The sequence below is a fragment of the Sorex araneus genome, chromosome 2, assembly GCF_027595985.1.
Source record: "Sorex araneus isolate mSorAra2 chromosome 2, mSorAra2.pri, whole genome shotgun sequence".
NCBI lineage: Eukaryota > Metazoa > Chordata > Mammalia > Eulipotyphla > Soricidae > Sorex > Sorex araneus.
The window spans coordinates 226,109,485-226,250,830 of NC_073303.1; the positions used below are offsets into that span (position 1 = coordinate 226,109,485).

At 49.8% G+C, this 141,346-nt stretch overlaps 3 protein-coding genes, 1 non-coding gene and 1 pseudogene across 5 annotated transcripts; 4 read left to right on the top strand and 1 right to left on the bottom strand.

Moving 5' to 3' along the window:
* Window positions 1-954: 954 nt before the first annotated feature.
* LOC101538313 (ubiquitin-40S ribosomal protein S27a-like) lies at window positions 955-19,057 on the bottom strand (annotated as a pseudogene).
* A 296-nt stretch (window positions 19,058-19,353) lies between these two features.
* GALNT6 (polypeptide N-acetylgalactosaminyltransferase 6) lies at window positions 19,354-61,218 on the top strand. Its single transcript, XM_055129636.1, has 11 exons — window positions 19,354-19,397; window positions 35,218-35,769; window positions 37,672-37,844; window positions 48,596-48,745; window positions 49,725-49,959; window positions 52,976-53,093; window positions 54,666-54,866; window positions 55,464-55,595; window positions 56,047-56,148; window positions 58,205-58,357; window positions 59,262-61,218. The coding sequence occupies exons 2-11, from the start codon at window positions 35,279-35,281 to the stop codon at window positions 59,373-59,375; spliced, it is 1,869 nt and encodes a 622-aa protein (XP_054985611.1). The 5' UTR covers window positions 19,354-19,397; window positions 35,218-35,278; the 3' UTR covers window positions 59,376-61,218.
* Window positions 61,219-76,544: 15,326 nt separating this feature from the next.
* CELA1 (chymotrypsin like elastase 1) lies at window positions 76,545-92,014 on the top strand. The gene is made up of 8 exons (XM_004601484.2): window positions 76,545-76,584; window positions 77,337-77,419; window positions 80,552-80,652; window positions 81,822-81,947; window positions 83,165-83,301; window positions 85,042-85,187; window positions 91,108-91,257; window positions 91,879-92,014. The coding sequence occupies exons 1-8, from the start codon at window positions 76,545-76,547 to the stop codon at window positions 91,894-91,896; spliced, it is 801 nt and encodes a 266-aa protein (XP_004601541.2). The 3' UTR covers window positions 91,897-92,014.
* Window positions 92,015-95,314: 3,300 nt separating this feature from the next.
* On the top strand, window positions 95,315-132,931 carry BIN2 (bridging integrator 2). 2 transcript variants are annotated; one of them, XM_055127785.1, is made up of 12 exons: window positions 95,315-95,410; window positions 107,256-107,336; window positions 115,223-115,277; window positions 115,574-115,668; window positions 116,222-116,317; window positions 118,386-118,493; window positions 119,003-119,088; window positions 120,787-120,862; window positions 122,427-122,509; window positions 123,799-124,585; window positions 129,086-129,184; window positions 132,399-132,931. In XM_055127785.1, exons 1-12 carry the CDS (start codon window positions 95,330-95,332, stop codon window positions 132,426-132,428), a joined length of 1,677 nt encoding a protein of 558 aa, XP_054983760.1. In that variant the 5' UTR covers window positions 95,315-95,329; the 3' UTR covers window positions 132,429-132,931. The 2 variants fall into 2 exon arrangements, with proteins under 2 accessions (XP_054983760.1, XP_054983761.1); XM_055127786.1 differs by having other exon boundaries at window positions 123,802-124,585.
* Window positions 99,855-99,961, top strand: LOC129402858 (U6 spliceosomal RNA). The gene has a single exon (XR_008628895.1). It is a non-coding gene; the product is annotated as a U6 spliceosomal RNA (small nuclear RNA).
* Window positions 132,932-141,346: the final 8,415 nt, after the last annotated feature.

The following is a 141,346-nucleotide window of genomic DNA, read 5'->3' on the forward strand; positions in this document are numbered from 1 at the left end:
TTAATCCCAGCATCGAGTGTGGCCCCCCAAAAGACCATCAGGGATTAACCTTGGGGGCGGGGGGAAGGCGACTTACTAACGGTTCCCAGAAGGTTCGGGGGCCTTTTCTCAGATGCTCAGAGGAGTAGGTGTTGCCAAGAATGGAACTGGCTCACGTGTATGCTCAGCACGTGCCCTAACTACTGTCCTGTCTCCTGGCCCTGAAATTTAGAATCTTTGCTACTGATCCAGATGTTTACATTCAGGGTATCAAACACTGTGCCTCACGCTTGCTAGGAGCTTCCTTAACCAACTATGCTTTTCTGAACATAAGTCATACTTGGGCTGCAGAGATAGGACAGTGGGGAAGGCACCTGCCTTGCATGCAGCCAAGCTGGTTAACCACTGAGCTGTCACCCGGTGCCCCTAATGTTACCTTATTATTGATTATTACTGATGAAGGCCGACTGCCAAAAGGTACGCATAAGCATGTATGTTTATTTCTTTTCCCTCCTTCCCTTTCCTGCCTTGTTGTGACGGCCCAGCCTCGCACACCCTTGGCCTCGGAGCTCACACGCTGTGTGGGGCTCACACACTGCTGAGGGGCTTGTCAGCTGCAGCGCTCGTGATCTCTTAAATCCTCCGGTTGCACTGATGCCAAGATCTCAGAAGTGTACTTCCTGGCTGGGTTGCAGTGCTTGCCAGGAGTTGCATCCCTCTGGGGTGCTCACACACACCTGGTTGCAGTGTGACCTGACCCACTGGTACCAGGGAGCACAAACAGTAGAGCTTCCAGGAATTTGCTTAGCCCGTTGGTGGCATGACTATTACTGGGGGTCAGATGAAATCTTACACTTGCAAGGAGGTTTCTACATTATTCAGCACCCTCAGACTTACTTTTTTTTCATGCTTTAAAATCACTCTTTAATCAATGGACCAAAACTTAACAATCAATGTTGGAGTTCATGTCCTCTACTAGCCCATACAAAGTAATTCTTTGTCTTCTGGTTTGTGGAAACAAGATGTCAGTCAACATTTGCCACAGTAATGTCTGTTGAAGAGGTGCCATATAGACTCCAGCACCACATTTATCTGAAGGGCATTCCTGGAGAAGGTGGATGATTTTGCCATTCTCATCACCTTCTAGTATTTCAGGACAGCCAGTATAACCTTTTTTCTTTTCTGTTTATTCTTCTGGAAAGTGGAGTAAGACTTCTTCCTTTTCCTAGAGCTGCCCCGAAGCCTGAAAACAAGATGAAGAGTGGACTCCTTTTGGATGTTGTAGTCAGGCAAAGTATGTCCAGCTTCAAGTTGTTTACCAGCAAAGACTAATCTTTGCTGACCAAGAGGAATTCCTTCCTTATCCTGAACCCTGGCCTCTACATTTTCTATTGTATCTGAGGGTTGAACCTTGAGAGTAATAGTCTTCCCTGTAAGGGTTTTCACAAAAATCTGCGTCTTGGTGGTGATTCCAGTGCAGATGGTGAATTGAAAAGCCAGACATACTTTTTAAATAAATAATTTCTGTTGACTTTTGCTTATTCTGAACTTATGTCATACTTAGGCTGGAGAGATAGTACAGTGGGTAAGGCACTTGCCTTGCACGCAGTCATGCTGGTTAAATCCCCGGCAACACAAATGTTTCCTTGAGCACCACCAGAATTGACCCTCAGTCACAGAGCAAGGGCTAAGCCATCAAGTGTGGTCTAAAGCACCCCACAAAAGAGTCAGACTTTCCTTTACTTTATTACGCATTAGAAATGTACACTAGGGCCAGGGAGATGGCTCAAAGTGTTGAAGAGCTTTTTGCTTGCGGGAGGCCTGGGTTCAGTGCCTGGCAGAACGCACGGTCCATCAAGCACTGAGCTCAGTAACCCCTAAGCACTGCCAGGTGCTGATCAGAAAAAGCAATAACTAAATAAATATTTTAAATAATAAATTTCAGTGACTCTACAGTTTGATTTATCCCCATAGGTTGTCATTTGGCTTGGGTTAAGTCTACAAAATCTATAACCTCTGAAGTGTAGCGCTTATCAGAGTCATTTCTACAGTATTTAAAGTAGCAAACACACTAGTCTGGACAAAGAGAATTGTGGGACTGGAGCCATAGTACAATGGTTCGGGCACTTGCCTTGCACACAAGCAACCCGAGTTTGATCCCTGGCACCCCATATGGGTCCCCTGAGCTCCTCCAGGAGTGATCCCTGAGCATGGTAGAGCCAGGAGTAATCCCTGAGTATTTCAAGGTGTGACCCCAAACCAAAAAAGACAAATAAAAGAATCATGTTGTATAGTAATCCTTTATGAGTCTTCTACTAATGTAGGAAGATTCAAGAGTGTCTGGTACCAATACTTGTTCTTTGTTCTCTCTCTCTCTCTCTCTCTCTCTCTCTCTCTCTCTCTCTCACTCACTCACTCACTCTCACTCTCTCTCTCTCTCTCTCTCTGGAATCTAGAATAGAAAGAAAGAATTTATATTTTGTTTGAGGCCACACCTGGTGGTGTTCAGGGCTGATTTCTGGCTCTGTGCTCAGTGATTATCCCTGGGGGCTTCAGGGGACCATATAGGGTACTGGAGATTGAGTCCAGGATGGCCACATGCAAGATAAATACCCTAACTGCTACACTATCTCTCCAGTCCCCTGGTGAGGCTTTTACATAGCACAGATAACCACAGCTGCTCTCCCGCCCACTGCAGTGGCCCTGAGGAATTAGACCCCTGCTCCAGTGAGCACTGCCCCAGGGCCCAGGATACATGTGCCCACCCCAATCCAGTTCTTTCTAGGAGCAGGAACACATAAATGTGGCCACATCCTTGCTTGTGAGATGACTTTGTAACAGACATGATGAAAACCATCCTTGTATCATCCAACAAGCAGGTTACAATAAATCGATGTGGCTTAAGCTTTCTTAATTACAGCCCAATACCAGCCCTGTCTCTTTGAGGCTAATATCAGCTCCTCTTGATTGGAACTGGATTTTGAATTTTCCTAAAACTCTTGCATTGCAACCAAGTCTCATGTAACCCTTCAGAAGATGGCAAAGTCTAGCCACGACAACTGGAACCCCACAACATTTAAATATCTGCAAGTTAGACATTCTCTTATATTTTTAAAAGCACCATTCAAGATTTAAAAAGAAATTTTGGGGACTAGGAAAATGGCTCACAGGACTGGGGAGCTTTCTTGGCATGCTGAAGTCAGAGATGAGTGTTTCCTGAGCACCACTAGGAATGACCCCCAAGCACTGTACAGGTTAATCCCAGGTATAGCCCCCAAACCAGCAATAAAATGAAAGAATTGGGGAGGCCTCTGGAGATAAGGCACTAGCCTTGCATGCGGCTGACCCAGGTTTGATCCCCAGCACCCCATATGGTCCTCCAAGCCCACCAGGAATGATCCCTGAGGGCAGAGCCAGGTGGTGGCCAGACTGGGGGCGGGGGCGGGGGGAGTTTCAACACTCTAAATTTATCCTTGAAAAAAAATTGGCTTGGGGCCAGAGCAATAGTACAGCAGGTAGGACTCTTGCCTTGCACGTGGTTGACCAGGGTCGGATCCCTGATACCCCAAACAGTCTTCCGAGGACCACCAGGAGTAAGTCCTGAGTGTAGAGCCAGGAGTAACCCCTGAACATCGCTGGGTGTGGCCCCAAAGAGAACAAACAAAAAGACCAAAAGCCGGAGAGAGAAGAAGCAGAGGTTTGCAGGGAAGGTGTGTGAGGAGGTTTGGGTCACGGGCAGGAGTGATGCTGTGTGTCGGCCTTGAACCCAGAGCTGAGTGGCCGAGTGAGGAAGCATGAGCTGGGGGAGCTTGGGAGGGGAGCCAGGCCCACAGCTGGACCCCGATAGTGCCAAACAGCAGCCGCCTCAGGGAGCCCAGCCGGGGAAGCAGCTTCTGGAGCTGCGGTCTTGAGGGGTCAGAATCCCAGCGAGTGTCTGGGCGAGACACGGCAGAGGCCAAGGTAAAATGGAGACAGTCAGGGGAGAAGCAGCAGGACCCAGCGACCCTGAGCAAGTGACTTGTCCTTCCCGAGCTTTGTTTCTCCCAGGAAGGCGGAGAGGGAGTGTCGCTCTGTGTGGAGAGCAGTCGCTGTGTGAGGCCCCAAGGGACAGAGCAGAGAAACGGACACAGGGACAAAACTCTGGCTATTTGCAGGTCAGTGTCCCTGGGCTCTCCCTGCCCTAGGACTGTCTCAGCCTCTAGCTATGCCTGGCCAGAGCCCAGTGTCCTCCCCAAGAGGGCCCTGTGTGTCCCCAGGGGCTTCCTCCTCCTGTTCACAGCCCCAGGCCCTGCTGCCCAGAAATGGCTGCCGGTGCCGGGACTCTGTGTGTCCCAGATGTGGAGCACATGTCTAGGGGTGGGGGTGGGGGGACCCGAGCTCAGAAGCAGCCTGTCTGCGTCTGCACAGAGAGCCCAGCTCCTCCACTGAGTTCAACCCTGGTGACCCCGACCCTGGCGGTGATGGGGGCCTGCAGGAGCCGGAATGAGCCCGGCCAGGGGCTCCACTTTCCAGGGCCATCTCCGTCAGCTCAGCTGCTGGTCCCCACTGACAGGGCAGCTTCACCAGAGCGGGAGCATTTCCCCTTTATCTCCAGCCTAGGGGCCTCTCCCAGCCAGGGAGAACCACGAGTGTCTTTCCATCTCGTCACTTATTGTCGAATAACCTGGCATTCCCGGGTGCCCTTCCCTGCCCTTCATTCATGCTTCCGTGATGACTGGGCGTTAGACACTTGGTGTGGTGCTCTCGGACTTCTCTGGGATGCTCTAGTACTTGGCTGTGATGCACTGATGATTCCTCTCTCTGTTATGGCACCAGGGGTCCTGGCCACTGGATCCAGAACTCACAGACAAGACTTGGACTTCACTGCTGAAACACATTCCAGACCAAATTCACTCATTTCCCCCCTCGTCTTTTGAAATTTTTTCTCTTTATAATTTCTGAGGTGCAGCTACCCTAAATGTGTCCGGGTGGATGGGATCTCTAGGTGGACACACTCAGCTGTGAGATGCCAGGGATCGAACCCAGGGCCTTGAAGATGTGAGGCATGTGTGATCCATTTAAACCACACTCCTGCCCCTCCCCACACTGCATCTCCACAGTAATCCTAAAACATATACCATGACTATTCCCATCTTAAGTTGAAACAGGAACAAAAAGTTGCTCAAAGTCATAGAGAAGATTTTTATTAGTAATACCATTACTAGTAACCTCTTCATCTGTCTGACTTTCCTCTCTGACCAACTGATCTTTGAGGTTAGCCATCAGGTCATTTGGCGGGGGCAGAGCCACACCCCCTAGTCCTCAGGGGCTACTCCCGGCTCTGTGCCCAGGAGTGTCTCCGGGGTGGTTTGTGGGCTGTGTGGTGCCAGGGATGACGGCGATCAGTTGCATTTAAGGGGAACATCTTAGCCCCATTCCATCTCTGCCCGCAAAGCTGATTTGGGGGCCTTCCTCCTTAGCCCCGGGGATACTCAGCATCTGGGCTGGAGTTTCAGCGTGAGGGTCTGAGCATGCAGTTCTGCTTGGCCACTCCCACCGGGCAGGGATGGCTCCGGGCTGCACCCTTCGATTTGGGGAACATACACGGCAGCACACCCAGTCAGGGCTGGCCACGTGCAAGGCAGACTTCTTAACTCCTGCACTCTCTCCCTCTCTCTCTATAGCTCATCAGGTCTAATTTACCATGAATCCTTGGTATAAAGCATAGGACCTAAATTAAACAAGTATCAGAAGGCATTGTTTTTTTTTTTCTTTTCTATTCTTTAGGTCACACCCAGCAATGCACAGGGGTTACTCCTGCCTCATGCACTCAGGAATTACTCCTGGCGGTGCTCGGGGGACCATATTGAATGCTGGGAATGCTCTGGAAGCATTCCCAGAGCTGGAGCCATTGCACAGCAGGTAGGGCGTTTGCCTTGCATGCGGCCGACCCGGGTTCAATTCCTCAGCTCCTCTCTGAACCCGGCAAGCTACTGAGAGTATCCCGCCCATACGGCAGAGCCTGGCAAGATACCCGTGGCGTATTCGATATACCAAAAACAGTAACAAGTCTCACAATGAAGATATTACTGGTGCCCACTCGAGCAAATCGATGAGCAAAGGAATAACAGTGATAACAGTGATCAGAAGGCAACCCTGAGGCAGCTGGAAAAAAGTCTTTCCCATAATTTTGGTAATAAAGTAAAGAGATGCTGCCACCTTCTGGCTAGAAACCAACATAGCAGTCTTTGCACCTAAGACTCCAGGCTCAGCAATTTAGAAATTGGGAATGCCCTATATACATACATAAAATGCTTTTTGGGTCACACCCAGCGATGCTCAGGGGTTACTCCTGGATCTTTACTCGGGAATTATTCCTGGTGGTGCTGGGGACCATATGGGATGCTGGGGATCAAACAGGGGTCGGCCGCGTGTAAGTCAAATGCCCTACCCACTGTGCCTCTGGGAATGCTTTAATATGCTCCGTTTTACAGATGAGGAGAATTATACAAAGTGATTAAAGTAGGGTATCAGAACTGGTATTATGAGAGCAGAATTCATAATGCATTGTTCTCCTGGCTTTAGGAGCCCTCCAGCTGTCAGAAGCCAAGGAAGGCAAAATCTGTCCTGAACTTTAAGTCTTCTTTTCTAGTCTTCTCCAGTTCTGCCATTTCCATAAAAAGGCTCTGACATCTTCCTGCTTGAAATTTCTGGCCAGCTTTCCATGGGATAACAGAAATGCTGTTTCCATGGGGTAACAGAAACTTCTGTGTTTCACCAGAATCTTCCTTCTTTCTCATGTGTGTCCAGGATCTGACTGAGAATCACCGCTGGGGTCACTAAAAACAGGTTTATAGGCAAGGCATGTTGCTCAGTGGATGAAGAATATCTGAGGCCCTGGGTTTAACCCAAGTCACCACATAAAAAAAGAATCACAGATTTAAGTGCCCGACTCAGATCTCCTGAATCTCTAGAAACTGCATCTTTGTGTGGTGGTGCTGGGGGACAGACCTAGGGTCTCACACATACAACGCGTGTGATGTACCACTGAGATACACATGCCCTAGCCAAGAAATTGCATTTTTTAAAAACTAATATTTAAAAATATACATGAGTATGATTTACCCTAAGTACTACTTTTACTGAAGGGCTGGAGCGATAGCACAGTGAGCAGGGTGTTTGCCTTGTACTGAGCTGACCCGGGTTCAATTCCTTTGCCCCTCTCGGAGAGCCCGACAAGCTACCGAGAGTATCCCGCCCGCACAGCAGAGCCTGGCAAGCTACCTGTGGCATATTCGATAAGCCAAAAACAGTAAGAACAAGTCTCACAATGGAGATGTTACTGGTGCCCGCTTGAGCAAATCAATGAGCAACGGGATGACAGTGATACAGTGATACATGAGTAACTAGAACATGTCTGAAATTAAGACTTTTCTTTAAAACTAATCTCCCTTTTTCTTTAAGTGTTGGGGACTCCAGAGAAGCTTGTGTTCTCTCCTGAGCCACAGGATGGGGTTCTCTCCCCATCCTGCCTTATTTCCCAAATATTCTTAGTTCAAAATATCAGTTGTCCATTTTGGGACCAGAGAGATAGTACAGCAGGCAGGCCACTTGCTTTAAATGCAACCAGCCTAGGTTTGATCCCGGCTTCCCATACAGTCCCTTGAGCCTGCCAGAAGTGATCCCTGAGTGCAGAGCCAGGAGAAAGCCCTGAGCACCACTGGGTGTATCTCCTCCCCAAAAAATAAAGAGAATTTTTCAAAAGTAAGGGTAAGGGCTGGAGCAATAGCACAGTGGGTAGGGCATTTGCCTTGCACGCGGCTGACCCGGGTTCAATTCCCAGCATCCCATATGGTCCCCTGAGCACTGCCAGAAGTAGTTCCTGAGTGCAGAGCCAGAAGTGACCCCTGTGCATTGCTGGGTGTGACCCAAAAAAGGGGAAAAAAAGGGGGGGAAGCAAAATTTTTTTTAAAAAGTGACTGTGTAAAAAAATAATAATAAAGTAAAAATAAAAAATAAATTTAAAAAATAAATTTAAAAATAATTAAAAATAAAGAAAATTAAACAAAAAATAGAAAAACAAAATGATGTGATAACAAAAAAATAATAAAAGAGTGACTGTGTGTCAGAACAATAGTGCAGAGGTCAGGGCACTCGCCTTGCTTGTGGCCACCCGGGTTCGATCCCTGGGATCTCATATTGTTTCCTGAGCACTACAGGAGTAATTCCTGAGTGCAGAGACAGGAGTAAATCCTGAGCATTGTTGGGTGTGGCCCCCAAACAAACAAACAGAATGGCTGCTGTACACACCGATGGGCCCTTCTCTTGGATTTGCTCACTGTCGAAGGTTTGCCTGTTTCTTTGAAAGTTTCAGGCTTTATAGTTCACCCCTAAGCATTTTCGTGTGCGTCTCCCAATAACAAATCTGTGGTCCTCAGTAATCGAAGTAGAGCTATATACAATATACCCACATATATCTGTGTATATACTGTATTCAACACAACCATAAATTACTCAAGAAATTCAACACCAATACAATATCACTGGACAGCGCTTCCCAATCTCCTTCCCTCCATGGTTCCTTTTCCGTCTTGTTTTCTGCCTGTGGCCCTGGGTTTTACCAGTTGGCCTCCTCGTCTTCTGCCAAGTCCCCTCCACCCCCATTTATATGATTTTCACCTGTGAAAATTGAGGTTGAGGGCCGACAGGGAGTCATACAGCCTCAGATGCAGAACTGGGGGGTGGGGGTGCAGGACAAGGGCGTGAGGAGGGAGGGAAGCAGAGGCTTGTGAAGGGGGCTGAGCATGTCAGGGTTCTGTAAGTCAGAGGAAAGTGGTTCTAACTCATTTTAATGCACTGGGAAGCCACTGGGGATTTTAATTAATGATGACCTTTTTTGGTTGTTAGGGTTTTTGAGCATCACCCAGCCATGCTCATGGCTTACTCTGGGCTCTGAGTACCCAGTGGGGCTCAGGAACCTGGGTCGGCCACTTCAAGCCAACTGACTTACCTGATGCACTATCTTTCCACCCCCATTAGAGTACTTGGTTTTTGTTTTTGTTTTGGGGCCACACATGGTGGTGCTCAGGGATTTCTTCTGACTTTGTGCTTAGGAATCACTCCTGGCAAAGCTCTGGACACCGTGTGGTGACAGGGACCAAACCCGGGTGCCAACTGGCACCTTACCTGTTATGCTCTCTCTCTCCTCATTGGAGGAAGATGAGTTTATTTGATCTACAATTACAACAGGTTAATCTGAAGAAATTGCAGAATTGGGACTTTTTAGAAGACACCCATGTCTCGATTCTTGAAGAAATTGAAAGCAGTAGTACAGTGGGTACTTGCCTTGCATGGGGTCAACTGGGCAATGGTCCCCAGTATCCCATATAAATTTCCAAACACCACTAGGAGTAATTCCTTAATGTAGAGCCAGGAGCAACCCCTACACATCACCAGGTAGACCAAAACAAAAAAGCCCAAAACCAAAAACCACACCACCCAAAAAATTAAAGTTTATGTCATTTTATTTATTTTATTTATATGTATAGAGAGTCTCTTGTCCGCACACCTGGCTGTCTTCCCTGGGGCCCCTCGGAGGGGATGGACTCCAGCTTCTCTCCTTGCCCCAAGCAGAACTCCCGGCAGCCAAAGACCTCTGAAACCTAGCCACAGCCATGTTCAAGGCCCCTCTCCGCACGTTCGGACAAGCCTCACACATGAAGCTACCGGCAGAGGAACCTAGGTGTGTGTAATCCCATCAATGGCCAACATCCAGAGACTTAAAAGTAAGCTTCCAGAAGCACGAGGCCAAAAAGCGGCCGTGCGATATCTTATAAACTACTTCTCCCTCTGGGAGAAACTGGCAAGCGACTCAAGAGTTTCCTGCCCTCATGGGACAGCCTTGCAAGTTTCCCATGGTGTATTCATATGCCAAAGCCAGTAACAAGCTGGGTCTCATTCCCCTGACCCTGAAAGAGCTTCCAATGCGGCATCATTGGGAAGGCAGAGTAGAGAGAGCCTTCTAAAATCTCAGGGATAGGACAAATGGAGAGGTTACTGAGACCACTAGAGAAATTCGACGGTCAAGGGGGTGATGATGATGATGATTTATATGTATATTTTGTGGTATATGTATATTTTGCAGACTGGAGCGATAGTACAGTGGGATGGGCATTTGCCTTGCACATGGCCGACCTGGGTTCAATTCCTCTGTCCCTCTTGAAGAGAGTATCCTGCCCACACGGCAGAGCCTAGCAAGCTACCCGTGGCATATTCGATATGCCAAAAACAGTACCAACAAGTTTCACAATGGAGACGTTACTGGTGCCCACTCGAGCAAATCGATGAACAATGGGATGAAAGTGCTACCTACAGTGCTACAGTGCTTCCTCTTGCCTTGGATTCATTTTGTGGTGCTAAGGCTCAAACTCAGGGCTACATACATGTGATACATGTGTTTCACCACAGAGCTACATTCCCAATCCCAATGTCATTTTTGAGGTGAGACGTGCTCGGAGGCCACTCCAGATTTGTGCTCTGGGAGTCACCCCGTGGTGCTTGGGAGACCATGTGAGATGCGGGGGGTAGAACTATAACTGTTGTATGCAAGGCAAATGCCTGAATCCCTGCTCTCAGTCTCAAGCCCTCAATGTCATTATTTATTTTTTAATTTGGGGGAGTTGGTTCGGGCCACACCTGGCTATGCTCAGGTCTTACTCCAGGTTCTGCACTCACGAATCACTCCTGGCGGTGCTTAAGGAACCATCTGGGATGCCAGGGATCACACCCAGGTTGGCTGTGTGCAAGGCAAATGCCCTGCTGCTGTACTATTGCTCCAGCCCCATCAAGCCCTCAGTGCACTATCATCAACTGTCATTACTATCATTACTCCTAATGTGCAGTCATTTTTTTAATCTCTGGGCATAGGGGCCAGAATGTGGCTCAAATGATGAAGCACTTGCCTTGTCTAGAATTGGATCCCTGACACCCATGGCCTTGGTATCACTGGAGGGGCCCCAGAACCCCAAGCACTGCATGCATCCCTGCATCATCTCCCTGGGCCTGGAGGCGACTCTTTTGCCCGGGCTCCACAAACCAGACTCTGACTCTGCTCACCCTTCCTTCCTTCCTTCGGGTGAAAGGAAAGAAGGGGAGGGGCTGGAAGGATGGTACAATGGAGAGGGCATTTGCCTTTCACGGTGCCAACCTGAGTTCAATCCCCAGAACCCAATTTGTTTCCCTGAGCCCACCAGGAGTGAGCCCTGAGCACTCTCAGGTATGGTAAAGAAAAAAGAAAGGAAAAGAAACAAAAGGAAGGGGCTGGACCAATAGCACAGCGGGTAGGGTGTTTGTCTTGCACACAGCCGACCTGGGTTTGAACCCCAGCATCCCATATGGTCCCCTGAGCACTGCCAGGAGTAATTTCTGAATGCAGAGCCAGGAGTAACCCCTGTGCATCACCGGGTATGACCCAAAAAGCAAAAAAAAAGAAAAAGAAAGAAACAAAAGGAAGAGGAGGGGAGAGGAGTTGGGGAGGGGAGGGGAGGGAAAGGAAGGGGAGAGAAGTGGAGGGGAAGGAGAAAAGGATTTCCCTTGTATCTCTAATGGCAGGTCCTTGTATGACTACTTCTGGGGTACCTAAATATATTTTTTCCTAGAATAAAAAAAAATTATTCTTGGAGGAGGAACTAGGCATTTTGGCATGCACAGGAAATTGTGCGTATGGTTTATTTCTCCCAGGAGATTGTCCAAGTTTGGGAAAATGACCAGTTTATTGTTGTCCCAGATACTCTTAGTCCAGTCAGTCTTGGAGGAAAGTGAAGCAGGTGTTTAACACAGTGTTTGTCTCCAGTGTCTGCTAAGAAAACTATAAATTTTCTTTCATTGTCAGTGCCCAGGGTTCACAGAGGTACTATTAGTAGCCTGCCTGCCTGTCTTCCTACCTAATTTCCTTCCTTTCCCTTCCTTCCTTCCTTCCTTCCTTCTTTCCTTCCTTCCTTCCTTCCTTCCTTCCTTCCTTCCTTCCTTCCTTCCATCCTTCCTTCCTTCCTTCCTTCTTTCCTTCCTTCCTTCCTTCCTTCCTTCCTTCCTTCCTTCCTTCCATCCTTCCTTCCTTCCTTCCTTCCTTCCTTCCTTCCTTCCTTCCTTCCTTCCTTCCTTCCTTCCTTCTTTCCCTCCTTCCTTCCTTCCTTCCTTCCTTCCTTCCTTCCTTCCTTCCTTCCTTCCTTCCTTCCTTCCTTCCTTCCTTCCTTTCTTCCTTTCTGCACCACACCCTCTACCGGAGTGTCCACTTCCTTCCACCACTGTCTCAAAATCCTCCCCATCCTCATCCCTCCCCATTTCCTGTCCCTGAATCCATGGTAAGCTTCCTACTGAAGACTAGTTTTCAGTTTCTGTTGTCATTGGTTGTTTTTTTATTCCTCTATGTTACTTTATATCTCACATATGAGAGATCATTCTGTGTCTGTCCCTCACCTTCTAGATTCATTCAAGTAGTAGCAAATTGCATTTTGCCTAAAGAGTAGTATTCCATTGTGTACCATAGTTTCTTTATCCAGTCATCTGTTCCTGGACAGTTAAGTTGCTTCCAGATTTGGGTTATTGTGAATTGTACTGCGATGAACATAGGAGTGCAAATGTCTTTGATTAATAGAGTTTGGGGGATCATGAGGGTCCCTTTTTCCCCACATCCATACCAACATGGGTTGTTTTTGTTCTTTATAATGTGTGCCAGTCTCACTGGTCTAAAGTGAGAGCTCATTGTTGTTTTTATTTGCATTTCCCAGATGATAAGTGATGCAGAGCATTTTTATATGTCTTTTGGTTTTGTATGTTCTTCAATTACACATGCATACAGCTCTCCCTCATTAATATGTATGAGTTTCCGGAACTGCTAGAATATGGATAAGCAGTTACCTTACCTCACTCTGCATCTGCTGGGCATAAAATCAGACCCCCAAATCCCTCTTTTTCAAGCTGTTTTCCACCCTATTCGGGGGGACATCCTCTCCAAGTTAAATTGTTTCACTGCCATTAAAGCCCTTTATTCTTTCCTTTGTAACCTTTAAAATTGGGGGAGGGGGAGATAGGGCATAGGAGTCACAACTGGCTGTGCTCAGGATCAGCCCTGGCAATGCTGAAGGGACCATACCTGGGTTGGCTGCATGCAAGGCGAGCGCCTTAACCCCTGTGCTGTTTCTCCAGCTCCAAACCCTCTTTTCTATTCAGTTGTTCCTGTGCTTTTTCTAGGATGACAGAGGGCTCCCACTGTGAATATATATGGCTGAGGGTGGGGTTCAAAAGCGGCAGACTCTGTCTGGGTCGCTGGGGCAGCTTCACAAAACTCACAGCTTCCAAAGGGGTCTTCCCTAGTCAGCCTCCTTTCCTTGAGGTCAAGGGGGAAATCATGGGGGCCTGAGCATCTTTCCTGGATGTGTATGTGTGTCGGGGGGAGGGCGGCGGGGGGAGGTTATAAGAATTAAATGTTAAATACACTAGAGTTAAATACAGAAGAGAAAAAAATCCCATTCTCTTAGGATATACACAATAAATAGGCATTTTCCCTACCCCGTTGTGTAAATTGAAGATGAAAGTGAAGAAAGATAACCTAAAGAACCCTTTGGTTGGGGGCTAGAGCAATAGCACAGCGGGTAGGGCATTTGCCTTGCACGTGGCCGACCCAGGTTCGATTCCCAGCATCCCATATGGTCTCCCCAGCACAGCCAGGAGTAATTCCTGAGTGCATGAGCCAGGAGTAACCCCTGTGCATTGCCGGGTGTGACCCAAAAATAAAAAAAAAAGAACCCTTTGGAATAAAAAAAGAACCCTTTGGTTGATCTTGTTCGTCTGTTCGTCAGCTACTGGGTAGCTGTCTGAGAGAGGGTTTCCCTGTCTGGGGCAATTGAGTGACTCCTTGATCAAACTGAGTGCCCAGAGGGTTCTCCTTCCAGTCTAGAAGGGGCCACCTAACTATGTACCTCCTAAGGGAGGGAGAATGGCAAGAGCTGGAAGCAGTCTGAGTATTCAAGAGTTTAGAATGGTGACTTGTCATTGAAATCAGTCTGGGAATCTAGTAAAACCAGTTTATGGGAAATTTTCTCCTCTCACTGGATTGTAAGCTTCTATCTCCTTTGCACCTAAAAATTGGATGTAACAGTTTTCATCTCATTTCTCTTGCCTTTTGCAAAACAGTTCTAATTGCAAAATAGTGCAAAAATATATGGGCCATCTTAGGACAAAATTCCCTAAACCTGGGGTAGTATTAGGTCAAGCAGTACTATAGAAAATTAGCATCTGTCTGTACTTTACGAGCATGCTGCTCTAGTGTGACTGAAGAAGGCAGCCCAGATCACTCTCAAGAAGGTAGTACCCTTCACGCGGGGATACTCCAGTTTCCCTAGCGAACTATTATCTAGGCACTCAGAGATTCCACCATCCTAGGAATTACTTTAGACACCAAAGTCAAGTCCCTATTTCTTGGACTTTCATTTTTGCCTCTTCACCGGCTCAAATTACAGTCAGCTACATAACATACAACAGACAGTTTCACAAGTAAATTTGTTTACAGGTGACTCGAATAAAATCCTATTCTGTGGTTTGGGGTTATACTACTGGAGAAATACAACCTTCCAAAACAGTTCAATTCAGTCAAAGAATCAAGTACAAGCAGGAAATAAATTCATCGTGTATTTGTGGCTTTTGTCTGCTTTTTGTTATTTTGGGGCCACACCCAGCTGTGCTCAGGGTCTGCTCCTGGCTCTCTCGAGGATTGAGCCAGGGTCCACTACAAGCCAGGCAAGTACCTTAACCCATATTATCAGGCAGGCACCTTAATCCATGCTATCTAGGCAAGCATCTTAACCTGTCTATCTCTCTAACTCCTCACTAGTGTACTTGTTAACAAATTTTGGAACCAGGGGCTGGAGAGATAGCACAGCGGGTAGGGCGTTTGCCTTGCACGCGGCCGACCCGGGTTCAAATCCCAGCATCCCATATGGTCCCCTGAGCACGGCCAGGGGTGATTCCTGAGTGCAGAGCCAGGAGTGACCCCTGTGCCTCGCCAGGTGTGACCCAAAAAGCAAAAAAAAAAAAAAAAAAAAAACAAATTTTGGAACCAGCAGTCAGCAATTAGCCTATAACCCTGTCCTCAATCTTCAGTTGAATCAAAACAAGAAACAAAGCAAGAATTCAGATCTCTTTGACCAGATCTGAATCCCTCTAAGGAGAGATGAAACAGAAGCCAGAGACCAAGTTGATCTTGAGCACCTCGGCAGTCGTGACCTTTAATGTTGCCTTTATTTCTTGGAACTCTTAAAACCTAAGACCTAATTCCTGGAACTCTGAACTCAAAACCAGGAACTCAAACCCAGGACCTAGCCACTCAACACTCCAACTAGCTGAGATAGGCAGAAAGATAAGAAATGAGTTTAGGGAAATATTGAAAGCAAGATATGATCTAAAAAAAAAGTTTCTCTGTGGCCTGCCCAAAAGCCTGAAGGAGGAATCCCTGTGGGGGTGACTTAGTGAGCACCAGTCCAGAGGATTGACCCCTTCAGGAGCAAGGAGCTTCAGTGGGGACAAAAGGCCTTGGTAAATTGATCAAGGAGGCTGGAGAGGGCTGCTTTGCATTTGGGAGCCCTGGGTTCAATCTTGGCACTAGATGGTCCCAGAGGACTGGCGGGTAGGGTCCAAAGCAAAACAAAAAGCCAAAAACAAACAAAAGACTGAAAAAAGACCACCAGAAGTTCTAAGTCCTTTTCCCTACACCAACGCCCTTGCAACATGCCTCTTATCTACTTAGAAAGCTCCCAAGCCACAGCAGTTTGGGAAAAGGCCAATAAAATCATCATTACAAGAGCAAATAGTGTCCACTCCATTTCTGGGCTTGCCTGCAATCCAACATTGGCTGTGTCATTTGTCTCTTTCACTAAAAAATTAAAGAAGCAGAAAAGCCCTCTTTTACCATTTTTTTCTTCCTTCCTTTTTCAATAACGCTATTTCTAAAATTCCTTTTTGTGAGAATAGACAATAAACCTAGGAAATCTTGCTGGCAGGGGGGCCGGAAGGGGACACTGACTTCCTGTTTCTGCCAAGAACAAAACCTTGCACCAGCCTGAAAACCATGCCTCCCCCACAAACCCAGGTGGTACCAATCAGTTCCCACATTGTGCAGATCAAGTGGATCTCAGGCCACCTTTGTGGGCTGGGGGACCAGAAGCTTATGCAGACTTTTACCCACCTCCCTGGACACTTCGCTGGCAAGGTTGCGGCGAGCCACGTGGAAGGGTAGTAGCACTTGCTCTCTGGGAATCTCCCTGTTGACTCCAGATGCTTCCCGCCAGCAACACAGCGTGTTCTATTGAGGAGAAATCTTAAGCCCTTAATCCTTATGAGACCAATAGACAAATAAGACATAGCACTTAGAGTGATAGTTACTCAGCTCGGAATCCTCTTTTATTTAATCAGTTCCCCTTTGAAATTGAGAATGAACCAAGGACTGAATCATCAGGCAGGGAGACTGAAGCAGGGCTGAGCTCTAGGCAAGGAGCTGGAAGGCTCTACCAAGATGCTTCCTCTCTCTCTGTCTCTCTCTGTGTCTCTGTCTCTCTCTGTGTCTCTGTCTCTAGGTGTTAACCCAGCGATGCTCAGGGATTATTCCTGCCTCTACACTTGGTAATACTCCTAGCAGTGCTCTTGGAGCCATATACAACACTGGAACTTGAACCTGGATCGGCCATGTGCAAGAAAAACACCTTAACCACTGTACTATCTCTCTAGCCCTTCAGGTGCTGATTTATTCTTACCAGGGGGCACCCAACCTCCATAGTAGGCCAGCAAAAGTAAAATCTTTTCATGGTCACCATTTTAAAGCAGAACTAAGACCCACTGTGCAGTACTAACATTGCCACACTGACTTTTCCTAGAAGGGGAAGACTTTATTATAGACTGAAATACAGTGAAGGCAGGGACAAGACTCAAACCTATCCCCTGGTCCCTTGTGTCAGGGAATTTATACAAGTCAAAGGAGGGACGAGAATCATCCTCCTTCACTTTCTCCTCCTCCTCTTCTTTTTTTTTTTTCTTTTTGGGTCACACCTGGCAATGCACAGGGGTTACTCCTGGCTCTGCACTCAGGAATTACCCCTGGCCATGCTCAGGGGACCATATGGGATGCTGGGATTTGAACCCGGGTCAGCCGCGTGCAAGGCAAACGCCCTACCCGCTGTGCTATCTCTCCAGCCCCTCCTCCTCCTCTTCTTCCTCCTCCTCCTCTTTTATTTTTTTGTTTCTTTGTGTCAGGACTGGAGTGATAGCACAGTGGGTAGGGTGTTTGCCCTGCACACGGCCGACCCGGGTTCGATTCCTCCGCCCCTCTCGGAGAGCCCGGCAAGCTACCGAGAGTATCCCACCAGCATGGCAGAGCCTGGAAAGCTCCCCATGGAATATTCGATATGCCAAAAACAGTAACAACAAGTCTCACCACGGAGACGTTACTGGTGCCCACTCGAGCAAATCGATGAATAATGGGAGGACAGTGCTACAGTGCTATTGTTTGTGCCACACCTTGATGTGCTCAGGACCTAGTTCTGGCTCTGCACTCAGAAGTAGGGACTATATGGAGATCTGGAAATCTATGCTGGGTGAGCAGTGTGCCAGCAAATACCCTATCCACTGTACCATTGCTCCCATCCAAAAATGTCCTTCTTTTTCTCCTCCTCTTTCTCCTTCTACTTTCTTCTTTTTTTTAAAAAAAAAATGAGAGGCAAGTCTTAGGATGCACAGAAGGGGCTAAGCAAAAACAAGAAGTAAGTCTCGACATAAACTGGTAGGTGGGCTTGAGGTCATTGAGTCATGCTGGTCCTTAAATGATTTTTAAAATTTTTTTTTCATTGCTTTTCTCTTAGAATTCGTCTCACTAAGCTTGGCCAGACAATTACCTGAAGTGTAGTTTTGTGGTTTTTTCTTTTTTTTTTTTTTTGTTTGTTTTTGGGTCACACCCGGTGATGCACAGGGGTTACTCCTGGCTCTTCACTCAGGAATTACCCCTGGTGGTGCTCAGGGAATGCTGGGATTAGAACCCGGGTCAGCCGCGTGCAAGGCAAACGCCCTACCCGTTGTGCTATCGCTCCAGCCCCCCTTGAATGATTTTTTAAAATGTATTTCCTCCCTAAAACATGTTTTAGATTCTTCTGACCATTTCGAAGGTGAAAAGCATGCAGGAACGAGGAAGGTGGTGACAGCTGGGGACAGGAGTGGGGCTTGTTCAAGTGAATTTCTGCTTGTTCCTTCTTCTGAAACGGGATTATTTTCACAAAATATTCCTTCGCCAAAAAAGTTCTTTTTGTCCATCCACCTTTATCAATATCAGGCAAAGTCCCCCCTTCAGTTCACAGTTTCCCGGCTGGATGAGACTTCCGCGTTCCTGCTCTCTCTCCAGACTCCTTCCTTCACAGGCCTCGGCCTGAGCAGCTCAATCCTATCATCAGATCCGAGATTAGAAAACGAGGAAACGTCCCATCCAACTGTCAGCCCTCCCTGCATCCCATAGGGTTCCCCCACCACCACCACCACCACCGAGCACTGCTAGGAGAGATTCCCTGAGTCAGAGTTGGGAGGGGCCCCTGAACATTTCCGGGTGTGACTCGAAAACAAAAACAAAGCAAACAAACAAACAAAAATCAACAGCTCTTCTAACGTAAGACCGGCGGGAAGCCACGTCATCAACACGCCCCTCCGCGGTAGGATCGCAGCGTCCCATCCGGGCTTCTGTTGGCACCGGGGTTGCCCTGAGCTCCGGATAGGAAGCCCTTAGCATCGTTGGTGCCACAGTTAATAGTGATGGCATGGAGGGGAGGAGTCCTTCGCCCGGGACCCATGGGAAGCAAACCAGGGACCGGGCCTTCAGTCCACTCGCGTTTCCCCATCGAGCCCGGGGCGAGCCCGGAGCCGCACCTGGAGCTCCCATGCCCGCGCGGCACGGCGCGGCCCTTGAGCTCAGCTGGAGGGCATCAGCGCGCAGCCGGGGGCATCTGCGCTCAGGCTGGGGGCGTCCCCGCACAGCCTGGGGGGGGCGGGGGGCATCGGCGCACTGTCGGGACATGTGGGCGCGCAGCCGGGGGACATCGGCGAGCTGTCGGGGCCCGTCGGCGCGCAGCCTGGGCATCGCCGAGCAACGGGGAGGGGTGGGGGGGGCATCGTGCGCTGTCGGGGTACGTCGGCCAGCGCTGCGGCCGGCTCGCGGGGCCCGTCGGGGACATCGGCGCGGCTCTGGGGCGCGGGAGCGGCTCGGGGCTCGGCCCCGGGCCCCGGCACCTGGCTCGGGGGAGGCCGGGAGGGTGCGGCCGCCGCCCTCTGGGCCCGCCCCGGCCCCGCCTCTGGCTGTCCCGTCCGAAGCCCTCGAGCTGCTCGGCGGCGCGGCAGCGGCTCTGCTTAGCGACAAGGTAAGTGGCCGAAGCCAGCCCCGACTCCCACCGCCCCGCGACCCTCCCCACGGAAGGGAGCTTCGCAGCATCCCCGCCCCCGCCCCCGCCCTTCGGAACTTGTTCTGGTCCAGCTGTGCTGGCCGCCGCCGCCTCGGCAGTAAACTGAAGGGGCCGACCCAGACCTGGCGGTGGACGCGGGTACCGCTCCCACCCGGGTACCCTCTCCACCGAGGATGAAACGCAGGCCCAGAGCTCGGGGACTTGGGTGGGGCGGGATGGGAGAGCCCCCCGCCTCGTGCCTCCACGGCGGCCCCCGTCCACACGCACGCAAGCCACCACGCCTCTCCGTCTGGCTTCCGCAGACCCCCTTTCCCCTCGCAGTCACCCCCGCGCCCCTTCCGGGTCGCCTTTTCTTGTGTGTGCTGCCCCGTGTGCGCTTGTACAGAGAAGCCTCCCCCAGGCGTCCCTCCTGGCCGTGCCACGTTGCGTCTAAAAGGGGGTAAGAAGCCTCCGCGAAGGGCTTAGGGGAGCCCGGCTCCCCCGTCCTCCGTCGGGGGGGGGAGGGAGGGGGGAGAACTGCAGGGTGGGGGGAGCGAGGTGCTGCGGGAGGGGAGCGCGGCGGGTGTTCACCACAGCCACAGCGACTGTCCCCGACTTCCCTCTTCATCTGAGCCTCAGGCTCATGGATGCAGAAGCAGTTTAGTTGCCCCCAGAGCCAGCAGCCCAGATCCTGACCTCTGTGGTGGGCAACATGGCAGAGTCCCAGTGTCCACCTAGCTAGCGTGGGGCAAAAGTTGGGGTTCGGGGCCTACACGTGGAACACACCCCTCTGTTAGCCAACAGCCTGTCTCCGACAACCCTGCGACAGCCCTTTCCAGTGCTCGCTGCTCACCTCCGCACAGGGAGGGGGGCTCAAGCCCAGGGCCAAGCACCGGGTGAGGCATCAGTGCAAGAGCCAAAGGTCCTGGGGCTCTCTGCTCACCAGAAGGGTGCAAGCTGGAGCGATAGCACAGCGGGTAGGGCGTTTGCCTTGCATGCAACCAATCCAGGTTCGATTCTCCGCATCCCATAAGGTCCCCTGAGCACCGCCAGGAGTCATTCCTGAGTGCATGATCCAGGAGTTACTCCTTGCATTGCTGTGACCCAAAAAGCAAAAAATGAAAAGAAAGATGCAAGCACTCCCCAGGCCTCCCCAACAGGTTGCTATGGCCCTGCTCCTCCCAGGAAGGGCAGGAGCTGAGACTGGCAACTTCCCGGGGCGAATCCTACAAGTGTCCATGAGGGCTTCCAAATGGACTCCAGCTCTGCTTGTCCAGCAGAAGCCAGTTGCACTGGCAGTCACTTCCCCAGCTCCCTGGCCTCAACATTGCCCTGTGTTCGAGGTACGTAGAAACAAGAGAAAACTGCCTTCAGGGCCAGGGGCCTGTGGGCTGCCAAGGAAAGTGGTCAGGGCTGGTGCTGCAGAGGCGTCGCCCTCTCTGACCACTTCCCACACTTGCTTCATTACTGCTGACTCCACCCAGAGCAGCTTGGAAGAAGCTTATCAGGTGCCCTTTGGGATTCAGAAACTTCCCGTAGGAGAAACCTGGAGAGAACATAAAGCCATGGGGAGGCTGGGAGGTAGCTCCAAGGACTCAAGGCCCAGATCCAACCCCTGGCACCAAATAGTATCCTGGGCACGACCAAGAGTGACCCCCCAAGCCCCACTGGGTGTTGTTCCAAACCCAAACAAACAGAAAACTTGCTTGTTCACACAGCTACTGTGCAGAATAGAAATCGGGAGCCATGGAGGCCGATTGTGTAGGCCTAATGTAAGGCTCTGAGTTTGGGGGGGTGGAGGAATAACGGAGGCAGGCAGGCGGCTGACAGCTCTGCTGCTGACCTAGCTCTATAACCTTGGCCAGGTTACATCAGCACTCCGGAAGGGAAGTAATGAAGAGGTGTGTAATGTTCCAAACACCAGTCGAGTGCAAGGCTACCCTGGTGAAGAGCCTGGCTTGGGGGGCGGGGGTGTGACTCAGCAACAGAGCGTTCGCCTATGTGTGGGTTTGATTTCTGGCACCACACAGTCCCCCCAGGCCTGGCAGGGAGCAAGGAGCAGCCAGAAAACACTACAGGATATGGCCACAAACAAAGGACAAGACAGTGGGTATTTTCAGTGGTAATGATGGGCTTAAGAGTTCATTGAAGGGCTGGAGTTCTGCTTTTGTGTGCGGGAGACCTGGGTGTGGTCCTGGTCATCACCTAATCCTTGAGCCCCCCCCCAAACCAAAAAGAGTGCTTTTTAAAAAAATTTTACAATTAAATAGCAAATTGGTAGTGTCCACCTCCTCTGGTACCCAGACACACGTTCACCATCTCCTGCTCTGCTAAGGCCTCTCACTGTCCCCACACGGCATCACCAACTGGGGGGAACTTGCCTCCTCATTTAGCCCTCTGCACCCCTCACTGGGAAAATGCTCCCTCCCCACTTGCTGGGAGTGAGAGTGGGGATCTGAACAAAGGAGAGGTCAAGTGCAGGGCAGTGCCTGTCTCCAGCCCAGCTCAATGCTGTGATTGTGCCCTGTGAAAGCCTAACTGGTGAGCCAGGAGGGCTTGGTCTGGGGAGAAAAGGACCATTGGGAGACTCCTTGGTGGCATCCAGGAACATGTTGAGTTCAGGGCCACCTACAGTATCCTGGTCCTCAGCGCCAGCTGGAGATCTGAAAGCAGAAATAACCTCGTTCTCCTACAATAGAAAATCAAGGAAGATACATACCACCAGTGATAGCCCCCCGTGACCTCAGGCGGAAGGATGCTGTAGGGAGAGGAAGGCTGCTTAGATGGGTCAGGGAAAAAAATTCTGCTTAGAGGCAGAAAACCGGGGACCAGGATTTAAGGATTAGTAAGAAGAAAACAGGATCTAAGTGTCTGGACCTGTTGGTTTCCCCCATAAAATCCAGTGGAGAGACACCCCCCCGCCCCCCCGCATATGGGGATAGTCAGTGGAAGGTGGAACCAGACGCTTCTGGATTCTGAGAACTCTAAGACACACCTGAATCTATGACTTCTTAGGGGACGGAGTTTCTGGCAAGGGTTGGGAAGAAAAAGCAACATGGTTTCCTCAGCCAGAACACAAGAAAGTCTTTTAGGAGGAGATGCTAGTCAGTGAGGAGAGCAAGCCAACAGGAAGCCGACTGCCAGGCGTGTTTCTGTTACAAGCAAGGGCTACTAAAGGATTATAGCGTATGAAGAAGGCTGTTTGTGAAGGGAAGGGAGGCCCGAGGCGGAGCCGGCTGGCAATCAGCTCCCGTTGATCCGCCAGATGCTGGGCGATGAGGCAGATAAGGCTGAGGGGATTGCAGCAGGAAGCAGGGAGTGATCAGCAGGGCCGGGGGTGGGCGAGGACTGGGCCTGACCCGAGGAGGGCCGTGAAAGGCCTGCAGAGCAGGGGATGTGGTGCAAGTGACAGTTCCTGTGGCTGCCGCCCCCACGTCGCCTGCGTGATCCTAGTGGCCGCACACCACCCAGTGTAACGCCCCACTATAATTTTTTTTCGGCATATATGAATTTAGAAAGACAGTATAAGGCATTTACCTTGCATGTGGCCAACCTGGGTTCCAGCCCCCACACCTCACATGGCCCCCCAAGCACCACCAGGAGGAGCTCAGAGCCAAGAGTGAGCACCATTGGGTGGGGCCCAAAAATCTTAAAATAGAAGTTTAAATGTATATGAATTTAGAGACCCAGCATGTGACTCAAGTAGATTTGATCCATGGTGCCATATGCCTATTCATGCCCCCAACCCAAGGGCCACAGGGAGCAGGCTATGAACACAGAGCTAGACGTTTTCCTTGTGCACCATTGGGTGTATCACTGTCATCCCATTGTTCATCGATTTACTCGAGCAGGCACCAGTAACATGTGCATTGTGAGACTTGTTGTTACTGTTTTTGGCATATCGAATACGCCACAGGTAACTTGCCAGGCTCTGCCGTGTGGGCAGATACTCTCGGTAGCTTGCCAGGCTCTCCAAGAAGGACGGAGGAATCGAAGCCGGGTCGGCCGCATGCAAGACAAACGCCCTACCTGCTGTGCTATAGCTCCAGGCGTTCTATCACTCCAGTCAGTTTTGTGTAGCACACAAAAAGATAAAAATAAATTAGTAAAGGCTTAGTATATGCCCGTCAGCACTACTAAGTAGATGGTGTAAGCAAAGTTGAGTTGCATTTTATGATTGAAGATCCATGTTTGAATCATTTCATCCTTAAGTATTATGCAAACAAAAATGAGCCAGGATATGCAGGGAAGGGCGGGCGGGCCTGAGAGCTTGCTGCAGAAATACCTTCCCGTATCTCTTCTTTCCGGGGGGGACTCAGCCCCAGTCTCGCAGTCTGGGTCCTAGGGGCAAGGCCAAGGGTCCTGAGGTGTAATTAAAAAAAGTGAATCCCTCCCTCCAGCATCTGTAATCAAAGCGCCAGCAGGGTGAGGAGATAATTTGCTAGTGTGTTGTCGGTTAACAAAGCATGAACTGAGTGCGCCCTTTGCTGAGGAGAAAGTGCTGGACCCTGAGGAAGAGGAGGGGTGGGGGGCAGTCCATGGCGCACCCTGCAGTAGCTTCCAAAGAGCCTGTTTTGCCCCAGAACAACGTCTGACTCTGCACACCTGCGCCCTCGCAAGAGTGGGGACAGACATCACTTTCTGAAGAAACCTGTAATCGAGACCTGTCTGTCTGAGTAACCTGAGCAAACAGCCCCGCGTGACGTCACAGACGCCTTATTTCCTAGATGCCACGTCTCCCGGAGGTGCGTGATCCTGGATAAACAGAAACTCCGTACTGAAAGGCCACCTGGCTGCCAGGGCGTGCCCAGGGCCACCCGCCCAGGCTTTCACCAAAGTGGGAACGTCCAGTGTTGGCATCTTTAAAGCTTGCATAGTCCCGTGTGGGAGCTGAGTGAGCCAGGGTGATGTGGCACTGGGCGGGGGGCAGGTAGGGGCGCGGCTCAGCACCGAAGGAGGCCCGGGAGGCTGCACAGGGGAGGTGGAGTGTGGGAGCAGAAGTGAGGGCCTGGAATCGGGGCGGAGGGCTCTGTTTTGAGAGCCACCTCTGAGTAGCACTAAAGACGTCTCCGGCCACTGGGCTGCAGCTTTCAAACAGAGGTGCTGGGACTCAGGGCGTGGCTCACTTGCTGGCCTGAGAAAGACCCCAGACTCAGTCTCCGGCACTGCGTGGCTCCCCCCAGCACCCCGGCTGTGGGCTCTGTTCAGTGAATCAGCGGAAGGAGAGAGCTGGACTCTGATCTCCTCAGAGTGCCAAGCTAGCGACATCTCACCTAACTCACATGCTTATTGTACTGAGCACCATTATGTGAAGACAGAATTTGCTGTTGGGGTTTCTTTGTTTTGTTCTGTTCTGTTTTGTCTGGGGTGGGGGGACACCTCCTGGCAAGGCTCAGGGGACCGTGTGGTGGCAGTGCCCCATGTGCAAAGCATGTCCTCCAGAGCATTTCAAACATGCTGCTATTGACCAGTGATGGCCAACAGTCACAGGTGCCCCGGCAGTCCTGTGTAAGACTGCAGTGGTCACAGACAATCCTGTAGCACTCACAGAGGTTTGCACTCCCTTAGCTCGGGCTCACACACACATTTCACCTCACTGAATAGTTGTGGTACTCTCCAAGGGTCACTGAGGTACGTTTATGAGTAATCACCTGAGACCACACTTCCTGCCTGGGCCACTCACTTTCCGCCTCAGCTGTGGAATCTGCTGGCAATTACACCCTTCTTTGTGGTGCCTACACATGAATTCCTATCTACAGAGCAGCCAGGGAATCACACTTAACACATGTGGGACACCAGGGATTTGAACTCATAACCAAACAGCTTACAAGGCGGGTGCTGTGAGCCACTAGTTCCCAGGGCCTACTGAGGGTTTGGGACAGGTCACCTTAACCCTCTGGTTAATATTTAATGGGAGCTTGTGGGCTGCCACTACTTTGAAACTTATGTTAGACTTTGCAGGCAATAAAAAGGTGAAGGTGAGAAACAGAAACGCCTTTAAAAGCACCGTAGGCTTTGATGAGGCCAGAGCAGAAGTAGCAACAAGATTCTGGGGAAGCGTGGGAGGGTGTAGTAGCCCTGACGCTTCTAGGAGTGGGGTTTAGCTGTAGTGGAAAATGAGGCCACATCTCTGACTTTCAGACTTCTTTGATTCAACCTGTATCACTGTAGCACTGTTATCTCGTTGCTCATCAATTTGCTCAATCGGGCACCAGTAACGTCTCCATTGTGAGACTTGTAGTTACTGTTTTTGGCATATTGAATATGCCACGGGTAGCTTGCCAGGCTCTGCCATGCGGGCGGAATGCTCTCAGTAGGTTGCCGGGCTCTCCAAGAGGGACGGAAGAATCGAACCCGGGTCAGCTGCGTGCAAGGCAAACGTCCTACCCACTGTGCTATCGCTCCAGTCCGTGATTCAACCTAAGTGACAAAAACATTTCACAATAAAACTTCAAGACCATTTCCCAGTCTCAGCATCTCAAGAAAAGTCTGAGATCAATTTTACACTTTATTCATGTCAAAAGGATGAATTCTATACAGTGCCACAATGTATTAGGAATAAAATCATGAAATTTCTTTTCTGTTTACTTAGGTTTGGGTTTGGGGGCACTCCTGGCTTGATATGTGAAGTCCCCAAGGTGACCCAGGAGCCATGCAGTGTCGGGGATCTAAATCCCAGGGCTGTCACATGCAAAGCATGCATTTCCACATTTTGAGCCCTCTTAATTTAAGAGTCCGTGCCCCCCCTTAATTTAGTTGAATGAATTTTGAATTACAGATATTTCATTTTAGTTTTGTAACAGGAGATACTTTAGTGTATTGAGGCTAATATTAAAATTAAAATGTTGGGGGCTGGATCGATAGCACAGCGGGTAGGGCATTTGCTTTGTACGAGGCCAAACCAAGTTCGATTCCCAGCATCCCGTATGGTCCCCCGAGCACCACCAGGAGTAATTCCTGAGTGTATGAGCCAGGAGTGACCCCTGTGCATTGCCGGGTGTGACCCAAAAGGCAAAAAAAAAATTATAATAACTGGGGCTGGAGTGATAATACAGTGGGGAGGGTATTTGCCTTATGTGGCCAACCCAGGTCGATCCCTGGCATCCCATATGAACCCCCAAGCACCATCAGGAATAATTCCTGTGTGCAGAGCCAGGAGTGACCCCTGAGCATTGTCAGGTGTGACCCCCCCCCAAAAGAAAAAAAATTACAGAAACTAAGGTAAAAAAAAATAAAAATCAGGGTATCCAAGATGTGATAACTCTCTACTCCCCATTATTGTTATTACTACTATTTATTGGGGGAGTTGGGAAAAAGAAAAAAATATATAAAAACTAAGGTAAGAAATAAAAATTAGGGTATCCAAGATGTAACTCATTGGTAAAGCACTTGCCTTGCCTGCATAAGACCTAGGTTTGATGCTTAGAGGTTTCATCACTCATGAAATTACCTGTGCTCAGGGCTTACCCCTGGTTCCGTGCTCAGAAATTACTTCTGTGGTGCTTAGGGGACCATATGGGATACCCGGGATTGAAACTGGTCAATTGTGTGCTAGGCAAACATCCTACCCACTGTACTATTGCTCTGGCGCCTAGATACATAATTTCAAATTTTGTTCATTCTAATTCTTTAGCATTTATATTATTAAAGATTAAAACTACACTAAGACATTTGGTGTACTTGATATCTATCTATCTATCTATCTATCTATCTATATATATATATAATGAAATTTCAGCGTAACAATTCTTATCCATGTGAAATGTGCTATACTTTGATGTATCTTCTTTTTTTATATTTCTGTTCCTTTATTATTATGAGGCAGAAGGGCACATCAGCAGTACTCAGGGATTATTCTCGGCTCTGTGCTCAGGAGTGCCCCCTGGCAGTGTTGGGGGACAAGGTAGTAGAACCAGGGTTGGTAGGATGCAAGGCAAGTGTCTTAACTCCTGTGCTAACTCTCCGCTCCCCATTATTATTATTACTATTTACTGGGGGAGTTGGGACCCCCAGCAGTGCACAGGAGCTGCTCTTTGTTCTGTGCTCAGGAGTGATCGAGGGCAGTGTTCAGGGGGCTGGAGGCTGTACTAGGGATCAAGTGCTTTATCTCCTGTATTTTTTCTTTTCTTTTCTTTTTTTCTTGTGTGGAGAGAATATTGGTTTACATGAGAGTAGATGGCTACAATATTAGCATACCAACTCTTTAAAGAATTATTTTCATGCTATATAAGTTTAAATTTATGGGGCCAGAGCGATAGTACTGCAAGTAGGGCATTTGCCTTGCACGCGGCTGACCTGGGTTCGATCCCCGGCATCCCATATGGTCCCCAAAGCACTGCCAAGAGTAATTCCTGAGTGCAGAGCCAGGAGTAACCTCTGAGCATCGCTGGGTGTGACCGAAAAAGCCAAAAAAAAGTTTAAATTTATTTTACAATTCTATAATGGATGGATATTAGCAGAATCATAGACACTGGTCTAGGTAAAGTTGTGATATACCAGCAGGGGGAGATAAATCAGTGTTTCTGATAGCCAAGCCAGGAAAGGAGGTCTCATTTGTTCAATCTAGGAAGTCTTCCTGGGGGAGGAGGAATTCTGCCATCATTCCTAAACTGAAACGAGGATTGTAGACGTGCTGCGATGCCAAGAGTGGGAATGAGTGCTCCGCAGCAGCAAGGGGATGTGGGTGAGGGTGGAGACGGCACCTGCAGAGGAGCAGGAGGCCAGGCCAGAGCGCCCAAAGGTGTGAAAGCTGCACCAGGCACTGGGGAGGAGTATCACTCCAGGGCTCGGCCTTCCCGAGGCCACCCGAGGGCTCACCTCCTCGACCTGGCTCACCACACTTCCGGGAACTGTGGCCCACACAGAGACCAGGAACTGCTCACCCAAGTCATCCTGGCTCCCAGCGGACTAATGGCTCTCCCAGGGCCTTCTGTCCTCCCGCCACCAGCACGCAGGGTGAACAAACCGGGAACAGAGTCCCGGAGTCCCCATACTGGCGGGGATCATCGCTGGCGTCGCATTTCATCTCGGGATGTGGTTAGTATCTGGAGGAACTGCACACATCTGAGCGGAAGCCCAAGACACAGAGGGTTGAGAAAATAATACCTGGGAGGGACTCAGATTGAACCCCTGTCTCTCCAGGAGAAATAAAAGGAACAAAGGTGACCTCCACGTTTGAGGGACCCAAGGCTCTACCAGGACAAGGGAATTGGAATGAGCTGAGTGATTCTGAGTCAGTGAAGGAAGCCTTCCTGGAGGAGGTGAGTCCGCAGCACTTGGCAGCTCCTGATAATGAGCCCACGACCAGGCCTTTGTTTCTGAGTTCCTTGCTGGAGAGGGAAGGCAGACAGAAAGGATGGGGGTACAGAGCCCCCAGGAGGGTTCAGTACTGTGGTGGAGAACATTTCCCCATGCTGTGGCTTGTACCTAGCTGGGTCCGTCCCACCATCAATGAGGGGTCTGAACTGAACAGAACCCCTGTATTGGCCGGGGGTGCTTAAACCCAGGGCAGGAAACCGCCTCTGCGCACAGAGTGACTGACCTCTATCCATTCTCTCCCCTTTTTTAGCAGGTAGGGGGTTGGGCACCCAGCGGTGCTCAACGTACTCCTGATTCTGTGCTCAGGGACCACTCCTAGTGGACTTGGGGACCATCTGGGGTTCTGGGGACTGGATCTGGGTCAGCTGTGTGCAGGGCCAGTGCTCTCCCCGCTGTCCCCACAGCCTTCTCCGACCCACGGGACCTCTCCCCACGGATCCTTCATTGCTCCGCAGGCCCCAAGTCCAGGGCAAACCCCGTGGCCTGGTCACTTGGTTGCACCCCCTCTCCCGGTCCATCACACCTCATGCTCCCCGCACACCAGGCCCCTTCCCCCTGCGTGTATGTGCTGTTCCCTGTGCCCGAAAGGTGCATCCTGCACCTGACCCACTGCCGCTGTGGGTTGGTCCGAGCATCTTAATCCAAGTGTCACAAATGTTCCCCTCCCCACTGCTGCTGTGCTGTGTGCTCTCTCCCTCAGCACCTGAGGGGGCCTCTCCTGGGTGTCTTCTCAATGGGGATCTCCCCAAAATAGCTGAGCCCCCAGCAGTGCGCTGACCCCCAGGTGTGCAGAGGCTCCTGAGGCGCCCTGGTGGGGAGACTGAACTCCTCACCCACCTCCAAGGCAAGCGCCTAATAATACGGGACGGACATTCCAAGCAGTTGCGTCCCGTTGGGTTTGACGCTGCTGCTGAGTTGATATTAGGACAGAAAACCACGTGTCAGCCCCGCCAAGTGTGGGCTTCAAGACCGTGGCCACACAGTCCCCACACCCATGACCCCGGCTTCTCCACAGATAGAAGCTTCTAGTTTTAGGTTTTGGGGCCACGCTGGGCAGTGCTTGGGAGTCACTCCTAGTAGTGTTGCACGCTGGGAAGCAAACACAGGCGTCCTGCATGCAGGGCATGAGCTGTCTCTGGCCTGGATGCCCACTTTCAAAAATTCATATTTAAAAAAATGAGGCATCTTTAGAATATTTAAGTAGCGCTCACAATACTGCTAATGGTAGGGTTTCACACGTGCAGTATGCCAGTATCACACCCTCACCAGTGTCTACTTCCCTCTGCTGTTGTCCAAGCGTCCTCCAGCCCCTCCCCTGTGCCCCGCTGTGGTAAGCTTCTACTGAAGCCCAGAAAGCTTGCTTTTAAATTGAGTCACTTGTGAGAACAGTTACAAAGCTTTCCAGTATAAGTCTCCATCATACAATGATCAAACACCCATTCCTTCACCAGTGCACATTTTCCACCACCAAGAACCCCAGTATACCCCCGTCCCACCCCTCCCCCTGCCTATGTGGCAGATGATTTCCACTTTACTCTCTCCACTTTGAGCACATTCAATATTTCGACAAAAGACCCACCATTATTACTTGGAATTTTTCCCAACAATCAGACATGCAGAAAAGGCATCATTAGATAATTTGTTTTCTGTTGCTGGTTATGAAGAGTATATGATGATTTTGGATTTCTGATATTTTAGTAATAAGTCTGAAGGGATTTCTGCCAAAAGCCACTGGGTTCCGAGATTGGTTTGTGTGTCTCTGGGATCATGCTCGTTTAGGAGCCAGAAGCCGTTCGTGGGTGGCAACTCGGGGCCTCCTCGGGACGGGGAGAGTGGCCGGTTCCACCCCCCATCCCATGAGGGCCCCGAGTGTCACGTCACTGCAGTCTCACACCCGGCTGTCCAATAGGTTCTGAAAAAGTGGTGGCCACCACACCATCGGGGATGAAAAGGCAGAAGGGACAAATACCTTTCCCCACCAAGGGTGGCACGACAACGTAGTTTAATGCTCAGTCCAGATGCATTTCTGCCAAAAGCCGCTGAGTTCTGAAATTGGCTTGTCTCTGGGATCATGGCCGTTCTGGAGCCAAGAGCGTTCTGGAGCCAAGTGGGCGGTAACTCGGGGCCTCGTTGGGGTGGGGAGAGGAAAAGCTTAATTTTTTAATAGCAGCATTAAATGGGTAAACTAGAGTTACCTTTAAGTTACTTTAAAGAAATACTTGCCCTAAAGTGAGGCTGCAGTGATAGTATAGCAGGAAGGACACTCGCCTTCCAGTTAACCCAGGTTGGATCCCTGACACCCATATGTTTTGTGTTTTTTTTTTCTTTTTTTGCTTTTTGGGTCACATCAGGTGATGCACAGGGGTTACTCCTGGCTCTGCACTCAGGATTTACCCCAGAGGTGCTCAGAGAACCATATGGGATGCCGGGAATTGAACCTGGGTTGGCCACGTGCAAGGCAAACGCCCTACCTGCTGCGCTATCACTCCAGCCCCCTGACACCCCATGTGGACCCCCATGGCAAACAAGAGTGACCCCTGAGTGTAAAGCCAGGAGTACCACTGGGTGGGGCCCCCAAACAAACAAACAAATAAAACCATGCCACAGGGTAATGACTGCGGCTTTGGCCAAGGCCCAGGTGCTTAAGGAGAATTGCTGGGAAGCTGAGTAGGGAATTAATTTTACTCACATAAATCATTGATACCATTTATTGAGGACTTACATTGCCAGGCATCGGGCCAAGTGTTTTATATACATTAGCTCTGAATTAAATCCTCACCACCACCCTGTAACCACTTTATTGATGAGAAAATGGAGCCTAGGAGAGATGACATAATTGTGTAAGACTCATGGCTACTTTTACAAACCTACATTTCTGGAAAACATACTGTGTGAAGCTGCTGGGTTTTTTCCAGGAGTTATTTCACTGAACTTTATCCTTTTATCTGGGAGGCAGGTTCTATTATGACTAGGAAGGTAGGACTGAGATCTGTGGGCAGTTCTACTGATCAACTTCCACAACAAAATGTTGCAAATATTTTTTCTCTTTGCAGTGGGAGCCCATGTTTCATGAGTAATCAAGCACAGTTCTAAAAGAATCTTAGGTAGTCTTCTTTCTCTTTCTTTCTTTCTTTCTTTCTTTCTTTCTTTCTTTCTTTCTTTCTTTCTTTCTTTCTTTCTTTCTTTCTTTCTTTCTTTCTTTCTTTCTTTCTTTCTTCCTTCCTTTATTTCCTTCTTTCTTTCTCTCTCCTTTCTTTCCTTCTTTTTTCTTTCTTTTTCTCTTCTTTTTCTTCCTCTTCTTCCTCCTCCTCTTCCTCCTCCTCCTCCTCCTCCTCCTTCTTCTTCTTCTTCTTCTTCTTCTTCTTCTTCTTCTTCTTCTTCTTCTTCTTCTTCTTCTTCTTCTTCTTCTTCTTCTTCTTCTTCTGCTTCTGCTTCTTCTTCTTCTTCTCCCTCTTCCTCTTCTTTTTCTCTTCATTCTTCTCCCTCTTCCTCTTCTTTTTCTCTTCCTTCTTCTTCCTCTTCCTCCTCCTCCTCCTCTTCCTCCTCTTCCTTTTCCTCCTTCTCCTCCTCCTCCTCTTCCTCCTCCTCCTTTGTTTTTTTGAGTCACATCTAATGATGCTTAGGGATCACTCCTGGCTCTGCATCAGGGGTCACTTCTGGCAGTGCTAGGGCCCCATATGGATGCCAGGGATCAAACTTGGGTCAGCTGCATGCAAAGCAAGAACCCCACCCACTCTTTCATCTCTCTAGTTCCAGAATCTTAGTTCTAAAAAAAATTTTAATCAATATGAGTACATGCAGAAGAATGTTTATGAAATATGGGCTAGGAGCCAGGAGATGACTCAAAGGGTTGAAGCATAGGCTTTGCATGAATGATCTCTGGGTTTGCTGCCTGGCACTAAATTGTCCCCTGAGCACCACCAGGAGTGACCCTGGAGCATCAAGCCATGTGTGGCCCCAAAATCAAAACAAAACAAAAATGCATAGGCTATAAAGAGTAACTGTGCCACTAGCCTCTGCCACCCACTTTCAGAAAGAGCATTTTAGAGCTGCAGAGATAGTACAGTGGGTACGGCACTTGCTTTGCATTTGGCTGACCTGGGTTCAATCCCTGGCACCAATATGATTCCCTGAGCCAGAAGTAGGCACTGCATCTAAGGACCAAAACACAAAACCAAGCACTGTCTGTAGCACTGTAGCACTGTCATCCCGTTGTTCATCGATTTGCTCAAACAGGCACCAGTAACGTCTCCATTGTGAGACTTTTTGTTACTGTCTTTGGCATATCGAATATGCCACAGGGAGCTTGCCAGGCTCTGCCATGGGGGCAAGATACTCTCAGTAGCCTGCTGGGCTCTCCGAGAGGTGTGTAATCACAAAAAGGGGCAGCGGTGCTCTATCTCCCTCCCGCCTCCTGCGTTCTGTAATCTCGAGCCGCTTCCCCCACCCCGGGGAGGTCGATGGCGATGGGCAGGCAAAGGAAGGAATGAAGGCCAGGCTGGTTGGTCTCAGTTGCAGTTTATTCCATTCCCATCTCCATTCTCCTCTGATTCTCCTCTTGCTTCTTCCTCTCCCATGCTACTTCATTCTCCTCGCTCTGGATTTGGTAAATAAAATAAAATTTAAAAAAAGCACTTTATCTTGAAGTTCCCATGTGCTTCTGTTCCTGTACATTTCCCTTCTTCTGCGGAAACTCTGGTTCCACTGTTCCCTGCGTTCTTTACAGCATCACCATATCATCATTAATCACTCAGGTCTGCATTAAAGATGTTTTAATTTTTTCTGTGAATTAAATTCTATTCTCTGTATCTTTCTGAAGCGTGGGCTGTATTTTCATTTGTCCATCCTTGACCTAGCAGGGCATGGAAATTTCACACTCTATTTGTGCATCTATCAAGGAGGGGCCATTGGATTGTTCCTAGATTTTTGCCATTTTAGTCAATGGAGCATCCTGGCACATGCCTCCTGGCTCACGTGCACCAGAGTTCATTCAAGAGTAGGAGTGGAGTGGAGGAGAGGTGCCCAGAGTGTGCATATTTTATGGGGAAGCCACACTTGGTGGTACTTAGGCTTACTCTTGGCTCTGTGCTCTGCAATTACTCCTGACAGTGCTCAGGTGACCATATGCTGGGGATCCAACTTGAGTCAGCCACTTGAGTTGCAAGGAAAGCACCCTAGCCACTATATTAGCTCTCTGGCCCTAGTGAATATATTTTTTGTGTTTTTTTTGCATCACACCGAGCAATGCACAGGGGTTACTCCTGACTTATGCACTCAGGAATTACTCCTGGCGGTGGTCAGGGAACTATATGGGATGCTGGGAATGGAACTTGGGTTGGCTGTGTGCAAGGCAAACGCCCTACACGCTGTGCTATTGCTCCAACCCCCCTAGTGAATATTTTAAACTCAATCATGTAAAAATGATTATTTCAATGGAATCTCTTCCTGTAGAGTGTCAGTGTTCCAGTTATTCTAAACCCAGGGACGTCAGAGTCTTAGAGCTGGGGAATGTCAGAGTCTTGAAGCAGGGGAAAATCACAGCCCAGCACAGCAGGGAGAGCTGAGAGCACAGCAGGCTCAGCAGGGGGCCACGCTTTACTTGGGGGGACTCCAGTGTCGACTGTCAGCACCACAGGGTCCCCAGGCACCTACCCCAAGCACAGAGCCGGGGATAATCCCTGAGCACCTCCAGGTGTATCTCCCTCCATGAGACTTGCTCTTCAGGCCTGTGTCGTCCTTTGAACCTGTAGCTCACTTGCTTGTCTCTCTGTTTTTTCTTTTTCCACCCTGGAGAAGCCCACACTCTCTCTTGGGCATAGATTTCCTCTTTCTCTCCCCTCACATCTTTCTAAGGAAGTTTCACTCAATAAAAACCATCCTGCTTCATTTAAAAAAAAGAAGAAGAAGAAGAAGAAGAAGGGCTGGAGTGATAGCACAGTGGGTAGAGCATTTGCCTTGTACGTGGCCCACCCGGGTTCAATTCCCAGCATCCCATATGGTCCCCCGAACACTGCCAGGAGTGATTCCTGAGTGCATGAGCCAGGAGTAACCCCTGTGCATCACTGGGTGTGACCCAAAAAGAAAAAAAAAAGAGGAAAGGGAGGGAGGGATGGAGGGAAGAAGGAAAGGAGGAAGCAAGGAAGGAAAGAAGGGAGGGAAGGAGGGTGGGAGGGAGGGAGGGAGGGAGGGAGGGAGGGAGGGAGGGAGGGAGGGAGGGAGGGAGGGAGGGAGGGAGGGAAGAAAAGGGAATGGGATGAGAGAACTGAAGGGAAGGGGAGGGGAGGAGAGAGGAGGGAAGGGGAGAGGAAGGGAGCTAGTTCAGAGTGTGGTCACTGTGTGAACAGAGGACACTGAGGTGCAGGTATTGCAAAGGACTGAGGCCGGTGCTGTTGCCACTCGGAACAGCCTGGACACAGCCGCCACCGTGACTCACCGCACCTCTGCCCTGGGTGTCCTGTTCACTTCTCTGCTCCCTTCTCAGGCTGCGCTGTGGCCACCACAACACTCCGAGGGCTGGGCCCGCTGCCCGCTGGTTCCAGAGGATGCGGCTGCTCGGCAGACGCCACCTGCCCTTCCGCCTGGCCCTCCTGGGCTGTACCTTCGTGCTCTTCATCTTCGTCCTGCAGAGGGATGTGAGCAGCAGGGAGCAGCCCGTGGAGAAGCCCTGGCTGAATTCCTTGGTGAACCAGAAGAATCACCTGCTGGACCTCATGCAGGGCGCCGTGAACAACCTGCGGGAAGGGAAGCCCAAGCTCCAGATCCGGGCTCCGGAGCCCCAGGCGCTGCTCGTCTCTGCGAACCACTCCTGCGTGCCCGGCTTCTACAGCCCCGAAGATCTGAAACCCCTGTTGGCACGGCCCCCCCAGGACCCCGACAGCCCGGGGGCCGACGGGAAAGCGTTTCACAAGGCCAGGTGGACCCCCCAGGAGACCGAGGAGAAGGACAAGGGCTATAAGAAACACTGCTTCAACGCCTTCGCCAGCGACCGCATCTCCCTGCACAGGGCCCTGGGGCCAGACACACGGCCCCCGGAGTGAGTAGCACAGGCCGAGCCCGCCTGGGGGGAGTGTGCAGCCAGTCACGGCCAGGAGCAGCTCGGAAAGCACTGGAGCACTGTCCTCCCGTTGTTCACCGATTAGCTCGAGCGGGGACCAGTAACGACTTCATTGTGAGACTTATTGTTACTGGTTTTGGCATATCGAGTACACCACAGGGAGCTTGCTGGGCTCTGCCATGCGGGTGGGATACTCTTGGTAGCTTGCCGGGTTTGTTTATTTATTTATTTGACTGGTTTGGGACCACCCTTGGCAGTGCTCAAGGTTAACTCCTGGCTCTGAACTCAGGGGACACTCCTGGCGAGCTCAGGGGACCATATGTGGTCCTGAATATCGAATCCTTGGTAGCCACATTCGAGGCAAATCCCCTACATTCTGTACTGTCTCTTTGACCCTTTTGGGGGTGTTTCAGGGACACACAACGGGGCAAGGCCGAGGGGGAGAGCATCTGCATGTGTGAGGCTCTGAGCTTGGTTCCCAGAGCTGTAAACGATAGTAAAATCAATGAATTAATGAAATAGAATAAGGGGAGGCATTTCCACCAAGCCCTCCCTTTCCTGACCTCCTGCCCTTCTCTCAGAACTGGGGTCCAGAGTCTTCTGGTCACGGGCCAGAGAGATACTGCAGAGAATAAGGCACTTACCTGGCATGTGGTCAATCCCAGTTCGTTTCCCGGCACTGCCAGGAGTAAGCCCCAAGCACCGTCCCCCTCCCCATCCCGCAAACACGGGTCTCCTGGTCGGGCTAAGCTGACAGTGAAGTCAAGGGCTGAAGGTGACACGAGACACGGTGGGGAGACTCAGGCCTGGACAGCTGGGTATAGGGGCACCTGAGGGGGCTACAGGCTGCAGAGTAGGTGGTCTTGCCCCTGCTGATACCCCATGGGGGCCGTGGGACCTGAATGCTGAGCTCATGTAAGGACCTTTGCCCCAGTGGACCCAGTGGTCAGGGGTGTCCCCACAAATGGCTCGTGGTTCCCTGCGTGGTGGCCCAGGGCTGCGCACTCGTTCCAAGCTGTATTTGAAGCTACGCCCCTGATTCAGCCCCAGCCAGCGGCCCAGCACTGAGATCTCTGAGCTGCAACCGTGTCCCTCGAATGTGGCCTCGCAGTGTGTCCGTGCTGTCCCCTGGCTAAGGCTTTTATGTTTTCCCAACTTAGACCTTGTCCTTTCCAAGTCAGTGGCGTGGCGGCAGACCCCGCCCCCACTCAGCCCTGGGCCTCACGTCTGGGTCCTGGGAGACAGAAAAGCTGCGAGTTCCCATGCCCTTGGGCAGGGGCAGGCCCTGGACACAGCAGCCAGCGTGGAGGCACGGGTCTCCTCGCCCCCCACCCCCGGCTCCACGGGGAATCTCTGGCCGGCAGAAGGGGGTGAGGAAGGGGTGAGGTGGTGAGGGCATGTGATTCCTCGAGATCCAGGATTCAGAGCCCCACCCCCACCTAGATGGGGTCCCCAGGGGCCATCGCAGTGGAGGAGAAGAGGAGAAGATCAGAGCAGAGGAACTGTGGGGCGGGCGTTGGGTCACAGGGAACTGACAAGGAGATGAGAGATGTGTGAGGGAGCAGGTCCCAGACACGCTCTGACGTCACTTATCACTGTCCCCTCCGGGCCTCTGCCCTGAGTCCTGCCCTGTGCACATCCCCGCCGAGCTCTCCTAGCGATAAGGGGAGCGAGGGGGCAGGGCGGGGAGCCTGCGCCTGGGGCAGGGCTCTGAGGGGAGCAGCTTTGGGAGCGGCCCGAGGGGCCGACTAAGCTGGGGTCCCCACACTATGGAGAAGGGTTCCGAGGAGCCGGGGATGGTGGTGGGAACCCGCGGACAGAGGCTGCTCCGGCCCTGGCACTCAGGGCCCTCGAGGGCTGACCTCTCCTTTTCCCCGCTAGATGTGTCAAACAGAAGTTCCGCCGCTGCCCCCCGCTGCCCACCACCAGCGTCATCATCGTGTTCCACAACGAGGCCTGGTCCACGCTGCTGCGGACCGTGTACAGCGTGCTGCACACCGCCCCGGCCAGCCTGCTGCGCGAGGTCATCCTGGTGGACGACGCCAGCACCGAGGGTGAGTGGGAGGGGCCCCAGGAAGTGGGCAGGGCAGGGTTGCACCCCGGGGAGCAGGCGCCACCCCCGGCGGTCGCCCTGCAGCTCCGCGCAGGTGGGAATGCAGTGGCCGGGCCCCGCAGACTGAATCCCTACAGCCCGGCATGGACCCTTCCCCAGGAACGCGGCAGCTTCTGAGACTCTCAAAGGAGATGCCAAGCCCAGTCCCAGGTCAGAAATGCAGAGAAGTTGGGGCTGGAGAGTACAGTGGGGAGGGATTTGCCTGGCACACGGCTGACCTGGGATCAGTCCCCGGCATCCCAGATGGTCCCCGACCCCCACCAGGAGTGACGCCTAAGCACAGAGCCAGGAGTAAGCCCTGAGCAGCCAGGTGTGGCCCCAAACAGACAAAAGTTGAGAATCCCAGGCCAGAGGCGGGGACAGGCTCCCATTCGCTCTCCCCCTTCGCTCAAGCTGTTCCACCTGCAAAGGTCTTTGTCGCTGTGGTTGGTCATGAGCCGCTCACCTCGCCCCTCACCCTTCAGAGCACTCTCCCCTGAGCATTGCCTGAGTGCTCTGTGCCTAGCCCCTGACAGAGGACAAGTGCCACGGAGCTTCTGCGGGAAAGACTGACCCTCACAGGCCAGGCCAGAAGCTGAGTCAGACACGAGAAATGTGGAGTGGGCGTTGGTGTCCGGCACCCACCGGGTTCAGGGTTCAGGCCCCAGCTCAGACTCCCCCCAGCCCCGTGGCCTTGGATCAGGCCCTCCGCCCCTCTCAAGCTGTTTCCAAGACAGTGGACTCCCTCTTGTGGCTGGCCAGTGGCCAGACAGACAGACGGCCAAAGGGCTCATTTTGGGCTCGGCAGAGAACTTGGCATTGGGCGAGGCTTCCAGAAGCATCTGCTTCACTCTATTCTCTGTGGGGAACAAGACACTGAGGGTGGAGTGGCCTGCCCGGCCAGAGGAGCTGTGTCCGACTGTGTGCTGAGTCTGGGGCACTGCACAGCTGACACCCGCTTAGAGCTGCACGGGTGTTCCGGGAGAGGGGTATGGGGCCAGGGCTGTGGCCAGACTGGAAGAGAGAGGATGACACAGAATATGAAGCATAGAGAGCTTCTTTCCGTGTTAGGTTTTGTTTGTGGTTTTCAGGCCACACCCAACAGTGCCCAGGGCTTCCTCCTGGCCCTGCACTCAGGGATCACTCCTGGCAGGGCTCAGAAGACCATATGGGACCCCGGGGATCACACCCAGGTCAGCCGCACGCAAGGCAAGCGCCCTACCCGCTGTGCTATCTCTCCAGCTGCCCAGAGAGAGCTTGGGTGTGGCTAAAAGTTTGCTTTGCTGTGGAAAATGACGCCAAAAGGGTGATAAAATGAGGACCGAGGAAATGGTTCAGAGGACTAGAACTCTGCATTGGGGGTGCAGGGGAGGGGAGATGCAGTCTGACCCCAGCAGAGTATGATGGTCCCCTAGATACCCCCAGAAATAACCCCACGTGCACCTTCTGGTGTGGCTCCAAGACTGAAACAAACAGAAAGATGTGATTCTGATGCCGGCACGCTACAAGTCTGTTTCCCCAGGAAAAGCAAGGGGACATGGTGGAAAGCTTTTAGGTGAGAAGTGCCCTGTAGGAGTGTCAGTGACACTGGCTGGCCCTGGGGAAGGGCGGCCAGTGTGTCAGCTGTCTCCCCTCACACTGGCTCCCCTGGCCCCTTGGCCCCAACCCTACACTGACCATCCCTTTGAACGTCTTCCCTTGAGGACAACCTGGAAGAAACTCTAGCTGTTTCAAATTATCTCCCAGAGCTGGGATAGTCCCTAAGGAACACGTGGCCCATGACCAGTCCAGATGGTCACCCGGGCCGACATGGGCAGCCTCTGTACTGGCTCAGAGAGATTCACAGGTGTCCCCATCCTTTGTAGCCCCGAAACACAGGCTTCTGTCTCTCTGGATGCCCCGAACACTTCTCTGGGGATCATGGCCAGTGTCCCAGAGACTCACCTCACTAAAATACTGGGCAGGGGGCTGGAAAGATAGGATAGCAGGTAACACAAGGCCGCCCTGGGTTTAATCCCTGGCACCACATAAGGTCCCCTGAAAACTGCCAGGAGTGAGCCAAGAGCCAAGAATCAGCCCGGCATGTCCCCAAAACCAAAGCCAAGGGGCTGGAGCAATAGCACAGCGGGTAGGGCATTTGCCTTGCATGCGGCCAACCCAGGTTCAATTCCCAGCATCCCATATGGTCCCCTGAGCACTGCCAGGAGTAATTCCTGAGTGTAGAGCCAGGAGTAGCCCCTGTGCATCGCCAGGTATGACCCAAAAAGAAAAAAAAAGCCAAAATGAAAACTCTCCTAAGTGAGTCCTCCTCATTTCTCAGGGTTTGGGCCTCCTTTGAGAAGATGCTCAAACATTGCCTTTGCAACATCTAATGCAGGGAATTTGTGGTCCTCGGGGTAGATCACCCTACTTGAAGCCTTGGTGCTTTTTGATGGACTTTCAGCCACACGTAGTTTAGTGGAAAGAGAACAAAAATCTTCAGAATATGGTCAGAAATCTAGGCAGGGCAGGATGAAGTCTGACACACACTCATACTGGGGTCAGGCTAAACAGCTCTTGTCACATACACCAAGGGCTTCACAATGGTACCGTGTCTATGCTCTGTCCTCCTGTCCAGGAGACAGGCAGATGCTCGGTGACCTTCAGTCCTTGGCCCCTCAGTACTGGGAGTATCACGAGGCCCAGGGTCAGGCCGGGGAGCTTTTTCTCCCCCACATCCAAGTCATGGCCCCTGGAGAGAGACTTGAAGGTTGAGTGCATGTTTGACGTGCTGGATCCGGGTTCAATCCTGGGCACCGCGTCCCCCTACTCTGCTGGGAGTGAGCCCTAAGTACCAAACCACGAATAGCCCCTAAGCATCGCCAGACATGGCCCCAGAACAAACAAATAGAAATAACCAAAAACCCAGTCAGACTGTATCCCTCTGTGGCAAATTCAACCAAACCCGGGCAAGCATACGCTCAAGCCTATTAAATTATTTTTGTTGTCTTTTGGGGGGCTGTAACTGGCAATGCTTAGTGCTTACTCCTGGCTCTGTGCTCAGGAATCAGTCCTGGGGGGGTGTGGGGGACCATATGGGATGCTGGGGATTGAACTCAATCATATGCAAAACAAGTGTCTTTTTGTGTGTGTGTGTGTGTGTGTGTGTGCAAAATTTGTTTTTTTTAATTTTTTTAATTTTTAATTTTTTTTTGAGTCACCATGTGGAAAGTTACAAAGTTTTCAAGTTTAAGTCTCAGTTATACAATGCTCAAACACCCCATCCCTTCACCAGTGCACATATTCCACCACCAAGAATCACAGTATAGCTCCACCCCGTCCCCCCACACCCCTAAACCCCCTTACCCCTAGACCCTTGCCTGTGTAACTGATAAATTTCACTTTACTTTCACTTTGATTGCATTCAATATTTCAACAAAACTCACTATTATTGTTTGGAGAGTCTCCCCCCTAAAGTCAGACCTGCTGGAAAGGAAGCATTTGACAATTTGTTTTCCATTGCTGAGAATGAAGAGGTATGAGGTCGAGTGACCACACCTAGTGGCCTCACGGGCAAAACAAGTGTCTTATCCGCTGTACAACCTCTTTAGCCTATGGCCTCCTAAATTTGCTGTGGGGGAAAAGGGGTTGGGTCACACCTAACAGTGTTCAGGGTTTACTCCTGGCTCTGTGCTCAGGGACCTGGCAGGGCTTATAGGACCATATGAGATATCTGCTGGGATCCAGCATAGAGGTGGTCAAGCAAATTTATCTGTTGGAATGTCGTCACTGGAAGTTGTAACCCATCTAGAATCAAGAGTTTTGGACAATTTCAGGAGCAATTGCACGCGGCCAACCTGGGTTCAATTCCCAGCACCCCGTATGGTCCCCCGAGCACCGCCAGGAGTAATTCCTGAGAGCAGAGCCAGGAGTAACCCCTGTGCATTGCCGGTTGTGACCCAAAAAGAAAAAAAAGAGTTTTGGACAATTTCTGACTTGCATTACTGGTACCTCTAAGAATTTAGGAGGGGAAAAAAATAGAATTCAGGAGGTTGGGGCTGGAGTACATTGGGTAAGGCGCTTGCCTTGCATGCAGCCAACTCATTCCATACCTGGCACCACATATGGTTTCACAGACCCTGCCAGGAGTGATTCTTCAGCACAGAGTAAGCCCTGAGCACTGTCAAGTCGGGTTTAAGACACACATACACACACTCTCTCTCTGTCTCTCTCTCTGTCTCTGTCTCTGTCTGTTGGGCTCTCCTTCTTCTGGCCTGTTTGGCTCCCTCATCCAGCAAGAGGCCTCCACTCAGGGCCCTGGTGACCAGGCCAATCAACCCTTCCTTCCTATAAAGAGGAGGGTCTGGGGGAAAGAACATGCCATATGCCGCCGCCGCCTCCTCCACAGAGAAATGAGCACACAAGCACCGAGGGGTCCTGTCCAGCAGTTCTGACTTTATTGGACAATAAGTACAACTTAAATAGGCTTGAGTTAAGGGGGAGATGTGCAAATGGTCACGTCACAGTGGTTTCTATAGATATAGTCACACCTTCCCTGTGTGATTACAATGGTTAAACTGTCACTGCACATCTGCCAGAAACACCCTGTCCCCCTGGTAGCACTGAGTTGTGATAATGCAACAGGTTGCACTTCAAAGCAGACCAAAAGGGGCTGTTATCTCCAACATCTGTCTCTGTCCCTGTCTGTCTGTCTATCTGTCTATCTGTCTGTCTGTCTGTCTGTCTCTCTCTCTCCCTCTCTCTCTCTCTCTCTCTCTCTCTCTCTCTCTCTCTCTCTCTCTCACACACACACACACACACACACACACACACACACACACACACACACCCCAAACAGACCTTGCCTGTTCTGGTCAGTGTTGGGCCCCTGGCATGCACACATGAGATATATGAGGAATCCTGACCCTGCCTTTACTTGCCCCTCTCATGGATTGCCCCCCCTTCCTTAGCTTCTGCAAAAATTAGAAAAGAAAACCAGCAAACGCTTCATTGTCACATTGTAAGAAGGACTTCTCTTATTTTTTCTGTTTTGCTCTTATTCTGTTTTCATGCTCATCTATGTTCTATGCGGCCTTCACTCTGACGGCAAGAGGGCATGCTTTCATGACTGATTCACTTGGGAAGATGAAAGGAGACACAAACAAGTGTAACACCTTCTAGTGTTGAATTCATCCACTCATATTTGGATCATTGAGCCATACTTCTGATGTTTAGTTTTTTGTTTTGGGTTTGGGGGTCACACTCAGCACTGCTCAGGGGCTATTCCTGGCTCTGTGCTCAGGAGTGATCCCAGGTGTGCTCGGGACCATATGTGATGTGAGGGGGTTGAACGGGAGTCAGCAGCATGCAAGGCAGAGGCCTTAACTCCTGTACTATCTCTCTGGTGTGTGTGTGTGTGTGTGTGTGTGTGTGTGTGTGTGTTTGAACCCAGGACTCCTACATGTAGAATATTGCTGGCTACTCTTTCTTTTCCTTTTTAAAAATTTCCCTTCCCCAGGGCCATGAAGATAGTTCAAAGGGCAAGAATGCTTACAGAAGGCCTTGGGCTTTATTCTGAGCACCCGATGGTCCCCCAAGTAATGCCAGGAGTGACTCCCAAGCACCAAGCTAAGGGTAGCCATCAGCACTGCTACCAAAACAACCAGAAGTTTCCCCATCCCCCAATCCCCCCACCCCGCCCCAGCTCCCTTTGTGCTGATGCTATGGCTGTGAGGGCCAAGAGTCCACACACCACCTCACTGAGCCGCCCTCTTTCACCGTGGTAATCTCACACATGTTCACAGAGGACCTGGGGAGCTCTGGGTGCAGTGCTAACACTCCTTAAATTTTTTTTGCTTGTTTTTTATTGTTTTTGCCGGAGGAACCACACCCAGCAATGCTCAGGAGTTATTCCTGGCTCTGCACTCAGAAATTAATTTTGGCGATGTATGGGGTGCTGAGGATCAAATCCAGGTCAGCCTTGTGCAAGGCAAATGCCCTACCTACTGTAATATCACTTCAGTCCCGTCTTTAAAAAATTATTTTTGAGGACTGGAGAGATAGTATAGGGGCAAGACCTTGCATGCAGCCTACCCAGGTTTGCACCCCAGAACAACATATGGTCCCTTGAGCCTTGCCAGGAGTGACTCCTGAGCACAGAGCCAAGTAGGAAAGGTAGGAAAGGCAGAAAGTAAAGCCCTGAATACCACCAGGTGTGGCTCAAAAACAAGGAAAAGAGTGGGGGGCAAAGGGGTCCACGCCTGCAGTGCTTTGGGACCATACAACATGCTAGGCAAGCGCCTTGGCCTTTGTACTATCTCTCTGGCCCAGACAATTTATTTTTCAGTGCAGTACTCACAAGAGATTAAGCATTCTATGTGGCAGCACTATAACACTGCCGTCCTGTTGTTCATTGATTTGCTCGAGAGGGCACCAGTAATGTCTCCATTGTGAGACTTTTTTGGCATATCAAATATGCCACAGTAGCTTGCCAGGCTCTGCCATGCGGGCAGGATACTCTTGGTAGCTTGCTGGGCTCTCCGAGAGGGATGAAGGAATTGAACCAGGGTCAACCGCGTGCAAGACAAATGCCCTACCCGCTGTGCTATCCTCCAGTCCTGTGTGGCAGCAGAGGTCCCAATAACAGATCTGCTGCCAGGGATCATGCTGTGCTCCAGACGTGTGGATGGCATCATGGCCTTATGCTTATAAGGCAAGAATTCCTGCCACTAAGTCACTCTTGGTGCCTGGATCTTACCTTTCAGTAGGAAAGGCGGAAAGTAAATAATTTAAGGTATGTCCTATGAGGGTCAGAGAGATCATGCAGGGATTAAGGCATTTGCCTTGCACACAGTCTTCCCCTTTTCAATCCCTGCCACCATATAAGGTCCCCTGAGCACTGCCAGGTGGGAACAACAATGAAAATTTGCCATCTCCACCATTTTATTTTAGTTTGAATATTAGGTACCTTTATTTGTCTAATGGGAAATGAGGTCGCTGTAGTGGTTTGGACAGGAACAAACTCCTAACATGCCCACAGGTGCCCCCTTTATGCCTCAATCAGGTAAGTTCCAAGTTTCAATGTAAGTAAATATTATAAAGAGGTTATAATATTCTTGGGGTGGAGCGATAGCACAGCAGTAGGGCGTTCGCCTTTCATGCGGCCGACCCATGTTCGATTCCTCCGCCCCTCTCGGAGAGCCCAGCAAGCTACCGAGAGTATCGAGCCCGGCAGTGCCTGGCAAGCTACCCGTAGCATATTGGATATGCCAAGAACAGTAATAATAAGTCTCACAATGAGAGATGTTACTGGTGCCTGCTCGAACCAATCAATGAGCAATGGGATGACAGTGACAGGGACATAATATTCTTAACATTTCTATACGGGCTTTCTTTCCTGAACTAGCAAATGGTTATATATTTTTTGTCACTTACCCAGATACTCAATCAAAAGATCAGTAACATTCCTGAGGTCATGGCACTATTGTTTCCAAGGTTCCTTGCACAAGATCACAGCACCTGTGGGGGCGCTTGGGCCACCAAAGCTGTTGCTTCATTTGAAAAATGGGATATTAGTAACTTTAGTATGTTTCTAAGGGCTGGAGTGATAGCACAGCGGGTAGGATGTTTGCCTTGCTCGTGGCTGACCCAGGTTTGATTCCTCCATCCCTCTTGGAGAGTCTGGCAACCTACCGAGAGTATCTCGCCCGCATGGCAGAGCCTGGCAAGCTACCTGTGGCATATTCGATATGCCAAAAACAGTAACAATAAGTCTCACAATGGAGATGTTACTGGTACCCACTCAAGCAAATCAATGAGCAATGGGATGACAGTGACAGTGACAGTATGTTTCTAAGAATCTAAAGAAGAAAATAACGCACATGGTTCAATAGCCTAGTGGCCATAGGCATCGTCCCCACACTTGACCCCTGCAGTGCAGCGAGGAGCAGCAGCTGCCACGTTATGTCAGATCATGTGACAGCCAGTCCCTCAGTGTGGTGTGAGTCCATGAAAATACCAGCACTGAGCACACCTGCTTCCCTGGCTCGTGTCTGTAGTGTTCAGCCTGCACTTAGAACCAGGCTGCTGCATCTCTGAAGACCCTGAACAACCCAGGCCCAAAGTGAGTCTGGAACCAGCTCTGCCCCTGGAACTGCTACAGTGTCACCGAACATAAAGCAGAGAGACTGAGAGACAGGTGGTGTGAGGGTCCATCTTCGCCACTTTAAAGTGTTCCATGTGATGGCATTAAACATGTTCATGCTGCGCCTGAGGGGTGGTCCAGTAGGGAGGGTGCTTGCCTTGCACATGGCCGGCCTGGGTTTGATCCCAGCATCCTCTGTGGTCCCCTGAGCAACATCAGGAATAATTTCTGAGAGCAGAGCCAGGAGAAACCCCTGAGCACTGCTGGGTGTGGCCCCCAAAGGGATCAACACCATGTCCTGACTCTGGGGGCAGGGGGCAGGCTGCAGGAAACCCTGGAGTCTCATCTCAGGCTTCGAGGATGCGTGGTTCTGTGAGGTCTCCAAGTGAAGGGCGAGGCCAGGGAGCCCTCAGGCATCAGTGGTGTGTCAGACCATGACCTCAGGAACTGTATACTGGGATCACAGAGTCCTGGAGACCCCAGACTTCAAAAATGAAGCTGCCTTAGAATCTTTTGGTCCAGGTGCCAGAGCAACAGTACAGAGCAAACAGGTAGGGTGTTTGCCTTGCATGCAGCTGACCAGGGTTCAATACTCAGCAGCCCCTATGGTCCTCCGAGCACCGCCAGGAGTGATTCCTGAATACAGAACCAGGAGTAACCCTGGAGCACCTCCAGATGTGACACCTGCCCCTTCCCCAAAAAAATATCTTCAGGTCCAGGAGCTGGAAAGATAGCACAGCGAGTAGGGCATTTGCCTTGCATGCGGCCGACTGGAGTTCGATTCCCAGCATCCCATATGGCCCCCTGATCACCGCCAGGGGTGATTCCTGAGTGCAGAGCCAGGAATAACTCCTGTGCATAGCTGGGTGTGACCCAAAAAGCAAAAAATAATAATAATAAAATAAAAATTCTTATATATATATATACATACATATATACACATATATATAAAATCTTCAGGTCCAGTCACCTGAAGTGAGGGAGAAGGGCTTCGTAGGGTTCTGAGGCTCACGGTTCAGCACTTTGCAATCTCAACCCAAAAATCCACTGCCTGTATTTCTTCAGATTTCCTCGGGGTGGGGGTGGGGGGTTATCTCCACCACCAGGAGCTTCTTGAGAAAACAGCCTAAAAACAGTCTAAAGGGGAAACAGGGGAAACAGCAGCCACACTGCCAAGGTGAGGGTGTTGGTGGGATCTCTCCTTCCTGTTAAGGCTGGCATGGGGCTGGCCATTGAATTAGGAGGCCAAGATCGACTTGAGGGCTGGGCAGGGCTGGGCAGGGCAGGCCCCTCCCTGGCTCGGCGTGTCTGACCACAGACAGTGTGCTAGCAGGCGTCTGCTCGGCGAATTCAGCTGAAGCTGCCATCAGAGGCTGATGCTGGCTCTTAAGTACTGGGGGGAGGGGTGGGTTCCTGTTTAATCTTTTAATAAAAGAATATGTGATTCTGTGTGAGGCTACACGAGTATCTGTGTGCATGTGTGAGTGGATATGTGTGTGTGAACACTCATGCACCAAAACTACACACCAATTTCAATCTCCATGGCTGGGAACAAAATAGTAGAAGGGACCAATCAAAATGCCACTTAATGAAATACTAATAAGATCTGAAATGTTTCCAGGTAGATTGCCTCAAAACAAAGCCATTGTGAACGCACTGAGGTTCTACACAGAATAACCAGGTCATGAAGCACGCGTGCGCTCGGGAGAGAGCAGACCTGGGGCCGCAGCAATAGTACAGAGGGTCGGGCACTCGCCTTACACACGGCGACCCGGCATCCCGTATCCCTGAACTACACCAGGGGTAATTCCTGAGTGCAGAGCCAGGAGTCACCTCTGAGCACCATCTGGCGTGGCCCCCAAACAAAAACAGACAGGAAGTGGCAGAATCAGGAGAAGCCCTGCCTTCCCAGCCTTCACTGGCTCCCTCTATATCCACGGCCATCCTGTGCCACTGATGGCAGAGCCGCCGATCACCCACCTGGCAACTTCCCGCTCCCTGGTAGGCGGTACCTGGTACGTGTATTTTAATCTCATTAAAAATCCACTTGGCAACTTTTCAGCTTCTTGAAGAAGTCCCCATGCAGAGGTGGCAGCAAGGATAAGGAAGCAATAATGAGCCATTGTCGGTGTTCCTTCCTAGCTCCTTAGCCTGGCAGTCATGACCTCAAGGGGGTCTCGGTTTGAAGGAGGGGCACACATTTGGCAACAATGAAAGGATTCTGGGGGTTGGAGCAATAGCACAGCGGGTAGGGTGTTTGCCTTGCACGCGGCCAACCCGGGTTCGAATCCCAGCATCCCATATGGTCCCCCAGAGCACCTCCAGGAGTAATTCCTGAGTGCATGAGCCAGGAGTGACCCCTGTGCATCGCCGGGTGTGACCCAAAAACAAACAAACAAAAAAAGGATTCTGAAGGCAAAACGATCCACAATTAATCCAAAATCAATTGCACAATGAACCCGAGGGGTTCTGGCAAGGCTCACCCCTGCTGCTTCCCCTCCCCCCGCCCCCTACAACTGGGCTTGGCTCTGGGGGCCACGGTTAGCTTTGCCACCAAGTGATGAAGGGCCACAATGACCTGCACCTTCCAGAGTACCTCAAGGAGCCGCTGGAGCAGTACGTGAAGCCGCTGAAGGTGGTGCGGGTGTTGCGGCAGGAGGAGCGCAAGGGCTTGATCACCGCCCGGCTGCTGGGGGCCAGCGTGGCGCAGGCCGAGGTGCTCACCTTCCTGGACGCGCACTGTGAGTAATCGGGGGAGCCCGCCGCTGTCCCAGGCACCCGCCCCCGCCTGGCCTTCCCCTTCCTCATCTTAGCCCCCAGAGATGGCAGCCGGAGCACCAGTGGAGTCCCGAGAACTAATTTACAGAGCTTTCCGCTGAGGCCACTCGGGGTTAGAATGGTTTCCCTCTTGCCCCAGACCGCTGTCAAGAGAAACCCGTGTACCCCAAGTCACTGGGATAAATGTGGAATTGGGGCCCCTGGCTTTGTGGTCTGGGGTCAATTGGGGCCCCGGCTTCGTGGTCTAGGGTCAGTTGGGGCCCCTGGATTCATGGTCTGGGGTCAGTTGGGGCCCCTGGATTCATGGTCTGGGGTCAGTTGGGGCCCCTGGATTCATGGTCTGGGATCAGTTGGGGTTCCTGGCTTTGTGGTCTGGCTGTCTCTTCCGGGACCCCAGTTTCCTGTTTGTGAGATGGCGGTGAGGCACCCAACCCTATTCATCAAAGGACCCCAGTTTCCTGTTTGTGAGACGGGAGTGAGCCACCCCACCCTACTCATCTAACAGAATTACCCTGAGGGCCAGGTGAAGCCGGAGAGGCAGTTCATGGATAACCTCACCGGGTACAAATGAAGGGGCCGGCCACTCAGCGCTGAGACTGGGACTGTCGTGCCTCTGGCTCTGCCCACTTCTCAAACCCACACTTGGTGGCAAGGGCTGGGACAGCAGATGCCCTGGGCCCCACAGACTCCAGCCTGTGACCTCCCTGTGCTCTGGACACCCGAGTTGACTTTGTTACTCGGGAGCCCTCCATCCTCCCCTCCAAGGCTGGGCCCCTTTCCTCTGGGTGGGAGACAGTGAGGGGACTGTGTGTTGGGGTGGGGGTCCCACAGATCTCGCTCTGCCTCAGGCCAGGGAGTGGGGAGCGGGCTCCGGGGTCCCCTGGGTCTCCCCCGGGGGACCGAGGGCAGGGCTGGGGACGACCTGACTGCGGCCTCCCACAGGTGAATGCTTCCATGGCTGGCTGGAGCCCCTCCTGGCTCGCATCGCTGAGGATGAGACGGCAGTGGTGAGCCCGGACATCGTCAACATCAACCTTAACACGTTCCAGTTCTCCTGGCCTGTCCCGGGGGGCAAAGTCCACAGCCGTGGCAACTTTGACTGGAGCTTGACCTTCGGCTGGGAGATTCTACCTCCGCACGAGACTCAGAGGCGCAAAGATGAGACCTACCCCATCAAGTAAGCACCGAAGCCCGGAAGCCCGGCCTGGCTCGTGATGCCCCGGCCCAGGTCCGTATTTATTAGGCAGGGGACACCCTTGACTGAAGTCCCACCTGCCTTGAGGTAGGTGCTGTGATGGGTCTGATTTCTAGGTAAGGACACAGAGACTCCCCCAGAGGAGCAGCTCGCCTCAGATGACTCTAGGTGGAAGAGCCAGGCCACCAGGCCGCCCGGCCATGCTCCTGCCTGGGGCCCCATGGCGCCTCGGACTATAACAGCTTGCTCTTACCTCTTTCTGCCTGCCAGCAGCTTATTTAGGGCTTTACACATTTTATCTCTTTTATTCCATGTCTACCCAGAGAAGGATACGACCAGTGTTTGCAGAGGTGTTGGGAGGAGGTGGGCAGACGCTATGCTCAGTGGCCTTTGTGATCAAAGAGGTTGGCATGGACTCGTGCTCTTGGAAAGACTGAGAACAGGCTGGGGGATAGCACAGGGCTAAATCCCTAGCTCAAGTCCCCAGCACCATTTATGGCCCCACCCCAAGGACGGTCAGGGCTTGCTCTTAAGCACAGAGCCAAGAATAACCCTGAGCACCTCTGAGTTGGCTGAACCCCCTTCACCCCCCAGACCCCCACACCCACATAGACACACATACAAGCACACACACACACACATACACACACACACATACATACCACCCCCACCAGACACACAGAAACACACACTAGAAGAACAAAAGATTGAGAACATAGTAAGAGAAAACAATTGCTTGCCAGTCGCCCTGAACTTTGTCAGTAAAAGGTAAATATTTTAGATTAGTCTACGTATGTGCAAATTTTTGCCTGTTATTCCTTGTGCTGTGTTTTGAAATATCTCTGGTTTGTTGGGGCCGGAGAGAGAGTATAGCTGGTAGGGTACTTGCCTTCCGTGCACCAACCAGTGCTTGGTCCTCAGTACCCTATATGGTCCCTGGGCCCTGCTGGGAGTGATCCCTGGGCACAGAACAAGCAAAAAGCCCTGAGCACCACTAGATGTGGCCCAAAACCAAAAAACAAGCAAATAATACAACATTTTAGTTTGTTGCCTCCAGAGCCTTATAAAGCCATGTTAAATTTGACCCACTGGCTAGAGTTTGCCAGTTCCTCACCTAGAAGGTGATACCTGAAAGTCCGTTATTTATGCCCAGCTGGGTTTGTCTTTTGATCATCCACCTACTCTATCCTCTCTTGGGTTTAGACTGGAGAGAGAGAGAGAGAGAGAGTCCCAAGGTCTGAGAGCATGCTTTGCACGTGGGAAGCCTGGGCTCTACCGCATGATCGGTCCTCTGCCTGGAATCACCCCTAAGTACAGAGGAAAGGAAAAGACAGAAAGACAGCAGGAAGAAAGATAGAAAGGAAAGAAAGAAAGAAAGAAAGAAAGAAAGAAAGAAAGAAAGAAAGAAAGAAAGAAAGAAAGAAAGAAAGAAAGAAAGAAAGAAAGAAAGAAAGAAAGAAAGAAAGAAAGAAAGAAAGAAAGAAAGGAAAGAAAGAGGGGTTGGAGCAATAGCACTGCGGGTAGGGCATTTGCCTTGCACTCAACCTAACCGGGTTTGATTCCCAGCATCCCATATGGTCCCCTGGGCACCGCCAGGGGTGATTCCTGAGTGCAGAGCCAAGAGTCACCCCTGTGCATCGCTGGGTGTGACCCAAAAAGAAAAAAAAAAGAAAGAGAGGAAGGAAAGAAAGAGGGAGGTTGGGAAGGAGGGAAGGAAGGAGGGAGGGGAAATTTGTGATTACAAATGTATTTTGCCTGTTTTGGGAGGGGGGCACATACCCAGCAGTGCTCAAGGGATCTGAGGCTCTGTGCTAAAGTGGGCGATGGGGGAGGGGTTGCTCTTGGCAGTGCTGGGTAACCAGGAAGAGCCAGGATGAAGCCAGGCTTCCTGCACACGGAGCATGTGCTCATCCCATGGAGCAACCTCTGCGGCCTCATGAGTTTGTTTTAACAGCAGTCTCGGACTATCGTATTGGATTACGGCAAGTTTAAACTGGCCGGGAAATGTATGATTACATACTGGGGATAAAGGGAACCAGAGGTTGGGATGTAGTGAGCAGAGATAAGATGGGAGACTTGAGAGGAGAAAAGGATTGACCTCTCTCTCTCTCTCTCTCTCTCTCTCTCTCTCTCTCTCTCTCTCTCTCTCTCTCTCTCTCTCTCTCTTTCTCTCTCTCTCTCTCTCTCTGCTAAGAAATGTACCGTACCCACAGGGACCCAAGTGATAGTACAGATGTAGGACATTTGCCTTGCACACGGCCAACCCCATCTGTTTCCCTGAACCCCTCCAGGAGTGATACCTGAGTGCAGAGCCAGAAGTAAGCCCTGAACACCCATGGGTGTGCCCTCCCGTGCCCCCTTCCCATGAAAAAGAAATGCACCCACAGGAACTGGAGCATTAGCACAATGGGTAGAACACTTGCCTAGCACGCAGCCAACCTGGGGTATACGTCCTGGCACCCTACGTGGTCCCTCACCGCCAGGAGTCATCTCTGAGTGCAGAGCCAGGAATAAGCCCCGAGCACTGGGTGTGGCCCAAGAGCCAAAGGGAAAGGGAGATTCAGCTCACATTCTGGGTGGGGAAGACTTGGGTGGATGCCACAAGAGTCTGTCTTATGGCGCTGATGGGGGAGGAGGAACGGCAGAAGGGGGGAGGAGGAGAAGGCAGAGAAAGAGAGAGTGGCACTGCCTGTTGTCCCTCAGCGTGTAGGTGGCTTCCGCTTGGTTTGCATGACAGCAAAGCCCCACCCAGCAGCAGAGCAGCCAGACCCAGGCTCATGGGCACAGTGGGGATGGCTACAGCTCTCCCTGAGCCGGCCCCACCCAGCAACGAGGACACCGTAGACCGCCAACATTGGCTGAGTGCAAGAGGGTCTGCACTGAGCAGAAAGGAGGCAGCAGGGCTGCGGTGGCCCTGGCTCAGCCTGCAGCTCCCCTGCGGGGTGCCACCCCTCCCCCGCCACAGAAGATGCACATGCTTCTCCCTCTGTCTCTCCAGATCCCCGACGTTCGCCGGTGGCCTCTTCTCCATCTCCAAGTCCTACTTTGAACACATCGGTACCTATGATAATCAGATGGAGATCTGGGGAGGGGAGAACGTGGAAATGTCCTTCCGGGTGAGAGTGGAGAGGGCTTCTTGGGGGGCCCACAGCTTCCCCAGGGGCTGCCCTGGCCTGTCTGAGGCAGCCACCTGCTCAGGGCTGTCATTTCCACAACAGAAACTTAAAGAGTGACTGGTCCTGTCATGGCTGAGTGTGCCTGGCAGGGGGATCCAGGGAACAGAGCGGGGGACCTGGGACAGGTGTCTGGGGACTGGAGAGACGGTGCAGGAGTTAACCTTAGCTGGCCTTGCACTCTGCCAACCCCGGTTCAAATTGTGGCACCACATCTGGTTCCCCACGCGCTGCCAGGGGAGACTCCCAGCACAGTGCTAAGAATAATTCCTGAGCACGACTGGGTATGGCCCCAAAACAAAACCAACAAAACCCCAAACCAGGGGCTGGAGCAATAGCACAGTGGGTAGGCATTTGCCTTGCACTAAGCCAACCCGGGTTCGATTCCCAGCATCCCATATGGTCCCCTGGGGAACCGCAGGAGTAATTCCTGAGTGCATGAGCCAGGAGTAACCCCTATGCATCGCTGGGTGTGACCCAAAAAGCAAACAAACAAACCCAAACCAGGCCTCTGGGAAGAACCCAGAGGGAAGGGGTTACCGGCAGCGCAGGGACGAGGGCTGCCTTTCGTGATGTGTAGGGGGAAGGACCGGAAAGAAGAGGGAACGAACAGGGGCCATCACCACTTTTCCTGGAAAGATCCATTTCCCCTTCCCAGCTCAGAGACAAAGTCTCTGGGGTTTTCTAAGCCTGTGCTCGGCCAGCCTCTCACAGCTGCAGAAGATGGTGGCCCCAGCTCCAATGGCCCCCAGAAATTAGGCAAAATAGGATCAGGTTGGAAGAAAGAACTGAGTCTGCGAGAAGCCCAGAGGACTCCCGTGCTGGGGGCGGGTGGTGGGAGGTAGGAAGCACTCAGGGACACCTGCTCTTGGCAGGCCAAGGACTGTGAGGACGGTGTCTCTGAGCAACGGCACACCTCCGAGCCTAACACCCCAAAGAGAAGGGACACAAAGGAGTGTCTTAAACCAGACCACTCACATAGCCCCTGGCTCAGCCGCCACAGCTCGCCGAGCCCCGGGGTTGGCCTCTCTGCTCCTCCCCGGCTCCAGCTCCATGAGGAAATGTGTAAAGGTCCAAATCACAGGCCCTGGCAGTTGACTGTTCTTGCTGGTGATCGGTGGCTGAGGTTCTGTGTGAACTGTAAGACTCTCATAGCTTGGGAATCTCGAGTTCCCAAGGTTATAGAAACCCCATTTCTGGGTCATAAAACCACACTGCCAGGGCTTGGAGTCCATCCCAGACAAAAAGTCAGGCCACCATCTTTTCCAGTGGACCCTGGCCGCTGGCAGGACCCCACACATTTCTGGTTGCTGGAGCAGCATGAAGCCACATCAGATGCTTGGTCAGGCCAGGGTGCTTGGTCGTGGTCTAGGAGGCCTGTTCCAGAGGCTTCTGTCCAGGGACAGTGGGTTTCCCTGAGCCCTTGGACCTGGGCTCTGGCACCCTGAAAACAGAGCCCCGGGGTAGAGGTGTGCCCCACAAGCTCTGAATCTCCCTGCCCTGTCCCCTTGGTAGGTCTGGCAGTGTGGGGGTCAGCTGGAAATCATCCCTTGCTCCGTGGTTGGACACGTGTTCCGGACCAAGAGCCCCCACACCTTCCCCAAGGGCGTCAGCGTCATCGCGCGGAACCAGGTGCGCCTGGCTGAGGTGTGGATGGACGACTACAAGGACATTTTCTACCGGAGAAACCAGCAAGCAGAGAAGATGGCCAGAGAGGTGAGGGGAAAGATGCCCGGGAGGGGGCTGGAGCAATAGCACAGCGGGTAGGGCGTTTGCCTTGCACGCGGCTGACCCAGGTTCAATTCCCAGCATCCCATATGGTCCCCTGAGCACCTCCAGGGGTGATTCCTGAGTGCAGGGACAGGAGTAACCCTTGTGCATTGCCAGGTGTGACCCAAAAAGCAAAAAAAAAAAAAAAAGATGCCCGGGAGACGTTGGGGTGCCGAGATTCACAGCCCCTGGCAAGGACGGGGAGGTCGAGGCTCCCCACCTTGTCTACCCGCCCGTGCCTCCCTTCAGCCCTGGGTGAGCCCGTGAGAGTCAGAGAGAATGGCGAGGCAGCCCCGTCGCTCCCTGAACTTTGGGGAAACCGGCTCAGAATTGGGCAGAAAACTGACAGGAAGAACGTGAGGAGTTGGCGGGAGGGTCCTGAAGCTGAGGTGGAGGTTGGCCTGCCCACCCTGAGCAGCAGGGAGCAAGAGGCCTGCGCTGGGAGGACATGGCCCCCCCGAGCCCGCAGCCAGGGCGATGTGCCCCCCAGACGGGCAGGCCATGGCAGGTGGAGCTGACCCTTCGGTCTGGCTTGTTTGACAGAAATCCTTCGGCGACATCTCGGAGCGCCTGCAGCTGAGGGAGAGGCTCCACTGCCGTAACTTTTCCTGGTATCTGAGCAACGTCTACCCTGAGATCTTTGTTCCCGACCTGACACCCACCTTCTTCGGATCAGTGAGTCTCCAGGGCCATCGTGTACCCCATTTCCCTGGGCACGGCAGGGGCTGCTTTGCCGCTGCATTTGCATCCTTGATCCCAGACGGTGGAGAAGCCACACGGGGGCTTCTGGCGGCAAGCACAGACCTTGAAAGGAAAGGCCATCACAGCACCTTTCTGGGCTCCCCAGGAGAGGGTGACAGCCCTGGCTAAGGGGTCCTGGGAGATGGCCTTTGGCGACTGGAGCTTTTCGGGGATCTCCTGGGGTCCGGCAGTCACAGGGTGCCCTTCCTGCTCTCGCAACCACTGGGCTCCGCCTGCCGTTTCTCAGTTAGCACAGACATCTGGGCGAGTGAGCCAGGAGAAGATTCCGAGAGGGGCCCCAGCACGCAGCCCGTCCGCTGGGCCCCGCTGGTGAACGGTTTCCTTACTGACTTGTCCTGTTGCTTCTCCACTCACCGTGCTGCAGATCAGGAACCTGAAAATTAACCAGTGCCTCGACGTGGGGGAGAACAACAAGGGGGAGAAGCCCCTCATCATGTACCCCTGCCATGGCCTCGGCGGCAACCAGGTACCACCCTCCTGCCTCAAGCACACAGCTCCTCCCTGCTCGGGCCCTCTCCTCTCCACGGTCCTTCCTGAGGCCCAGGGGGCAGTCCACAGGCGGTGAGAGGGGCCCGTTCTCATTGTGCTCCCCGCTGAGGAGGGTGTAGGACACAGACAGCCAAGTCTGGGTCTGAAGGAGGGATACTCAGGGGTTACTGGGCTTGGGAGGGGCTGTAAGCCTTGATGGTGAGTGTGGACATTGTTTTTAATCTTTCCCTCCACCCATCCCCATCACTACATGTGACTTCCTGATCCTAGTACTCTACGGCAGCCCCCAACAACCACCTGTTGACATCCTGGGGATTTACTCTGTGCCCCATAGAGATTCCCCAGGGAAATGTGCCCCATTTCCCTGGGGAATCTCTCGCAGCTGCCTGTTTGAGCGCCTCGGCCTACCCTGACCACCCCGGGTCAGGAAGAGATGCAAAAGGAATTTCCTTGCATGCGGGTGGTCTGCTCTCCCCACCCTTGGGCATGGAATATGGTCCCCCGAACACCCTGGGACCGAGATGTAAATGCACACTAGCCAACCAGGTGGTCCTAGGGGCTATGTTAGTGAACTTGTGTTTGTGGGTGGGCACACCTAGCAGCATTCAGGCTTACTCCTGGCTCTGTGCTCAAGGGTCACTCCTGGCAGACTTGGGGGAATCATTTGGGGTGCCCAGGATTCAACCTGCGTTGGCCATATGCAAGCCACTTGCCCTACTGGCTGTATTATCACTCTGGCCCCTGATATTTTTTTTCTTTTTGGGTCACACCCGGCAATGCACAGGGGTTACTTCCTGGCTTTGCACTCAGGAGTTACTCCTGGCAGTGCTCAGGGGACCATATGGGATGCTGGGAATTGAACCCGGGTTGGCCATGTGCAAGGCAAACGCCCTACCTGCTGTGCTATTGCTCCAGCCCCTGGCCCCTGATTTTTTTATATCTTGATCATTATTCACTGTATCACTGTCATCGATTTTTCTCAAGCAGGCATCCATAATGTCTCCATTCGTCCCAGCTCTGAGATTTTAGCAGCCTCTCCTTCCTCATGTTTCCCAATGATTGGAGGCTCTTACAGGGTCAGGGGAATGAGACCTGTTATTGTTACTGTATTTGGCATATGAAATACTCCATGGGGAGCTTGACAGGCTCTTCTGTGCAGGCGGGATACTCTCAGTAGCTTGCCAGGCTCTCCGAGAGAGACGGAGAATGTATTTAATCATTATTAATTAGCAAATTAAAAATTAAACAAGTGTCATCCGATTTCACAGATTACGCTTCAAATGAGGTGAAATCCGAGCCCAGGGAGACCATTCAAAGGGCTCGAGCACATGTCTCGCCTGTGCAGAGCTGGTTCAATCTCCAGCACAGCCCCCACAGCATCCTGCTGGCTCCCCAGGACCCCTAAGCACCCTGGGGAGGTCCCCCCAAATGAGCCTGAAGTTTGCTTTGAGGGGCACGCCAAGCAATGCCACTCCCAGCTCCAGCAGCCCCAGGCCAGAGGGGACAGTGGCGCAGAGCTGCTGCGGACCCTGTGGTTGGGCCACAGTGTGATCCTGGGGTGCAGACCAGGGTCTGGCGCATACAAAGATACAACCCTGACCACTGAGCTGTCTCCCCAGCCACTGATTAGTGTCTAGGGGAAGCCACGCCTCACAGTGCTCAGAGCATAGTCTTGGCGTGTGTGAGGAACTGGCCTTGCATACGGCCAATGGAGATTCAACTCCCGGCACCCCACGTGGTTCCCTGAGTATAGCGAGGAGTGATCCCTGAGTGCAGAGCCAGGAGTATGCCCCAGGCACCACCAGGTGGGGCCCTCCTAAAAAAATGGACCAAGCATTCACTGTGATTCCCGTATAAATGGAAACTGTACAGTCCATAGGAGGACCCTGAATCTGCAGCTGGTGTGGCCTCCCCCACCCCACTCTCCCCTTCAGAGTGTGTCACTGGCTGTTGGCATCTGAGGGCAGCGGCTTTGGCAAACGGCGGGCACACTCTGCCACTCCCCCAATACCTCCTCTTGTCCCGACTTCTAGTACTTTGAGTACACGACCAAGAGGGAACTCCGCCACAACATCGCGAAACAGCTGTGTCTACACGTCAGCGCGGGCACCCTGCGCCTTCACAACTGTCACTTCACTGGCAAAAACAGCCACGTGCCCAAGGCCGAGGAATGGGAACTGACCCAGGTGAGCCTGTGGCTGCTGCTCCCCACGTGTTTCTGAGAGGCCAGAGAAGCAGGCAAGCGGGAAGGGTGACCTCAGGGGAGCATGTGCGGTGACTAGTCGGAAGGTGGCTGGGGTGGCCTGTGGCTCCCCGAGGTGAAAGTCATCCCTGCACCAGCTGCCGTGTGCATGCCAGGACCAGCTTTGCACCGACACACGTGGGTTCAGGTTCGAGCAGACGGTCGCCTTGTGTCTAGATATGGTCCCGTGATGCTCAGCAGGATGGACACTGGCTCCAAACCTGTCACCAGTCTTTGTCGGGCCTGGGATGGCTTCTCTGAGCTCATGCAAAAACAGGTCCCTAACCAGACCTCCAGGAAGCAGCCCTGCCCTGTAAAGGGGAAGAGGGGCCTTCTGGGGCGGGGCCGGGGTGGGGTGAGTGGGAGAGAGGAATCTAGATAACTTCATACGCAGACAGTGGGGGTCCGTGGGGGTCTGCTCTGAGACCCGCCAGGTGGAGGAGGGAGCATTGCAGTCAGACCTTGGCCTGCCTCCCTCTGCACCCGCCACTCGGGGTGAAGCTGGGGTACCAGCCCCAACACAGATACAGACCCAGGAACCATCCCTCAGAGGGTCTGATGTGGGCAGTGGGTAGGGCACTTGCCATGCCCATGGCCAGCCCTATCCTGATCGCCAGTACCATAGAAGGTTCCCCCGAGCCTCACCAGGAGTGACCTGGGAGCAGAGGCAGGAGTAAGCCCTGAGCATCACTGGGTGTGCCCCCCTCCCCCCCACACCTCTCTAGATGCATCTGACATCTAGAGAAAGAATTCTCTGGGCCTTGTGGAGTTCCTGTGCCTTGTTGAGCCCCTCTAGTAGCGTGTGGAGTCTGCGGCCCAGGCTGACGCTTCGTGGTATCACCCTTTAGGACCAACTCTTCAGGAACTCCGGATCTGGTACCTGCCTGACATCTGAGAACCAAACTCCAGCCATGGCCCACTGCAACCCCAGCGACCCGCACCAGCACTGGGTCTTCTACTAGTCCCGACCTGCTAGCTTCCAGGCAGCCTTAGAGTTGGACCCCCCAGGTCATGGCTGTTTAGACAGGACCGCCCTGCTCCCCGAGCAGCACTGGACCCTCTCTCTGACGCCCACATGGATGGACAGAGGGACCATCGGGACAGGGGCTGCCTGTTCTGGAGCTTCCCTTCCATTGGAGAAGAGGAAACTTCTCAGCACACTGGCCACTGGGGCAAGGCCTAGGGCTACCATAGTGGACTCAGGGAAACCCCCCCCCCACACACACACCAAAGCCCGACCTGAACCCCTCCCTCTGCACAGCGTTTCCCGACCCTTTCCCGCCATGGCCCCTTCCCACCTTGGTTCCTTCCTGTGGCCCCTTGTCCCACTGATTGCAGTCTGCCTCATGCCCTGGTCCTCCATGAGCACGATTTTCACCTGTAGCTCCTTGGAGTAATACCCTGGGGGGGTTCCATGTGGCCCCCAGTTGAGAACTGCTGCTCGGTAGCACCCGCAGAACCTGAAGTGCTGTTAGAAGTCACCCTGTTAGAAGTGACATGTTCTAACAGGGGGATTGGGGGCCTGCGTGTCCCTGGCGGGTGTCGCCTGAACATTCTAGACCTTTTCCACTTACAGAAGCTCTCTAAAAGGAACCCATCATTTTCGCCGCCTCTACACAATGACAGAATCTCTTCTTATAGATAAGAAAGCGGAGGTGGGGCAGGGGGCGGTATACGAGGCTGGAGCCTGGGCTTTGCGTGGGCTAGCTCTGGGCTCAGTCCCCCGCCCCCAAGCACCAAGCCAGCTCCACTGGGTAGAACCCAAAAACCAAAAAGGAGGAGGGAGAGACAGAGAGGGGTCAAGGGGCTTGCCCGCTGTCCCGCAGCTGGTGAGCTGAGCAGAGCCGGGCACCTTCTGCTACCCTGGAGAGCGGCCACCAGTCCTCCCTGCCTCGCTGCCCTCCACTCTGATCCTTTCTGGCTGCTGGTCTCCATTAAGCCTCGAACCATGGGGCCGGGGAGCTATGAAGGAGACCACACTGGGGGTCCTAAAACATTAGAGAGGGAACTCATGGACAGGCCGGGAGATAGCACAGGAACACTTGCCTTTTTCTTTTAAATTTTTTAAATTTTATTGAATCTCCGTGAGATAGTTACAGACTTTCATGTTTGGGTTACAATCTCACAACGATCAAACACCCATCCCTGCACCAGTGCACATTCCCCATCACCAGTATCCCGGGTATACCCCCCTTTCCCACCCTCCCCCTGCCTCTAAGGCAGACAATATTCCCCATACTCTCTCTCTACTTTTGGGCATTATAGCTTGCAACACAGACACTGAGAGGTCAACCTGTTTGGACCATTATCTACTTTCGGCATGCATCTCCCATCCCGACTGATTCCTCCAGCCATCATTTTCTTAGTGATCCCTTCTCTAATCCATCTGCCTTCTCCCCTCTGCTCATGAAGCAGGCTCTCAGCTATGGGGCAATCCCCCTGGCCCTTGTATCTATCGTCCTTGGCACACTTGCCTTATATGCAGCTGCAGCTGTGACCCAGGTTCAAACCCCAGCACCACACGTGAACACTGCCAGGGGTCACTGCTGAGCACCCAGCCAGAGCACCTCGGGGTGTGTCCCAAACCCCCATCCCCTCCAAACAAAAATTTTTGTTTGTTTGTTTTAATTTTAAGCCACACCCTAGAGTGCTTACTCCTTGCTCTGAACTCAGGGATCACTCCTGGTGGTGCTGGGAGGGACTGAACCGGATGGGCCACGTGCAAGGCAAAGGCCCTGCCCACTGTACAATCACTCCATCACCCATCATATATTTTGAAAATAAAAAATAAAGGAAGCGCCTGGAGCCGGTGATTCTTGGGTGTGTTCCAGAGCCAGTTGTGTTCGTGGCACGTGTTTACTGGAAGCAACGTAGCCATGGAGGGGGAGAACGCCTCACTGCGCACAGCACTTCCCAAGGCCTCTAAGCACAATTTGAAAATGTTTTCAGCTAACTCTTATCATTTTCACATGGGGGAAACTGAGGCCAGATGAATGATGCAGTTTGGACGGGCAGCTCCTGTGTGAGGTTCTCTGTGGAAGCCAGGAGAATGGCAGAATGCGTGACTTGGCCCTGGGCGTTCTGCTCCTAAGAACCCACACACGGAGCAGAACCAGCACACGGGTCAGCTGCCCTCCAGCCAGCTGAGCCACACGAGTCAGCGGGCCTGAGGGAGAAGCTCAGGGCCCAGGCGCTCAGATCCTCTTACCGACTTCCTCCGTTCAGGAGCAGGTTGTCATCTTGGGCATCACCACGTGGGGGTGCCACAGCAACACAGATGCCTCCTTCCGGCCTCACCTCCCTGCCACTGCTGGTCCCAGAGAGGGAGCCTGAGACAGGGTCATTTGCCCGGCCACATGGAGCGAATAGGGCCAAGATGAGACCTGGGGTGGGGGATGGAGAGCTCTCCAGAGTCGGACCCAGCAGGAATAAAGGTTCTTTCGTGAATTGGTGAAGCAGGTGTGTGATGGCCCCTCCTCCCTCGCTCTGCCCCTCGGCTGAGGATGCCTGTGGTTGGACCGAGGGAACCACACACACCTGAGTCCTGCCACGTCCTTGTCTGTTATCCCCAGAGACCCCCTCTCCCATCTGGCCTCCGCAGTGTGTGCCCAGCCTCTCCCGATGAGTGAGGTCATTCCCCTACAGGACTTACAGCCATGCTGGAAAGATAAAAGCGTGAGCAGGTCGGGATGAAGCTGGGGCTACCTGGAAATACCGAGGCAGGAGGCACAATCTCATCCGTAGAAGGGACCCAGGGAAGGCCTTGCAGAGACATGGCCTTTGAGCTTAGACATCAGAGGATGAATCCTCCCTTGGGAATCGCTCCATGAACAAAGAGATCAAACAACAATTGTCTAGCAGGAGGAGTTCTGGTCGGCTCAGTGGTAAGTGCCTGCCTTGAACGTGAGGCATCTTGGGGCTGGAGTGATAGCACAATAGGTAGGGCGTTTGCCTTGCATACGGCCAACCCAGGTTTGAATCCCAGCATCCCATATGGTCCCCCGAGCACTGCCAGAAGTAATTCCGGAGTGCATGAGCCAGGAGTAACCCCTTGTGCATCGCTGGAGGTGACCCAAAAAGCAAAAAAAAAAAAAAAGAAAGAAAAAGAAACGTGAGGCCTTGAGTGGAATCCCTTGCATCATCCCACATACTCAGTGGTTCACTATTTCCAGCGCCATAAATAAGTGAGCCCTGGTGCATGGCAACAAAGTGCATACTCTGGGTATCACAACAACCACCACCAACAACCCCCTGAAAGGGGAGGGGAAAAAAAGAAGAGAAATTTCACAAAAGAAAAAGGTGCCAGTGGTCTGGAAAACCAAGAAGACCCTGGGGTTGTGGAAACTAGAAGATCAGGGCTATTTCTTTTATTATTTTTTTAATTTTATTTTATTAAATCACCATGTGGAAGATTACAATGCTTTCAGGCTTAGGTCTCAGTTATACAATGCTGAAACAACCATCCCTTCACCAGTGCCCATATACCAACACCAAAAAAAAAAAATAACCCACACAGTACACCTCCCATCCCGCCCCCCCACCCCCTACCTTGTAACTGATAAGTTTCATTTTACATTCTGTTTACTTTGGTTACATTCAATATTTCAACACAAACCTCACTATTGTTGTTAGGAGTACCCCACTAGATTCAGACCTACTGTGAAGACAAATAAGGTCTTCACAGTACACACAGTACACACAGCTACTGCGGCCGCGCGGTTTTGAATTTCTGTACTTTAACAAGAAGTCCAGGGAGATTTCTTCCAGATATTAGATCATTGCAGGCTTGAAAACCAATCTGTGGTCGTCTTAATATGGCGGACACCGCGCCCTTCATCCCCGGAGAGAAAGAGGCGAGAGAGAGAAATATCTTTCCCCTCCTGGGCAGGCACGAGGCCAAGGCTTAGTTCTCAGGCTGGAGACATTCTGCGAGGAGTTGCCCATGCTGAAAGAGGTTTTGCTGGGTCTGGATTCACGCTTGTGCAGCTGCGGAGAGGCCGCACATGAGTGCGGCCCCCGGGATCACATCTCGGCGGTGGGAGGGGCCGGTGCCTCCCACCTTCCCAAAAGCACCCTCGTGTCCTTTTGCTGCAGTTTTTGTCGTAAATCCCATCTGTGGTCGTCTTTTTTTTTTTTTAATTTTTTATTGAGTCACCATGTGGAAAGTTACAAAGTTTTCAGGTTTAAATCTCAGTTATACAATGCTCGAATACCCATCCCTTCACCAGTGCTCATATTCCACCACCAAGAATCCCAGTATAGCTCCACCCCGCCCCCCCCACACCCCTAACCCCCCCACGCCCCTAGCCCCCCCACCCTTAGCCTCCCCCCCCCGCCTGTGTAACTAATAAATTTCACTTTACTTTCACTTTGATTGCATACAATATTTCAACAAAACTCACTATTATTGTTTGGAGAGTCTCTCCCCTAAAGTCAGACCTGCTGAAAAGGAAACATTAGATAATTTGTTTTCCATTGCTGAGGATGAAGAGGTATGAGGTCGAGTGACCACACTTAGCGGCCTCTCAGTTTTGGGTTTCTGTAATTTAGTATTTTAGTGACTAAGTCCAGAGAGATATCTGCCAGAAGTTGCATCGTTGCCAACTTGTACTTCTCAGTTACATTATATTCCACATATGAGTGCAATCTTTCTATGTCTGTCTCTTTCCTTCTGACTCATTTCACTCAACATGATACTTTCCATGTTGATCCATTTATATGCAAATTTCATGACTTCATGTTTTCTGACAGCTACATAGTATTCCATTGTGTAGATGTACCAGAGTTTCTTTAACCAGTCATCTGTTTTGGGGCACTCTGGTTTTTTCCAGATTCTGGCTATTGTAAACAGTGCTGCAATGAACATAGAAATACATATGTCATCTCTACTATACCGTTTTGCCTCTCCGGGATATATTCCCAGGAGTGGTATTGCTGGGTCAAATGGAAGCTCAATTTCTAATTTTTTGAGAATCGTCCATATTGTTTTCCAAAAGGGCTGAACCAGTCGGCATTCCCACCAGCAGTGAAGAAGAGTCCCTTTCTCCCCGCATCCACGCCAACACCGGTTGCTTTTGTTTTTTGGGATGTGGGCCAGTCTCTGTGGTGTGAGATGATATCTCATGGTTGTTTTGATCTGCATTTCCCTGATGATTAGTGATGTGGAACATTTTCTCATGTGCCTCTGAGCCATTTGGATTTCTTCTTTAGGAAAGCTTCTGTTCATTTCATCACCCCATTTTTTGATCGGGTTGGCAGTTTTCTTCTTGTGGAGTTCAACCAGTGCATTGTATATCCTTGTTATCAACCCTTTATCGGATGGGTACTGCATAAATATCCTTTCCCATTCTGTAGATTGTCTTTGTACTTTGGTCACTGTTTCTCTTGAGGTGCAGAAGCTTCTTAGTTTGAGACAGTCCCATTCATTTATCTCTGTTTTCACTTGCTTGGCCAGTGGCGTGTCAGCTTTGAAGATACCTTTGGCTTCAATGTTGTGGAGGGTTTTGCCGACTTTGTCTTCAATGTACCTTAGGGATTCTGGTCTGATGTTGAGGTCCTTAATCCATTTTGATCTGACTTTTGTACATGGTGATAGGTAGAGGTCTAAGCCCATTTTTTTGCATGTAGCTGTCCAGTTTTGCCAGCACAATTTGTTAAACATGCTTTCCTTGCTCCACTTCGCCTTTTTTGCTCCCTTATCAAAGATTAGATGGTCATATATTTGGGGGGATGTGTCAGAGTATTCAACCCTGTTCCATTGGTCTGCGGCTCTGCCTTTGTTCCAGTACCAAGCTGTTTTAATGATGACCACTTTGTAGTAGAGTTGGAAGTTGGGGAGGTTGATTCCTCCCATTTTCTTTTTCCCAAGAATTGCTTTAGCTATTCGTGGGGGCTTATTGTTCCATATGAATTTCAGGAGCGCTTGCTCCATTTCTTTGAAGAATGACAAGGGTATCCCTATAGGTATCGCATTGAATTTGTACAATGCTTTGGGGAGAATTGCCATTTTGACAATATTAATTCTTCCAATCCGTGAGCAGGGGATATTTTTCCATTTCCTCATGTCTTCTTTTATTTCCTGAAGTAGCGTTTTGTAGTTTTCATTATACAAGTCCTTTACCTCCTTAGTTAAGCTGATTCCGAGGTATTTGATTTTTTGAGGCACAATTGTGAACAGGATAGCTTTTATCATGTCGCTTTCTTCTCTCTCACTATTTGCATATAAGAAAGCCATGGATTTTGGGGTATTGATTTTATAGCCTGCAACTTTACTATACGAGTCTATTGTTTCTAGGAGTTTCTTGGTAGAGGTTTTAGGGTTTTCTAAGTATAATATCATATCATCAGCGAATAGTGAGAGCTTGATTTCTTCCTTTCCTACCTGAATGCCATTAATATCTTTTTCTTGCCTAATCGCTATTGCAAGTACTTCCAGTACTATATTGAACAGAAGAGGAGAGAGTGGGCATCCTTGTCTTGTCCCTGTTCTCAGAGGGAAGGGTCTTAGTTTCTCCCCATTGAGGATGATGCTTGCCGTAGGCTTGTGGTAGATGGCTTTGACTATATTGAGGAAGGTCCCTTCTATACCCATTTTGGCGAGAGTTTTCATCATAAAGGGGTGCTGGATCTTGTCAAATGCTTTCTCTGCATCTATTGATATGATTATATGATTTTTATCTTTTCTTTTGTTGATATGATGTATTATGTTGATTGATTTCCGGATGTTAAACCATCCTTTCATCCCCGGGATGAATCCCACTTGGTCGTGGTGTATGATCTTTTTGATGAGTTGTTGAATTCTGTTTTCTAATATTTTGTTGAGAATCTTTGCATCTGTGTTCATCAGGGATATTGGCCTGTAGTTTTCTTTTTTTGTGGTGTCCTTGTTTAATTTTGGTATTAGGGAGATGTGAGCCTCATAGAAACTGTTTGGGAGGGTTTCTGTTTCTTCAAGTTCCCGGAAAAGCTTGAGAAGAACTGGCAATAGGTCCTCTTTAAATGTTTGGAAGAATTCGCTAGTGAATCCGTCTGGGCCTGGGCTTTTGTTTTTGGGAAGACTTTTGATTACCGTTTCAATTTCCTTGATGTTAATAGGACTATTCAGGAACTCCAGGTCTTCTTGGTTCAGCCTTGGGAGATTATAGGAATCCAGGAAATTATCCATTTCTTCTAGGTTCTCTTGTTTCGTGGCATACAAATTTTCAAAGTAGTCTCTGATGATCTTTTGAATTTCATTGGTTTCTGTTGCGATGTCCCCCTTTTCATTTCTGATTCGACTTATAAGTGTTCTCTCTCTCTCTTTCTTTGTGAGTCTTGCTAGTGGTTTATCAATCTTATTTATTTTCTCAAAAAAACAGCTCTTGGTTTCATTGATCTTTCAAATTGTCTTTTGGGTTTCCATGTCGTTAATTTCTGCTCTAAGTTTTATTATCTCCCCCTTTGGATCCGGCTGCGGAGCAAGCATGATGGAAGAGCCCAAGGGAGCGCCCTTGGACTCCAGGCAGCCCACTGAACTAATTCCGGCATGGGACCAGAGACCCCACGGTGCGCTGAAACAGTGGGACCCGGGCATCCCCCAATTCTCTTAACCTGTCTCTCTCTCTCTCAACTCCTCCCTCCTGAGCACAGCGCAGGATCCACGGTTTTCCTGAGCGCAAAATGGAGCCGGCGATCCAGCTGAAACAGGGCGCTTTCGCGCGCTTGCGGGAGACCCCAGGGGGCGGGGGCGGCGACCCCCGCCCACAGCAGATAGATATTTAAACCCACCTCCCCCACGTGTGCTTCCCTTTGGATCTGGCTGCGGAGCGAGCATGATGGAAGAGCCCAAGGGAGCGCCCTTGGACTCCAGGCAGCCCACTGAACTAATTCCGGCATGGGACCAGAGACCCCACGGTGCGCTGAAACAGTGGGACCCGGGCATCCCCCAATTCTTTTAACCTGTCTCTCTCTCTCAACTCCTCCCTCCTGAACACAGCGCAGGACTTCTCCATCTTATGAGCACCATAAAAGGGTAAAAGTTTGTAGTGATGTTATTTCTGGTTGTACTTTCCCTGGACTTTATACAGAAACCCAAAACCGCGCGGCCGCTGCCGCGGCCGCGCGACCTAATGTCATCTTAGCATCAGCAATATGTAATGGTTCGCTTTTAATGGGTCGGACTTTTGTGGGAGATCCTAACAAGAATAGTAAGTCTGTTGCTGAAATATTGAAGGCAATCAAAACGGTAGCCATCTCTCTAGACTAAACTAAGCTATATCCCCACGCCAGCTGAGAAGAAATTTTCTTCTTTCTCGGGAAGAAACGCGGCGTATCGTCAACTACAGTGTGATGTCCATTAAGCAAACAGACCTGGTGGCGTGGGAATGGGATATAAGGGGAAAAATTATGTACATGGAACAGTGGGACGCTGGTGGAATCTCGAGCCGGAGCCGATACCAGCGCAAGACCTTCGGTTCCAGAAACTGCTTCCAGACACTCTACTAGTCTATCAACTAAGCCAGAGCCCCACGTCTGCTGATGACGGGAAATAACCATCCTTTTCGTTTTTTTTTTTCCCTTGTCAGGCAGCGTGGCGATTACTAAACAGGCGTGAACTCGGTGGCGCGGGGCAAGGGGGAAAAAGAAAAGTTATGTAACAAACAGCGGGACTTAATATCTCTATATTCTTAGCAGTGGAGAACTATCAAATGCCTCCTTGGCAATAGGACTGCTTTTCTTTTTTGGGGGAAACCCCAACAACGGTAGTGAGTTGTGTGTTGAAACATGGAATGTAATCGAGATAAGGCATAAACGAAGTGAAACTTATCAAGTACAAGGGTGGGGACTGGGGAGGTGGGAGGGGGCGGCAGGTATACTGGGGGGGTTGGTGATGGAGGATGGGCACTGGTGAAGGGAAGGGTGTTTGAGAATTGTATAACCGACATAATCCTGAGAACTATGTAACCCTCCACATGGTGATTCAATAAAATTTAAAAAAAAAAAAAAGTTTTATTATCTCTTTCCTTCTGCCTGGTTTGGGCTTCTTTTGTTGGTCCTTTTCTAAGGTCTTGAGCTGTGAAGTCAAGTTATTATGCGGGCCCTTTCTTCCTTCCTGAGATATACTTGCAGAGCTATAAATTTTCCCCTTAAAACGGCTTTAGCTGCGTCCCACAGGTTCTGGTAGCTCATGTCTTCATTCTCTTTTGTTTCCAGGTACCTTTTGATTTCTTCCTTGATTTCCTTCCTGACCCACTCATTGTTCAACATTGAGCTATTTAATTTCCAGGTGTTTGATTTATTTTTCTGCATCTGACCATGATTAACTTCTATTTTCAGTACATCATGGTCTGAAAAAATAGCTGGTACAACATCTATTTTGTTGATTCTGTTGAGGTATGTTGCGTGGCCCAGTGCATGGTCTATTCTGGAAAATGTTCCATGTGCACTGGAAAAGAAAGTGTATTCCCTTTTTTTTGGATATAGAGCCCTGTATAGATCTATTAGCCCTCTCTCTTCTATTTCTTCCTTCAAATCCATTATTTCCTTGGTGAGTTTTAATCTTCTTGATCTGTCCAGAGGTGATAGGGCTGTGTTGAAGTCTCCAACTACTATCGTGTTGCCCACAATGTCCTTCTTAAGGTCTGTTAGCAGCTGTTGTAGGTATTTAGCTGGTCCCTCATTGGGTGCATACACGTTTAGGAGTGTGATTTCTTCCTGCTGTATGTGGTCGTCTTAATATGGCGGACACCGCGCCCTTCATCCCCGGAGAGAAAGAGGTGAGAGAGAGAAATACCTTTCCCCTCCTGGGCGGGCACGGGGCCGAGGCTTAGTTCTCAGGCTGGAGACATTCTGCGAGGAGTTGCCCATGCTGAAAGAGGTTTTGCTGGGTCTGTATTCACACTTGTGCAGCTGCGGAGAGCGATCAGGGCTATTTCTGACTCTCCTGGGCCTACACACTGTCGCAGGAGCCCTTGCGGCATCACACACTCACACCACACGTGACTCCACACATATACACATTGTCACACATACAACACTTATATATTCACACACACACCACATGCACACACACAAAGAAGTATGTTTCTAACCACGTGAGTAAAAAGATGAATGTAAATCCAGGCTGATTGTATTTGCTTTATTTTTCCTGAGGCCCTCACAGAAACTGGCCCTGTGGAACAGTGCACGGGAGGGCGACTGAGAAGGTATCGAATGCCATACGAATAAACAGGGTGTGCTTTTGTGAGTCAGTCTCTACCTCTATCTCTACGCTTGGCTGCATGAAATGTTTCTTAGCCATTAATCACTTAACATTTCCCCTCATTTCCTTTCTACCACCTAGAGCCCTGCCCAAGTCCTGTGAGCTGTGGCCAGTACCCTATGCCAGTGCCAGGGTTCCCACGCCTCTCCCCAAACCACAAACAGCAGTGCTCTCCAGACAGCAGAAAGCAACTGCCAGGGAGGGAGAGATGGGCAGGGGGAAAAGAGACTATAGACCATTCCTAGAGAGTAGCTCAGGTCAGGGAGACCATGCCTAGAGAGTAGTTCAGGTCAGGGAAACTGTGCCTAGAGAGTAGCTCGGGTCAGGGAGTTGGGGCATGAGGAAGGGAAATAGTGGAGAAGAGGGAGAAGATACTGATGAGTGGTGAAAAGACTCGGGAAACCAGAGAGACAACACTGCGAGTAGGGCATTTGCCTTGCATGCAGCCAACCCTACTTTGATCCCTCCCTGGCTCCCCATATGGTCCCCCAAATCTGCCAGGAGTGATTCCCGAGTGCAGAGCCAGAAATAACCCCTGAGCACCGCTGGGTGTGACCCCAAAGCAAAGGGAGGAAGGGGGAGAGAGAAAGAGAGAGGATGAGAGAAAAAAGAGGGAGGGGAGGAAGGGAGAGAAAAAGAGGGAGAGAGAGAGGAGAGAGGGAGAGAGAGAGGAGAGAGGGGGAGAGAGAGGGAGAGAGAGGAAGTAAATGAGAGAGCGCGTGAGAGAGCAAGAGCAAACAGCTTTGGGCTGGTACAGCAACTCCAGACCCATCCCTAGAGCTGCCTGTGATCGCCCCTAGCACCGTGAGGGGTCACCGCTAAGCGCAGATCCAGGAATAGCCCCTGAGCATTATTGGGTGTGACCCAAACATTCCCTCCACCAAGAAAAAGAAACCAATTTCTTCATACTTTTCCCTTAGATAAGTCTGACATTGCCCTTACCCAGCACTCATTCTCTTTTGTAGTCTACACCCTTGGGACTGGATGGAGCTGAGAGTGTTGAGCCCCTGTCTTGCATGCAGAAAACATGGGTCCCCAGCTCCACATGGTTTCCGGGGCATGACCGGAAGTGCTTCCCAAGCACAGAGCCAGCACCACCGGCTTCTCACAAACCAAAAATAAACAAACAAAAAACCCTACTCCCCAGCCATTCTCAGAGCTGACCTGACTTGTTAAAAATCTTGCTTAGTCGGGGCCAGAGAGATAATTCAGCAGGTAAGGTGCTTGCCTTGCATAAAGATGACACGGGTTTGATTCCCAGGACCTCATATGGTCCCCTGAGCACTGCCATGAGTGAGCTCTAAGTGAGTCAGGAGTAACCCCGAGAACTGCTGGTGTGAGCCCCACCCCCGTCCCCACTGCACACCTGAGCTGTCTCCTACTCCCGCAGCCTCTGACCTCAGTGCTGAAGGGCTGATCCCCTCTGGAGGTGTTCTGCACTTGAACAGGATTGGTGTCATTGCCCCCAAACAGTCAACTGTCCCCGGCTTATTCTTCACTTCTTAGAGTTGCAAATACAGTGCTTGTAGTGGGGGCCGGAGGCAATACTGGAGGGAAGGCCTGCACATGGTGGAGCCTGGTTTGATCCCAGCACTGCATCCCTGAGCACTGATCCAGGAGTAAGCCCTAGGTACAACTGGGCATGGCCAAAAAAACAAAACAAAAAACAAATTCATGGGCTGGGGCTGGAGCAATAGCACAGCAGGGAGGGCGTTTGTCTTGCATGCGGCCGACCCGGGTTCGATTCCCAGCATCCCATATGGTCCCCTGAGCACTGCCAAGAGTGATTCCTGAGTGCAGAGTCAAGAGTAACCCCTGTGCATTGTCACTCACGTGTGACCCAAAGAGAAAAAAAAAACTCATTCATAGACAACACAAAAAAGCGATATCTGCAGAGTGGGGGTTGGAGGTAGAGAGATAGTAGAGAGGTTAGCTACAAGCCTGGTTTAAATCCCATCTCTGCCTTCCAGGTGTGACCCTAAGCACAGAGCTGGGAGTAGCCCCTGGAAAGTATGACATCCCCCTAAATTTTTTTTAATTTTTAAAAAAAAATTTAATGAGGGGGCTGGAGTGATAGCACAGCGGGTAGGGCATTTGCCTTGCACGCGGCCGACCCTGGTTCGAATCCCAGCATCCCAATTGGTCCCCTGAGCACCACCAGGGATGATTCCTGAGTGCATGAGCCAGGAGTGACCCCTGTGCATCGCCGGATGTGACCCAAAAAGAAAAAAAAAATTAATGAATTGCCATGAGATAGTTACAGACTTACAAATTTTCGTGATTTAAAAAAATATATATATTTTTTAATAGGGTTGGAGCGATAGCACAGCGGGTAGGGCATTTGCCTTGCACGTGACCGGCCCGGGTTCGATTCCTCCACCCCTCCCAGAGAGCCTAGCAAGCTACCGAGAGTATCTCGCCTGCACGGCAGAGCCTGGCAAGCTACCCGTGTGGCGTGTTTGATATGCCAAAAACAATAACAGTAAGTCTCACAATGCAGACGTTACTAGTGCCCACTTGAGCAAATCAATGAGCAACGGGATGACAGTGGCAGTGACAGCTTTTTTAAATGAAAATCCCCCTAATTTTTTTTTTTTTTTGCTTTATGGGTCACACCTGGCAATGCACAGGGGTTACTCCTGGCTCTGCACTCAGGAATCACCGCTGGTGGTGCTCAGAGGACCATATGGGATGCTGGGAATTGAACCCGGGTTGGCCGAGTACAAGGCAAACGCCCTACCCGCTGTGCTATTGCCCCAGCCCCTACCCCTAAATTTTTAAGTGATACCTAGGGCTGGAGTTGCAGGGCTTGGTGAGCTGAACACCTGTTTTGCTTGTCAGAGCCTCAGCTAGAATCCCAGCTCCATATGGTATCCTTATTATTACCAGGAGCAATCCCTGAGCACAGAGCCAGGAGCAGCCACCAAGAACCACCAGATGTGGCGCCACATCCATCTCAAAAAGTGATATGTAGGGGCCAGAGCAATTGTACGGCATGTGGGGTGCTTGCCTTGGATGCAGCTGACCCAAGTTTGATCCCTGGCATCCCATATGGTCTTCGAGCCCTGTCAGGAGTAATTATTGAGTGCAAAGCCAGGAGTAACTCCTAAACACTGTAGGGTGTTGTCCAAAAACAAACAAACAAAAGATATCTAGGGACTAATTGATAGTACACTATTAGATAGTTAGGGCACTTGCCTCGCATGTGGCTGACCCGAATTCCATCCCTGGCACTCCATATGATCCCCTGAATCCCATATGGTCCCTTGAATCCCCTTAGGAGTAAGCCTGAGTACCAGCAGTGTGAACCAAAAACAAACAAAAAAGTGCTATCTAGCCTTACAGCAGTACCATCACTGTATCACTGTATCACTGTCATCCTGTTGTTCATCAATTTACTCGAGCGGGCACCAATAACGTCTCCATTTGTCCCAGCCCTGAGATTTTTGCAGCCTCTCCTTAATCATCTTTCCCAATGATTAGAGGCTCTTACAGGGTCAGGGGAATGAGACTTGTTATTGTTACTGTACTTGGCATATCGAATATGCCACGGGGAGCTTGTCAGGCTCTTCCGTGCGGGTGGGATACTCTCGGTAGCTTGCCAGGCTCTTCGAGAAGAACGGAGAATGTAAATCAGAGAATACAAGCAAGTATGTTAAAACCAAAAATATGTGTGCTGCTTTAGACACTTCAGTGGGCTAGACTATAAAAGGCCAGATGCTTTCGGGAGCTTTGTTTTATATAATCTCTGGATCTTGGCCATTGATGGGATTACACGGCACTGGGGGAAGCTTGTGGGTGTGGCTGCCAAGCTACTGGAAAATGGGGGGTCTGGGTGGAGGAGGCCCAGTCCTGATCCGAGCAGGCTTGGAGATATCAGCCCCGGGTCCCGCATGCCTGTGTTCCTGTGCCATTTCCTTCATGCATGAGACTTGTCTGAGCATGTGGAGAGTGGTCTTGAGCATGGCTGTGGCTGGGTTCCGAAGGTTTTAGGCTGCCGGGGCTCTGCTCTGGGCGAGGAGGGAAACTCAACCCGGCCCCCTCCGAGGGGCCCCAGTGAAGAAAGCCTGGCTCAGGGGTAGGAGATATAACAGTACCATACTTATTGGTTATTCTCTGAAATAAGCTGTGATGAGTTTGCAGCATGGTACCTCTTCTGTAAGTATACATATACAAGTACTACTTTATTTGCATGGAATTTGGCTTCTTTCTTTTTTGTTTGTTTGGGGGCCACACCCAGCAGTGTTCAGGGTTTACTCCTGGCTCCCACTCAGCGATCATTCCTGGTAGTGCTCTGGGGGGCCCATATAGGATGCTGGGATGAAACCTGGGTCAGTCATGTGCAAGGCAAGCACACTACTCATTGTACTATCACTCCAGCCCTGAGTTTATTTCATTTGTTAAGGATTTCTTTAACACACCTGGAAGTGCTCAGGAGCTACTCCCAGTCCTGTGCTCAGGGATCCTCCTGACAGTGCTCAGGAGAATGTGCCATACTTGGGCCCTTGGGCCTCTGGCACTCAGAGCCTGTCCTCTGTGTGTGTGTGTGTGTGTGTGTGTGTGTGTGTGTGAAATTACACAGTTTTTTGAAGGGAAGGAGGGAAAGTGGGAGAGAGTGGAGACTAACATGCTCAAGAGAGAACCCGGGCTTCTCCAAGGGTGGAAAGAGCCCCTACACACATTCCAGCAATAGACATAAAAGCATGAATGTATTTATCTCAAGAGGAGAGATGCGGGGGGCTGGAGAGATAGCACAGCGGGTAGGGCGTTTGCCTTGCACGCGGCCGACCCGGGTTCGAATCCCAGCATCCCATATGGTCCCCTGAGCACGGCCAGGGGTAATTCCTGAGTGCAGAGCCAGGAGTAACCCCTGTGCATCGCCAGGTGTGACCCAAAAAGCAAAAAAAAAAAAAAAAAAAAAAAAAAAAAAAAAAAAAAAAAAAAGAGGAGAGATGCGGGCGACACACGTGCTCAGGTACCGCATGTGCTCAGCCACATGGGCGCAAGCAGCACCTGAGCTCAAGCAGCATATGTGCCTCAGAGCCTGTCCTTGGCTCTGTCCACTGAGCTTTCTCTGGCCCCACGGAATTTTTTCACCTCAATTCATTTACATTTTCGAACTTTTTTAATTAACGTTTTCTTTTCCCATCTTGTTTAGGGGGGTGGGGCACACCCAGTAGTGCCACTCAGTGCTTATTCCTGGCTCTGTGTTCAGGGATAACTGCTGGTGGGGTTTGGGGGGACTATGTGGGTTGCCAGGAATCCAACCCAGGTTGGCTGCCTGTAAGGTAAACCCCCACCCTTTGTACTTTCTCTCCAGCCCTCATTTATTTTTCTTTCCTGTCTGTTCTTTTTTCTCTTTTTCTTTTGATTTGTGGTGCTAAAAATCAAATGTAGAGCAAGCACACGCCACCACTGGGTCCTGGCCTGGCCCTAACTCATTCTTCCATAACTCGCTTAAGTTTTATTGATTTAGCCTTCCCCTGTCAATACTTGCTTTTGTGATGAACTCGGTGACAAACTACAGAAGAAACTAAACATGCTTGCACGTTAGTTGTCATGCTCATGTTTGTTATGAAAGGCTGCATTTCCAGAATTAGAATGACTTCACCAGAAGAAATAAGAGTTTTTGGAAGTGAAGCAAGTCTGCGACCCCCAAAAGTGAGGTTCCCAGAGGCCCCAGAGTGAGGCCGCCGAGCCACCAGCTGCCCACGGAGGGTCTAAGACTTGTCTTGAACATCTCGGGAGGAAGGTGATGCTGACCTTGCCCTGAAAGGTTCGCCGTGGGGGATGCAATACGGGAGGCCTCCTTAGACACCACCTGCTGGGGTCCTCCCTGGGTCAAGGCACAGGGAGGGGGCAGGACAGAGGAAAGAGACCCTGGCCTCCTGCTGCCCCAGCCACTTCTGAAGGCCCTGTTAGAGATGCAGTAACCATTGGAGGAGTGGGGGTAGGGGGCAGCCCCCCGTTACCCAAGCATCACAGTGCAACTCCCCGGAAGAGCTCAGAAACCTGAAAGGTGGGGTGAGGGAGCGGGCCAGGGGGCCAGAGTGTGTCCAGTCCCCAGCACCTCACGGTCCCCAGCAAGCAGGGTGTGGGAGTGATTCAGAAACAAAACAGAAGCAAAGACAGGAGACGTATTGATCTGCACCCAGATCCTGCCACTGCCTTTCCCGGCCTGCTTCACACCTGCGGCCTCAGCTTGACTTCTGAGAGGTGAGACCGCAGCCACCCTAGGTGGGCTGGTGACTTTGCTGCCTCCCTCAGTCACCGCTCCGACACAGCCCTCAGCTCTGAGGCTGCAGGAAGGCTGCTCCCAGCCGCCTGGTCCCTCGGCCTGGACCGCACAGCCCCTCGGGCCTTCCCCTGCCCTGCCGTGCCAGCCCTCGCCCGTTCTCCTCCCCGGGAACAATCTCTTGGGCCTGCAGCAGACTCTGCTTCTCAGAACACTAGTCACCAGAACCCTCACCTGGCTGCCACTTGGCTTTTGTCTCCCTGTTCCCGCCATGTCTGTGTCCAGTGGGGACGGCCACCTACCTCCGGGCGGGAAACGTGGCACTGAGCCCTCCCTCATGCCACCACTCTCCCCTCAAACCGAGGGGAGTGTGCTGAGGGGAACTCTCGGTCTTGCTTTTGAGATTCACTGGATGCTTTTCAACAGAAAGCAGATGATTAATTCAGGCCTGGCCTTGTTCTGTCTTTGAACAACAGATAAATGAGTTTACCTGAAAAGAAACTTTTGCATTTGTATTTCCATGTCACCTGTGACTTTCCCTGCCCGCCGCGGCTGCCCTGCCAGCTGGCAGGGGCAGGGCAGCAAGGCTGCTGATAAGGGGAGTATAAAGAGGGCTCGGCTCAGGGCCGGGGGACCGTGGGCTGCTCTGCCGGCAAGATGCTGCGTTTCCTGGTGTTCGCTACCCTGGTCCTTTATGGTAAGGGAGTCACCTGGCCCGAAATCTCTAGGGAGGGGGAGCTGAACAGGAGGGTTGGGAAGCTGTCCCTGGGCCCAGGTCACCCCAGTCCGAGGGCAGGGAGTGCCGATCACGCTTCGGAGCCATTCCATTCCCTGTGCGTGCAGACGCCTCGGTGGCAAAGGCCCCGAGTCATGAAGTTGGGTGAGAGAGATCGGAAGCTCCTCCAGGAGCCACAAGGCCCCTGGGCAGGGAGTCCTCCCCGTGGGTACCTGCTGAGATGACACAGCTGCCCCCAGAGAATCCTGCCAGAGCACAGTGGACGTGGGGGACCCAGGCCAAGGGATAACCGCAAGCACAGCTGGGAGCCAAGCTGGATGTCGGTGTTCCGTGGCTCGCCAGCGTCCTCGTGACCCCAGGGAAGCAGATTCTGAGCTTCCACGGGCACCTAGAACGCTCAGCCAGGCCCCTCAGCTGCTGGGTTAGAACCCGGATCTGCAGACAAGGCTCCTTTAACCAGCCCTTCAATAGACGCACCCATACACACACACGCACTAACACACACACATATACACACATGCACACATATATGCACACACATGCACATGTACGTAAATGCACGCACACAAACGTGCATGCACACATGCACATATGCACACACATGCACATATGCGCACATGCACATATGCGCATATGCACACAAACACACATACGCACAGACACCTACACACCCGTGCTCAGACATCATTCACTTTTCTTCTCATCCACAAAAGGACACGGCGCAGAGGATGTTCCCGAAACCAACACCCGAGTGGTTGGCGGGACCGAGGCTCGGAGGAACTCCTGGCCCTCTCAGGTGAGTCCCCCTCAGCGCTGGCTTCCACACAGTGAGTCGGCTGTGCACAGGTACGCAAGCTGCGTGTGCGTCCCTACCAAAAGTGTAGATTCTAGATTTTAAGGGTGAATGGAACCACATGCAGGTGGTTTATCTAAGTGAAAAAGGCTTGGAGGACGGGAACTCACACACCAACCACACTCACCCTTGTCGGCACACATCACATACAAGCCCGTACACACCTGTGTGCACTCCCAGCAATTCCAGCCACACCAGGGAGACCATGAGCCACACCCCCACCTCAGGCTTCACAAAGACACATATGCACCATATTGAGGAAAAGGGGGTTGGGCCCCTTTTCCCCACACCTGGCAATGCCCAGGGCTAACTGCTGGTTCTGAACTCAGGAGTTACTCCTGACAGTGCTCAGGTGACCACATGGGATGCTGAGGATGAAATCTGGCTCAACCATATGCAAACTAAGCTCTATACTATCACTAACTGACACCCCCCCAAGCCCCTGTGTTGTTTTTTTTTTAGTTTTTAATTTTAATTTTTTTATTAGTGAATCACCGTGAGACAAAGTTACAGACTTAAAAGTTTTCATGCTGGGGCTGGAGAGATAGCACAGCGGGTAGGGCGTTTGCCTTGCACGCGGCCGACCCGGGTTCAAATCCCAGCATCCCATATGGTCCCCTGAGCACAGCCAGGGGTAATTCCTGAGTGCAGAGCCAGGAGTAACCCCTGTGCATCGCCGGGTGTGACCCAAAAAGCAAAAAATAATAATAATAATAATAAAATAAAATAAAATCCATTCTACTAAATATTTAAAAAAAAAAAAGTTTTCATGCTTACGTTTCAGTCATACAATGATCGAGTACCCATCCCTCCACCAGTGCCCATTTTCCACCATCAATGGTCCTAGCATCCCTCCCCCCACCCCCATCCTGTCCCCTTCACCCCACCCCGCCTCAGTGGCAGGGCATTCCCTTTTGCTCTCTCTCTCTTTTTGGGTGTTGTGATTTGCTACAGAGGTATTAAGTAGGCATCATGTTCAGTCTATAGTCTGTTTTCAGCCCGTATCTCCCATCCCTAGTGGGCCCGCCTCGCACCCTTTGCTTGGTGATCCCTTCTCTATCAGAGTTGCTTCTGCACCTAGCATTTGACGTTGGCTTCCAAGCTGTGGAGTAATCCTCCTGGTACTTATCTCTACTATTCTTTTGTATTAGTCTCCCATTCTGCTACATTATATTCCACAAATGAGTGCAATCTTTCTATGTCTATCCCTCTCTTTCTGACTCATTTCACTTAACATGATACTTTCCATGTTGATCCACCCATATGCAAATTTCATGACTCCATCTTTTCTAACAGCTGCATAGTATTCCATTGTGTAGATGTACCAAAGTTTTTTTAACCAGTCATCTGTTCTCAGGCACTCGGGTTTTTTCCAGCTTCTGGCTATTATGAACAGTGCTGCAATGAACATATAGGTGGAGATGTCACTTTTACTATTCTTTTTTGCATCTCCAGGATATATTCCCAGAAGTGGTATTGCTGGGTTTAATGGGAGCTCAATTTCTAATTTTTTGAGAAGTGTCCATACTGTTTTCCAAAAGGGCTGAACCAGTCGGCATTCCCACCAGCAGTGAAGGAAAGTCCCTTTCTCCCCACATCCGTGCCAACACCGGTCGCTTTTGTTCTTTTGGATGTGGGCCAGTCTCTGTAGTGTGAGGTGATATCTCATTGTTGTTTTGATCTGCATTTGATGATTAGTTATGAGGAGCATTTTTTCATGTGTCTTTTAGCCATTCAGATTTCTTCCTTGAGAAAGTTTCTGTTCATTTCATCGCCCCATTTTCTGATGGGTTTCATGTTGCTTATTTGACTAAAGAGTTTCCACTTTCCTAACAGGGCAGCTAGGCACTAATTTAAACAATTCAAAATGTGAAACTGGTGATTGAATTCAAAGTTGTAGTGCCTGTTTCCAACAGTAGAGCTTGTTGCTCAACGAGGCAAAAATGAGCCTCGGGAGAGTGATTCTGAGTCTTCCCCGAGAGGGGGCTCATACCTAAACAGCTCTGAGAGCCAGTCTGTGGCGTGTAGGTGACGGAGCAACTCTGTGGCTTCACTTCCTTCCCATGTGGAAGTAGAGGTCGAAGGAACTGATCCTAGGCGGCAGCCCGGAGGAGGCGTGCACAGCCCCCGACACAGACACCCCTATGCGGGCCTTCCCTCGCCTGCTGACAAGGAAAGTAGGAATGTCTTCCCTGCTGATACGTCACCCTTCTCCTCACTGCTCATGCAGCGCCACCAATCTATACTTCACACTTGATGAGTCCTATGATGAAGCCTCTTTGCCATGAAACATCTATGGCCCAGAAAGCTAGAGAGTCTTTTTTGCAGGATAGCAGGAATTTAAGGAGGCAACATGTGGGGCCCAGAGAAACAGTACGGTGGGTCGTGGGTTTCATGTACCTGACCTAGTGTTGATGCCCAAGTCCCCCAGGAGGGATAGCTGAACACAGCCAGGAGTAAGCCCTGAGTATCACCGGGTGTGGCCCCGAAACAACAACAACAAAGAAACTAACAATATGGTTTGGGGCAGGATCTTTTAAGAAACACCTGCAGGGTACAGGGGCCTGGGGGAGAGGGAGAGTATAGTGGGTAGGGGGCTTGTCTTGCATGCAGCTGACCTGGCTTTGATCCCCAGCATTCCATATGATCCCCTAAGCTCAGCCAGGAATGATCCCTGATTGCAGAACCAGAGGTAAGTCCTGAGCACTGCCAGTTCTGTTGTCCCCGCCCCCCCCACACACACACCATTAGAGCCAGAGAAATGTCGCAGCAGATAAAGTGCTTTTCTTGTACATGGAGGACCTGGGTTCAATTCCCAACACCATATTCAACCTCTGGAGCACTGCCTGGAGAGAAGAGCCAAGAGTAAGCCCTAAGCACCACTGGTTGTGCCACTTTCCTAAAAGAGAATAAAGAGAGGAGTAGGAGCCATAGTATCTGAGTGCAGGGCTAGGAGCAACCCCTCTTCATTGCTGAGTGTGACCCAAAAATTAAAAAAAAAAAAAACCAAAGAGAAACGGAAAAGAAGAGAAGAAAAAACACTAAGCTATGCCTCATCTCCTTCTCCCCATCTAGATTTCCCTGCAGTACCAGTCCGGAGGTAACTGGTACCACACCTGTGGAGGAACCCTCATCAGACAGAACTGGGTGATGACAGCTGCTCACTGCGTGGACACGTAAGGGAAACCACCACCCGCTTTCCTGAGGCCTCAGTGGGGGAGGCGACCAGTGTCCTGGCGGGATGTGACTTCTTGGCCTCTCTCCGAGAGATGCCTGGGGGCTTGGCAGGGGACTGTGGGCAACTAGAGGATGTACTGGAAAGGGCTCTCGGAGAGCCCGGCAAGCTCCCAAGAGTATCCCACCCGCACGGCAGAGCCTGGCAAGCTCCCCGTGGCGTATTCGATATGCCAAAAACAGTAACCACAAGTCTCACAATGGAGACGTTACTGGTGCCCACTCGAGCAAATTGATGAACAAGGGGACGACAGTGCTACTGGAAAGGATCCATTTTGGAGCTGGGCAAGCTTGGCTTCTTCTTTCTGGCTCTGTGAGCTTGGGCAACTTAGCTCCCCCAAGCCCTCTTCTCTTATCTCTAAAATGGGATAACAACTGCTTTGTAGAGTTCTTGTGAGAACAAAGTGGGTAAATATTTAAGTGCTGAGTTAACGCTTGGCTGAGAACCGTCTTTCATATTTGTCGTGAGCAATGATACTCAAATGTGTGCAGGCACCAGAATCTCCCGGAAGGCAGGCTGCCAGCCCGCCTTAGCGAAACTGCCCATTTGACATGATCAGGGTGGGACGTGGTAACAAACCTTTCTAACATGTCTCCGGGTTCTGCTGCGACTACTGGTCTGGGACCCATGATTTAGGACCCAATGGCCAGAGTCTCCCTGTTCCTCCAAACTCCATTTGTGGCCGGGAGCCATGGTTTTATTTGTGCTCACCCCACCTCTTCCAGGTTATGAGATATTCAGTCTACGGTGTTTAGTGAATAAACTGGGGAAATGGGGCCAGAGAGATAGTAGCAGGGGTTAAGGCACTTGCCTTGTATGTGGCTGACCTTGGTTGGATCCCTGGCATCACAGATGGTCCCCTGGGCACCACCAGGAGTGGGCCTTCAGCACCACTAATTGTGGCCCTAAACCCAAGAGCAAATTAGGTTGGGGATGAAGTTAATGGTGGTTGCACTCCCTCTCCTGTAAGTCAGTGCACGAGGGAGCGAGAGAGCACGTTACCCCTCGGTGGGCCCCGTGAGGGCTCCTGACACGTGAGGTGGGCTCCCCACCTCTCTCGGGGGGAGAGAAGGCCGGCGCCCCCTCATTCAGGCTCCTCTTCTCCCGCAGCAAAATGACCTTCCGTGTGGTGGTGGGAGACCACAACCTGAGCCAGAACGACGGCACCGAGCAGTACGTGAGCGTGCAGAAGATTGTGGTGCACCCCTACTGGAACACCAACAACGTGGCTGCCGGGTAGGGCCCAGCAGGGCTGCCAGCCTCCGTTACCTTCTTCCTCCGGGGATGCTCCCGGGCCTTGAGAATGTTGAGAAGCTTTAGGGATGGTTTGATCTAGGCTATTTTGCACTATTGGGTCACTCCTCTATAGGATGTATTTTTTTTCTGTCTTTAATCACTATTTATTATTACTTTTATGGAATAGATTCCAACATAAATTTCTTAAAAAGACCCTTGTACATTTTGTACCTCGTACAACATCTAACAGTCTTGTTCTCCTTCTTGGAGAACCTGACAAGCTACCAAAGTCTGTTGCCCACACGGGAGAGCCTTGGAAGCTCCCCAGGGTGTATTCATATCCCAAATACAGTAAAAGATATATACATACCTCTCAGAGAGCCCGGCAAGCTACCGAGAGTATCCCGCCCGCATAGCAGAGCAAGCTACCTGTGATGTATTCGACACGCTAAAACAGTAACAGTAGGTCTCATTCCCTTGACCCTGAAAGAGCCTCCAATTGCTGGCAAAGACGAATAAGGAGAGGCTGCTAAAATCTCAGGGCTGAGTGTAATAGAGATGTTACTGGTGCCCGCTCGAGTAAATTGAGAACAATGGGATGACAGTGATACAGTGATACAGTGACCCTTGTACACACCTAAAATGGGTTTAATCCGCAGCACTACAGAAAAACTGCCAGGGGTGATCCCAAAGCACAGAAGCAGGAATAAGCCCTGAGCACTGATCGGGCATGTCCCCCAAACCAAAAAAAAGAGAATAATAAAAATATATGAAATCTTAGAAAATATAAAAATAATAAAAATATAATGAAATCTTAGAAAACTCCTGCAAGACTGAGGCCTAACACTAGGAAGGGAGTGATTAATACAGTGGTCAAGTCTGGAGAGTGCAGCCCTTGGGTGGGTTCCGGTTTTGGGGTTGTTTCTATAGCGCTCTTCTTTTCATTCTTGTTCTTTGGATTCTCCACTTTTCTACTCTTTTCCACTCCGAGTTCAGGACTGAAAGGGAAGCGTCACTTCATGGTGCAATACCCAGATGTTACCTGCAGGTGGTGCTGTTAAACACACCTTGTCCCCAAATGCAAGCCTGTGAAATTAGAGGTGGAGCGAGTCAGCTCTCTCCTTCAAAGTCCTTATTTTCTAGTCTCTCGGGACACGGGGTCGCCAGGGGGGCTTTCTTGGATAGGCCTTGAGTAAACTGCCCCCTTCCCCCCCCAGTTATGACATCGCCCTGCTGCGCCTGGCCAAGAGTGTTAGCCTCAACAGCAACGTCCAGCTGGGAGTCCTGCCCAAGGAGGGAACCATCCTGCCCAACAACAGCCCCTGCTACATCACAGGCTGGGGCAGGACCAGAAGTAAGTCATTCTCAGTGGCACCATCCACCATGCGCCTCTTGAGAAGTGGCTCAGCTACTGGGAAGGTTTTTCCAGTGGGTCCTAGGACTCACAATCAGAGACTAGAAACCAAGAGAAAAAATAACTGATGCGGGGCTGGAGCGATAGCACAGCGGGTAGGGCGTTTGCCTTGCACGCGGCTGACCCGGGTTCGATTCCCAACATCCCATATGGTCCCCCAGCACTGCCAGGAGTAATTCCTGAGTGCAGAGCCAGGAGTAACCCCTGTGCACTGCTAGGTGTGACCCAAAAAGCAAAAAAATAATAATAATAATAACTGATGCATGAAGTCAGGCTAAGAACAGAATAGTCCAGGGGGCTGGGTGCACAGCAGGGAGGGCGTTTGCCTTGCATATGGCTGACCCGGGGTCGATTCCCAGCATCCCATATGGTTCCGTGAGCATCGCCAGGAGTAAATCCTGAGTGCATGAGCCAGGAGTAGTAACCCCTGTGCATGGCCTGGTGTGACCCCAAAAGCAAAACAAACAAACAAACAAGAACAGAATAGTTGAGAGCTGGGGAGTAGCTCTGTGGTAGAACACTTGCCTTGCATGTGTGAAGCCCTGAGTTTGATCCCTAGCAACAAAAAAGCAAGAATGGAATAGTCACGTCAAAGACTTATAAACTGGGACCAGAGCGATAATACAGCTGGTAGGGTATTTGTCTTGCATGCAGCCGACCACCCTGGCATCCCATATGGTCACCCGAGTAATGCCAGGAGTGATTCCTGAATGCAGAGCCAGGAGTAACCTTTGAGCATCTCTGGGTGTGACCCAAAAAGCCAAACAAACAAAAAAACAGATTCATAAACTCTTATAAGTTAAGACAAGGGGTTTTGGGGGGGGTGTGCGGGAGCAATAATACAGCAGGGCATTTGCTTTGCACATGACCAAGCCAGTTTCGATCCCTGGCACCCGTATGGTCCCCCGAGTACCACCTAAGCACAGAGCCAGGAGTAACCCCACAGCACCACAAGGTGTTACCCCCAAAGAAAACACATGAGAGCTCCAGGTAAGAGCCCCAGACTGCAAGGTCCCCTGGGCACTGAGCTGGGAGTAGCCTCTGCAAACTGTCAGACATGCCCCTCTCCCAATAAAAGAGGGGGGTGAGGCTCAGAGATATTAAGGTCTGTCACAAAAGTCTGTCAACAGTACAAAATCACTGAGCAAACCTGCAAAGAGAGACCCACCTCTAATCTAGGTGTAGTCTGCTCGCTTAACCGCACCGGGGTTCGATTTGCTAATCTTTAACATAAAAGGGTTGTTGGAAGGACCTGAAGAAATAGCTTGTGGGCAAAGGCTTTGAAAAGTCCAAAGAGCCAGATAAAGGAAAGCTGCAACGGGCTCTTGAGAAAGAGAGACAAGGGTGCCCGGTGCCAGCTCTGCACCCCAGTTTACACTGTAAGGAGGAAGCAGAATGGCCGATAAGTAATCAACCGGAAAGACCATACTGGTTACTTAACTAGGATCGCCATGAAGAAAGGCGGGGGGCGGGGGGGGGGATCCTTTATCCTTTTCAGCAGAAGCAGAATCGGATGACTTCCTGGAGGAAGGGACCTTTTGTTTCCCCGGTTCCCCGGAAAGAGAGTATGAGGAGGGGCTATGACAGCAAGGGGCAGAGAGAAGCTTTCAATGGGGTTTGGGGGGCTTTTTCTAGGGAAAAGGTCTGAAGCTAATCTCTGCTACTCTGTGTCCTACTCAGCCAACGGCCAGCTGGCACAGACCCTGCAGCAGGCATACCTGCCCTCCGTGGACTATGCCACCTGCTCTAGCTCTTCCTACTGGGGCTCCACCGTGAAGAACACCATGGTGTGCGCTGGTGGGGACGGAGTTCGCTCCGGATGCCAGGTGAGCCTGCCAGGCTGTGCCCGCCTGCCACCCTCACCCTCGCCTAGCCCCGACTCCACACCTGCGCCCACCCCCATGCAGCGTTGACGGTCAACTCTGGTCTGAAGATGAGGAAGTGTCATGCTGGTAACCTCTAGACTCAGAATCTCAAAATAGAACGGGAATTTACAATTCAGGGGCCTGAGCGATAGCACAGTTTGCCTTGCACGCAGCTGACCCGGGTTCAAGCCTGGTTTCCCATATGGTCCCCTGAGCACTGCTAGGAGTGATTGCTGAGTACAGAGCCCAGAGTAAGCCCTGAGTATCGCTGAGTCTGGCCCAAAACCAAAAAAAAAATTTTTTTTCAAAACAAAACAAAAAATTCATCTTGCCTGAACTCTGCACTTAAAAAGTTCAGTTGTGAGTCAGGACCAGGAGAATAAGGTAGACTGCTCCCCAGTCTCACCCATGTACCCCGAAGAGTGAACCCCAAGTATTGTGCCAGGAGTAACCCTAAGCATCCCAAACCAAACCCAAAACTGGGTAGTGACTCAGCATCTCTATGCTGGTGTGCACAGCTGCTCTTCATAAGTTGTAGCCTTGACTGTTTACATGGTGGGCTGGGCCTGGACTGGCTCATCAAGGCCAATGTCCCCCCCCCACACACCCTTCACCCCGGCAGTACCGACAGGGCTATGTGCAAGTGAGTACGGCAGGGGAGGGGGCTCAGAATTACCTTAGAGTCTGCACACAGAATACTGGAATCTTCTCACGGATGTCTTGATGTAGTTCAACACATGTTCTCGGCTATCGACTGCTGCCAGCCACTGTGCTAAGTGGGAGGGATCCAAAGGTGAACCGAGGGGCCGGACAGGTCATGCAGGGGCCAGCTGCTTGCCTTGCCTGCAGCCCCCCCGAGCCAATCCCTGGAACCTATTATGGTGCCCCGAAGCAAGCAGCACTGCTGGGTGTGGCCCCAAAACACACAAAGATGAAGAGAAGCCATTTTCTAGTGGAGGAATGTGTTGGGGCAAATGTGTGAGTGCACACAGGGGTGCAGTGTAGTTTTTGTTGTTGTTGTTGTTTGCTTTTTGAGTCACACATGATGAGGAACAGGAATTACTCCTGGCTCTGCACTCAGGAATTACTCCTGATGGTGCTCAGGGGACCATATGGGATGCTGGGAATCGACCCCGGGTTGGCCATGTGCAAGGCAAACGCCCTCCCCGCTGTGCTATCACTCCAGCCCCCGCAGTGTAGTTCTATATTACGATGGACACGTGCAGAGGGTGATGAGGGTCCTGAAGGGCCCTTGTAAGACTTGCCTTCTCTGACAACGTAGCACTGTTAACCAAGAAAAGCAGGCAAGAAGAGGAACAGACATTCTGCATCAGAGAACAGCCTAATTCAAGTCATTTGCCAGGAAAGAACCAGAAACACACAGGGAAAGTTGCCAATAGCTGGGGCTGTGGTCAGAGGCCAAATCCAGACAACTTTCTGTTTTTATATGTTTCTGACTTTTGGGGGTGGGGAGGTTCCTGAGTGCTGCTGCCCAGGCCCTGTGGCCACCAGTGCCATAGGGCCAGGTAGGGAACCAGGGGGACTCCACCCACTGGGGCAGGCCCCATACACAGTATGTGTCTTAGCCTGGTGTCATCTCTCCAGACTGTTCTTTGCATTTTTTCAATGGCTATGAGGAAATGGGGGGGGGGGGGGTATGTTGGGCCAGAGAAGTAGCTCAGCGGGCTAAGTGCGTGCTTCGCACCAGGGAGACCCGAGTGTGACATCCGATACCCCCAAATATTTCCTGGAACACAGACAGATTGTTCACTTACGTCATTGCCAGAGCTGCCTTTGCAGAGCTCGAGAACAGCAACAGTGGTTATTTGGCCTGTGAAGTCTAAGATACGAATTGGTTCTTATTCACACCATTTTAGGGACTGATAAATAATGAAGCAGGAAAGCAGTATCGGAGTTAGGGCTTCACAGTGCCACATTTGTTGAGAGTTTTAAACAGATGAAGAGCCTGGTCAGATTTGCCTTTTAAAAGCATTCTCTGGGGACTGGAGTGATAGCACAGCAGGTAGGGCATTTGCCTTGCACGTGGCCGACCCGGGTTCGATTCCCAGCATCCCATATGGTCCCCTGAGCACCGCCAGGAGTAATTCCTGAGTGTAGAGCCAGGAGTAACCCCCGTGCATCGCTGGGTGTGACCCAAAAAGAAAAAAAAAAGCATTCTCTGATGATAAGGTACACACATTTTGGAAGAGGATAAGATCAGCAGGGGGACTGGTTAGGAAAGACTCAATTATGGAAGCAAGAAACAGGGATGCATGAATGAAGGCAGTGAAGAGGAAGAAAAAAGAATTATTTCCAGACTTTGGGGTTCATTGATGTTATGGAAGGGTTTCTCACCTCAGATGAAATAAGATATGTAGGATTTGGGGGGTGGAGGAATAAGTATAGTCCTTCACAAGCTATGTCTGAGATCCCACTGGGATATTTGAGTCTAGTTAGCTAGTAAGAAATTTGATATATAAGAGGGCTGGAGAGATAGTGCAGTGGGTAGGGCCCCTACCTTGTACATAATTGACCTGGGTTTGATTCCTAGCACCTCATACCGTCCCCTGAACCCTGCCAGGAGTAATCTCTGAGTGCAGAGCTAGGAGTAAGGCCCGAGCACAGCTAAGCATGGCTCAACAACAAAAATTAAAATAATTAAATATATGAACCGGAAGGACTGGAGAGATAGCATAAGAAAGAGTTCAAGCACTTGTCTTGCAAGCAGCCAAATTTGTTCAATCAGAGGCACCACATATGGCTCCCTGAGCAACACAGGGGGTGATCCCTGAGCACAGAGCGAGGAGTAAGTCCTGAGTAGCCCTGACTGTGCCCTTTCCCACAGAAAGTCTAGTAGGTTTAAGGAGAATGACAACTCAAAGAGCAGAGGTGTTAGTAGTCTGAAAGGAGAGTGGGAGTCGAGAATGGCACAGGTCCCAGAGGAGGACGTGATGGCCCTATGAGCACACAGGGAGGCACCCCAGAGTGTGTGTGTGTGTGTGTGTGTGTGTGTGTGTGTGTGTGTGTGTGTGTGTGGCAGGAGCAATAACACAGCAGGTAGAGCGCTTGCCTAACACACAGTTAATCCAGGCTTGATTCCCAGTATCCCGTATGGTCCCCTGAGCATGGCCAGAAGTGGCTCTTGAGCACAGAGCCAGGAGTTATCCTGAGTGTTGCCAGGTATGGCCAAAAACATTAAAAAAAAAAAAAGAATGTGTATGGATGTGAGCATTGTGCCAGGTTTGCTGCAAATCTAAGTGTTCTATTTCCCCAGGAAGGGGGAGGCTGAACACTAGGGTGTCCAGGTCTGGACTAACTAGGGTGAAGGGGAGAAGATGCTCATAGTCGGAGTTAGAGACCACCTAGGCCCTACTCGGTGGAGAATTCATTCCCTTTTACCCCAAAACCCAGGTGAAGGAAATGGGTTCATCAAAGACTGGGTTTTCCTGCATTATTGAGAAAAAAGGACAAGACTGTAGATCATTCTCAAGGTCCAAAATAAATGGAGGAGGAAGAGAAGTTAGCAGGAGGGTGAGTGGCAGGCTGAACTAGAATCAAAGGATTCAAGTGGTTTTTTGAAGGCAAAGAGAATCAAGGGACTGACGGCTTAGTCATACCAGTTTCCCCCAAGCTCAAACCTAAAAGTCAAGTCTACTGGGACCACATGTGCGTTGGTAAGGCAGGAAGAGGGCAGGAGAGGACAGAAAGAGGGAAGGGAGAGAGAGGAGGGAGGAAGGCAGCGTTACTGCATAGGGGCAGCTCTTTTCGAGTCCTCTCGTCAGCTTCACCTAGAACCTTCTGTTTTATTTTGTTTTGGGGCCACACCGGGTGGTGCTCAGGATTTACTCCTGGCTCTGCGCTCAGGGATCACTCCAGGTGAGGCTCGGGGACCATATGGGGTGCTGGGAATCAAACTCGTGCCGGCTGTGTGCAAGGCAAGCGACTTCCCCTCTGCACTATCTCTCTGGTCCAAGCTGTTAAGGTTTAATATTTCTAATCATTTTCCTTTCTCTCTCCCAAGACCTTGCGCTAAAAACCCAGAGTGCTTTTCTTCTGGCTGTCATTCCAAAACACAATTCTCTGAGGCAGTCATATCTCTCAGTCCCTGCCCACTGGAATTTCCTAGAGTCATCTGGGTTATAAACTTCCGGGCCCTCAACCCATCTCAGAGAAAATTCTGAGTTCACCCCCAGCTCACCCAATCTCTCTGATCTTTTCCAGTGCACCCCTCGGCCCTGCTCACACCCCCACCCCTCCTGTTACTCCTTTTCTTCTGCATCCAGAGAGTGGTATTATTCTCAAATCCCTATTTAAATTGGGGGGAAGGAAGTTTAGGTTATTTGTTTTGTGTCGAGTATAATATGATAAAACCCCAAGCCACATTGGGATTGGGTACACAGATAGTTCCTTTTTATAAGAACCGCCCCCAATTTGAACTTTTGGTCTTTTTCTCTAGTTCTTCTTCTTTAAAGGTTTTCATTTTATTTAGATTATTGGTATAGAGGCTGGAGCAATAGCACAGCGGAAAGAAAGAAGGAAGGAAAGAGGGGCTGGAGTAGTAGCACAGCGGGTAGGGCTTTTCCCTTGCACACAGCTGACCTGGGTTCGATTCCCAGCATCCCATATGGTCCCCTGAGCACTGCCAGGGGTAATGCTCAGAGCCAGGAGTAACCCCTGTGTATCGCCAGGTGTGAGCCTCCCCCCTCCAAAAAAAAGTTGGAAGCTCTATGCTAGCATTGTAGAGTGGAAAAATATTAATAATAGGGGCCAGAGTGATTGTAAAGTGGGTAGGGTTCTTGCCTTGCATGTGGCTGACCTTGGTTTGATCCCTGGCATCTCATATAGTTCCCTAAGCACTGCATGGGGAACTATATGGATGTAACTCCTGAGCACTGAGTCAGGAGTAACCTTTGAGCACTGCTAGGTAGAGCCTAAAAACTAATAAACAAAATCAATAGGATATACTTCCTGTCTTGAGACGTTCATAATGTGGGAGGTAAAAACAAATCGTGAAACCAAAACTACAGGGCAGAACATGACATAAGTGGTACAAAAGTACATGTTCATTTAGAAAGGAAGAAATTCATCTTGATGTGAAACTATGGAGGAACTAGGGCTTTGAATTAGAGCTTTAAAGCTGCAGGACTATGGAGAGATAGCACAGCAGGCTATCTTGCACTTGCCTTGCATGCAGCCAACAGGAGTTTGATACCCAGCATCCCATATGGTACCCTAAGCCCATCAGGAGTAGTTTCTGAGTGCAGAGCCAGGAATATCTCCTGAGCACTGCTGGTATGGCCCCCAAACAAAACAAAACTGAAAAAACCTATAGGACTGTGCCTACCAGAGCCAGGCTATGGGGTGGGATGGGGAAAAAAATTTAAAACGAAAAACAACTGAACTTTAGAAACATTGATGGATTTTACATATGAGGTATAAGCAAAAGCAAAAAATTAACTACTAAGGGGCTGGAGAGATAGCACAGTGGGTAGGGCGTTTGCCTTGCACGCAGCCGAACCCAGGTTCGAATCCCAACATTCCCATATGGTCCCCTGAGCACCGCCAGGAGTAATTCCTGAGTACAGAGCCAGGAGTAACCCCTGTGCATGGCCTGGTGTGACCCAAAAAGCAAAAAATAAATAAATGAATAACTATTAAAAGATTTTGATAGGCCAAAGAGACAGTACAGCAGGTTGAGCACTTGCCTTGCATGTGGCCAGCCTGGGTACAATCCAGCACCTCAGCACCAACATCCCAGCACCCGAGTCGGCCGGACGTGACCCCTGAGAGTCAGGAGTCAGCCCTGAGCGCTGCCGGGTGTAGCCCCAAGCTAAATCAGAAACAAAGAGCGTTGGAGTTTCAGGACTCTGCTTCCCTACAGGGTGACTCTGGCGGCCCTCTCCACTGCCTGGTGAATGGACAGTACACTGTCCATGGCGTGACCAGCTTTGTGTCCAGCATGGGCTGCAACGTCTCCAGGAAGCCCACTGTCTTCACCCGTGTCTCTGCTTACATCACTTGGATGAACAATGTGAGTCTTCTCCAAGGATGGCTGTAAAGGGTCCCCGGGAGAATGGCTGGACAGGGGAAACCACCATATTCCCTACACGGGGCTATTTACCCCTCCCCTTGCCTCTTCTGTCCACTTCCCCCGAGGCCTCTTTCACATACCTATAAACGGGTTTCACCGTATTGGCTGCATCACTTACTCAGATCATAATAATTTGAACAAGCCACATGTCAGGCTATGGGAAAGGGAAGAGAGAATAACAGCCCCTTTCACAAGCTCTTTCTAAGAGCACAGTGCAAATTGGAGCTACGCTTTAAAAATGAGCTGCATGCATGCTTGAGGGCTCGGTTAGAACTACGTGGACTAACCTAGTTGTGGCAGAAACTCACAATTATCCCACCCGTGCCTTCAGCAAACACACTCTGGAGTCTCGGAGCGTGCGCCTTGGCTTACAGTGGTTTCCAAGTCTATTCCTGTCGTTAATCCTGGGCATGTTCCTATGTCACTGAATTATTCTGACAGGGGGGAACTATTTCCTGCCCCATCCCTCAACTCATCACAAACCCAGCACAGAGAAAACTGATGAAACAAAGGGAGGCGAGTCCAAGTTACTGGCTTTGAAATAACCAGCTTTTTCTTTAGGTCATCGCCTACAACTGAACATTTTCCTGAGAACAGCAGTGGTCTTCCCAGGAGGATTTCAGACCCGCAGCAGGATTTGGAACCATCAAGGAAAAACCATTTCTAAGAGGCCACTGTGGCAGACACAGAAAATAAAGCTTGAAAATACATCCTCACCCTGTGTTTGTAACTAAACCCTCTCGCCCTCATTTCTACAGGAAATTTAGATATAAGGCCCGAATTGGATTTCACCACATTTCTAAACTGGCTCTTCCTGTGGCTGCCACTTTTACCTCTTCACAAACCAACCAAAGCAGGAGTGCATTTTCTTTTTTGAATTATTTTAGGATCTATCTAAATGTATCTATCCATTAGTTTGCTTATCTGTCCCATGCCTGGCTGCTATATGCAAAGGCCAAAAATCATTGAAAATCATCCCAAGAGTGATTCCCAAGGATTTCAAGTCTTCCCCTGACTCTCTGGGAAGATCTGGCAGTATTCTTTTTGTTTGTTTGGTTTGGGGCCACACCCACTCGTGCTCAACGTTCACTCCTGGCTCCTCACTCAGGAGTCACTCCTGGCGGGGCTCAGGGGACCATATGTGGTGCCAGGGATCAAGCCTTGTCACTGGGTGTGAAAGGAACAATCCTGCTCTGCCCCCCATCTTTTGTTTCCCTTTAAGTGCCCACAACAGGGGCTCACCCCAGGGTTCCCCGAGTTGTCAACAGGATTAAGTGATCAGATGGAAGATGGGATGCCAGAGGACAAAGACAATGACAAATTTCAAAGGCGGCAAGAGAGGAAAGAATGGAAAGAAGGAGGGGGGGCACCACTCTGAACAAAGAAAGAAAAGTGCTGAGGGGAGGAGAACAAAGAGGGAGAGGAGACAATACAGGCTGGTAAGTGTGAGTCAGCGCTTTGGGCCAGCGCTTAATTAGGCAACCGGATCCAGGGTTCTATAAACAACAGAGAACTGCGGGGCTGATAACTCTGCCCTATCCTGCCCAAGGCTCCGTGAGTTAGAGAGCCCTGAACACTGAACAGAAGAAGGAACTGAAAGGAGAAGTGAAGAGAAGGAGCCGCAGACTCTCCCAGCAATCACTGAGAACCAGACGGGACACTGGGGCAGAAGAAACAGGCTCAGGGCGGGTGGGTACAGGCTGCTGTGTCAGCAGCGGCCGAGTCAGGATGCACACAGCTTCACTCCTCACTCCCACCACCCTGAGCAAGTCACCCGGGCTCTGTGCCTCGATTTCCCCAGCGAGTTAACCTCTAGAGCCAGTTCCTGTTTGAAAACTACCTGAGTTAGTGACAAATTTTAGAGCAAATTTCAGTTGCCAAGAGAAGCCACCAAAGGCAGTGACTGGCCTGCACAGTAGAGGACACTGTGGACTCAGGGGAGCGACACGACCTCCGGCTAAAGACAGAGCTGTTATAACCCTCTTCGTGTTTCTGCTCGGCTTCCCTCTCCATAGAACCAACATCACATATTTCCATTTTCTTCACTCTGCCCAGGGCTGGAGCTATAGTGCAGTGGCAGGGCGTTTGCCTTGCACGTGGCCGACCCGGGTTCAATTCCTCCGCCCCTCTCAGAGATCCCGGCAAGCTACCAAGAGTATCTTGCACCCATAGCAGAGCCTGGCAAGCTACCCGTGGCGTATTCGATATGCCAAAAACAGTAACAACAAGTCTCACGATGGAGACGTTACTGGTGCCCGCTTGAGCAAATCGATGAGCAACGGGACGACAGTGACAGTGAGTCACTCTGCCCTACCAGACCATGCCCACAGTGAGCATCCAAAGGAAACCCCAGAGCTAGAGAGACAGAAGGCAGTAGTGGTGGCAGTAGGGGGGCGTGAGGGGGCTGGGGAAGGGGAGGGGGAGCAATAAGGATTGAGTGCATCCTTGGAATACAAGAGCCCTGAGTTCAATGTCCAGCACCATCAGGTATAATCCCCGAAGCAAAACACACAAAGTAAATGTATTTTGACCCTCTTCCGACTCCTTCAGTAAGTTTTGCCTCCACTGCAAAAATCCTTGAAGAAACGGTTCCTCTTAACCTGCAGCACTAATTCCGTCTCCCTCTCCCACGGCACAGGGAGTCATTTTGGTGTGGAGACCTTTTCCCTACAGAAGCAACAGCTGTCATGGCAGCAGCCCCGCCCCGACTTGCCCAATCTGAGTCTGTTTTCCCATGTCCTCACTACCCAGGAAAACAGCCACCCTGCCACCAGCTTCCACTCTCTGCCCCTCAGTCCTTTGGAAAGGAGAGGCTTTCCTCGCCCAAGTGGCCCCTTTCAGCGCCACCCTCGAGGGCCTGTTTACCTTCACACTCTGTTCCTACTATTTTGAGGCTTCCAGCCCTCTTGGTGGAGGTTTTCTGTCTTAAAACAAACAAACAAACAAACAACAAACTTGCAAGCTGGGTCCAGCACAGTGGACAGGGCCTTTTCCTCACATGCTATTGACCTGCGTTTGATTCCCGGCATCCCATGGGTGATTTCTGAGTGCAGAGCCAAGGTAAGCCCTGAGCATCACCGGGTGTGACCTCCAAAACAAAAAGCTGCAAGCTGAGATAGGAGCTATAGTACATTGGGGAAGGGGCTTGCCTTGCATGCAACCAACACGGGTTCCATCCCGGACATGCCACATGGTCCTCCAAACACCGCAGGAAGTGATCCCTGAGCACAGAGCTAGAAGTCAGCCCTAAGCACTGCCAGCCCCAAACTAAACTACAAACAAAAAACCCTTGCAAGCTGGGGAAGGAAGGTGGTCTATTCAGCAAACCAGTGTACATACCAGTACAACGAAACGCGCAGCTGCGATCAAGAAGCCCACCCTTCCTGATGGAGCTAACAGGCTTTTGGACTCAGTCCACGTGGGGAAAAGGCTTTGTGTGGGGGCGGCTGCTTTAAATGGTCTGCAGTGGCTCTTGAAGGGGCCAGGCCCGAGGGCAGGCCCGTGGCCTCCTGTCCAGCTCCTGTTGGGCCCAGAGTCCGGGGTGGGCGTGGGTGTGGGTGTGTGCAGGCGGGGGGTGGCCACCGGGGCAGCGGGGTGGGCGTGGCTTTGGGTGCAGGCGGGGTGGGTGAGGGGGAGGGTGCGCGCAGGCGGGGTGGGCGTGTGTGGGGGTGTGAGCAGGCGGGGTGGGCGAGGTGTGGGCACGTGCAGGCCGGGGGTGGCCACGGAGGAGGGCAGCGGGGTGGGCTTGGGTGTGGGTGCGTGTGGGTGCGCGCAGTCGGGGTGGGCTTGAGTGTGGGTGCGCGCAGTCGGGGTGGGCGAGGTGTGGGTGCGCGCAGTCGGGGTGGGCGAGGTGTGGGTGCGCGCAGGCGGGGTGGGCGAGGTGTGCGTGCGTGCAGGCGGGGGCGGCCCCGGGCAGGGGCGTGGGGGCGGCGCGGGGCGCGGGGCACGCCGGGAAGCCGCACTTCCCCCTGCCCGCCAGAAACCACAGGCGGCGGCGGCGGGGGCCGGCAGGATGGCCGAGGGCAAGGCGGGCGGCGCGGCGGGCCTCTTCGCCAAGCAGGTGCAGAAGAAGTTCAGCAGGGCCCAGGAGAAGGTAGGCGGCCACCCCCCCCCCCCCGGGGCCGTGGGCGCGGGCACGGGGACCCGCCCGCCCGGGGGCCGCTCGGCGCGGGTCCGAGGGGGCCGGCGTGGCCGAGGCGCGGGCACAGGGCCGCCGGGAAGGCAACGTGCCCGGGGGCCCGGCCGGGACCGAGGGGCGCGCAGGGGCGGGCAGCGGCGGCCGTTGGCCCGTCGAACCTGGACGCTGTTTCCGACGCTGACCCGGAAGGCCCCTAACCCCAAGGCCGGCCGTTTGCCCGACGTGGCCAGCCCCACTGGCCAGCCCAGGGTGTGGTCTCGAGGCGGGCGAGGGGTGGGATTTTGATGGGGGGGGGCGCACCCAACGATGCGCACGGGAGACTCCAGGCCCTGCGCTCGGGAGTCACCCCGACGGTGCAGGATGCGGGGATCCTGGGGTCGCGCTGACCACTGTGCTCTCTCTCAGCCCCCCAAGCGCCGCGTTACACAGGTGTGTTTGCCCCGGGCCCCATTGCAGCACTAGCGTCCAGGCAGGCTGGACCCCCAGGACTTACCCACTGGGGTCGACAGCACCCACACTTCTCTACTAGGCGGCCTCCAGGATCTCCGCTCCCGTCTTCCCTGTAGATGAGCTGCCACACAGAGATGCTCGGCCGGGAGAAAGGGGCGGAGGGGGAAAAGAAGGCTCTGGGATCCACTTTTGGTGTTCTAAGGGGTTGTGGCCTTAGGAACGTTTGGATGAATCCCGTATGAGCTGAAATATTCCTCTGATCTTCCAAGTGCAGGCCCCCAGGCCCCCAAATTGGGACTACAGATAATGGATACAAGGTAGAGACAGTACCTGTATTTAAGAAGACTGTGAAATGTTTCATATACATATATATATATATATATGCTTTTTTTGGGGGGGTCACATCCGGCGATACACAGGGGTTACTCCTGGATCTGCACTCAGGAATTACTCCTGGTGGTGCTCAGGGAACCATATGGGATGCTGGGAATCCAACCCAGGTCGGCTGCCTGCAAGGCAAACGCCCTACCCGCTGTACTATCGCTCCAGCCCCTGTACTTTGTTTTTTAATCTTTGAGAAAGCTAGGGTCATCTGTAAGAGTAGAGATAAAGGAAGATTTTTGTGTAACCAGACGTTGTGCTTTACTTTACCAGACCTTCGCTCTGAGCATGTAAAACCATGCTTTTAGGCTTCCCAGAGCCTAAAAGTTGTAGGTCTAATAGATATTTGAGCTTTGAGATGGTCTGATGAGAAGTAGAGTGGGGAACAAGACATACTAACTAGAGAAAAGCAGAAAGTTAGAAACGCTTCTAAACAGTCTTAGAAAGTTAGAAGGCAGAAAAGAGCTAGAAGTTACAGCGTTTTCTTTACATGCAGATGACCTAGATTAAAATCTCCAGCACCACAAATGACCCCTGAATCATAGCCAGGAGTGATCCCTGAGCACAGAGCCAGGAGTAATCCCTGAGCACAGCTGGGTATAGCTCAAAAACAAAGCAAAAAAGGCAGATAAAAGAAAGCTCCGAACACAAACTCGTGGATAATAGTTGTTTTTTTTTAAAGACACATTGATTTTTCTTCACTCTTTCATCTCCTGTTCTCATCTAACCTCTTATTAACACTGTTTCCGTAGTTGGGAATTTTACTCCTTTTCTAAGCACGGACACAGAAGTCTTAGGGACTTCTAGCCTCCCTGCCCTTGGCTTCAGATTCTGCATCAGTAAATGGGATAGTTGGGGCCAGCGCGATAGTAAAGCAGGTAGGGCACTTGCCTTGCACGTAACCAACCTGGGTTTGATCTCTGACACCCCATATGGTCCCCTAAGCACTGCCAGGAGTAATTCTTGAATGCAGAACCAGGAATCACCCCTTTTGGGTGTGGCCCCCAAACAAACAGAAAACCTCAAAAGATTAAGAGACAGTTGAGTTCAGTGATTTGGGGCATCATTATGGTAATAGACTGAAGGGAGATGGGGGGAGGGGTGGCGGAGAGGGATCGGCCCCTTGAACTCAAAATCAGTTATTTCCGAAGGGGAGAACCATCACCCAGATATTCCCTGTTTTCATAAAACAAAGAGCAAAAGCAGAAGATGCAAACAAAAGAAGGACCAAATGCAAATTTGCCCCGGGCAATTCCCACGTTGTGACAGAAAACTAAGTCCTCAGAACTCAAGTAGATCGGCAGGAGCCTGGTGCAGCGTGGCTGGTGTCTCGGAGAAGCTGTGTATGCTGAGTGGAATTGGCTTGGAGTGTCTGCCAGAATCCTTGAGTTAGGGAGTTATTCCAAACAAAAGAAAGAGGGAGAGAGTTACAGTCAAAGAAAGAACTTCCCGGGCCCGGAGCCATAGTACAGAGGGTAGGAAGTTTGCCTGACATGCAGATGACCCGGGTTCTTATCCTCAGCATCCCATATGGTCCCCCCAGCACTGCCAGGAGTGACCCCAGAGCATTGCTGGGTGTGGCCCAAAAAACAGAACTACAAGAAAAGGGACTTCCTGGGACATTTCATAATGTTTTTCTAGGCAGTTGGCTGTAATCACCTGAGTAGCGTATAATACTGTGTCAAATATCAAGTGCCTACTATGAGAAACAGGAATATTGATAAGACAAAATCTCTATACGGATTCAACATTTTCATATAATCTCACTTTATCTTTTTCTTTCTTTCTTTCTTTCTTTCTTTCTTTCTTTCTTTCTTTCTTTCTTTCTTTCTTTCTTTCTTTCTTTCTTTCTTTCTTTCTTTCATTTTGCTTTTTGGGTCACACCCGGCAATGCACAGGGATTACTCCTGGCTCATGCACTCAGGAATCACTCCTGTCAGTGCTTGGGGGACCATATGGGATGCTGAGAATCGAACCTGGGTCGGCCGTGTGCAAGGCAAACTCCCTACCAGCTGTGCTATTGCTCCAGCCCCATCTGTCCTTTCTTTGGGGCCACACTCTGAAGTGCTTAGGGCTTACTCCTGGCTCTGCACTCAGGAGTCCCTCCTAGCTGGCTCAGGGACAATTAGGGTTTAAATCTGGGTCGGCCTCAGACAAGGCAAGCACCCTCTCCTCCTGTACCATCTTTCCAGCCCCTTACTTTATCTTCTCAAACCTTTAAACATATTTTTTGCCTCTCAGTTTGGGGAACGAGGAAACAGGGTGCAAATGACATTGACAAGTGGCAGGACTGTCACTGAAACCTGCCACACGGAGCTCGGTTCCGATAAACAGCTCAGATAGCTACACCTCCGGACTTCCTGCTGTGCCTCCCCACTTCCTGCTGATGTCTCGGAGCAGAGCAGGGTGTAGAAACACCTTTTGCTAGTTAAAAACTTGAGTATGGGGCTGGAGAGATGGTAGAGCTGACGGGGCACTTGCCTTGCCTGCAGCTGACCCTGATTTGACACCCCCCAGAGCCCCCCATCCCCCCAGCCCTGCCTGTGTGATTCCTGAGCACAAAGCCAGGGTAAATTCTGAGCATAGTCTCAAAACCAAAAGGAAGAAAACAAACTAAAAGGAACCAGGAGTAAAGGTCAAGTTAAACACCACGAAGCTAAAGTATTTGTCTTGTTTTATTTCTGATTCCCACTCTGGACTCCACATGAGATTTCATTCCAGCCTCTTTATTATGTTTTTGCAGTGTGCTACATCTGCACATTTCAGACCGGGCTTTTGCCATTTGTTTGTGATCTCTCAATGGCAGGCCTCTCAGAGAGGGCATTGTTTATTATTCTTTTACTGATCTTTTACTTTGTTGCCTTTGGGGGAGGATTCACATCCCAAGATACTCAGGGGCTACTTCTGGCCTGGTGCATGGGGTCAGCCCCACTGGTGTTGGAAGGCCACGCAGTGCCAGGGATCAAACCAGGGCCTCCCAAGCGCAGAACAACACGCCAGCCCAGTGAGCTATCTGGGCCTCTCTGGGGACTTTTAGCCAGCTGGTATTTTAGAAGTTCATTCAGTGAATATTTACAGAAAAATTCCTTTGTACAGGATGCTGGAGCCAATTTAGAGATGAATAAGAGAAATTATTTTTTGTTTGTTTTTTTTTTTCTTTTGTTTTTGGGTCACACCGGACGATGCTCAGGAGTTGCTCCTGGCTCTGCACTCAGGAATTACTCCTGGCAGTGCTCAGGGGACCATATGGGATGCCGGGGATCGAACCTGGGTTGGCTGCATGCAAGGCAAATGCACTCCCCACTCTACTATCGCTCCAGCCCTGAATAAGAGAAATTCTTACCTGCCTACCTGAAACACGATCTAAAAAGAGAAAGTGGTGGGCCAGAGCGATAGCATATCGGGCGGGTGCCTGCCTTGTAAGCGGCCGGCCCAGTTTCTATCCACAGCACCCCAGATGTTCCCCCAAGCTGGCCAGCAGTCATTCCTGAGTGCAGAGCCAAGACTAAACCCTGAGCACTGCTGGTTTTGGCCCCCAAACAAACAGCAACAACAAAAATAGAAAGTGGGGCTCGTTTTGGTGGCACATACGCTAAACTTAGAGTGATACTGAGAAAATTAGCATGGCCCTTACTCAAGGATGACACGCAAATTCACGAAGTGTTCCATATTTTAAAAAGTAAAAATAAAGTGGGCCAAGTTTGTACAGTGGTAACATTCATACTTTGCATGTATGAGGCCCAGGCTAACTCCTACACACACACACACACACACACACACACACACACACACACACACACACACACACACACACACACACACACACACACACACAGAGAAAATAAATGACCTAAAGATCTGCATATCTACAAGAACTTGGAGGACAGAAGGTTTAGGAGAATTGAAGCAGGTTTTATAGTGGAGGCTGCATTTGAGAAAAGAACTTGGGAAGTCCGCTTCCTCAGGCAAGTGGTAAGAGAAGCTTCCAGCTGAGATGTACTCTCACCAACTAGGTAAGGAGTCTGGAAACTCTCTTCAGCAGAATAGTGAGAATTACAGTTGAGCAAGGAGTACTGGGGCAAAGGCATTACATTATTACATTAGGGCCGTATTAAGAATCTACTTAGCAGGGACTGGAGTGATAGCACAGTGGGTAGGATGTTTACCTTGCACACAACCCAGGTTCGATTACTCCGTTCTTCTCAGAGAGCCCAGCAAGCTACTGAGAGTACCCTGCCCGCATGGCAGAGCCTGGCAAGCTACCAGTGGCGTATTAGATATGCCAAAAACAGTAACAAGTCTCACAATGGAGACGTTGCTGGTGCCCACACGAGCAAATCGATGAACAAGGGGATGACAGTGCTACAGTGCTACTTAGTAGATAATCTAAAAATAAGAATTTCTTATATAACTGCAAGTTCATACCTGAGAAGAATTTACTGTATTATAATACATGATTGTAGAGATAGGTTTTGGAGAGGACCTGTAAACTACCAAACATGTGTTTGGCTTTTAGTTGGCTGAGCTTTATCCTTCCACCCCAAGCTATACGAAAACATAAATTGGTCAGTGAGCACTGGAATATTGTACTCACCAAGAGTTCACATTTTGTCCCATTTTTTTTCTCTCTTGTCCTTTTTGTGTATTCTAACTTCTCACCGGTCATAATAGGCCTACTAGGTGCAGCAGTCTCTCAGTCTCTCAATCTCTCTCTCTCTCTCTCTCTCTCTCTCTCTCACACACACACACACACACACACACACACACACACACATCCCCAATCCATCAATCCATGTTCCCTTGATTCCTTTGTGAACTGGGAGATTGACTGTAAAAAGAGTTGATTTCTAGCCTTTCAAGCCCCTTTTGGCAAAGGAAGGGAGGGGCAGCAGGAAGGAAGTGGGAGCTGCATTTACATTACACAAGGTAGTTTTGCAACTGTATAGAAGATGAGCGGGTTTCTGGGGGGATGGGGAAGCCAGAGGAGGGTTTCTGGGGGGATGGGGAAGCCAGAGGAGGAGTAGGCTTCACACAGAGAAGTAGACAACGCACCCGGAGTCCAGAGTTGAGTGAGGTGGTATCTAGAAACACGGATATGTGGGGTTAACTGAAAAGTGAATAGAGATTTATTTGTAGGGAAGGGATTAGAGCTAGGTCAAAAGGCAGTGGATTTATATATTTTACTCACTGTAGGGCAGGTCTGTGAAAGTAATTTACATGTCTAATATATTTAATTATCCTGACTATTCCAGATGATGATATCTTTATGCAGTGGGGAAGAAGAGTTATGCACACTGAGGTTTAAGTAATTTGCCCAGAGTAGATATAGTAAGTAGAATGGGCCAAGATGAGGGCGGCATATGTTGGTCTGATTCCACAACCTCTATTGAGCATTATTCAGAGACCTCTGAAAGTGAGAGCTGCTAACTCTAGGATTAAGAATGGAAGACTTGGGGCTGGAGTGATAGCACAGCGGGTAGGGCATTTGCCTTTCCCAGCATCCCAGATGGTCCCCCGAGCACCACCAGGAGTATTGCTGAGTGCAGAGCCAGGAGAAACCCCTGTGCATTGCCCGGTGTGACCAAAAACCAAAAACCAAAAAAAAAAAAAAAAAAAAAGGAAGACTTGGGGCCAGAGAGGCAATGCAGCGGGTAAGGCAAGTTTGATCCCTCACTCCCCCTCTCATCCCCCAAGCTCATTAGCAGTGATCCCTGAGCATAGAGCTCAGCAACCCTGAGCACCCTGGGTGTGGCCATAAATTGACAATAGGAAGGTGAATGGAAGACCTGGGCAGGAGAGATAGTACAGGGATAGTACAGGGGTAAAGAGCTTGCTTTGCATGTGGCCAACTCATTTGATTCCTGGCACCACAGATGGTTCACTTAAGTGTCACAATAAGCCCTGAACACTTCTGGGTATGGCCCAATAAACAAGCCCAAGTAAAGGAAGACCCAGAAGGTGGAGAGAACAGATCTTAAGTTGCTTTCCCTCCTTCCAAGTGGCCCTGGTTTGATTCCCCAGTACTGCACATTGTCCCCTGAGCACTGCCAGGAGTGACCCTGAGGACAGAGCACCTGAATACACCAAAAAAAAAAAAAAAAAAAGGAGGGGGGGAATGGAAAGAATATCGGGCCCTGGGCTGGGGAGATAGTTTAAAGGGCTGGAGTGTATTCTGCTGGAGCCCAGAGCCACGGGACTCCCTGAGCACGGTGGCCCCAAGCACACCGGTGTGGAGGGCAAAAATCGGAGGCCCAGGAGAGAACTCAAAGGCTTTGCATTGTTGGAGCCATGCATTCAGTCTTGAGCATGGCCCAAAACCGGGGTCCAGAATGAAGGACCAGGGAGGGATATAGCTCACAGTAGAGATGCTTGGATCAGTTTCTGCAGAAAATCTTTCTTACAAGACCTCGACTCTGCATGGTTTAGTGGCACTCACCAACCCACCTAACTTCTTACCCACCGTGCCTCACAGCACACCCTTAAGCAGAGGCGCTAAGCCTTCTTGTGAAGCTGCAAGCGATTTTTTTTTTTTTTGCTTTTTGGGTCACACCCGGCGATGCACAGGGGTTACTCCTGGCTCTTCACTCAGGAATTAATTACTACTGGCAGTGCTCAGGGGACCATATGGGATGCTGGGATTTGAACCCGGGTTAGCCGAATGCAAAGCAAACGCCCTACCCACTGTGCTATTGCTCCAGCCCCCTGCAAGCAATTTTCACATCCTCCCAGACTGTGTGTATGTGGTATATCTGGAATTCGTTCAGCTCTCCTAACTCCTGCTGTATTCCCATCTAACAAAATTTTATTTCAAGGCTCAGTCCATTATTTATTGATTTATTTTTATCAGTCTCCCCTTCCTGTTGTAAGAATTTGATGTTTTGGATACTGTGACATCTGTGTGAGTAAAACAAGTGCCCAACCATCAAGGAACTCAGTTAACTGCTTTGTTTTGGGGACACACCCAGTTAGCTCAGGAGCTGCCTCTCCTACTAGCTCTGTACTCAGGAGTTGCTTCTGGTGGTACTTGAGTGTTCACATCTTGTGGAGGATTGAATCTAGCAAGGCATGCCCTCTGTGCTCCTGACCTTATCAAGATCTTATCATTTGAAAGGGCTCTAAAGTGCTAGGGGCAAGGCACTTTGCATGCTGCTGATCCAGGTTCAATTCTTAGTACTGCTTATGGTTCCAGGCACTGCCAGGAATGATCCCTGAGTGCAGAGCCAGGAGTAAACCCCCAAATACATCTGGGTGTGGCCCCAAGACAAAAAAAAAAAAAAAAGATGTAGAGGGGCTGGAGTGATAGCACAGTGGGTAGGGCGCTTGCCTTGCAAGCGGCAGACCTGGGTTCGATTCCCAGCATCCCATATGGTCCCCTGAGCACCGCCAGGGGTAATTCCTGAGTGCAGAGCCAGGAGTAACCCCTGTGCATCGCCGGGTGTGACCCAAAAAGCAAAAAAAAAAAAAAAGACATAGATAAAAAATAAAAGTTATAGATGTATATATGTGGTATAGAAGTTGTAACTTAGTTAACAGAATGAATAAATGTCATCGTCACAAAAGATGTACAGAAGGAATTGGGTAGTTTTAACATTTCCCTGAAAGATAAGGTGGCAAGGGGCTTTCCAGAAAAAGGGAACCCATCTATACAACAACGCCCTGGCTTGTCTAGGAACTAGAGAAAATGTCAGGGGGGGCGACCTTCAGGAATGAGGGATAATGTGAGCCGAAGCTTCCTGAAGGGTGTGCTTAATGAGACCTATGTGTGTGATCGAGCTTGAGCTGTAATTTGCAGATACTTAATAGCATTTATCAAAAATGTGTGGATTAAGTGAATGGGAAAGATCATCAAAAGGTTTTGTTTGGTTGTTTTGTTTTGCTGGTCTGGAGGCCATCCTTGTTGGTGCTCAGACTGACTCTTGCTCTGTGCCCAGGGATCATTCCTGGCAGTGTTTGAGGGACCGTATGTGGTGCTGGGGACTCTTCCTGCCTGGATCAGCCGCATGCTGGGCAAGCCAAGTACCTCACCCACTGTAATATCACTCTGCCCCCATCAGAAGCTTGTACACTTCAGTGTGGGGCCAGGAAAGATAGCTTGGAGAACTGGAGTGCTGGATTTGCACGTACAAGGCCCAGGTTGGATCCCTGACACTGATTTTCCCCAGCCTCTCTGGGAGCGTCTGCTCAAAGGGAAACAAAAGCCACACAGTGGATAAAGAAGTGATGAAACATCTACACTATGGAATACTGTGCAGCCACTAGGGGAAAAACTGAAGTCATGAAGTTTGCAACATGGATGGACATGGAGTATCATGCTGAGTGAAATGAGTCAGAGGAGATGCAGAGACTTAGAATGACTGCACTCATTTGTGGGAAAGAAACACAGTAGGAGACTAATACCTAAAGACAATAGGAACTACATCCAGAAGGACTGGTCCTTAATAGAAAGCTTGCCACGGTTGGGGGAGGGTGGGTAGGTCAGAGAAGGAACCACTCTGACAATAATGGTGGGAAGTGATCACTCTGGACAGGAGCTGAGTGCCGAGTTACCCTTTCAGTAACAGTATTGTACACTGCAGTGCCAAAAAGGGAAAAAGAAAAGTGCCTGCCATAGAGGCAGGCTGGGGAGTGGGGCAAAACTGGGGACATTGGTGGAGGAAGTGGTGAAGGGATGGGTGCTGGAATGTCGTATAACTGAAACTCAAGCATGAACAACTTCGTAATTCTGTTATCTCACACTGTAATACAATCAAGTTTGTAAAAAAAAAATTTTTTTAGGGGCTGGAGCGATAGCACAGCGGGTAGGGCATTTGCCTTGCATGCAGCCAACCCGGGTTCTAATCCCAGCACCCCATATGGTCCCCTGAGCACCGCCAGGGGTAATTCCTGAGTGAAGAGCCAGGAGTAACCCCTGTGCATCATCGCCGGGTGTGACCCAAAAACCAAAAAAAAAAAAATTTTTTTTTTTTTAAAGCAAAAGCTTGGCAATCAAGCAGTATTAGGTCTGTTGGAAAAGCCGTATGAGAAACAATAAAGACCCACACTAAAACTATGGCGGTGAGACTAGAAAGCATCAGAGGGCATAGTGAGGGATTTGATGGAGGTAGGTGAGGGCGACTCCTGAGATTCTATAACCCTCAGGACTTGGGGAAACAAGAGTACCTTTTTCCAAAATTGGGTTTACAAGTAGGAGCATCAGGAGTTTGTTACTATGTTAAATTACTTGTTTATAAGTGAATGTTCCCTGTGAGAGCAAATACTGAATCTTCCTCATTTCTAGGTCCTTTGCGTTGCACCAAGACCCCAGTGGAGAGGTAGTAAACACGGGTAGCGTTTATGTCAGGACTCCTCTGCGTTTCCACAGTGGCTGGTCTAAGTCTTGTTTGTTTGTTTGGGGTCCACACCTGGTGGTGCTCAGGGCTTACCCCTGCCTCTGTGTTCCTTGCCATGCTCAGGGAACCATATGGGATGCTGAGGATTCAGCCTGGGTCAGTGCGTGCGAATCAAGCACCCTCCCCACTGTCCTGTGGCTCCGCCCCCTCTAAGAGTGTTCTACCCAGCTCTCTAATGTAAAATTTTAAAATTTTAAATGGCTGGGGCTGGAGCGATAGCACAGCGGGTAGGGCGTTTGCCTTGCACGCGGCCGACCCGGGTTCAAATCCCAGCATCCCATATGGTCCCCTGAGCACCGCCAGGAGTAATTCCTGAGTGCAGAGCCAGGAGTAACCCCTGTGCATCGCCAGGTGTGACCCAAAAAGCAAAAAAAATAATAAAATAAAATAAAATAAAATAAAATTTTAAATGGTACACCTGCAAGTGCATCTCAAGTAAGACATCACTTTTCAGGTCCCTTTTATTGTATTTGGTTTGGGAGCCACACCTGGCTGTACTCAGGCTTACTCCTAACTGTGCTCGGGGATCCTTCCTGGTAGTGCTACAGGTATGGTATGTGGTGCTGGGAATCAAACATAGGTCGACTGCATGCAAGGCAAGTGCCTCACCCGCTGTACTGTCTCTCCAGTCCCCGCCCCCATGTTGTTGTTGTTTTTTATTTTTTTGTTTTTTGGGCTACACACTTGGCAGTGCTCGGATGTAACTTCTGGCTCTGCACTCAAGAATTGGGGCCAGAGTGATAGTACAGTGGGTAGGGCCGTTGCTTTGCACACATCTGACCCGGGATCAATCTTCAGCATCCCATATGGTCCCCCGAGCACCGCCAGGAGCAATCCCAAGAGTAAACCCTGAGTTTACACATCACCAGGTGTGACCCAAAAAACAAAAAAATAAAAATAAAATAATTATTCCTGGAGGTGCTTGGAATTACTCTGATCCCTCCCTCCCTTGGAAGACCTAAGGGATACTGGGAATTGAACCCGGGTCAGCCATGTGCAAGGCAAGTGTCCTACCTGCTTTTTATTTTTAAAAGCCAATATACATTTTGCATTCTTATTACGCTTCATTTTGATGTGGTATTACCCTCCCCACCAAAAAAAAAAAAGAAAGAAAGCAAGCACACTGTACATAGTACTGCATTCCAGGAAATTTTACCTTGTCTTTTCTGCACCTTTTATATACTTTCTCACATTCTGCTTCGTATCTCTAAAGTCCCTTCAATGTGAAAACAACCACAAAACATTATTTTTTTTCAGCTAAGTGTTATATTTCTTTTCCCCCCCAAATTGGAGGCTTGCTCACACCTGGCAGTGCTCATGGGCTCCTCCTGGCTCTGTGCTCAGTGGTTGGAAGCTATGCAGCACCAGAGACTGAACCCGGGCCTCCTGTGAGCGAAGCAAGCACTTAACCCTTTGAGCTCTCTCCCCAGCCCACAGTGTTGCCTTGTTAATGCTGGGAGGCTGCTGTGAGCACGACCTTCCACTTCCTTTCTGTTCCGTCTAAAACTCAGGGCCATGTGATGATGATAGGTAGGAGAACCTTGACCATAACTTACGGGACTTTCTGACTTACATCCCAGGTACTGCAGAAGTTGGGGAAAGCTGTGGAAACCAAAGATGAACGCTTTGAACAAAGTGCCCACAACTTCTACCATCAACAGGTAAACCTGGAGTGTGGGAAAGGGCAGCTTGGAGGCAGAGAGAAGATGCCGGCTAAGTGGCAGATGGACAGAGCGCCCTGCAAACCAGCCGGCAACCCTGACTACTCACCCTTCCTCGGGGATCAGGGCCCAGGGGACTTGCTGCTCTTTCCTGCCTTGGGAACCAGCGTGACTCACCTGTCCTGTTCCTGCTGATCCTGGGTTTTGAGGCTGTCAAGTGTTTTCTCCTATAGTTCCCCAAGATACAGTGATCTGATTGTTAGAGTCCAAAGGAGCCCCTAACACCTCAGTGTGAGCATGTTCCCTTCCTGCCGGCACTCCTCCTCCTCCGAGGGCTCTTCCTGTCTCGGCTGCCCCACGCTTCCCGCTTCCCGTGCTCCCTCTCCTCCGTTGCCGGCTATCCTAAAGTAATACCTCCGTTGTTCACCTGTCACTCTCATCACAAACCTATTCTTATTTCCCCCCCCCTCCTATTCTCATTCTTCCCTTGATTTGCACCGGACATCAGAGGTAATTTTATGTAAAATATTCTACGTGGTCCTCCAGGCTGGTGATGGGGAAATGTTACTGCAAAGAAAAAAGAAGTAGGTCATGAGTGGGGCAATGTCTGTGCCAAAACAGCAGCGAGAGAATGAGCTTGTCTACTGGGCCTGAGAAATAGTATGGCAGATAGGACTTGCCTTGCATGTGCTCGACCCAGGTTCAATCCTGGGCACTATAGAGGGTCCCCTAAGCACAGAGCCAGGAGCAAGCCCTGAGCAAAGCCCATGGTGGCCCAGAAACCTAAATAAATAAATAAATAAATAAATAAATAGTTTCTGTCTGCTTTAAAAAGTGTGGGAGCGTGGAGAGATAGGACCGGTGTTGAGATGCTTGCCTTGCATATGGCTGGCTCCAGTTGCATCCCTGACACCACATATATTTCCCCAAGAACTGCCCAGAGTGATCCCTGAGCACTGAGCCCTGCTGCTATCCCCAACACCACACATACTCATTACTGCATCTCCACGTGCTTTACACACATTCATTTCTTCTCTCAGTCCTAAAGGTTGTGATCCTCACTAGAGACGGGAAGTATACACTTACCCAGTTCCAGGGCGATGGTTGTGAAACTGACTTCCTGGAGCCGGGTCCCGTTTCACTGGGGACGGGCACTGCACACCCCTCGGCTGCTTCACTTCTGGCACCAGCCAGCGGCTCAAATCCCCAAATCTCCAGCTTGCTACAAATGGAGCTGGGGAGTCACTAAACTAGGATAAGTTAGGCTTTAGAAGAGCCCGTGGTACAGTGCTAATTGTGTTAGGAAGAATTCCAGTTCCTGTCTCGGCACATAAAGGAACAGCGGAGGTGAGGTCTGGGGGGATCTGCATTTTTAACATGTCAGCCTTGCAACACGCTGATGTCGGCTCACCACGCAGCAGAGACACCGCGTCCCAGCTGGAGTTACTGTGATCTCTTTATGTGGTGACTCGTTGTTCCTCTGTTTGTTTTAGGGCCAAACCCGACAGTGCTCAGGGTTACTCCTCTAGTGTTGCTGGGGGGCCCTAGGGAATGTCAGGGATCTAGTCCTGGTGGGCTGCAAGCGAAGTGAGCGCCCTCCCAGGTCTGCCATTCTACAGGTCTCCACGGAGCTCCAGGGCTCACAAGGTTGTCTTCGCAAGACCAGCCTTCCTCCACACGAGTCATTTGTTTGGGGATCTCCTATGAATAACAGGGACACCTTTACCACTCAGAAAATTCCAAGGATTTAAGTTTCTAATTTTTTTTAAATTTTGGCTTTTTGGGTCACACCCAGTGAGGCTCAGGTGTTATGCCTGGCTCTGCACTCAAGGATTACCTCTGGTGTGCTCAGTAGACCAAGTGAGATGCCGAGGATCAAACCTGGGTTGGCCGTGTGCAAGGCAAGCGCCCTCCCCACTGTACTATCTCTCCGGCCCCAATTCCAAGGATTTAGAAGTTACTTTCCAGGAACCAGGGACAAGACCAGCCAAATCAAAATCAGCTAATTAAATTATATGAAAAGCAATTCTCTCTCTCTCTTTTTTTTTTTTTTGGTTTGTTTTTGGGCTACACGTAGCTGTCCTCAGGGGTTACTTCTGGAGAGAACAACCAGGGATCAGTCTTGGACCACACGGGGAATCCAACCCAGCTCAGCCACTTGCAACAGGCAAACACCTGATGCACTTTACTATCTCTCTGACCCCTATATGGAAAGTAATTCTTTTTTTTTCTTTTTTTGCTTTTTGGGTACACCCGGCGATGCACAGGGGTTACTCCTGGCTCATGCACTCAGGAATTACTCCTGGCGGTGCACAGGGGACCATATGGGATGATGGGAATCGAACCCGGGTTGGTTGCGTGCAAGGCAAATGCCCTACCTGCTGTGCTATGGCTCCAGCCCGGAAAGTAATTCTTAAAAGTGATAATAATATTAGCTGTCATCTAATTCAGTAGCTGACTGTCAAATCATGGGTGGGGTGGTCGGGGGAGCGGGGTTGGCAGAGGCAGCAGAGAGGTCGTGAAGCCCCGCTCACTGAACTGTCTCTCTAAATGAGTATTTGGCTTTTGGGCCACATCCTGTTGTGCTCAGGGTTTATTCCTGGCTTGGTGCTTCCGGCAGTGCTGGGATTTATCCAGGATTGGCCACATACAAGGCAAGAGCCTTTCGCTCTGTACTATCTTCTAGGCCTCCTAAATGACTTTTAAAATATATTCACAGGGCTGGAGAGATGACTCAAAGAATGCACTTGCCTTGCATTCAGACTTGAGTACGTTCCAGTTATGGTCCCTCTAGCTGATACAGGCATTCATGTTCTTGTCCTCTAACAGTCAAAACTGAAAGCAGAGGTCTGGAGAACAAAGCTCTCTGTAGAATGAAGAGCAAGTGGCTCTTTAAAAGACTTTAGGGAAACAGAAAGGAAGGGAGAGTAAGGTTTGGAATATAGGCCTGAGGGGCCTCCTAAAGCAGGATTTAGAAGGTTTTCCCTTTCCCTTTTATACCTTTGTAACAGAGGTGGGTGGGTGAGCATTTCTTTATTATGCGCTAAGAATGCAGGAGAGAGGGTGCTGAGGTGATCTCTCCTGCTGTCTGGAAGGGTCTCCACCGCCCAGGTTGCCAGCACCACTGAGGCCTCCTTTGCAACCTTCCAGACCAGGCGATGCCTTTCTGTGAAGGGCCATACAACGATTAATCCCTGAGCACTGGCAAATGTGGCCACCAAACCAAGAGCAAACCAAGCTAAGTAAAATAGGACCATGGCACAACTTACGGCTTGTGCAAGGCCCTGAGTCTGAACCCTGGTGCCAGGTGCCCCTTCAAACGCTGCCGGTGTGACCCTGGTGGCCCTCTCTGGACACCACCCCACAGCCTGAGCTGGGTCAAGCTCTGTCAAGAGTGGTCCTGGTTGCAGCAGTAGTGGGAACGGCCCCTATGAAAGGAAACAGAGGCGGGAATGATGGCGCCACTGGGTCGGAGCACACAGTTCACACGCCTGAGGCCTTGATCCTGATCCCCACTGCCGAATGGTCACCCTAGAAGTGACCCCTGAGCACCAAGCCAGGAGTAGCCCTAACCACTGCTGGGTGTGGCCCCAGAACCACAAAATAGAACCTCAAGGCCATTGTGGTACCTAAAACTAGCTTTTCTACATAACACTCGTTCCAACAAATCAGAAAATATACCAAGAAAAAGTGGAATCAGAAAGCTGGGCTGGAGCGACAGTATAGGGATAAGGCCTTGCACGTGGCCGACCCCAGTCTGTTCCCTGCACCATATCTAGCCCCATAAACATCACCAGGAGTGATCCCTGAGCACAGGGACAGGAGAAAGGCCTGAGCACTGTGGTGTGCCCCCCACCCCAGGCAATCATGGGCAGTGACCCCTGAGCTGGGCAGGAGTAGCTCCTGAGCGCCTGTGGGTATGGTTCCAAAACCAAGTAACAGTCACTTAAAGTAAGCATTTTATACCCTCTCGCGCTTCAACCACATTTTGGGTTTTTGTTTTAAAGTTTGATTTCTCACTCAGTTTTCTCAATTTTTTTCTTGTTGGATCTTACCCGGTGATGCTCAGGGATTAGTCCTTGCTCTGCACTATTACTCCTGGTGGTGCTCCAGGGACCCTGTGGGATGCCAGGGGTCAAACCTGGGTTGACTATTTGCAAAGCAAATGCCCTCCTGTCTCCTCTCACCCATTTTTTTTTTTTGCTTCTTGGGTCACACCCGGCGATGCACAGGAGTTACTCCTGACTCATGCACTCAGGAATTACTCCTGGCGGTGCTCAGGGGACCATATGGGATGATGAAAACCAGGCCGCGTGCAAGGCCTAGCCCCAAAACTTCCTAGTGTTGTGCCTGAGAGATGACTTAATGAGCTGAGCACATACTCTGCATGCGAGAGGCTTGGGTCAGTTTCCAGTATCACACAGTCACCTGGACATTGAGCTGGAATCCATGAGCACAGAGCCGCGAGGCTCACTTGAGACCCTAACACCAAACTTGCTTAGTCTGATTTCACAGTCTCTCAACTTACCTCGGATCCTGATCAAAGTTCTCTAGACAATTTCTTTTTGGGTGCTCTGCTTTCATTTTCTTTTTCCTTCCTTGAAACCAAAATCGTGTTTTTTTTGTTTGTTTGTGTGTTTCATTCTGCTTTGGGACCACACCCAGTAGTGCTCAGGGGGCTTATTCCTGGCTCTGTGCTCAGGGATCACTCCTGGTGGGCTTGGGGGACTATTTGTGGTGCTGAGGATCACACCTGGGCTGACTGTATGCAAGGCAAGTGCCCTCCCTGCAGTACTATTGCTCCGGCCCTCCTATAGTATAATAGGTTTTACTATTATATAAGAAAGAGGCTTCTTTTATTTATTTTTTTAATACAAAAGTTTACTGAAAATAGAGAAAGAAACTCCCAAGTCAGGGAAAAACTTAATATAGGGCTCTGGTAATGTTGCCTGTGGCTCAGTAGAAAGGGGAGCGAGGGAGGGAGGAAGCACTCAAGAAAAGGACTCTTCGTCCCTGCCCCACCAGCGTGGGCTGGGATCAGGACTGGCAGAGTCTATATGAGTCTCGGCCCAGGAGTTCGGGCCCGCCTTCCCCTCACAAAACAGAATTTATGGAGGAGGTGAACTAATGAAGTAAGACCGTTTTTATTGAATGTAACTTGCTTAGAAAGACATGAGAGGAGAGAAAAAGGGTAAATGTATTCAAGAGAGGACACGGCTTCTCCAGTGTGGAAACAGGCAAGCACAGAAACGTTGTGGCCAGCAAGTGAGATATGTGTCCGAGGGAGAACACAGGCTTGAAGAATGGTGCTCATGGGCAACTCCTGGCTCTGTGCTGAGGAATTGCCCCTGGCTATGTTTGGGGTACCATGTGATGCGAGAGAACTGAACCCAAGCCTCATTTATTTTTCTGGATTTTGTTCCACATCAGCAGCTCTACGCTCAGGGTATGGGTGCTGGGATGAAACCCAGGGTGGCTGCCTACAAGGCAAGTGTCTTTCCCACTATACTATCTCTCCAACCCTCAAGGCAGCTTTTTTTTTTTTTCTTTTTGGGTCACACCCAGTGATGCACAGGGGTTACTCCTGGCTCTGCACTCAGGAATCACTCCTGGCGGTGCTCAGAGGACCATATTGGTTGCTGCGAATTGAACCTGGGTCGGCCATGTGCAAGGCAAATGCCCTACCTGCTGTGCTATTGCTCCAGCCCCTCAAGGCAGCATTTTTTTTTTTTTGGAAATTTTTTTTTTTTGAAATTTATTCTTTCATTGAATCACCATGTGGAAAGTTACAAAGCTTTCAGGTTTAAGTCCCAGTTATACAATGCTCGAACACCCATCCCTTCACCAGTGCACATATTCCACCACCAAGAATCACAGTATACCTCCCCCACCCCCCCCCACCTCCCCAGTCCCCCACCCCGCCTGTGTAACTGATACATTTCTACTTTCACTTTACTTTGATTACATTCAATATTTCAACAAAAAAACTCACTATTATTATTTGGAGTTTCTCCCCGCTAAAGTCGGACCTGCTGAAAAGGAAGCATTTGATAATTTGTTTTCCATTGCTGAGAATAAAGAGATATGAGGTCAAGCGGCCACACTAGCAGCTGCATGGTTTTGGATTTCTGTATTTCAGTAACTAAGTCCAGAGAAATATCAAGGCAGCATTTTTTATCTTTTATACCTTGGAGTAGCAGCTGCTTCCAATTCATTGCCTTTACCAGAGTGATAGTACAGCAGGTAAGACATTTGCCTTGCACGCAGCCAACCTGGGTTCAATCCCTGGCATCCCATATGGTCCTTCAAGAACCATCAGCAGTAATTCCTGAGTGTAGAACCAGGAGTAACCCCTGAGCATTGCCAGGTGTGATCCTAAAAGCAAACAAACAAAAACCCCAACTCATTGGCTTTAAAATTAAATCTTGGAGTCAGAATGATAGTACAGCGAGTAGGGCACTTGCCTGTGGGTTCAATTCCCAGGCAACCTCCGTGGTCCCTAGTGACAGTGATCCCTGAGCACAGAGTTAGGAGTAAGCCCTGAGCATAACCAAGTGTGACCAACATATATATATATATATATATATATATATACATACACACATATATACATATATATACACATATACACATATATATGTATGTGTGTATGTATATATGTATAGCAATCTAATTCCATTAGGTCAAGTACATTCAGTTCCTGCTAAGGATTTGGTCATGCTAGTTACACTTATTTCGCTTTGAGTTCATTTTTCTCCAACAAGTAGGGAACCCCAAGACAGGGGCCTTGCGCATTTTCATACCCTCATGTTTTGACATAGCTCAGCTCAGAGTAGCTGATGGCAAAAGCTTTTAGAGTGAGTGGCTCATTAACTAAAGGCTATCCTATTTGTAGAAGGAGAGGACTAATTCAGACATTATGCTGCAGACAAAAATTTGGCAAGAGTTCAGAAAAAAGTTGATTAAAAATCATAAGATATAGAGGTAGAAATAGCCTTACCTGGTCATCCACATTCATACATGAGAAAACTGAAGTAGACAAATGGAATAACATGTGAGTTGGTAATATAAACAAGTTCCTGACTCCCAGACAAGTGTGGACTCTGAATGCCACATCTGTTAGTAAGGAAGACAGATGCTGGGGTGACTCAGGCTGGAGACATTTCAAACAAAGTCAGAGACATAAAATGAGGGCTTGAGAGATAGTACTGTGGGTAGGGTGCTTTGCATGTGGGGAGGCCCTGGGTTCAATTCCTAAAACCACATGTTCCCCCAGCCCCACTGGGGAGGCCCCCAAAGGGAAGACAAAAAACAAACAAAAAATTGCCCCCAAAGAGCCTATAACTTACTGGTAAAGATAATAGAGGTTAATTTATAGCATTTGCAGATCTTTGACGGAATCTCAGGATTCGTTTCTGCTTTTAAACTCTGTCTTGGGCTGGAGAAAGAGCACAGGAGGTATGTTACATGCTTTGCATGTGGCCACAGTGGCTACAACCCTGGTTCAAATCTCCAGCATCTCATATGGTCTGAACACTCCTGAGCACAGAGCTAGGAGTAGCCCCCGAGCACTGCTGAGTGTGGCTCCCAAACCCATAATTAGTTAATCGACCTATGTTTCTTTTCTTTTTTTTTTTCTTTTTGGGTCACAGCCGGTGATGCACAGGGGTTACTCCGGGCTCTGCACTCAGGAATTACTCCTGGCGGTGCTCAGGGGACCATATGGGATGCTGGGATTCAAACCTGGGTTGGTCGTTTGCAAGGCAAATGCCCTACCTGCTGTGCTGTCGCTCCAGCCTCCAATCGACCTATGTTTCTGCTTTGACCTCAAGAGCATCTTATCAAATGTATTTATCTCCTTAGTCACCCTGGCACTTCTCTTTCAGGCGGAGGGCTGCAAGCTTTACAAGGACCTGAAGAACTTCCTTAATGCAGTGAAAGGTGGGTCCTAGGACAGGAGAATGCAGAGGATATTCACGTAGGTACTGAGCGGTCCGATTAATGGAGAGAAAATGTCCATACTCAGATTTTTTATATCACTCGCCCACCCCTGGGTTTGTGGACTAAGAAAGAGTAACTTTTCCCATTCCAGCCCAATGTAGCTTCCCTCACTGCTAACTCAGACCCTCTGAGATGGTCACAACGAATTGAATAGGCTGATGTGTCTGTTCCCCATGCGGCTTGACTGGACTATTCTCTGGAGATTTTTATAGTAGCACTGAGTTTTCTCCTTGCAGTGATGCACGAAAGTTCTAAGAGAATGTCGGAAACGCTCCAGGACATCTACAGCAGCGAGTGGGAAGGTCATGAGGAGCTAAAGGCCATCGTCGGGGTAAGAATGTTCTGGACCACACATGACTGTCTTCAGCTTCTTCTCTGTCCAAGCAAATAGGAAAACAGAGGCGCCCGCTCCTGCTGTTTATTTGTATAGCCTCAGTCCTCGGTGGTAGGGAGAAGATGCATGTATGTATGAAGGTGGAACAGTATTTCCAACCTCAGCATTCCTTTGATTTTGAGCCTCTTTTCTTCATTAAGATCCTAAGAAAGTTTTACCTGCACAAAACCTTACTGGCGGTTTTAAGAACTGGCTTTCTGTAGTGATTTCCGCCCCAGAAACTCCCTGCCCTTCACCCTCCAGATTCTAAGACTCTGACCCCTTCTTCCACGGTTCCTCTTCCCGGAATATGTCCTGACTCCCAGGGGGGGCAGTTCCTGGGGGGAAGCGCTATTTTTGCATCCATCACTATCCCAGGCTCATTCACGCTGTTCTGAATACAGTGCGCCACAGCTAACGTCTTTCAGCGGAGAGTTGGGCTACTTCCCGGATGTACAGTGTTAAAAAAGGGAGCCTCCTCTGTCACTCACTTCCTGCCTCTCTCCCATAGAACAATGACCTCCTGTGGGAAGACTATGAAGAGAAACTGGCTGACCAGGCTCTGAGGACCATGGAAAACTATGTTGCCCAGTTCTCTGAGATTAAGGTACTTGATTTACAAATCAATAATGATTCACAGTGAGAGGACAAGTGGGTTAAACATAATAAGCAGAATAAGAACCCCTGGTAATGAGTGAAGTAATGTAGGTTAAGGAAAGGATTAGGGGGACTACAGCAGTAGTACAGCAGGTAGGGCAGTTGCCTGGCACCCCATGTTGTCCCCCTGAGCACCGCCAGGAGTGATCCCTGACCACAGATCAGGGGGTAAACCCTGAACACAGTGAGCTGTGCCCCCCAAACCAGCAACAACAACAAAACGGAATTAAGGGGATGGAGAGCTAGCTCACAGAGCTGAAAGTACATGCTTTGTCATGTAGGAGTTTGCTATGTAGCAGTCCTGGCCTTGGTCCCCAATACCATATGGTCCCCTAATCACTACCAGTAAGCTGTGAAGAGCTGCCCCATAGCTCTGTACCACTCATGGAGCCAGAAGGTATGGTCCAACATCACAGCCAGGGAGAGAGTGAAGGTAGTGAGACCAAAGAGATAGCTCAAAGGACTGGAGGTTCTTGGTTTATTTACAGGGAGCCAGAGAGATAGTACAGGGATTAGTTAATGCACTTGCCTTGCATTTGGCTGACCCCAGTTCAATCCCTGGTACTGCATATGGTTTCCTGAGCACAGAGCCAGAAGTAAGCCCCGAGCACTACATAGTATGGGCCAACAAGAAAAAAAGTTGGGTTGGGTAAATAAACATTAAGGTTCTGTCAAATACTGTGATTAAGAGAATGAGACAGGGCCAGTTTCAGTCTGGTATTATTTGTAGTTTGCACGAGATTTCTCTCAGTGCTTGTAATTGTTACTAGCTTATGGTTCTTTAGGGTTTCAGACACTTTCTAGTGAGCATTTGATCTTACTTTGTTGTTGTTTTCATGGTGCTAGGGAGTGAGCCCAGAATCTCACGCATGCAAGGCATGTGCTTTGTAAAAATAATAGATGAGACTAATGAGGCTCTAAAGGAGGTGGGCCTTGACCTAAGGAGTAAATTCCAGAACTCTCTCTCTCTTTCTCTCTCTTTCTGAGAGTTCTAATGAGGGGGATTTGGGAGGGACACTGGGGCAGTGGCGGAGGGAAGTGGACACTGGTAGAGGGTGTGGTGCCACAGTGTTTCATGCATGAAACCCTACCATTAACAGTTTTGTCAACCACACAGTACTTAAAATAAAATTTAAAAAGGAAGAAAGCAAGTGAGAGAAGCAGGCACTTCTGATTAGGGTAGGGGAACTGCACTTATTTTAGAAAGAGGAAAATGTAACCCTGCAGAGAGTGGGGCAGCCAAGGGAGGAATGCCCAGCCCCCAAACTCTTCACTTTGGTTTTGAATTTAAGTTTCTTAGGATTTTTAAAGGCTACTTCTGCTGGAAGCTGACCAGTTTATAGTGGATTCATAGGAAATACTAAAACTCACTGTCACTGTCATTCTGTTGCTCATTGATTTGCTCGAGCGGGCACCAGTAACATCTCCATAGTGAGACTTGTTGTTACTGTTTTTGGCATATCGAATACGCCACAGGTAGCTTGCCAGGCTCTGCTGTGGGGGCGAGATACTCTCGGTAGCTTGCCGGGCTCTCCAAGAGGGGCGGAGGAATTGAACCCCGGTAGGCCTCGTGCAAGGCAAACGCCCTACCGCTGTGCTGTCGCTCCAGCCCACTAAAACTCAAATTCTGTATATTCTTCAGGATTTCACTGTTCTTTTTTTTTGACGGGGTGGCGGAGGGGGAGGCATAGAGTAGATTCTGGTGATTCGGGGCCTATTCCCAGCTCTGGCTCTGGGGAACATCACATGCCAGGGACTGAACCCGAGCTTCCTGCGTGCACATGGCGCACACTAGCCCTTTCAGCGTCTCTGCATCCCCAGATCAGGAACTCTTCCCTCCTGTGGAGAATTTTGAATTTTTTTTTTGTTGATAGTGAGGGAGATCCTTTGGGTACAAAGCCCTTCTAGAATGTGACAGTTGCTAATAGGACCCAGGAATAGTGCTCTCTATTGATATGTTACCTGCATCCTGTCCACTGAAAAATGAGTATCATGACCCTATCTCTGACTCGGGTTAGGAGAGAATCGCCAAGAGGGGTCGGAAACTCGTGGACTACGACTGTGCCCGGCATCACTTGGAGGCCGTGCAGAATGCCAAGAAGAAAGATGAGGCCAAGATTGCCAAGGTAAAAAAAAAAAAAAGAAGAAGAAAATAAAAGCCTGATGAAACCTCCTGCCCTTCCTTTTCCACATGGTGGCAGGCAGGTGGCTCAAGCGAGACTTAGGAAATGGTAACTTCAGGCTCCGGTGTCCTGAAGGAAGTCCTGTTTGCTCTGACACCAGTGCTCTAAGGGTGGGCAGAGACCCCAGCGGGGAGAGGCCATGCAGCAACGGAGGCTTCGGTGTGGCTCCAAGTAAATGGAGTGGCCTGGGCCATGGCTCCGTGAGTGGCGCATCTGCTTTCCATGCAGGTGGTCAAAGCTAGACCCCAGCCCCTCAGAGTACCACAAGCACACCTGGGAGTGATGCCTGAGCACCCCTGTATGTGACTCAAACAAACAAACACAACCCACCCAGAGAGAAGGAAAAGGAAGAAAGACCTAGTAAGCCTAGTTCCTGAAAAAGGCCGAGGACGGAGGAGCGTCCAGCCTTGGTTCAGAGTGAAGGGGATTGTCCTGTCTCTCTTACCATCCAGGCAGAGGAAGAGTTCAACAAAGCCCAGGCTGTGTTTGAAGAATTGAACCAGGAACTACTGGAGGAACTGCCTGTTTTTTATAATAGGTAATGATTGAGGTCCCTAAAAGGCTGGGCCCGGGGCTCCTCAGAGAGGACGTCTCCTGGGGAGAGTGCTGGGAGGGGTGGGGTGTAGCCTCTCCCTGCCCCTTACTGTGTGCTATTGGGCAACCTACTTCATTTCTGCAGACCTTGTTTCCTCATCCGAAAGGAGAGATAACCATCCTTGCCCTGCCAGCTTTTCGGGTTTAAAGAGCAGATGATTCTCGGATAGGAGACTAGAAGGCTGTCATCAGGCTTATTAGGAGTATCTGGTTTCGTGCATATTGTTTTAAACAAGCGTGCCTTGTGAATATCCATATTTACATAAAAGATAAACCATGGGTAATGAAGATATTATTAATGAAGATATTTTTGTCCAGAGAATTAAGTAAAAGTATTTTGTTTATTTACTTAACTTTGGGTTTGGGGACACACCTTGCTGTACTCCAGGCTTACTCCAGGCTCTGCACTCAGGGATCACTCCTGATGGGCTCAGGGACCATATAGGCTGCTGAGGATCAAACCCAGGTCAGCCAAGTGCAAGGCAAACACTTTACCCACTATACTATCTCTCCAGCCCCAGTCAAAGTATTTTATTGATTTGTGATTATTTTTATTTATATTTATTTTTTGGTTTTTTGGGTCACACTCAGCGATGCACAGGGATTACTCCTGGCTCATGCACTCAGGAATTATTCCTCGTGGTGCTGGGGGACCATATGGGATGCTGGGAATCGAACCAGGGTCAGCCGCGTGCAAGGCAAACACCCTACCTGCTGTGCTGTCACTCCAGCCCCCAGTTAAAGTATTTTAAATGTCAATTTTTATATTAGAAAGTAAATCTGAGCAGAGATTCTGCTTGTAACAGTTTTTTGTTGTTGTTGTTGTTGTTACCATTTTTATTGAGGTCCTGGATTTACAGTACTTGTCATTATACTGCTCAGGCATACATCATCCCCTCACCTCAGCCTTTACTGCTCCTCTGCCTGGGTTCCTCCCCGCTACTGCCCCTGCCGCCATGTAAGCTCAGTTCTATAGACAAAATCTCCAGTTCTGATGACTTTGGCCATTTGTTTTTCCCTTACTATGTTTCTTTAGATCCCACAGGTGAGAGAGATCTTTTATTTTTGTGAAGGTGGTGACATTTAGATGATTCAAGTGGAGCTCCTGAAATTCCACAAATTCTGCTTTTTTCCGTAATGACTTAACCTGTTTAATGCCTATGTATGTCCTAAAATATTAGGTGACTCTTAATTTAGATAGAATTCAAAGGTAATAGTTGCCATAAATGTACACTTCTCCAATTCACTTATTGAAGAACTCCACTAATATATACACAGCCTCACAGGAGTGCAAGTATTGCGTGAGAAAGAATACTTATTATAATAATTGTAAATTTAAAACATTTTATATAGCACTTTAAAATTTCTTCAGCACACTTAACTTCAGTCCCTGGACCCACATCAGATAACTTCAAGAACTGACACAGGTGGTCGAGAGTGTCTGCTTTGACTTCTAAGAATCAAGTGTGCTTCTGGACAGCTCTGATATATTTTGGTCCCAGGAAATCCTTCATCTGGGATGTGGGGCTTTTCTTTTTGGGCCTTGGTGCTAGCTGGCTTTACTCAGCTCCTGCCTTGTATGTCCAGTGCGGACCTCTTCCACCATCCCTTACAGTTTGCTTCGTGTTTTCTCTCCCGATAGTCGTATCAGCTGTTATGTGACCATCTTCCAAAACATTTCCAATTTGAGGGATGTCTTCTACAGGGAGATGAGCAAGGTAAGTAACACACAGTCAGTTTAGATATGTGGGTAGGTTTCATTTGGCACCAAGTGTTTTCTCGGCACTTAATTGTGTCGAACTCTGTGTGAGCACATACCAGTGCTTTCAGAGGGCCCTGTCCCAGGGAAGAGCGCCCAAGTTAAACTGCAGACCAATAAAGGAAGTCAGGTCTGTAAAAGGATCAACTCAACAGGGAACTGGGTTGTGAAAGCCCTGTCTTTTGTTGCTGAGGCAGGAAAGGTGTGTTGGAGCAATTGAGGCAGTTAGGGTAGTTGCTAAGGAGACTTTTCGTTTCTCAGATAGTTGGCCTTGAACAGCATCTATGGTATTCAATGATACACAGCTGTAGAACATGGTGTAACTAGTGTCTTTTCTAGTCCTGAGGGTTTAAGATATTCTGTTGCAATATTAGTTATGATACCATACATACTCTTCGGCAGTTCTTTGGCAAAATTATCATTTCTCTACATAATGTATATATTAATTGAATCATTGTGAGATACAGTTACGAAGCTTTCATGTTTGAGTTTCAGTCATACAATGATCAAACACCCATCCCTCCACCAGTGCACATTCTCCACCACCAATGTCCCCAATATCCCCCATCTATCCCACTCCTCCCCCTGCCTCTATGGCAGACAATATCCCCCATACTCCCTTTTGTATTGCTTGTTATGAATAGCATAAGATGTCGCACAGCTGGGAGAGCAGCTGCGCGCTCCTGGAATTCTAAAATTTTAGATAATTAGGGTCTGGAGAAATCTCTGCCGCGAGCTGCTTGGTTTTGAGATTCTTTTGTGTGTCTCTGGATCATAGCCGTTAAGAGCTTAAATAGCAGCCAGAGGCAGTTCTTAGGTGTGACCTTCAGGGCCCCATAGGGTCGAGGAGATAAGAAGGACCTCTACCCATTGAGGCCTGGAATTTGCCATCCCTGAGCCGTGTACCTGCACTTCTCAATGGGTTCTGAAAGTCGTCAGCTGCCAGGATTCTATTATTGTTGTTGTTTCTTTTTGGGTCACACCCAGCAATGCACAGGGTTACTCCTGGCTCTGCACTCAGGAATTACTCCTGGCAGTGCTTGGGGGACCATATGGGATGCGGGGAATTGAACCCGGGTAGGCTGCGTGCAAGGCAAACACCCTACCCGCTGTGCTATTGCTCCAGCCCCATCAATTGCCAGGATTCCTAGGGGGCAGGTGGAGGAACGATGCCTGCACCCTGGTCAAATTGACCTGGTTTAAAGTCTGGAGTCATCTTTGCAGCGAGCTGCTCGGTTTGGAGATTCTTCTCGGTTTGTGTGTCTTCTCGACATAATATTGCATTGAGTCTTCATTCACTGAATAGCTGGTTGGACCTGTCAGTGACGGACCCAGCCTTGAGAACTGGTGACAGGACTCAATACAGGCCAGGGAAAGAGTGATAGAATAGGATCCTGGACACTTGCAGTGAAGAAATGAGAAAGAATTTTATTGTTCAGAGTTGAAAGGTGGGGTATTTTATTTGGGGGCACTGTATGTAGGAGAGTCTCCAGCTAGCACACCTTCTTTCTTGCCGGCCCTAGCTGAACCACACTCTCTACGAGGTGATGAGCAAACTGGAGAAGCAACATTCCAACAAAGTCTTTGTGGTGAAGGGACTGTCAAGGTGAGCGATTCTGTGACTCCTTTCTGCTTTTTATTGTCCTGTGTATGAAATATTCCCCACCCAAATCAAGCCTTTGTGTTTACGTTGGTGATACTCTTTGTCTTTAATACTCTGCACCTGTAGAACTTTTTCTTTAATGAATCATTTAAGCAATAATTAAATATATAAAAATATAACAAATATCAGTGTATTTACCACTGCATCTAATAAATCAGCTAATATATATATATTTGGGGTTGGGGAAAGACATACCCGGCGGTACTCAGAGTTTTTTCCTAGCTCTACACACTCCTATCTCTACGCTAAAGGATTACTCCAGTGGGGCTTTAGGGACCCTGTGTGGCACCAGAGATCAAAACTGGGTCAGCTGTGTGCCCGGCAAGCACCTAAACCCCTGTGCTATTTCTCCAGCCCACCAGTTGTATTATAAAATTGAAGCTTTGGGGCTAGGTTCAATCCTGGCATGTGGTCTCTGAGCTCCACCAGGAGTAATTCCTGAGTGTGGAGTCAAAACAAGAACAAAATCGAAGTATCTAGTACCCTATTCCACTTAGTTTTTCCTTCTTCCTCCCACCAAAGTTAATCACTATCTCCAAAGTTCTTTCTTGCCATTGTGTCTTTACTTTTATAATACATGTACATGCATACATTGGATGATACTATTATATTCCTCTGCATCTTCTTTTGATCTCTTAGCATTATTTGTGATATTTATCCTTATTACATATCGCTGGTCATAGCTTTCCTTTTTGTAAAAAAATTTTAGGGGACCACACCAGGCTGTGCTCAGGAATCACTCCTGGTTCTGTGCTCAGGGGATTATATGTGATGCAGGCGATGGAACCAGGGTTGATTGTGTGCAAGCCAAAAGCCTTAAACCTTGGAGCTGGACAGGTAGTACAGTGAGTAGGGTACTTGCTTTGCATGAGGCTGACCCAGGTTCAATCCCTGACATTCCATCTGGTCCACCCAAGCACTGCTGGGAGTAAGCCTGAGCACAAAGCTAGGAGTAAACATGAGGATGACCGGATGTGGCCCCAAACAAAGAAACAAAGATTGGGGCCATTAATGAACTCAGTATCATCACGCTGGCCATAGGCGCCCAATATTTTATAGACTTTATTCACTTCACTCTATAACAGGCATCGCTGCAGCGATACAAACTCTGATACCACTTCAGGTTACTTAGCTTTGTCTCCCTGCTCCCTGGGTGCATTATTACTGATAGGGTGCATGTCGAAGTAGCGGCCAGTTCCATCTTGTAACTGTGTTTGCTTTGCCCCTTCCAGCAGCAGCAGGCGTTCCCTAGTCATCTCTCCCCCAGTCCGAACCTCTTCAGCATCCAGCTCTCTCACCTCCCCAACCAGTCTGTCTTCACTTTGCCTGAGGAGTGAGAAGGGGTCTGTCTCCACCAGTGAGGAAGAGGTCATGTGTGAAACAGCCCTGGAGGAAGACATCTGTGAGATCAAAGGAGTAATGGAGGGGGAAGAGTCTACCAGCTCTTCCTCCCCCACCTCCTCCTCCACCTCCTCTTCGGCCTCCTCATCTTCCTCCTCCTCTGCCTCCGACAAGTCTCAGCTCCTCTGCAGTGGCCTGACCCAGGCCCAGTCCTCTCCCCTGAGTGAGGGCCGGGAGTCCCGGGAGGAGGTTTTCTCTGGTTCCCCAGACCCATCACCAGACAAAGCTCCGAGCCCCTCAGAGCAGCCTTCATCCGGGCCTGAATTAGTTCTCCGAAGCCGTACCTCAAGCGAAGGATCGGTGAATCAGAAGAAGAAGTCCTCTCTCCAGAGATCCTCAGCGCCCCCTACGCGGCCGCCTCTGCCCAAAGCTACTCCCAGCCCCAGGTCCTCCTCTGGAAATGAACCCTCCAGCCCTCTAGCAGATGAAGAGGATTCACCCAGCAGCCCGAGGGTGCTGTTGGGGACAGGGACCCTAAGTCCCAAGGCCTCCGTAGAGGCCCTTCCTGATGCAGAATCACCAGAGAAGCCAGTGAGAACACCGGAGGCTGGAGAAGAGAAGGATGCTGACCATCCGGACCCAGAACTTTCTACTTCCCCTACCTCGGTGAATTCTCAGGTGAGGAAGGGTTTGTTGGCTTTATTCCCTCCCTGTGTGTCATCATTAACACAGTCAGGTTGTTCCACAGTTGGTCAGATACTCACTTTATTAATCTTAAAATATTCTTGGGCAGGGGCCGGAGCGATAACACAGCGGGTAGGGCGTTTGCCTTGCACGCGGCCGACCCGGGTTTGATCCCCGGCATCCCATATGGTCCTCCAAACACCGCCAGGAGTAATTTCTGAGTGCAAAGCCAGGAGTAACCCCTGAGCATCGCTGGGTGTGACCCAAAAAGAAAAAAAAATTTCTTGGGCATCTTTTTTTGGTTCTGGAATTCACATCTTCATATCGTTAATTTAGTATCTACTCTATGCTAATTGGCATCGCCAATGGGCTTATCTCTAATAATATTACAAGTGAATTCTTTCTTCCTTTCCCTCCAAGACCTAGGGATTCTAGGTATAGAGAAGTTACAGCCCTATGATCATGATCCCTGGCACTACAAAAATGACTTCAAGGGAGGCCCATGTTTAGTCCCCAGTGCTTCGTGGTCCCCCACGAACTCCGTCTCCCCCAGAGGAAGCTACAATCAACATCCTGAGTTTTGCTTTTTATGGGGATCAGGGAGAAAGGTCTCACAGTTTGTCATATTGATGAGTATGGTAAAAAGACCCCATGAAGCATGTTATCAACAAATTGTGTTTGTTCCTCAAACTTTGCATCCCCTGCCCCCTAAAATAAAGAATGTAAACAGGGGTCATAGAGATAATATATAGCAGATAAGGTGCTTGCCTTGCATGTGGCCAATCCAGGTTCAATCCATGGCACCACGTATGCCATTCAGTTTTGTGGGTGGTAGATATTGCATGAACAAAGTATAAAAATCACCTCCTTGGGGGTTGGAGCGATAGCATAGTGGATAGGGCGTTTGCCTTGCATGTGGCCGACCCGGGTTTGATCCCCAGCATCCCATATGGTCCCCTGAGCACGCTAGGAGTAATTCCTGAGTGCAGAGCCAGGAATAACCCCTGTGCAATGCCGGATGTGACCCAAAAAGCAAAAAATAATCACTTCCTTGCACCACACATTCTAGAGGGAATAGGGAGAACAGAAAAGAGAAAAATAAAATTACAATTTAGTGGTGATGAGCATTCTCTTTTGAGGTACAGGAAGACATAGAGGTTTGAGTCAGAATTGCAATATTTTGGTATATTTGGGGGCCACACCCGGTGGTGCTCAGAGGCTGCTCTCTGAAAAGCCCAGGAAGCTATGCAGTCCCCGGGTAAACCCTAGATATTTGCGTAAAAGCTTGCACTCAACCCAAAACACCATTTCTCGGGCCTTGGATAGAAACCATATTTTACTGGTTTGGGGGTGTTGAATCACACCTGGTGATGCTCAGTACTTATTCCTCGCTCTTCGCTCAAGAGTCACTCCAGGTGATACTCAAGGATTATATGTGGTGCCAGGGATAGATTTGGGGCCGGCCATATGCAGAATTACAGTTTTCACAGTGTCCAAAGAAGGCATCACTTGGGCAGTGATGGAGGCCAGGGCATGAGTCTGTGAATATCTGGGAATATGAGCTATTGGGGGCCTCCAGTCACACTGCAGTGCCTGTGCCTAACTGAAGTCGCCCCCTGCCTTAGGGGTCTGCCACCCGCTGAGGAGCCGGTCCACAGAGGGTACAGGAGAGCAGCCAAGGTGTGGAGGGAACAGACCTTTTCAGTGTCTGCTGTGATCCTCGGATTTTTCAGAGTCTCAAGGAAGATGAGAACCAGGAAAACAAGTTATTGTAACTGACTTCCCAGAGTATTAAAATCAAAGCCACCAGCATCTTTTTTTTTTTATAAATTGAATCACACACACACACAAAATTGAATCACCATAAAATATATAGTTTTAAGGTTGTTCATCATTGCATTTTATCATACAGCGTTTGAACCCATTCCAGTCCCTTCACCAGTCTACCAGTGTACCCATCTGCCACCAGTGGCCCTGGTTTCCCTTCCCCCAATGCCTCTGTGACAGACAGTTCTCATCTTTTTTCCCTTTTTCTTTTTTCCTTTTAGACACTGTGGTTTATAGTGCTCTTCCTGAAAGGATATCATGCATATTTCAGCACCCGGTTCTTGTCCTGGGTGATCATTTCCAACCATCATTGCCAAACTGGTCCCTTCTCTTTCCTGACTTCACTCCCCCCATCCCTTGTGGCAAGCTTCCAACTGTGGACCAGTCCTCCTGGATCTTGTTTCTATTGTCTTTGACTATTATTCTCATACATACAGGTTTTTGCTTAACATCCAGCAAATGAGTGCAATCATTCTATGTCTGTCCCTGTCTCTCTGACTCATTTCACTCAATTTTATGCTTAATTTTTTCTAATGACTGCATCATATTCCAGTGTGTAGATGTACCAGTGTTTCTTTATCCATTCATCTACTCTCAGCACTTGGGATTCTGGCCATTGTGAACAGTGCTGCAGTGGATATAGAGAGCAGATATCTTCTCTGATATGCGTTTGGGCCCTTGACATATATTCCTAGGAGTGGAATTGCTATATCTTATGGAAGCTTAATTCCTAGTTTCTTAAGAAATGTCTATATTGTTTTCCCAAAAAGGTTAGACCAGTCAACATTCCCATGAGCAGTGAACAAAAGTCCCTTCCTCCAACACCAGCACTTTTTGTTGTTCTGATAATTAGTGATAAAGAACATTCTTGATAAGCCTTTTTAGCCATCTGGATTTCCTCTTTGAAGAAGATTGTTTTCTTTATTTTTTTTTTTTTTGGCTTTTTGGGTCAAACCCAGAGATGCTCAGGGGTTACTCCTGGCTCATGCACTCAGGAATTACTCCTGGCAGTGCTTGGGGGACCATATGGGTTGCTGGGAATCAAACCCGGGTCGGCCGCATGCAAGGCAAGTGCCCTACCTGCTGTACTATCAATATAGCCCTGAAGATTCTGTTTTTCTCTTTTCCCTGTGCCACCAACGTCTTTATGTTCTCAGTCTCTTCAAAAGATTTTTACTTTATTTTTTTTTTTTTTTTTTTTTTTTTTTTTTGCTTTTTTGGGTCACACCTGGCGATGCACAGGGGTTACTCCTGGCTCTGCACTCAGGAATTACCCCTGGCTGAAAAGATTTTTACTTTAAACCTTATTTCCATGAAGCTGTTCACAATAATTGATTACATTCAATATTTCAACACCATCCCACCACCATTACACCTTCCTACCACCATTATTTCGAAGTTCCCCACTACCACTCAAGCCTGCCCCACAGGTAGATACTAGATAGTTTATTCTGTATTACTTGTTATGAGTAGTATAAGGTGTCTGTAAGGGTCTGTCTCACAGAGATTCAACAAAAGGAGCAAAAAAAGAAAAAGTGGTATGATATACTGTGTGGCCGTTTTTGCGGCCACACACTCCTGGAATCGTAAAAATTTAAATAATCGGGGTCCATAGCCATCCCTGCAGTGAGCTGCTCGGTTCCAAGATTCATATATAAGTCTCTGAGTCATGGCCATTAAATGTGCTTAACTGGCACCCAAAGGCAGTTCGTGGGCATGACTGCCAGGGCCCCAGAAGGGCAGGCAGATGGGAAGAGACGGCCCAGTTCCGACCCCATGAGGCCTGGCATTTTCAGTCACTGGTCCCATGTACCTGGGTTTTTCAGCAGATTTAGTCTCTTGCATGGGGATGCCCTCAGTCTTGATTCACGTAAGACACTAAGAGTCCTGGTGGAGAAACATACATCGTTTCTTGGCAGATTTCTAGCTGGAAGTAGCTGTGTTAATTGAGAGCCATGCAGAGCATGTGGATATGTGCATAAGGCCAGGTCAGACATACAACCTTGAGAAGAGGAGGTGTAATCATTTCTATTGTTCTTCACTGAAAGGAGCTACTCAGTGAACTGAAGAGCCCAAGCCTAGTTTGATTTGACTTTGTAACATACTACTGGTTTTAGTTTGCAAGCAGCTATAACAAGGTTGCATTCTTGCAGTAATCTTATTGAAGGGGAGCTTATGGAGGGTCAAATGCTTTCTAACTGGTGTAAATAATAGGCTATATTTGACATCTGTAAATGGGGTTTTTATTTTCGTCAGTGGTTTTCATTGTCGAGGATTGAACCCAGGGCTTCCAAAATCCAAGGCACGCACTGTGCCACTAAGCAGCTCCCTAGGTAGTGTTTCAGGATGTGTGTTTCTGTCCTCACTGACTCCCACATGTATGCACAGACAGGCTCATGCCACTCAAGTCCCATATTGTTGTAGCCTAAAGTCCTACTTTCTTACCTCAGTTAGTCATTTCACCCTTTGAATCTGGGTTCCTAGATTTAAGAAGGATGGTGACAATAAAAACTTCTTGGTGACTTCAGGCTGTGGTGAAATATGTATGCTTGTCATTTGTATTAACTTTGACCCCTGCAAAGTATAAGGCACTGAAGACCTGTCTAAGGCTTAGAGGATGAGGAAGCTGAGCCACCTCTCACTGGTAGAACTCTTCTTCTTTTGTAGAGCCAAGATCCTCAGCCTTCTGACCCCGTGGTTCCCGAAGAAAGCAGCACCACAGCACCTGAACCTGAAGAAGTGGCAGCACCTGAACCTGAAGAAGTGGTAAGAACAACAGGGTCGTAAATATTAGCACTGTCGTAGCACGTTACCTTAAATACAACAAATAAAGAAAAAAAGTAGGTTACAGAAAGTTATAAAGAAAAAAGAAGACAGGGTAAGGAGTCCAGATACACAGAAACAGGAGTGTGATAAAATTGGGCATTTGCTGAACAAAGATTTGCTGAAGACAGAACTCCTTATCGCAGGTGACTTGCTCTTAAACTCTCCGAGTACTGGAGCGAGTCTTAGAGCAAAGTCAAGCAGATGCGAACCAGAGGACTCAAGAGCACACTGGGACTTTGGTTTCTCTGTTCCTGTTTCCAAACATTTGGTCTTGATTTCTTGACCTCTCATCCCAACCCAATCTCTTAAGTATTTTTTTCATTATAGCTGAACTTACTTCAAAAAGGGTGGTAAGAGACATACAGAAGATAAATATATACAATATTGCAAAACTAAATTGGAAACCTACAAGTAACAAAATGAGGCAATGAATTAGACAAGTATAAACATATATATACAAATATAAAAATGCATTACAAGTAACAAAATGAGGCCATGAATTAGGCAAGTATAAAAATGCATTCAGGGGTTGGAGAGATAGTACAGATGGCAGGCAGCACGAGCATACAGCTGGGTTCAATTCCCACTGGGAGTAATCCCTGAACACAGAGCCAGGAATAAGCCCTTACTCCTGAGCACTGCTAGATGTGGCCTAAAAACTGTCACTGTCACTGTCATCCCGTTGCTCATCGATTTGTTCGAGGGGACACCAGTAATGTCTCTCATTGAGAGACTTATTGTTACTGTTTTTGGCATATCCAGTACGGGTAGCTTGCCAGGCTCAGCCGTGTGGGATCCATACTCTCAGTAGCTCGCCGGGCTCTCCGAGAGGGGTGGAGAAATCGAACACAGGTCAGCCGTGTGAAAGGTGAACGCCCAACCGCTGTGCTATTGCTCCAGCCCCCAAGAATGGCCCAAAAACTAAAAAAAAAAAAATTCTATAAGATAACCTTTGTCTCAGGCTGGAAAGATAGTACAGGAGGTCAGTCACTTTCCTTGCATGTTGCTGAGTCAGCTGTGACCTTGGTTTGAATCCCCGGTACCACACATGGTCCACTGTAAAAAACTAAGGCACGCCGACAGGCGCATGCACTCTCGGGCTCTCCGGGCGGCTCTGTCTCACCGCCTGCGTTTGGTGCCCTGGAACCGCTGCGTGTGCTGTCGGTCAAGGGCAGGCGACGGAAGGAAGAAGGCCAAACTGGTTGCTCGATCAGTTTATTTCATTCTTTCTCTCTGCTTCTCTCCCAGCTCCGGATCTCTCTCTCTGGATCTCTGGATCTGGCCCCCCAACCCACTCTTACAGCCTAGTTAAATCTCCCCAGCATGAGGGGGTTGGGGTGTACACATAGGTGTGGTCACCATCAATAGGGTTGAGGTTCCTTTCCCTTAGGGAATGCTTCTCCTAGGACTTAATTCTCTTTCAGCAGGAGGATCCACCCAAGGGCAGAGTCCCATGAGTGTGTTTCTCTTCTCCTCAGCCAGCAAACATATAAGAATTCATAATATTAATCATTTTGTATGGACACAATAAGAGATGCATTAAAGCTTATGGAATTGCTCTCCTGGGGCCATCTCAATCTCAGACTACAGTGCTCAGGCCAGATCAGTCTTTCCTATCCCTAGGAGGGTCCTAGTCTCATCATTACTTTTGGATCATGACAGCATTTGTCTATGATCAAGCTCTTAACTTATAGTTAAGAATTAGGCACTTTGGCCAGGCCCATCTCGATGCCAGGGTAGCACACAACTCACTGCTTGCCCTGGATCCGTCCCGTCCCTCGTCGGGACCTTGCTTTTAGGGTGCTAGGAACTGAGGGCAACTGAGGCTTAAGTGGAGAAAGCAGATGCCCGGGAGGGAATAATATTCAAAGCCAATTAAGGGGCTGGAGCGATAGCACAGCGGGTAGGGCATTTGCCTTGCACGCAGCCGACCCGGGTTCAATTCCCAGCATCCCATATGGTCCCCTGAGCACCACCAGGGGTAGTTCCTGAGTGCAGAGCCAGGAGTAACCCTTGTGCATTGCCAGGTGTGACCCAAAAAGCAAAAAAAAAAAAGCCAATTAATTCCCAAGTTACAAAAACATAATATTGTCTTCTTGTGTCTATACGAAAAAGACATAGCTTTAAAGTAAATTATTCAAAAGGCATAAAGAGGGGAGAAAGGCAATGTTATAATATTTAGTGTCCTAGGAAGGTCTGACCTTACAAATTAGCAGAGTCGGATTAAGGGAAAGCCGCAGATTAAGTGTTTTGGGGAAGAGAGCATAGAGAAGTGATTATAGCTAAACAAAGGGATGGGAGAGATTCGGGAACACCTTGATGGGTGAGACTGGGGTAAGCCTAAACTCTGGGAAAAACCGGGACAAGCTACTCATGGCAAGGGGGGAGAGGACAAAGTAATGTCATCCTACAGTACACTGAGCACTGCTTGAGATCACTCTTAAGCACAGAACCAGAAATATCTCTTGAGTAGCAGTGTTGGGTATGGCTCACCTGTCCCCTCATCCCTCACTCCCCTAAAAGAGATAAGCTTATCAAGGATGGGCACAAATTAGTTTAGAACTTTGTAACATCCAAGAGAAAAATCTGATTGTGCATTAGTTCATGATGCCCATTCTTTTGTTTTGTTTTTGAGCCATACCCAACAATGCTCAGGTTTACTCCTGTCTCTGCACTTGGATCATCCCTGGTGGGCTCACGTGTGGTGCTGGGGATCGAACCTGAGTTGGCCACGTGCAAAACAAGCTCCTTACCAACTGTACTATCCCTCTGGCCCCAATGATGCCCATTCTTTGAGAACAGATCCTGTTACTAAGATTAAAAAATTCTCCATAATCTCCTAAGGAAATAAGTGATATAGAAAATAAAATTTGCCACAAGTCTTTACAATAATCTTATATTGGGGCTAGAGAGATAGTACGAGTGTAAAACACTTGGCTGACCTGTGTTCGATCCCCAGTACCTCATATGGTCCCCTGAGCACTGCCAGGAGTAAGCCCAGAGCACTGCTAGGTATGACCCCACCCAAAATAAAACACAATGAAAGTTTTCTATTGCCTACAATTGTTGTCTCCAAAGCCAGTTAAGTTTTAACCCCTCTGGGTGGCAGTGGGAGGTCGGGTTGGTATCTAATGCAGTTGTGTTTATTTTCCAGGCATCTCCAACTCAGAGTTCTGAACTCTGAAGAGCAACTGCTGTGGCCTCCCCAAACATACACCTCCCCGTGAAGCTCCTCAGCCAGAGGGTGTAGAGGTTAGAGTGAGGACCATCATTCTTCTTTAGGTTCTCAGCGTAGATGCTGGTGGTCACTGAAGATCGAGCATTCATGGAGGCTGAGGAGCAGATGGGTGGTAGGGGGAGGGGCGGAGGAAGCAGGCTTGAGAGGAGAAACTGCTTGGCTCAGGGAATTCCGTTTTTAGCATGTTCATTAAAGTGGAGCTAAAATGATTATAAAGAAGCGTCCATAGACACTTGTCTAAGAGACACATATCACATGTACACACATGATACCAAACATGTCTTTCGCTTGCCTCATTTTATAAGATTTCAAGCCAAAAGAACAGATTTTAGAATGCTAAATAAAGCATTACTCTGGCTATGGATGGAGTCTTTGACACAGATTTTTTTCTAGCCTGGTTGCTGTTTCTGCTGCATGTTCAGAAAGCTCCGGTCACAACCCAGGCCTATGGCCACCCCACTTCTGGCAATAACTGTTGGACGATGCAGGCTCTGCACCGTCCACATGCTAAAGCTGCATACTCCAGCTGTGGCTAATACCCTTGGGAAGGGGTTAAGTCTTAAAGTGTACCTCGAGTTTATAACTGTACTATGTATAAATAAAGGTCTGAGCAGCATGGAAGAAATGGAACCCTCAGAAGATAAATGATCCAGAGTATAGAAGTGTAATAGAGGAGCCTGGGAGAGGTCAGTCGCCATAGCCTGTCCTCACCAGTGAGCCAACTGGCTCTGTCCCCGGCATCAGCCCACATGTCATGTGCAGTGCCACTGACACAGCACACTGTGTGATCTCTGGGACACTGCAGGCAGGTGTGTTTCCAAGCACAGCAGTGGCAGCTTATGGTGACCACTGGTAGCTGCTATGACCAGTTGTGCAAGCATCCCAGTCAAGTGTTTAACCCCAATCTTCGCAACAGCAAAGAGGGGAAGGGTGAATTATTCTAATAACAACAACAACAGTAGAAATGACATGAAATTTGGAGTCAGAAGTCTTGGTTTCAATTCATTTTTTAACACTCATTTAAATTTTTTTAATTTAAACAGTGATTTATAAAGTTGTTCACAATACAGTTGTTTCGGGTATTAAATATTCCAACACCAGTCACACCACCCAGGGTGTCTTTCCCTCCACCAGTGTCCTATTTTCTTGCCCCCATCTCCCAAGCTTTAGGAGGCACAAAATAATTTATTTTGCTTTTGTTACAACATGTATCTCATAATGATGTTGCTAAAAGTCATGGCCTGAGGATTTACTGAGCTGAGAGTGGGAGTTGAGCCTTCTGTGTTACTGTTTTCACTCCTTAGTGGGTTCTACCCAACTTTTTTTTTTTTTTTGGTTTTTTGGGGTCACACCCGGCAATGCACAGGGGTTACTCCTGGCTCTTCACTCAGGAATTACCCCTAGCGGTGCTCAGGGGACCATATGGGATGCTGGGATTAGAACCCGGGTCGGCAGCGTGCTGTGCTATCGCTCCAGCCCCACTACCCAACTTTTTAATCTAATTTTCTTTGCTTCTACTGGGCTCTCAACTCTGAGGTTTGAAGGTGTCACAGAGCTGCATGTGTGGCCGCCTGCTCCAGGAGCTTTGGAGCTGGGATGATCTGCAGCTGTATCTCTGACACAGACCAGTTATGAACCATTTCTCTCACAGTGGGTGGGTGGAACGCTGGGCCTTTGGCGAGCCAGGGACTCCATCTGCTTCCATCCTGCTAAGGCTCCAGAGGTCTGGGCCCCGTGGTGCTCAGGCTTACCTCAGATAACTCAGCTGCCAGCATCTCTCCGGGGTCAGTAGTGACAATCCTGATACCAATTCTTAAGTTTTTGTTTTATTTTTGTTTTATTTATTTTTTTTTGCTTTTTGGGTCACACCCAGCGGTGCTCAGGGGTTACTCCTGGCTTTGCACTCAGGAATTACTCCTGGCAGTGCTTGGGGGACCATATGGGATGCCGGGGATTGAACCCAGGTCAGCCGTGTGCAAGGCAAACGCCCTACCCGCTGTGCTATCTCTCCGGCCCCAGTTTTTCTTTTATTTTGGGGTCACACCTGGCAGTGCTCAGGGCCTACTCCCAGCTCTGTGCTCAGGGATCCCTCCCAGTAGTGCTCAAGGAATGATGTGGTACTAGGGTTGAATCTGAACACTTGGTTATTGTGCTCACAATTTTAGTTATACTGTGCCAGAATAACCAAAAATGGAGCACCAGAGGCTCAAATAGCAGAGCTGCTGGGGTTTCTCATGAACATGTAGTGCTAGGGATCAAATTTGAGCCTCACTGACATCTTACAAGATAGGCACTATACCTCTGAATTATCCCCACGTCTCCTAGATTCCTTTGTTTTATTTTATTCTGAGTTTGGGGCCATACCTGGTAGTGCTCTCAGGGATCCCTCCTGGCAAGATTCAGGGACCGGATCAAGTACCAGGGATTGAACTCAGGTTGGCCATGGCCATGACATGTAAGGCAGGTCTCCTACCCTCTGGACTATCTCACCAGCCTTTCCATTCTTTTTGTTTTGTTTGGGGACCATACCCAGGATGCTCAGGAATTACTCCTGACTCTGCACTTGGAAATTACTCCTGACAGTGCATGGGGGACCATACACGGTGCCAGCAATTGAACTGTTGGCTGCATGCAAGGCAAGTGCCCTATTCCTTGTGCTATCTCTCCATCTCCAGCCCCTGAATTCTTAGTTGCTCCAGTGAAAACATTAAAGACAGACTTTGAAAAGCTGGAACCCTAGTACAGCAAGTAGGTAGGTCACTTGCCTTGCACACAGCTGACCCAGGTTCAATCCCCAGCACTCCGTATGATTCCCCCCAAGTCCTATCAGGAGTGATTCAAGACTCCTTCAGATTCCTTCAGACCCCCAAGACTGAAGTCTTAAGAAATTATTAGACATGAGAGACTAGAATTTGGTGATACTATTTCTTGAAATAGTGAATTTAGGAAGAAGCACATGGTACATGGTTAGTAGTACTAATTCGGCACAATTAAACTGTAAAGAAAGTGTAGGGTACTTAAGCAGTTCATAGAACTGAAAGGAGAACTAGACTGCAAAGAAGAACAGAGCCAGCCCTTGGACACCTGCAGCAGTCACCTGTCATGTCCTTTTCATGTCCAGATTCCCAGGAGAAAGAATCTGACCAGTTTTGTTTGTTGTGTTGGTGGTGGTGGTGTGGGTGGGGGAGTTTATACCCAGTGATACTCGGGAGTTACTCCTGGCTCCGCACTCAGGAATTATTCCTGGCAGTGCTTGGAGGACCATATGGGATGCCTGGGATTGAACTCAGGTCCGACGCATGCAAGGTAAGTGCCTTCCCCACTCTACTAACTCCAGCCCAGAATCTTCCCAGTTAGAGATGGAAGACTGGAGTGTCTGTGATGACAGGAAGGTAGAGGGTGAGGATGAGGAATGTGGATTACAAAGAACCATGAGAAAAAACTTTGAGATGGAAATGTCCATTGTTTCTCTTGTAGCAGTAGCTTAATGGGTGTATAAGTAAAAAAGCAAGTTATGTTCTTTATGTGCAGGTTGCTGGGAGCTGCAAACTTCTCTTTGGACTCAGAAGTTTGAGAACTTGCAGGCATTTGCAATAGAAAGGTTCATTAGGGAGCTGAGAAAAAAACATGTTTGTCTTTAGGAGTCAAATTCCTAAAATCTAATCCTGTCACTCTTTTACTGAAAAACTTTCAAAGGATCTGTGCTGCTGTCCTGGGGAGGTTTGCCTCCTTAGAGAGGATTACTTTTCAAAATATAAAAGCCTGACTGTATTTTAATACTGCTCCTAGAAGGCATTCCACTCCTTGGCATTCTGAATTATTTCTGGGTGTGATACGCTCCAGGGGTATGGGAGTGGGGGAAATGCTGGGGATTTGCTCTCCAGGGTCCTTGGAGATCTGCACTGAACATTCGTCCCACGTTCCTCTGGCAAAATCCAGGGAGTCTTTTCCTCTGCAGGACTCCCCATTATCCTCATCTCCTTGAAAACTGATCCTCTTCGGGGAATGTACCAGAGAGGATTACTAGAGACTGGGGGCTGGGGAAGATAAGCCCCTAAGATCACTGCAATAACAGGCACAACTAATGTGGAAAGTTTATGAAGTTGTACGACTGACATTTCATTTGCGTCTGGCCCTGCTGGAGGAAATGCAAGGGCTGCTATGTGTGCTGGGCATGAGGGCCAGTGTGCTGGGTGTGGACAGAAAAACATCATTCCACTGAGCAATCAAGTTGTTCACACTGACTTGCAAAATGGCAAAGCTCTCCGGACCATTGTGGCGGCAACATAAGAAGGGTCTGAAAGTGGGCTGGAGCAATAGCATAGCGAGTAGGGCATTTGCCTTGCACGTGGCTGACCCGGGTTCAATTCCCAGCATCCCATATGGTCCCCTGAGCACCGCCAGGGGTAATTCCTGAGTGCAGACCCAGGAGTAACCCCTGTGCATCGCCGGGTGTGACCCAAAAAGCCAAAAAAAAAAAAAGGGTCTGAAAGCCTGTAACATTGGGCAGAGATGAGTACTTTCTACTCTCTGTCCTAAGGCCCACGGAGGTCTAATGACAAAGGATGGCAGCTTTAGCTTCTGTTTCTAGGGTTGAAATAGTTTTTGGAGAATTGGTAGTTACCACAAAAGGTTTCATTCATTGTCTATCTGTATCAATCTCTAGATGGAACAAATTGGGGGGAAAAAATGGCACCCATAGGGTAGGTAAGAATTCCAGGGGCTGGAGTGGTAGCACAGTGGGTAGGGCATTTGCCTTGCACACAGCCGACCCAGGTTCAATTCCCAGCATCCCATAAGGTCCCCCGAGCACCGCCAGGAGTAATTCCTGAGTGCAGAACCAGGAGTGACCCCTGAGCATTGCCGGGTGTGACCCAAAAAGCAAAAAAAAAAAAAAAGAAGAAGAAAAGAATTTCAAAGAACATTAGAAACACAACACATCCAGAATAAAGAGTATTCACCAAGAACAGAGTATACGTACTGCTTAAAATACTCAGTGCAGAATAGGGTGCTGACTTTGTGCATGGTTTTTGGGCCATACCGGCACAGCTCAGGGCCTACTCCTGGCTCAATGCTCAAGGATCACTCCTGGCAGACTCAGGTGACCATATGGCATGCCAAGGTTTTAACCCAGGTTGGCTGCATGCAAGGCAAGTGTCTTATCTGCTATACTATCTCTCTGACCCTGGATTTTCTTTTTCTGATTGTTTATATATATATATGTATATATATATATATATGTATATATATATATATATATATATATATATTTTGCTTTTTGCGTCACACCCAGCGATGCTCAGGGGTTACTCCTGGCTTTGCACTCAGGAATTACTCCTGGCGGTGTTTGGGAGACCATATGGGATGCCGGGGATCGAACCTGGGTTGGCCGCGTGCAAGGCAAACGCCCTACCCGTTGTGCTATCCTCCGGCCCCTGATTGTTTATATTTTTAAGTGAATGGCATATGTTTTATTTTAAAACACTGTGACTTATCAAGTTGTTTATAATAGTTGTTTCAGAAATCAAATGTTGCAACAAAAATCCCATCATCAGTGTGACCTTCCGTCCACCAATGTCCCCAGTTTCCCATTACCACCACAGCCTGCCCCTTACCACACACATTTATTTCATATTGTGTTTACAATACAAAGGCAAATGGAATTATCAAAACTTAGATCAACAAGAGTCATTTTGTGATCACTGTTGTATCTCATAACGGTACTTTTTTTTCTTTTTGGGTTACACCCAGCAATGCTCAGGGGTTACTCCTGTCTACACTCAGGAATTACTCCTGGCGGTGCTCAGGTAATATGGGATGCTGGGAGTCGAACCTAGGTTGGCTGCATGCAAAGCAAATGCCCTACCCACCATGCTATCGATCCAGCCCCATAATGGTGTTACTAAAGTCATTTTCTGAGAATCTACTGTGCTGGTTGGTGCTAGTTGAGCTTTCTGTGTTACTGTTTACCCTCTTTGAGCTTGATGGTCATTGAGTTTGGATGCAACTTGCTCATCAGATTAGCTGTGATCTGGGGCAGCAGAGATAACATAGTGGATTGTGCGCTTGCCTTGAACATGGCTAACCCGGGTTGGATCCCCTGCATCCCATGGTCCCACGAGCACCACCAGTAGTAATTTCTGAGTGCAAAGCCTGAGCATGGCTGGGTGTGGCCCAGAACAAACAAAAAAGATTTGCAATGATCTTACTGGGCCGAGAGTACTAAAATTTGCAAGTGTCACGGCCACATAGTCCAGGAGCTGTAGAACTGGAACATTTTGGTGGCTTAGCAGTCTGATGAGATTGAGTTGTGGAACTGGGCCATTTCAGGTGTAGCTGTAGAGGAATCTGTCTGTCCCCATTCCAAGAAGGCCCCAGAGTTGTCAGAATGACGTATGCTTAAGGGGAAACCATATAGCCTCAACACTTTAAGGTCGCTTTTTTTTTTATAATGTAAGAGTACTGCTATTTATTTAGCCATTGATTAAACTGATTGAATTGGGCATAAACTCCACATTACTTTTTTTTTTCATTCTACTTGGAAATGCCAAAAACAGTAACAATAAGTCTCTCAATGAGAGATGTTACTGGTGCCCGCTCGAACAAATCGATGAGCAACGGGATGACAGTGACAGTGATTCTGAATGTTAATTTTCTTTTATTATTTTATTATTATTCCCTCCCCTTTTTTTATGATTCACCGTGAGATACAGTTACAAAGCTTTCATGTTTGAGCTTTGGTCATACAGTCACCAAACACCCATCCCTTCACCAGGGCACATTTTCTACCACCAAAATTCCCAGTATTTCTCCCCCCATCCCCCATTCCAACCCTTTCCCTGCCTGAGTGGCAGACAATTTCCCCCACACTCTCTCTCTACTTTGGTTACATTTGATATTTCGACACCAGTCTCACCACCATTCAAACCTGATGAAAAGGCAATGCTAGATGATTTGTATTGCTTGTTATGCCAGGAAATTGTGTCGTTCTCTTCCGGGAACTTTAGTTTATAGTCCCTGGGTCTTCGCCATTGATGAGATTACCTGGCTCTGTTCTCAGTCATGGACCTGGCTCCGTTCTCAGTCATGGGTTCCCGCCTGCCTCTGTGCTACAGGCTCTAACCGTGTCTTTTGATCTCTTTCAAGATTTATGGGTCTCTGAAATAAGGTCAATAAATGAGCTGATATAGCTGAGCCGGAGGTGGTTTGTGGATGTGTCTCCCACATGCCTAACTTTTGGCTGTTAAATTTCTTGGTAAACTTGGACCCAAGTTGTTGGGATCTGGCCAAAGGCACAGCAGAAATTTTGGGGTAACTGAAACTCTGAAGGCACCATCAGGCTGTTGATGCCCTCGCCCCACAGGTACAGGTTGACCTGCTGGCAGTACCATACCCCCCTAAGGTCAAATTTTTATTCACTGTCACTGTCATCCCATTGCTCATCGATTTGTTTGAGCGGGCACCAGTAACGTCTCTCATTGAGAGACTTATTGTTACTGTTTCTGGCATATCCAATATGCACGAGTAGCTTGCCAAGCTCTGCTGTGCAGGCTCCATACTCTCAGTAGCTTGCCGGGCTCTCCGAGAGGGGTGGAGGAATCAAACACGGATCGGCCACATGAAAGGCGAAAGCCCAACTGCTGCGCTATCGCTCCAGCCCAAATTTTTATTATTTTATTTTATTTTTGCTTTTTGCGTCACACCCGGTGATGCACAGGGGTTACTCCTGGCTCTGCACTCAGGAATTACCCCTGGTGGTGCTAGGGGACCATATGGGATGCTGGGAATCGAACCTGGGTCGGCCACATGCAAGGCAAACGTCCTATCTGCTGTGCTATTGCTCCAGTCCCAGGTCACATTTTTTTTTTTTCTTTTTGGGTCACACCTGGCGATGCACAGGGGTCACTCCTGGCTCTGCACTCAGGAATTACCCCTGGCCGTGCTCAGGGGACCATATGGGATGCTGGGATTTGAACCCGGGTCGGCCGCGTGCAAGGCAAACGCCCTACCCGCTGTGCTATCTCTCCAGCCCCCCCAGGTCACATTTTTAAAGAGAAAAAAATGTACTTCCTTTTCCCCTAACAATCTGCAATGACTAAGTGGGTATATAATGACTATAGGGAAGACCCATCGAGATTTAGAACAAATCTCAATCTGTCCTAGAAATTATGGTCAGTTTATTAGTAAATTCAAGCAACTGTCCATCTTTAGAATCTAACTCTTAAGATTTGAGTTCCCTTTCTCTTAGGTACTTGGTTTGATGACAGAAAAGGCTGATCTCTTTTTAAATATATACATGCATCTTGCCTACAAGTGCCTTTTTTGGTTAGACTGGCAATTTTCCCACACATGGAAAAGCCATACTTAGGGGGCAGAGAGACAGTACAGGAAGTAAGACTCTTGCCTTGTCTGGGTCCACTTCAGTCATGACTCTGGTTCACATGCAGTGGTTCCTGGTATCCCCTGAGCACTGCTCCCAAGCATAGAGTCAGGACAAGCCCCTGAACACTGCCAGTGTGCCTTAATCTCTCCCATGTGTACATATATGGAGAGATGGCCCAAGGGGCTAGACATATGCTTTTATGTGGGAGCCCCAAGTTTAATACTTAGCACCACATGGTCCCCTTCAGTATATCAGTATATCCTTCATACAAACATATATATATATATATATATATATATCACTATAGCACTGTCGTCCCGTTGTTCATTGATTTGCTCAAGCAGTCACCAGTAACGTCTCCATTGTGGGAATTGAACCTGGGTTGGCCGCATACAAGGCAAATGCCCTACCTGCTGTGCTATTGCTCCAGTCCATACACCCATACACACACACACACACACACACACACACACACACACAT

Excerpts from the sequence above, each read along its gene's own strand:
- BIN2 (XM_055127785.1), top strand. The coding sequence starts at position 95,330 with ATGGCCGAGGGCAAGGCGGGCGGCGCGGCGGGCCTCTTCGCCAAGCAG. Across the intron at positions 116,318-118,385 it reads CCCAGTTCTCTGAGATTAAG|GAGAGAATCGCCAAGAGGGG; the intron begins GTACTTGATTTA and ends GACTCGGGTTAG. Across the intron at positions 129,185-132,398 it reads CACCTGAACCTGAAGAAGTG|GCATCTCCAACTCAGAGTTC; the intron begins GTAAGAACAACA and ends TTTATTTTCCAG.
- CELA1 (XM_004601484.2), top strand. The coding sequence starts at position 76,545 with ATGCTGCGTTTCCTGGTGTTCGCTACCCTGGTCCTTTATG. Across the intron at positions 77,420-80,551 it reads GGAACTCCTGGCCCTCTCAG|ATTTCCCTGCAGTACCAGTC; the intron begins GTGAGTCCCCCT and ends CTCCCCATCTAG. Across the intron at positions 83,302-85,041 it reads AGGCTGGGGCAGGACCAGAA|CCAACGGCCAGCTGGCACAG; the intron begins GTAAGTCATTCT and ends TGTCCTACTCAG.
- GALNT6 (XM_055129636.1), top strand. The coding sequence starts at position 35,279 with ATGCGGCTGCTCGGCAGACGCCACCTGCCCTTCCGCCTGGCCCTCCTG. Across the intron at positions 49,960-52,975 it reads GATGAGACCTACCCCATCAA|ATCCCCGACGTTCGCCGGTG; the intron begins GTAAGCACCGAA and ends CTGTCTCTCCAG. Across the intron at positions 54,867-55,463 it reads CAGAGAAGATGGCCAGAGAG|AAATCCTTCGGCGACATCTC; the intron begins GTGAGGGGAAAG and ends CTTGTTTGACAG.